This window comes from Cervus canadensis, chromosome 30, assembly GCF_019320065.1.
Source record: "Cervus canadensis isolate Bull #8, Minnesota chromosome 30, ASM1932006v1, whole genome shotgun sequence".
In the NCBI taxonomy this organism is placed as follows: domain Eukaryota; kingdom Metazoa; phylum Chordata; class Mammalia; order Artiodactyla; family Cervidae; genus Cervus; species Cervus canadensis.
The window spans coordinates 42,190,331-42,304,060 of record NC_057415.1 but is presented as its reverse complement, the minus strand read 5'-3'; the positions used below and the strand labels follow the sequence as shown (position 1 = coordinate 42,304,060).

Below are 113,730 nucleotides of genomic sequence, written 5' to 3'. Positions count from 1 at the left end.
CTTGCACATCCATACATGACTACTGGAAAAACCATAGCCTTTACTAGATGGATCTTTGTTGGCAAAGTAATGTCTCTGCTTTTTAATATGCTGTCTAGATTGGTCATAACGTTCCTTCCAAGGAGTAAGCTTCTTTTAATTTCATGGCTGCAATCACCATCTGCAGTGATTTTGGAGCCCCCAAACATAAAGTTGGCTACTGTTTCCAGTGTTTCCCCATCTATTTGCCATGAAGTGATGGGACTGGATGCCATGATCTTAGTTTTCTGAATGTTGAGCTTTAAGCCAACTTTTTCACTCTCCTCTTTTCACTTTCATCAAGAGGCTCTTTAGTTCTTCTTCACTTTCTGCCATAAGGGTGGTGTCATCTGCATATCTGAGGTTATTGATATTTCTCCCGGCAATCTTGATTCCAGCTTGTACTTCATCCAGCCCAGCGTTTCTCATGATGTACTCTGCATATAAGTTAAATAAGCAGGGTGACAATATACAGCCTTGACATACTCCTTTCCTGATTTGGAACCAGTCTGTTGTTCCATGTCCAGTTCTAACTGCTGCTTCCTGACCTGCACACAGGTTTCTCAAGAGGCAGGTCAGGTTGTCTGGTATTCCCATCTCTTTCAGAATTTTCCAGTTTATTGTGATCCACACAGTCAAAGGCTTTGGAATAGTCAAGAAAGCAGAAATAGATGTTTTCTGGAACTCTATTGCTTTCTCGATGATCAAGCTGATGTTGGCAATTTTATCTCTGGTTCATCTGACTTTTCTAAATCCAGCTTGAACATCTGGAAGTTCACGGTTCACATATTGCTGAAGCCTGGCTTGGAGAATTTTGAGCATTACTTTACTAGCATGTGAGATAAGTGCAATTGTGCAGTAGTTTGAGCATTCTTTGGCATTGCCTTTCTTTGGGATTGGAATGAAAACTGACCTTTTCCAGTCCTGTGGCCACTGCTGAGTTTTCCAAATTGCTGGCATATTGAGTGCAGCACTTTCACAGCATCATCTTTTAGGATTTGAAATAGCTCAACTGGAATTCCATCACCTGCACTAGCTTTGTTCGTAGTGATGCTTCCTAAGGCCCACTTGACTTCACATTCCAGGATGTCTGGCTCTAGGTGAGTGATAGCAGCATCATGGTTATCTGGGTCATGAAGATCTTTTTGGTATAGTTCTTCTGTGTATTCCTGCCACCTCTTCTTAATATCTTCTGCTTCTGTTAGGTCCATATCATTTCTGTCCTTTAGTGAGCCCATCTTTGTATGAAATGTTCCCTTGGTATCTCTCATTTTCTTGAAGAGATCTCTAGTCTTTCCCATTCTGTTGTTTTCCTCTATTTCTTTGCACTGATCACTGAGGAAGGCTTTCTTATCTGTCCTTGCTAGTCTTTGGAACTCTGCACTCAAATGGGTATATCTTTCCTTTTCTCCTTTGCTTTTCGCTTCTCTTCTTTTCACAGCTATTGGTAAGGCCTCCTTAGACAGTCATTTTGCTTTTTTGTATTTCTTTCTCTTGGGGATGGTCTTGATCCCTGTCTCCTGTACATTGTCACGAACCTCTGCCCATAGTTCATCAGGTACTCTGTCTATCAGATCTAGTCCCATAAATCTATTTCTCACTTCCACTGTATAGTCATAAGGGATTTAAGTCATACCTGAATGGTCTAGTGGTTTTCCCCACTTTCTTCAATTTAAGTATGAATTTGCCAATAAGAAGTTCATGATCGGAGCCACAATCAGCTCCTGGTCTTGTTTTTGCTGACTTTACAGAGCTTTTCCATCTTTGGCTGCAAAGAATATAATCAATCTGATTTTGGTGTTGACCATCTGGTGACGTCCATGTGTAGAGTCTTCTCTTGTGTTGTTGGAAGAGGGTGTTTGCTATGACCAGTGGGTTCTCTTGGCAAAACTCTATTAGCCTTTGCCCTGCTTCATTCTGTACTCCAAGGACAGATTTGCCTGTTACTCCAGGTGTTTCTTGACTTCCTATAGTTGCATTCCAGTCCCCTGTAATGAAAAGGACATCTTTTTTGGGTGTTAGTTCTAGAAGCCATTGTAGGTCTTTAGTACCTTTCAACTTCAGCTTCTTCAGCATTACTGGTCGGGGTATAGGCTTGGATTACCGTGATATTGAATGGTTTGCCTTGGAAATGAACAGAAATCATTCTGTCATTTTTGAGATTGCATTAAGTACTGCATTTTGGACTCTTTTGTTGACTATCATGGCTACTCCATTTCTTCTAAGGGATTCCTGCCCACAGTAGTAGATACAATCATCATCTGAGTTAAATTCACCCATTCCAGTCCATCTTAGTTCGCTGATTCCTAGAATGTCAACGTTCACTCTTGCCATCTCCTGTTTGACCACTTCCAATTTGCCTTGATTCATGGACCTAACATTCCAGGTTCCTATGCAATATTGCTCTTTACAGCATTGAACCTTGCTTCTTTCACCAGTCACATCCACAACTGGGTGCTGTTTTTGCTTTGGCCCCATCCCTTCATTCTTTCTGGAGTTATTTCTCCACTGATCTTCAGTAGCATATTGGGCACCTACCGACCTGGGGAGTTCATCTTTCAGTATCCTATCATTTTGCCTATTCATACTGTTTATAGGGTTCTCAAGGCAAGAATACTGAAGTGGTTTGCCATTCCCTTCTCCAGTGGACCACAGTCTGTCAGACCTCTCCACCATGACCCATCCGTCTTGGGTGGCCCCACATGGCATGGCTTAGTTTCACTGATTTAGACAAGGCTGTGGTCCTGTGATCAGATTGGCTAATTTCTGTGATTGTGGTTTCAGTCTGCCCTTTGATGCCCTCTCTCAGTGCATACTGTCTCACTTGGGTTTCTCTTACCTTGGTCGTAGGGTGTCTCTTCACGGCTGCCCCAGCAAAGCACAGCCACTGCTCCTGACCTTGGATGTGGGGTTGCTTCTCTCGGCTGCCACCCCTGACCTTGGACGTGGGGTAGCTCCTCTCAGCCACTGCCCCTGACCTTGGACGTGGGGGAGCTCCTCTCAGCCACTGCCCCTGACCTTGGACGTGGGGGAGCTCCTCTCAGCCGCCACCCCTGACCTTGGACGTGGGGTAGCTCCTCTCAGCCACCGCCCCTGACCTTGGACGTGGGGGAGCTCCTCTCAGCCACCGCCCCTGACCTTGGACGTGGGGGAGCTCCTCTTAGCCGCCACCCCTGACCTTGGACGTGGGGGAGCTCCTCTCAGCCACCGCCCCTGACCTTGGACGTGGGGTAGCTCCTCTCAGCCGCCACCCCTGACCTTGGATGTGGCGGAGCCCCTCTCGGCTGCTCCTGGGCCGTGCAGCCACTGCTCCTAAACTTAAAGTGAGGTCTTTCTCATAAGGATTGGTGTTCCTTTATATAAATGGAAGCCTGGAGTCACCTAGGCATGCCACAAGTCAGATACACTGACTTGTGAGGTAAGCAAGGCTTCAGCTTGAGCTGAGAACTCTGCTACACCCAGGTTGTAATTTCTGCAAAGTTACATTCCTCTTTCTGACCCTTTCAGCTGTTTCTTCCCATCTGTCTTAAGCACAATTCTTGAAAACAAGTATGAGTTTACAACTGCATAGTCACAACAGAGAGAAAACTGAAACCATCTGGGGAGCTTTTTCAAAAGATACATACCTAGAGCTTGACCTTAAGAAATTTCCATTTCTTGGGTGGGGTCTCAGCACATGATCTTGAAAAAGTCTCCAGACAATTCTGATAAAACCTCTCTGAAAGAGAAGTGTTTCCCTGAAACCATATTTAGGCTTTTTTCCTGAAGAAACTATGCAAATGATTCCTGACTTCCCATGGTTCGACTTAGAACTTTGACTTTACAATGGTGCAAAAGGGATACACCTTCAGAAGAAACTGTACTTTGAATTGTGAATTTTGACCTTTTCCTAGGCTATCAACAGCATTCTGTCTTGATGCTGGGCAGCCACAGTTCCTATTAAGCCACACAATCACAAGGGGGAAACAACATATACTTACAACCACTCTGTACCCACACAACTATACTGTTTTTCACTGTCAATACAGAAGTCAATAAACTGCATGAGATAGTCAACACTATATTATAAAATAGGCTTTGCATGACATGACTTAGCCCAATAGTAGGCTAATGTAAGTGTTCTGAGTACGCTTAAGGTAGGCTAGGCTATGCTATGATGTTCTGTGGGTTAGATGCACTAAATGTATTTTTGACTCACAATATTTTCAACTCATGATTTCAACTTAGTTTCTTTGGGACATAACTCCATCACAAGTTAAGGAAGACCTATATACATAAGAAAGGGTTGGGGCAGATTTAGAAATTGAAAATATAAATATCAACTTAGGAAACTAAAAAAAAAAAATTCAAATTATTGGTATCAGTAGTCATTTAATGCTGCTCACTGATGTCTATCTAATTCTCTCTTTCCTAAACCCAGCTGCTGCTGCTGCTGCTAAGTCACTTCAGTCATATCTGACTCTGTGTGATCCCATAGACGGCAGCCCACCAGGCTCCCCCATCCCTGGGAGTCTCCAGGCAAGAACACTGGAGTGGGTTGCCATTTCCTTCTCCAATGTGTGAAAGTGAAAAGTGAAAGTGAAGTCGCTCAGTCATGTCTGACTCTTAGTGACCCCATGGACTACCAGGCTCCTCCATCCATGAGATTTTCCAGGCAAGAGTACTGGAGTGGGGTGCCATTGCCTTCTCCATCCTAAACCCAGAGAACCACACTTTTCCCTGCTTGTCTGAAGTTTGACCTGGCTAAGTTACTGGCTTCCATCAATGAAACATAAACATCAGGGCACGTGTCACTTCCAAGCAGAAGCCTTCAAGAGAGAGTACACAAGTCACCTCATCCCCTTTTCTTTCCCTTGTGATGGTGGAAGCACATGTCAAGGTGGAGTGTCCATCAGCTGAGATCCCTGGGTGACTAATGAAAAGGCCTCTGTCATCCCAGGAGTAAGAAACAAAGACTTTTGTGAAAAATCATGGAAATATGAAAGCTGTTCATTGCTGCTGCTGTTGTTCAGTGCCTCAGTCATGTCTGACTCTGAGACCCCACAGACTGCAGCATGCCAGGCTTCCCTGTCCTTCCCTGTCCACCTCTCAGAGTTTGCTCAAAATTCAGTTGGTGATGCTACCCAACCGTCTCGTCCTCTGTCATCGCCTTCTCCTCCTGCCTTCAATCTTTCCCAGCATCATGGTCTTTCCCAAAGCTCATTAATGCAACATAATCTACTCTGTCCTAACTGATAAACTGGCACATCTTTCACTGAGTCTAAGCAATTTAAAGAGAATTGGAAAAAAAAATAATAATAAAGAGAATTGGTTCTGTCTTTAACAATGATAAAGTAAAACTCTCACTGTTTGCAGATGACATGATCCTCTACACAGAAAACCCTAAAGACTCTACCAGAAAATTACTAGAGCTAATCAATGAATATAGTAAAGTTGCAGGATATAAAATTAACACACAGAAATCCCTTGCATTCCTATACACTAACAATGAGAAAACAGAAAGAGAAATTAGGGAAACAATACCATTCATCATTGCAACAAAAAGAATAAAATACTTAGGAGCATATCTACCTAAAGAAACAAAAGACCTATATATAGAAAACTATAAAACACTTATGAAAGAAATCAAAGAGGACACAAACAGATGGAGAAATATACTGTGTTCATGGATTGGAAGAATCAATATTGTGAAAATGAGTATGCTACCCAAAGCAATCTATAGAGTCAATGCAACCCCTATCAAGCTACCAATGGTATTCTTCACAGAATTAGAACAAATAACTTCACAATTTGTATGGAAATACAAAAAACCTTGAATAGCCAAAGAAATCTTGAGAAAGAAGAATGGAACTGGAGGAATCAACCTGCCTGACTTCAGGCTCTACTACAAAGCCACAGTCATCAAGACAGTATGGTACTGGCACAAAGACAGAAATATAGATCAATGGAACTAAATAGAAAGCCCAGAGATAAATCCACGAACCTATGGACACCTTATGTGACAAAGGAGGCAAGGATATACAATGGAAAAAAGACAACTTCTTTAACAAGTGGTCTGGGAAAACTGGTCAACCACTTGTAAAAGAATGAAACTAGAACACTTTCTAACACCATACACAAAAATAAACTCAAAATGGATTAAAGATCTAAATGTAAGACCAGAAACTATAAAACTCCTAGAGGAGAACATAGGCAAAACACTCTCCAACATAAATCACAGCAAGATCCTCTATGACCCACTTCCCAGAATATTGGAAATAAAAGCAAAAATAAATAAATGGGCCCTAATTAAACTTAAAAGCTTTTGCACAACAAAGGAAACTATAAGCAAGGTGAAAAGACAGCCTTCAGAATGGGAGAAAATAATAGCAAACGAAGCAACAGACAAAGGATTAATCTCAAAAATATACAAGCAACTCCTGCAGTTCAGTTCCAGAAAAATAAATGATCCAATCAAAAAATGGGCCAAAGAACTAAACAGACATTTCTCCAAAGAAGACACACAGATGGCTAACAAACACATGAAAAGATGCTCAACATCACTATCAGAGAAATGCAAATCAAAACCACAAGGAGGTACCACTACACGCCAGTCAGAATGGCTGCTATCCAAAGTCTACAAGCAATAAATGCTGGAGAGAGTGTGGAGAAAAGGGAACCCTCTTACACTGTTGGTGGGAATGCAAACTAGTACAGCCACTATGGAAAACAGTGTGGAGATTCCTTAAAAAACTGGAAATAGAACTGCCATATGACCCAGCAATCTGACTCCTGGGCATACACACCGAGGAAACCAGAACTGAAAGAGGCAGGTGTACCCCAATGTTCATCGCAGCACTGTTTATAATAGCCAGGACATGGAAGCAACCTAGATGCCCATCAGCAGACGAATGGATAAGAAAGCTATGGTACATATACACAATGGAATATTACTCAGCCATTAAAAAGAATACATTTGAATCAGTCCTAATGAGATGGATGAAACTGGAGCCCATTATACAGAGTGAAGTAAGCCAGAAAGATAAACACCAATACAGTATACTAACGCATATATATGGAACTTAGAAAGATGGTAACGATAACCCTATATGCAAGACAGAACAAGAAACACAGATGTATAGAACAGACTTTTGGACTCTATGGGAGAAGGCGAGGGTGGGATGATCTTAGAGAATAGCATCGAAACATGTATATTATCAAGTGTGAAACAGATCGCCAGCCCAGGTTGGATGCATGAGACAAGTGCTCAGGGCTGGTGCACTGGGATGACCCAGAGGGATGGGATGGGGAGGGAGGTGGGAGGGGGGTTCAGGATGGCGAACACATGTAAATCCATGGCTGATTCATGTCAAAGTATGGCAGAAACCACTACAATATTGTAAAGTAATTAGCCTCCAACTAATAAAAATAAATGGAAAAAAAAAAAAAAAAAACTGAAACCTTACAGAGATGGCACTGATTAGAGGGAAATGGGGGAGTTTAAGCGTCAGAGTGACCTAAGTTTAATCTGTGGTGTTGCTTGCTTATTGTAATAATAAAAATTAATATATAAAGTCTGTATAAGATATAATTACTTTTAGCAACCACTAACACATATTAAAGAGCCTCTTGATGAAAGTGAAAGAGGAGAGTGAAAAAGTTGGCTTAAAGCTCAACATTCAGAAAACTAAGATCATGGCATCCAGTCCCATCACTTCATGGCAAATAGATGGGGAAACACTGGAAACAGTAGCCAACTTTATGTTTGGGGGCTCCAAAATCACTGCAGATGGTGATTGCAGCCATGAAATTAAAAGAAGCTTACTCCTTGGAAGGAACGTTATGACCAATCTAGACAGCATATTAAAAAGCAGAGACATTACTTTGCCAGCAAAGATCCATCTAGTAAAGGCTATGGTTTTTCCAGTAGTCATGTATGGATGTGCAAGTTGGGCTATAAAGAAAGCTGAGTGCCAAAGAATTGATGCTTTTGAACTGTGGTGTTGGAGAAGATTCTTGAGAGTCCGTTGGACTGCAAAGAGATCCAACCAGTCCATCCTAAAGGAGATCAGTCCTGGGTGTTCATTGGAAGGACTGATGTTGAAGCTGAAACTCCAATACTTTGGCCACCTGATGCGAAGAGCTGACTCATTGGAAAAGACCCTGATGCTGGGAAAGATTGAGGGTAGGAGAAAGAGAAGACAGAGGATGAGATGGTTGGATGGACATGAGTTTGGGTAAACTCCGGGAGTTGGTGATGGACAGGGAGGCCTGGCATGCTGCAGTTCATGGGGTCGCAAAGAGTCGGTCACAACTGAACGACTGAACTGAACTGAACACATACGAAGTTGTTTACTATGTGCCCGGCATTGTGCTATGCACTTTACACGGGTTATTTCACTTACTTTTCCATTTTAAAGATGAGAAAAATGAAAAAAAAAAATGAGAAAAATGAAGAGTAAAGGTGTTAAATAAATTGCCCAAGGTCAGAGCGCTATGAAATGGTGGAACAAGGACTCTAACACAGGCAGCCGGGCCACATGATCTTCATGACTCCTCTACACTGTCTCCCAGAGTGACTCTGACCAAATTATTTTGCATCTCAGCTTCCTCAATTTAGGATGAGGTTGAAAGCAATCAGGCAACGTGTTTATGAGGATTAAAGGAGATACTATCATTCCTGGCATACAGTAAGCATTTAAGACACGGTAGCTAGTATTTTTCAGTAGCCAATATGTCAATCATTTCTGCCTGTTCTATAAATGGAGATTAGTCAATGTGCAAGAAAAAGGTAACATTAGTGAATACTTGTCATAACCTATGGGAATACTGTACTGTAAAAAGATAGGTAGCACAGGCACAATAATCAAATCCTACATTACTATGCTTGCATTCCTTAATGGCCGATATGGAAATGATTATTGTTAATTTCCTTAAATAAATAAAGTTTTTTTAAAATAAAGATACAGTGTACAAATAGCACCCATAAAATTTCCAATGATGTATCCAGTAACTTCAAGCCATTATTATTATTTTTTAATATTTATTTATTTTCTTTGGTTGTGCTAAGTCCTAGTTGCAGCATGTGGGATCCAGTTCCCTGAGCACGGACTGAACCCAGGCCCCTTGCATTGGGAACATGGAATCTTAGCCACTGGACCACCAGGGAAGTCCCAAGCCATTATGCTTTAAAGTCCAAGGAAAAACATCTCAAGAATAGTGAGAAGATATTTTATGCTCAGCTAGCCACAAATGATATGCTGGGATCATTCAATAACCTTATGTTCACATGTTAATTACTGACTACATAAGAAAACACCATTATTAAATGTGAAACTATTTGTTCTGGGCCTTTTCTTTAACTTCCTCATTTCTTTTGCTTCCTTATGTAATGTTATAAGAGTATATACTTTCTACACAGACAATCATGTCTTCTGCAAAGACAATTTTATTTTCTTCCTTCCAAATCTGTATACTTTCCACTTCCTCTTTTTCATTAGCTAGGAGCTTCCTGGGTAGCTCAAATGGTAAAGAATCTGCCTGCAATGTGGGAGACCTGCGTTTGACGCCTGGGTCGGAAGATCCCCTGGAGGAGGGCATGGCAACCCACTCCAGTATTCTTGCCTGGAGAATCCCACGGACGGAGGAGCCTGAGGGGCTACAGTCCATGGGGTCGCAGAGTCGGACACGACTGAATGACTATCACTCTCACTATTAGGACATCCAGTATGATGTTGAAAAGGAGTTTCCTTGCTCCTGATCTTAGTGGGAAAGCTCCTACTGTCTCTCTGTTAAGTATGACGTTCACTGTAAGTTTTCTGTACATGTTCTTTATCAAGTTGAGGAGGCCTCTCTATTCCTCTCTATTTACTCAGTTCTTATGATGAGTATTGGATTCTGTCAAATGCTTTTTCTGCATCTGTTGATAGGATCATGTGACTTTTCTTTAGCCTGTTGATGTGACAGATTATACTGACTGATTTTCAAATGCTGAACCATTTCATATGTAACTGCATATAATCCTTTTTATATGTTGTTGGATTACATTTGCTTACATTTTGTTGAGAACTTTTGTACCTATCTTCATGAGTGATACTGGTCTATAGTTTTCTTTTATGTAACATCTTTGTCTGATTTTGGTATCAGAGTAATGCTGGCCTCATAGAATGAGTTAGGAAGTATTCCTTTTGTTTCTATTTTATAGAAGAGATTGTAGAGAACTGGTATAATTTCTTTCTTAAATGTTTGGTAGAAATCACCAGTGACCACATCTGGGCCCACTACTGTCTGTTTCAGAAGCTTATTACTTATTTAATTTCTTAAATAGATAAAGACTTATTTAGATTGTCTATTACATGATCTTTTGATAAGAGGAGTTCATTCCATCCCTCTTGTTAAGATCCTTCATAACTTACAGCTTCATAATTATCTTCTAAGTTTGGCATATGCTTTTTAGTCCATTGTCATTTCTTACCACTTTCACTCCCTGCATATCTGATTACACACATTTCCCCCCAAAATATCAAGCTCTGATATACCCACATGCATTTACAGAGGCATCCTCTGTATTCCAAAGGTATCCTTTTCTAACTTGTATTTGTCTTACTAAACTCAGCTTTCTGCAGAAGCTGTTCTTGATGTCTCCAGGCAGTTCAGCTGTCCCATTCAACTTGTATAATAGAGAAACAAAAACTACTCTTTAAAACTACCAAAAATTCCAAGCTTTTCAGTAGTTATTTTACATGTTCCATGTAATTCAAGGTATACAATAAACTATATGATACTGACCTGGTTGTAGATTGTGTCCTTTATAAATTCATTACCTAAAACAGACACATTTTGATACAACATATCAAGGACAGTGCAAACACTGAACAATAAAGCATCATTTCAAGATAAAGGTTAAGTATATATCAAGAGTAAAGACTCAGTATATATCAAGACTGAAGACAAACATGAGTACTCATTTGGATGCATGCTTAGATGTGTCATTTATCAAGGCTGTATTATGAAATGTTTGAGTCTTTCTGTTTCTTTTATTTATTGTGAATGATTAAGAGCTAAAACTCTGGAGTCACACAGACTTGAGGGAAACACTACTTATACTTTGTGAGATCTTGGCCAAGGAAGTAAACCCCATCTGGGTTTTCTCAGGGGATAAATAAAGAACTAGTAATTGGTAGTGATAGTAAATGATGATACTGATATTGCTAGAGTTACTAAAAATAGTGTCATTATATAGACCTCTTTCCTTCCACATACAACGGTGAAAAAAAAAAAAACTTTTTTTTACCATGACTCTTTAGTGCCCTGTGAATAATAACCTATTGAAAAGAGAACCCCTTCTCCAACCTAATTCTCCCTTTTTCATTTTTATAACTTTGACAAAAGTAGTTGAATATAGCAGTCACTAGATGGAGCAACATTCCTAGCAGAGTAATTCTTCTAACCAAGAACTTTCCATTTAGTATTTAATAAAAATAAACCAAGTCTAGAAGAAAAATCACTCATAAGTAGGTTACCTGGTACATTTTGTTACCTGGTACATTTGAGCACAAATGATTTTGAATACCTCAGAGATATGGATATGAGAAAACAAGAGAGATATTTGGATACACCACAGTCATATGTGGTATTAAAAGCTGAACTGGGTTCCCCCAAGTCATATGTTGAAATCCTAACCCCCAGCACCTTAGAATGTCACTGTATTTGGGAGTAGGGTCTTTAAAGAGGTAATTAAGTTAAAATGAGGTCATTAGGCTAGGCTCTAATCCAATATGACTGGTGTCCTTATAGCAAGAGGGGATTTGGGCACAGAAGTATACAGAGAGAAGACAACATGAAAAAACAAGAAAAAGAAAATTATCTACAAGTCAAGAAGAGAGACCTGGAACAGATGCTTCCTTCAGGCTCCTTAGAAGACACCAACTCTGCTGAACCTCAATCTTGGACTTCTCACTTCCAAAACTGCAAGAAAAATAAACTTCTGATGTTTTAGCCATCCAGTCCATTGCACTTGACTATGTAAACCCCAGCAAACCAATACAGGCTTCCCAGATGGCACTAGTAGTAAAGAATCTGCCTGCTAATGCAGGAGACGCAAGAGACTTGGGTTCAATCCCTGGGTTGGGAAGATCCCCTGCAGGAGGAAATGGCAACCCATTCCAATATTCTTGCCTGGAGAATTCCAGGGAGAGAGGAACCTGGCAGGGTGTAATCAAGGGGACTGCTAAGAGTAGGATCTGACTGAGTACACACACAGAGCAAACTACTACATGTGGAAAGTAATACTAGAAAATAAGCTCCATACAGGCAAGAATTTTTGTCTTTTTTGTCCATTGTTATATCCCAAGCACCTAGAACAATGCCTGGCACATAATATGTGTTTGATAAATATCTGCTTTGTGAACTAATAAAGCAGATTAATAAAATTCTTGCCATAGATGACTCTACTAAATACCAGTGATGTTTTCTATTTTCATAAGATCCGAGAACATGAACACCCAGTGCTCTTACCAAGTACTATGGTGTAATTGGTCTGCTGCCACAGCCCAAATACAAAAAGTCCTCTGGTGAAACTCCTGTTATGATTCAGTTCCTGGAGTAATTTCCTGAAGAACAGAAGAGTCAAGAAGACAAATACTACTGTAATATAATAAATGTGAATTAGTCCACACAGAGAAACAGATCAACCTTGTTAGACCCACCCTGGGGAAAATGCCACAGATACAGCTTGCTGGTAAGTCTGTTCTCACATAAGCATCTGGTTAGCTGATTTCACCACAGGCATTGTGAACAGCCTGGAATCATAATTTAAAGGAAAAATAAATAAGGACTTTCTCTGCTGTTCTTCAAGCACTTTTTAGATGGACACAGAAAAAAAACACTAATTAAATTGCCTTCTTATATATTCAGTTACAAAGTCACGGTGCATGTCTGTCTTAAACCCATATCCAGGTCTTAATGTCACCACTATTACCATCAATCGATACTTAATTTGGTACCCTGAAGATGCTAGGAAAATAACAGCAAAATAAAACAAAAGAAATATGGGATGAAGACTCTGATTTTAAATTATACGCAAATATCCTTTAAATAGGGCTTCCCTGGTGTCTCACGTGGTAAAGAATCCCCCTGCAATGAGGGAGAGCTGGGTTCGATCCCTGGGTCGGGAAGATCCCCTGGAGGAGGGCATGGCCACCCACTCCAGTATTCTTGCCTGGAGAATCCCCACGGACAGAGGTGCCTGGTGGGCTACAGTCCATGGGGTTGCAAAGTTGGAAAAGACTGAGCAACTAAGCACAGCACAGCATATCCTTTAAATAACAGCTAGAAGAAAAATTCACCAAAATGATAATAGTTCTGTCAGAGGCAAGAATACTATAAATAATTCTTTCTCTCTTCAATTTGTAATTTTATATAATAAGTCTGTTTTTAGAGCATAAAGTTCTCAAAAAACATTCTAACCTCTAATCATTACTGAAGTGAAAGTCACTTAGTCGTGTCCAACTCTGCGACCCCATGGACGGTAGCCTGCCAGCCTCCTCTGTCCATGTGGATTCTCCAGGCAAGAATACTGGAATGGGCTGCCATGCCCATCTCCAGGGGATTTTCCCAACCCAGGGTTGGAACCCAGGTCTCCCGAATTGCAGGCAGATTCTTTACCGTCTGAGCCACCAGGGAGCCCAAATCATTACTGAAATTTCCCCCAAAGAGAGAGGACGATACAACAGTATTTATTTTTAAAGCATATTTTAAATTTTATTTATTAATTAATTTTTGGCTGCACTGGGTCTTTGTTGCTGCAGACAGGCTTTCTCTAGTTGAAGTAAGCTCGGGCTACTCTTCATTGAGGTGTTCAGGCTCTAGAATGTGACTTCAGTAGTTGTCCACATGCTCCACGCCATGTAGAATCTTTCCAGATAAGGGATCAAACCCTCATCCCCTGCATTGGCAGGTGGATTCCTAACCACTGGACCACCAGAAAGTCTTAAAGTATGTTTAATCAATAAATTTATATAAAGTATGTATAAGAAAGTCAGAATACAATAGCTTCATGGGCAAATAAAATTCAGCATTTTAAACTCTAAATTTGGAGATTCCCATCTACTTTGAAAGTAATTTAAAAATCAAGTCAAAGCTTGTTCTGTTTGTGGCCTGGAATTAGCTCCCAAACTGATGCAATCTGAAGCCAGGGCCAACAAGTGTTTACCAAAGTCTTCGTCCCAGAGGGAGAAGCCGCTTTTCTAATTCTCCAGAAGTGATGCTGTTGGGATTGGCTTGAGATGTGAAACAGGCAACAGGAGTAGTAGGAGTACGAACATGAAATTCATTCTGAAATACTCCCCTTTCCAGCAAAAATGAAAGCTACTTTCCCACGATATACAATTTATAATCAAGCCCTCCTTTATTAAAGGTTTTAATTAGCTGCTTGTGCATTCCCTCCTTCTTCCTAGGAACCATGGCATAAACAGGAAGTTCATGCCTCTGGGGCTTATTTGTTGCGGAATGGAAAATATGAAGCTGTGGACTTTCTCAAGGATGATTTAGAGGGAAAGGAGCCTTAAATTACCATACTCCCCTCCTTATCTTCTCCAGAAGGCTTAAAAACCAAGCCACTTCACAAGCAGTACTCCACTCCCACGAATATAAACAGTTCTTTCCCGCCTGTGACTGGAGATAAACTTGAGAGCTCTGCTGTAGGCCTGTGCCATACTCTAGTGTGGGCACCCCAAAGCAACGATGATCTGCCACTCAGCACCCTTACAACTGTGTGCTGCAGTCTGCCGACAACCACAGGGCTCCAGAGCTAAAACTAGAAAGTCTACCGTATCGACTGCCCAAACACCACAAAGTGTTGGATATTCTAAGGCCAGGCCGATGGAAGAGCTCTGCAGCTTGACTGTAACGGTGGTTATACAAAACTAGGCACGAGATAAGACGGCACGGAAGGATACGTATACATCGTGTGCCACTGTCCATTTCCTAGCTTTGCTACTACACCTAAGTTAAGATGTAACTATGACAGCACACTGGAGAGAGTGTACACACAAGCTCTCGCTACTGTCTTTGCAACTTGCGGAGAATCTGTATTTGTTTCCAGATGAAATGTTTTTTAAAGTGCGTCTGCTCGTGCACCTCGCTATACTTTGAATGGCTTGCATCCGGACAAGTCATCCAGAATAAAACACAGCCTGGTTTTCTACCGTGAGGTTGCAGCCGCCTCCCAGCAGAAAGCTGGAGGTGGGGAATACTCTGGCTAGTGCTCGCCTCTCTGCCTGGGATTCCCTCATCGCCCTCCCACCCCGCCTGTCCTTCCCAAGGGTGGCTCCTTCTCGTCTTTCAGGTCACACCTCACTGCCGCCTCCTTACAGAGGCTTTCCCTTGGCCCGATATCTAGAGTAGCTACTCCCGGGGCTTTCCGAGTTCCCCGAACCCTTCACGGCGCGCGCCCGTGGCCACGTGTAATGCTTTGCTTTACTTGCCGGTTACCTGTAACACCTCCAGGAGGGCGGGCCCCGTGTCCCCCTGGCGTGCTCGGTCCCCAGCAATGAGTACCCCGCCCGACGACGGCAGGGAGAGGACTTTATTTCAATAAAGGCACCTCATTCGAATTCCCTGAGCTCGAGGCTGGTCGCACCGCTTCCTTCCCCTCACATCACGGGAGCTCCCGGTCTAGGGCTGACTTTGGTGCCCTCACTCGGGCCACACGAGTGCGCCTCTGCTTCCTGCCTTCACCTGGACCCTAACCCGCCCAAGGAGGGCACCATCTTCTTCTAATTCGTTTGCCCAGAAGGGAGCCGCTTCAGAGTCTTTCTCCACAGCCTTTCCTCAGGCCATCCTCTCAGCCCCCTCCCGTATCTCTTCTACCGCAGCTCCCGCCCCCGGGACCTCCGCCCTTCATTTCCGGCGAGGCCCCTCCCTTCCGGCGCTGCCCCCGGCCCGGACCCCCGCCTCAGGGGCGCCTCGCCCCTCAGGCCACGCCCCTCAACCCTGGGATCGCTGGAAGGGCGGGAGAAGAGGCCGCGCGGGAGGGGCGGGCGGCGGCTGGGGGGGCGTGTCCTCCTCGGTCCTGGGAGGCGATTGGCTGGACCGCGGAGAAGGGGCGGGACTGCTGCCTGTGTCTAGGGGCTCCCGGGTCATCTCCGGGCATTCTTCGCAGTTCCACCTCAGGCTGTGGCGACTTCGACTCGAGAGTAGCGACTCTGGTTCCTGGCAGCATGTCTGACAAGCGGCCAGCAGCGGACACCCAAGCTCGGCGGCTTCCCGATTCCTTCAAGGGTGAGCCCCGTGCCCCTGGCGAGGCCCGTGGGGTCTCCCGCCGTCTCCCTTCACCTCCTTTCGGGAAGGGCCCCAGCCCAAAGGCCCCAGGAATATCTGCGATGTTTCTTAGCCTAGTGACCGTTGCTCACAACCGACGTTTCTGCCCATTGTACGCTGAGAATGACGAACCCTACTTCCCAGGCTGGGGGGAAAGTTTTAGGGATGTTAGGGTGCAGGATGCCCGCCCAGTGCCCCGCACTGCCGGGACGCGGCATCGAGGGCGTGTCTCCGGTGCCCACGGCCAGAGCGGGGACTCGCGTTATCCAGCGGCTGCCAGATGCCAGGCCCTGTGCCAGCGCTTTCCGCTCGTTATCTCGTGGCGTGCACGCGTGACTGGCGGCAGCGGCTGGTGGAGTCGGGGCCCAAACCTGCCCGCCACGCCCGGGCGCGGGGAAAGTCGGCGTCTTCGCCCCGCTCCCCTTCAGCCCCATCCGAGGACAGCTCCGCCACCCCGCCCTCGCCCACCCTCAGAGTAAGCCCGGGTCCTCCCGAACTAGAGAGAACTCCTGCTCCCCACCCTGACCAGTTGGTCCTACTAAACCCCGCAACAGACCCGTGCGGTTTTGCCACAGGCTCCCTACACAGTTGCGGAAGAAGGCTCTTTTTGGCATCCTTCCTGTATCGCTTTCCAGCTTCACTTTCTGCCTCACTCTGGCCCCTCCACTTTACTTCCTTTGTTCTAGGAACATCGCCATCCTGGCTTTTGGCCCTCACTAAGAATTGTGAGTTCCCCACCCTACCAGGGCCTTCCCAGTCTTGAAGACAGAAATTGTGTAACTCAGTTTGTTCCCCTGTGAAGGGACTAACACTCTTGAGAGGGCTATCTCCTCCAACCGTTATTGGCTAACTCCTTGGGGGAGATGGGGGTGGTTCATAAAGAGATGCTTGTAAACCTCTCAGGAGTACTGATAACCTCCCAGGGGTTCTTCATGATCCAAAGGAATTCTTTCTAAGGACAGAATTTCGGACAGAATGACAGTGAAAAAAATTTGGAGGCTGGGTGGGCTTTTCCAGCACCCCACAAAGAACACGATACTGCAGGGGTCCCCAAACTCTGGGATTTAATGCCTGATGATCTGAGGTGGAGCTGATGTAATAATATTAGAAATAAAGTGTACAGTAAAGGTAATGCACTTGAGTCATCCCATCCACCCCTACCCCGCCTCCATGCGTGGAAAAATTGTCTTCCAGGAAACTGGTCCTTGGTGCTAAAAAAGGTTGAGGACTGCTGCACTGGACTCATCAATTCTGATTATTTGTGATGACAGCCTTGTCCACTGATCCAACATGTCCCCGTTTCCTTTTCCAGCAATCTTTGTCTTTAGTTCCATTCCAGGAACATCTAAAGAATTATAGAAATCTTAAATTGTCACTTTTCTGTACCTTGGAGAGTTATTTTCCCAAATCAGGAGTGTAGTAGAGAGGATATTCTTGAAGAAACTGATACTTGAGAGGTTAAATTACTTTGTCACACAGTTTATGAGAAATGGAGTCAGATTTTAAGTCTGGGTTTTTGGCTGATCCTAAAACTTGCCCATATAAAAATTATGCAGTCTCCCTCTTTGATAGTCAGTTGTCTTTTTCTGGAAGGGAAAGTGGGCAGGATCCTTTCCTCTTCACCCTGAAATCCTGGTGGGAAAATAGAGGACCATGAGGACAATGTTAGAAGTTTGGTGACACTCTGGTAGGAAATTTGTAGAAGTTCTCTGGGAATAAACATGATCTTTGGACTTAATGTGAGTTGTTTTTCGTGCTCACAGAACAGCATTCACTCTTAAGTTCTTTTTCTTGATTCTGCACTTCACTGCATTTTAGACAGAAGTCTTTTTAAGAATCTAATGAAAACTGTGCACCTTTTCCTCTGAAAATCATACATATATAAACAAAATTTTGCCTGGGCTCTGTCACCTTTTTTTTTTTTTTAAATGTGAGACTTAGAGATGTGACACTGATAGGAAAGCAAATACTAGAATTTATTAAATAGAATTTACCAAGTGCTTGCCAGATGCCAAACACAGCCCAGATACTTTAAAAGCATTATCCAGTGCAATCCTCTAACAGCTCCACAAGGAGAATGTCATTCTCTATCCCTTTGCAGCCAGGAAGCTGAAGCTCGGAGTGGAAAAATCACCCACACCTGTGAACTAGGTTCAACCTTGAACTAACTTTACAAATCATTTTCCCTATCCTAGAGCTGTTTCCAGAAAGTGAAGGTGTTAGTCGCAGTTCATGTGGGACTCTTTGCAACCCTACGGGCTGTAGCCTACTAGGCTTCTCTGTCCATGGATTCTCCAGGCAAGAATACTGGAGTAGCTAGTCATTCTCTTACTCCAGGAGATCTTCCCGACGTGGGGATTGAGCTTCCAGAACCAGGGGTTGAATCCAGGTTTCCTGCATTGCAGGCAGATTCTTTACTGTCTGAGCCTTCAGGGAAGCCCTAGGACTGTCTCTGAAACGCACACCCAAAAGGAGGAACTTGACAAGCATCAGAAGCTGAGAGACCACAAAGGAATCTAGCTTCATTCTAGAATTCCTGGATAAGATGACTCCAGAGGGTTGCTTCTGAGAGAAGCAGTGGAATATAAAAGCCCAAGCTGTCCCTTTATGATTTTGCTGATAATTAGTCTTAGGAACGTAAATATGACCAAACCCTCGGGCAAGACTAGTTTTTCTTTAAAGTCATTGCATTCACTTTGTAATGAAATAATGCAAGTGGGTTACAAAGAAATGCATGATTATAATTAAGAGTCATGTCAACAGAATAAATCCCTTTGGGAGAATGCCTGAAAATAAGCAGAATCAGGGGACTGCTTTGTTTATTTCAGTTGTTACAGTCGATCAGATGGGGAGTACTTTCTAACTTATTTAATAATTAATCTGAGTTAAATCCATCAGTGGTCATAGATTAACTCAAGTGATGACAAGTCTGCAGAAGTTGGCATTTATGTCATTTATTATAATTAAATAGGTTATTGGACCCACCTCATGGTATAACTTCCACACTGTAAAAGACAGAGTCGTTGATCACCTGGTCAACTTTGAAGAAAAATAATTTTTTAGTGTTGATAAATATGATAAAGATTGGATTCAAAGTCTGTTTTGTAAGATGTCAGAAAACACTTTTCCTGAAAACTATTGTAACCAGAAAAAGTGAGCCCCTCTTCTCTGTTTCTCCCTGACAATCTGAACCGGCCTCTGTCATACTGTTTATTACACAGTACTGTAAATGTAAATTATAATCACCTTTGTTAGACCAGGAGAACTTCTGAAAGCAGAGGATTGTGTCCTTGATGACTGTAGTAAGTTCAGGGTCAAGTGCCTAGTAGGTTTGCAAACATATTTGTTGAAAGAAAAAGGAAAGAGTGAGATAAAGTTTACATTGGTGGAGACATTTTTCTGTTTCCAGTTTGTTTTATTAAGTTTGTTACAACTCAAAGGATTGATTTTAGGGTGTGGACTTGTTCCTCATACATGTCCTCATTACAGATAGACTGGGTTTACGTTATCGGTAAAGGGATTGTAATTGTCAAAGTAATATATTGTACTTAATAAGGAATCTCCTTTGTTTATGAAAGTGTGGAAAGAGCAGTTAGAGGTCACAGTAGAAAGAAGGAAGTGTGTGTCAGATCTCTGTTGACACAAATCATTCTTCCATTCTCTTTGGACCTTTGTCTATACTCTGAGACTTGTAAAGATGCCTGAACCCCAAACATTTGCCCTGACATTTCAGTAGATTGGCCTTGAAGTTACTGGCAGTAACATGTCTGTCCTAAAATATCAGATTATGAAAATTAGATACCAGCCTTGCCTAGTTGTAAATATGCATGGATGGTAAGATTGTATACATAGCAAAATGAGGATGGAATCTATTTTTTTTTTTGATGAATTTTTTTTCCATTTATTTTTATTAGTTGGAGGCTAATTACAATATTGTAGTGGTTTTTGCCATACATTGACATGAATCAGCCATGGATTTGCATGTGTTCCCCATCCCGATCCCCCCTCCCGCCTCCCTCTCCATCCCATCCCTCTGGGTCTTCCCAGTGCACCAGCCCTGAGTGAGGATGGAATCTAAAATTCAAAGATCTGAATTGAGACCTCAGTAGCATCACTCACCACCTGGGTCACCTGGGGAAGTCTCTCAATCTCCAGAGTCAATTCCTCATCTAGATATTGAGCATCATCTTACTGTACTATCTAGCTCCCAAAGTTTTGAGTATCAAATGAGAACATTTTTGTGAATGTACTTTTGAAACTTTAAATTATTAAGATATTATTTATTGGGGACAACAGAACAAAAAAGTTAACAACAGCTTAGTAATTATACAGAATATTAAAATTTATGGACAAAAAGTGTGAAAGTCCAAGAAAGTTTAGGACTCTGACTTATCTCCCCAAATGTGGTCTGTTTCTCCCCCAGGGACAGAATCCCCAAGCAGGTTGTTAGTCTTGATGTTTGTCTATGGTGTGCAGGTCCCAGAAGATAATTCACTTAATATAAAGTTTATTCCTTTGTACTGTCAATAATTACCTTACAGTTCTGATCATAATAATGGTTAACTATTTACTGAACACTTCCTAAATGTCAGGCACTCTACATATTTTTTCATATGAGATAACTATTCTCTTCCCTCATTTAGTGAAAGTGAAATCACTCAGTTGTGTCCGACTCTTTGCGACCCCATGGACTGTAGCCTACCAGTCTCCTCCATCCATGGAATTTTCCAGGCAAGAGTACTGGAGTGGGTTGCCATTTCCTTCTCCAGGGGATCTTCCTGACTCAGGGATTGAACCCAGGTCTCCTGCATTGCAGGCAGATGCTTTACCGTCTGAGTCACCAGACTCTTCTACTTTTCACTTTCCTAAGTGTCAGGCACTATATATTTTCTCATATGAGATAACTATTCTCTTCCCTCATTTCACTTCTCTCGTGGCTCAGACGGTAAAGCGTCTGCCTACAGTGAGGGAGACCCGGGATTCAACCCCTGAGTTGGGAAGATCTCCTGGAGAAGGAAATGGCAACCCACTCCAGTACTCTTGCCTGGAAAATCCCATGGGCAGAGGAGCCTGGTAGACTACAGTCCATGGGGTCGCGAAGAGTCAGACACAACTGAGCGACTTCACTTTCCCTTATTTTACCAATAAGAAAATTTAGCAGTAGAATGGAACTCTAACAGCAAAACCCCAAGCTTCTAGCCACTGCTTAGCTACTTAGCCTCTGTTGGAGAATTGGGAACCTTAAGAGCTAGTTTCCTTACGCTTCTGTTTTCCATTTTTTAATTAAAATGATGTTGCTCTCCAAAGACTTTTATGAGAAAAACTCAATTATAGATACTTTAAAGGGTTCCCTTGTGGCCCAGCTGGTAAAGAATCCGCCTGCAATGCGGGAGACCTGGGTTCGATCCCTGGGTTGAGAAGATCCCCTGGGGAAGGGAAAGGCTACCCACTCCAGTATTCTGGCCTGGAGAATTCCATGGGCTGTATAGTCCATGGGATCGCAAAGAATCGGACATGACTGAGCGACTTTCACTTTTCACTTTCACTTAAGATGTCTACGGCTTCTTCCCTGGTGGCTCAGACAGTAAAGAATCTGCCTGCGATGCAGGAGACTCAGGATCGATCCCTGGGCTGGGAAGATCCCCTGGAAAAGGGAATGGCTATCCACTCCAGTATTCTTGCCTGGAGAAGCCCATGGACAGGGAAAGCTGGTAGGCTTCAGTCCATGGAGTCACAGAGTCGAGCACAACTGAGTGACTAGCACTTAAGATGTCCAAGTGAAAGAGTTCGGGGGAAAAAACTCAAGAAGTATGAGGGTTTTGTTCTATTTAATATATTTCAGGCTCAGTCTAAATTAAGAACATCAATCTTTCCAGACATGGGTCATATTCAATTCATACCTTCCCTGAATTCTCTAACCTCGTGGGTGTAAAGGGCTGATTTTAAAAAGAAAAAAGGAAAGAAAACGTTTGGGGAGAGCAGTATGACCACCACTTTGGGACCGAGGATGATTCTGAGTTGTGTGTGTGTGGTTGTTGTTGTTTAAATAACACTGGTTTGTAACATATAAGTTTCATGAGTTAAATAACATTGTATTTCTACTTCTATCTACCTCCCCTATTGCCTGCTCACCACCAAAAATTGATGAACTGTGTTCTGGGATCCTATATATGGACATGTAACTTCCATTTATCTTCTGTAATAGTCAGCCTATTCTTTTCCCCACAGAACAGCAGAATGTGGGAATTCCCTCCAGGTCCAGTCATTAGGACTCCTTGCTCTTAGTGTTCAAGGGCCCACGTTCATTTCCTGGTCAGGGAACTAAGATCCCACAAGCTGCATGGCACAGCCCCAAAAAAACAAAAACAAAAAACCCAAAAACAGTAGAATCACTCAGCTCATTCAGCAGCTATTTATTTAACAAATGCTTGAGCACTTGCTGTATACGAGGTATCCTGCATGATAGCTCACTTACTCTTCACACTGACCCTCTGAGGAGGTGCTCTTTTTTGGCCCTCTTTTTAGATGGTTAGACTAAAGCACAGAAAGTTAAGACACTTGCAGAGAACACAGAGCTAATAGGTAACAGAGCCAACTCTGAAGCCTTGCTGCTGCTAAGTCACTTCAGTCGTGTCCGACTCTGTGCGACCCCATAGACAGCAACCCTTCAGGCTCCGCCGTTGCTGGGATTCTCCAGACAAGGACACTGGAGTGGGTTGCCATTTCCTTCTCCAATGAATGAAAGTGAAAAGTGAAAGTGAAGTCTCTCAGTCGTGTCCGACCCCTAGCAACCCCATGGACTGCAGCCTACCAGGCTCCTCCATCCATAGGATTGCTATACTATTTTAACAAGGCCAAAAATCTGGGAAAGACAGACATTGGGTAAGATAATTACAAATATGATAAATGGTATTTAGAGATGGTAAAGTGCTATAGATTAGGAGAGGGAGTCCTTTTAAAGACGGGTTCAAATTTGAAATTACAGATGATACTTTCACCTATTTTTTTCTCCTGTTTTATGACTAGAAATATTCAAATGAGGGAAAGCTGCAGAAAATCCTCAAGATGCTTGAGAAATAAAATACTTACACTTATTTAATTTCTGTATTCTTTTTGAGCTAAGCACAACATTCCTTTTATTTCGTTTTTTTTTTTTTTAATTGAAAATCTTCCTTAAAAGGACTAGTCTATTTCCTTACTTCTCATGGTAAACAAATTTTAAGTTTCATAATTCAGGTCACATAATGCTTCACCAGTACTAGTTCTTTGAGTCTAGTATGTATAGGTTTATAACAGGGAGAGAAAGTTAGTCTTTGGTCATGATTTTTAACCTGATACCATCTGGCCTGTAGCCAGTCCAGCCCAGAGAGTAATTTCTTCCCTAGAGGTTTAATGATAAGGGCATTCAAAGAACCATCGACCATGCCTAATTAAAATAATCATTTGAAAGATGGATTATAGAGTGCTCTTGTTTGCTTTCAAAGCTTCTGCCCAGTGAATTGCAAGTTGTGGTCGTCAGTCAGGTAAATGCCAACATTTTTTCAACATGTATTTGTTGATACCCGACTGTGTGCTAAACTCTGCCTCTTTCTCCCCTCTCTACCTGTTTTCATCTTTCTCTCTATAGGATGCTGCCTTCACTTTTGTTTCTGTTCCTTTCTCCATTTATCTTATTTGCCTTTTCTTCTATTGTTTGCTTCCCTTCTCTGTCTCCTAAAATCCCAGTTAACTGAAAATCGCAGTTATAGTAAAATTTTGATTAATTGAAGACATATTTACATTCACATATTTTATCTGTCCTTTGCTTGTTTCCACCTTGAGTTCTTATTTAGCAGATCTTTCAAAGACCCTGTTTCAAAACAATATAAGGGAAGAGAAACTGGGACTGTGGAAAGTATACCCTTATTTGAAAAGTTGGAAGAAAGATCCAGTGTCTTATTTAACTTATGATGTCCTCTCCCTCAAATAGATGAATATGATGTAGAGCAGGAATGGCTCGTATGGCCCATGGACCAGATCTGGCCGACCACCTGCTTTTGTCAGCCCCACAAGCTGAGAGTAGTTTTTATACTTATACATTTTTTTAGAAAGAGGAAGATCTGAAAATTACATGGAACTCAGATTTCAGTGTTCATAAATTACACTTTCCTGGAACACAGCCGTGTTTCTTCACGTATGTGTAGTTTGTGGCTTCTTTTGCATAGTATTCAGTGGTTGTAACAGATTTTATGGCCAGTAAAGCTTTGTGTTTATTCTTTGGCCGTTTACAGGAAAAGTTTGCCACACCTTGACTTTGAATCTCCAATGAGGCCAAAAAAGAACACCTGTATGCTGAATAAATATGCTTTTAAGAAAAACTCGAAAAATGCTAAGACCTTTCATTTTGACCTACTGTTACCCCTTAAAACTTGCTCTTCGAACCAGATAACATGTTTTTGAGACTAAATTAGCCAGGCTATCTTTCATGACCCAAGCGACACTGTTCTTGGCTATTTCTGCTATGGAGTGTTTCACCTGCGTTCTGGGAAGGGGAAGGAAAAAATCGTGCTTTCAGTGTTCTCTCTCTCTCTCGGTCACTAAGTCGTGTCCGACTCTTGTGACCCCATGGACTGTAGCCTGCTAGGCTCCTCTGTCCGTGGGATCCTCCAGGCAAGAATACTGGAGTGGGTTGCCATTTCCTTCTCCAGCTTTCAATGTTGGTATTTCAATAATTCGCTGACACACCTCTTCTTTCTGTGTGTAGTAATGTGTATGACTCAGTCACATTTTCAGATACGCCAGGAGGTATTTGCTTGAAGAGGAAATCCAGTATCTTTTGAACTTTAGAACAGAGTCACAATAGTAAACAGAATTGATCATTTCACATAATTTCTAGTGGTGGCAAATTCAATCAACCTTAAGGAAATTGGCTGATACAGGATCATGATCAACATGCAGTGCTCTGGTATTATGCATGTTATGATCTTGAAAAGAATATTTTGCTGCTTGTCTGGAAGCCAGCCCAACAACAATTACTCTACAATTTGGTTTTGTCCTTTTTTTTTTTCATTTGTTTCATGGTTTTGTTTTGTTTTTTTCTTTTGTCTCTTCTCCAAAAGTCTTTTTCTTTAGTACTTTGGTACTCTGAGTGGAATATTTTACACCTACTTTACAGATTTTTATAAATATGAGAAATAATGTATATAAGAAGTTAGCTTGTGGCTGACATGTAATAGGCATTCAACAAATGGTTATTATTAGTATTCATAAAAGATACCTCCAGAATGAGAGAAATTTAAGAATTGTGTAATTGCATCTTTTCAACAAAATTAGTTTATACAATGAAGATGTATAGAAGCTTTACTACAAGTATATTCAAAACAACTGAGTTTCTAATTGAGAAAGCTGGACACAACCTAAATGTTCATCATATGAAACAATGAAATATTATAATAAAGGATATTTAATTGTATCCTTTTAATAATAAAGTATACTTATTTAATAATAAAGAGTATTAATAAAGGATAATAAAGAATAAATAATAATAAAGGATATTTATTTCATAATATCCTTTAATAATAAAGGATAATAAAGGATGTTAATAATATAGGATATTAATAATAATAAAGGATATTTCCTGATATGAAAAGATGTCCACAGTATAGAGGAGGAAAACAGATTTTAAATTATTACATATATCACTATATCATTTTGGGGAAAAGGAAAAGCAAGGCAGAAAATAATCACCACCTAGAGATAATGAAAGTATAGATCACTTTTTCCTTCCTCTATTCTGAACTATAAGTTTAATATAGTGACAATACCTTGCTTTTAAAATAAGAAAAGAAAGTAAGATTTTTTAAAATGTGTACAAGTTTCTTGGAAGAAAGCCCAATTGGAATGCTCAATTAAAAAATGTTAATGTATGGGCTTGTATCCATTTTCAAAACCTTGCTTGGTCAAAAATTAATTCTAACACAGTTTTCAGGAAAGAGTTTGATAGTAAAAGAAAAAAAATACTCTAAACCAGGGCAAAGTAGTGTTTACAACCAGTTATCATGGCGTCCCTGATCTTTCCCACAGTTGTTCCTACCCAGCAATATCAACCAGTATATCAACCAAAATATCTCAAATACCTATTACTCGTTATTTTTCTTTTAACCTCATAAAGGTAGGAGGGAGGATCCAGTCCTCAAGTTAATGAATGGGAATCTTGGAGGAAATGAATTTCCTACAATCTGGGAGGAGTAACTGAGGATTTCTTTTCCCCTTGACTTGTAGTAACTGTAGATGATTAAGGGTTCATTTACAGCCTGGTGGAGTTTAAACCTCACCTTTCCAAGGAATGTGATTTTATACATCTTTTAAAGCTATAACCAGGTGGGGAGGAGTTTCAGGGTGAAACAGTGCTGATTCCCCAGTGTGTATGCTCAGATTATTTCTAGCTGAGCCTTTGAAAAGTGAAAGACCAAGCCCAGAAAATCCACTTAGTTTCTTCTTCCTCTTGATTGGCAGTCAAATCCCCTGTACTCATCTGGTATTAATAATTCATTCATAAATGAGCTTCTTGAGGGTCTTTGACTCTCCAGGCCTAGCCAGTCAGGCACAAAGTGAGGGAAAAATTAAGTAGTTTCAGAGGTTTTTATCAAGAAGGGAAAAGGTGCCTATTTTCCCATTTTTTGTGGTGGAAATTGAACACTTGAATAAAATAGGAGAGTGACAGAAAACTCATCTGTGTTTATTGAGCACTGCCTCAATCCTGGGAGACCAGTCTGATTATTTCAAGACACAAAAGTTCAGGGAGGTAAAGATCACACAAGTAAGAAGTCACAGAGAGTTGAAGCTGGAAATTCATCTTACAAGGGATATAAATGCACAAAGAAATTATACATCCAACAGGTAAGCTAAGAAGTATTTGATATCCTATCTCTGGGAGATAACTGTGCTAGACATCGAAAATATAAACATAAAAAAGAAACAGTCCTGCCTTCAGGGAGTTTATAGTCTAGGATGTTGAGGACATGGAGCTTTGCCTGGAGTAAGGGCGTCTTGGAGCAGTGTTTCAGAAAGTACCAGGCGCGGTCAGGTAAGTTTTTGTGGCCCATCTGTTCCTCGTGTGGAATTCCCTTCACTTTGGACACCTAGGCCTGAGCCTGGCAATGAGCCTTGAGACTGTCTCTTGCTATAAACAGGCACAGCTGGAATTAGGAGGGCTCCCTCTGTTATGAATATCAGAATTCATTCTGAGAACTCCACCAGGCTTTTCCAGTTGGAAGCTGGTCTTGAGGAAGTGCTCCAAACACAACAGCTTCTTCAATAAGGATTTTATTATTATTATTATTATTATTATTATTATTATTCAGAGGCAAAGGGTCAAAGAGGGAGTTGATTTATAACATGGGCTTTGGAGTGAGATGACCTATATTTGAAGCCCAAGTCCTCCATTGTGTGTGACCTCGGGAAAAATGTTTTTTCAGTGACTTCATTGGTATGGTAAAGTGGAATTAAAAACACCTGACTTCCCAGGGACTTTGTAAGGAGTAAATGAGACATGTGTCTAAAGTAATTCAGCACAGCGCAGGAAGTGTAAGAAGCCGCCTAAAAAGGCTGCCGTGATACGACGGCACCTGCCAGGCCTTACCCACAAGCTGCGTGGGGCCGTGCCCCTCAAAGAGATACCTGAGAAGCCTCCGGGGTTAACTTAGGTCACTTGTAGGACGTTTACTCACACTGTGACACAGGATCAGGAAACTACAGCGTCACGTGTAACCAAAGGACTCAGGTAGGGACCTGCCTGGCCACTCTTAAGACTCCATGCTTCCACTGCAGGAGGCACGGGTTTGACCCCTGGTTGGGAAGATCCCAGTGGCACGGCCAAAACCAAGCCAAACCAAACCAAGGTACTCATGTATATTTCTCGTCTTTCACCTTAGGTTTTGGAGCACTTGACCTGGGTGCTCACATGTGTCTGTCTTTGCTCTGGGCTCTCAGCCATCACTGCTGCTTGCTTGGCCTCCTATTTATTCGGAACCTCTTCTCACTGCCGTCTAGATCGCTCCTTCTGATCTAAGGAATCACCCACGCCTGGCCTACCTCTTCCTCTGTGGCCCCTCCTCCCTCCCTCTCATTATTAAAACAACTCCTGGAAAGACCATTCTTCCGTGCTTAAAAAGAACAGGGATCTATCCCTGAGCCTATTCAGGCCCTCTGTCCCCCACAAAAAGGAAACCAGGAACCAGGAAGACATCTGATACAGAGTAGGAAGCAGCTCAGGGAGAGAAGGAGGATTTCCAGGACAGCAGTGAGAGGCCGGCAGAGGAACAAGAGTCGGTCCGGACGCGCCTGCGAGCTGCTTCCTCAGAAGGTGAAGTGGGTAGAATACCTGAGCCTGCGGAAAGGAGGTGTAGACAACTGAAGAAAGTTGCGCCTTAAGTACACTGGAGACGAAGCAAAGGGAGGATGAAAGAGGACAGTGACTCCAGAGAAAAGATGTCAGTAAATTGTCTGAGTGAAAAACAAATTACGCCTCACTGCATGGCTTAGCTCGGAATCATATTTGCATATTTATGAAATATAAAATTTGATATTTTTATGCAACTCCAAGGATAGGTATCTTTATGTGGTTGGGGGAGGGGTAGGAAGTCAATAGATGAAGCTCAAAACTGTAAAAGCAAAAACAAAACTAGTGTGTTATTTAGAAACAGGTTAAGTCAAATACCACAATACACAGCTGAAAGAGCACTTGCCTTAAATAGAAGAAATCAGAAGAGGTGAGCAGAGGACTGCCCTCTTTTTGCACTCATCTTGTGGAACTATTTGACTTTTTAACTTTGTGCAAGTGTAATTGATAAAAACTCCTTGACCCCTTGTAGCTCAGTTGGTGAAAAATCTGCCTGCAGTGCAGGAGACTTGGGTTTGATTCCTGGGTTGGGAAGATCCCCTGGAGAAGTAAATACAAACCACTCCAGTATTCTTGCCTGGAGAATCCCATGGACAGAGGACCCTGGCAGACTACAGTCCATGGGGTTGCAAGAGTTGGACACGACTCAGCAAATAAACCACCAATTGATAAAAAAATAAAACAGAAAAAGCACAAATGCGTAGCAACAAAGCCTGAAAAGGAACCTGAAAGGACAACACCTAGAAGGGAGGAAAATAGGTTGCAAAGTTTATGTATTTACTTTGAAAAATGTGCATGCACAAAAAGTGTTTGGAAGAATATTTATCATCTTGGAATTGAGTAACGTTTCCTTCCTTTTCTATACTATTCTAAACTATTTGGAGTGGGACATGTATTAATATTATCGTGATCAGACAAAAAGCTATTTCAGGAAATCCCCTTATGGACCAGTGGTTAGGACTCTGCACTTTCACTGCCAAGGGCATAGGTTCAATCCCTGATCGAGGAACTAAGGTCCCACAAGCCACTGCACACCAAGAAAAGAAAACCCAATTTCATGTTACAGAAAAGGTAAACTATTAGGAATGTAAGAGGAAAACCATGTACAAAGATGTTCATTATAGCATTTTCATAATAGTAAGAAATCAGAACCAACATGGATGATAAATTGTGCGTACACCTAGTGAGATGTTTTACAGGTATTTTAGAGGACCTCTGTGAGCTTGTACAGTATATCATATGATTTTCACCTTTAATTATTCTGTACCCTCAGCTTAAATGCCTTTTATCCTCCTTCCGCTTCTTTGTCACTGGTTTTTCCTTAACCATCACGTCCTGCAAGAAGCCCCTCTAACAACTGCCACCATTGCCTACCCACCCCACTCTGCTTTCACCTCCATTCCAACAGTGTGGTATGAATTGCTCCTATTCTTGTGTTTTCAAAATGTTTTGAACAGATACTGTATCTATACTTACTACTTAGTATTATAATGATTTTGCCACTAAACTTAACCTTGGTAGTTGGGTATGGATCTTAAAAGTGTTATCACTTCATCACATAATAAAGGTTAGGGAGAGTAGCACTTGCTCCTCCAAGGTGTTTATGTGGGTTCGATGGGAAAATCCATGTAAACAGTTGATGTTCCGTGAATGGAAAGGATGAGGTTGGGGGGATCATGCTAAGAACAGTGATAAGAACTGTATGTTTTTTTGTTTTCACAGATAGCCCCAGTGCAGGCCTCGGTGTTTGTGGATGGATTTTGGTGGCTATATCATTCTTGTTCACGGTTATAACTTTCCCACTGTCAATATGGATGTGCATAAAGGTAAAAAAGATTTCATTCACATCTGGAAAGGGGTAACTCATAAGTACATAAGCCAATGAAAGGTGTGTGTGTGTGTGTGTGTGTAAGAGAGACCATACTGACCTATAGTTCTTTTCCCTTCATCTCTTGAAAAATTTACTCTAGCCACCTATTACAATGGAATTTTAAGACTGCTTTTCAGGGACTTCCTAGTGGTCCAGTGGTTAAGACTCCACCTTTCAACGCCTGGGAGTGTGGGTTTGATCTCTGGTCAGAGAACTAAGGTCCCTCATGCCGTGGGGTGTGGCCAAAAAATAAATAATTGTCTTTATCCAGTCCTTCCCATGGGTTAAAGTAGGGATCACCATCTAAAGTTTTCTGGAATCAGGGATGCAGGACAATCCTGTGAGAAAAAGTCCTCCAGAGTCAGGACTCTGAGCTGTGATTGCAGGCGCTACTGTTACTGTGTGACCTTTGCCGAATTCCCTCACCTGTCAGGTGGGAGGAGACGGCAACAGCTGTCTTACAGGGCTGTTGTGAGGATTAAATGAATTACCTACTTAACGCAACACCTGGCACGTAGCTATCGTCCTACCTATGCTGGTTATTTCTTCTATAAAGTTATTCAGTTCAGTTCAGTCGCTCAGTCGTGTCTGACTCTTTGCAACCCCATGAACCGCAGCATGCCAGGCCTCCCTGTCCATCACCAACTCCTGTAGTCCACCCAAACGCATGTCCATTGAGGCGGTGATGCCATCCAACCATCTCACCCTCTGTCGTCCCCTTCTCCTCCTGCCCTCAATCCCTCCCAGCATCAGGGTCTTTTCCAGTGAGTCAGCTCTTCGCATCAGGTGGCCAGAGTATTGGAGTTTCAGCTTCAACATCAGTCCTTCCAATGAACACTCAGGACTGATCTCCTTTAGGATGGACTGGGTGGATCTCCTTTGCAGTCCAAGGGACTCTCAAGAGTCTTCTCCAACACCACAGTTCAAAAGCATCAATTCTTTGGCACTCAGCTTTCTTTATAGTCCAACTCTCACATTCATATATGAACACTGGAAAAACCATAGCCTTGACTAGACAGACCTTTGTGGGCGAAGTAATGTCTCTAATTTTTAATATGCTGTTTAGGTCGGTCATACTGTTCCTTCCAAGGAGTAAGCGTCTTTTAATTTCATGGCTGTAATCACCATCTGCAGTGATTTTGGAGCCCAGAAAAATAAAGTTAGCCACTGTTTCCACTGTTTTCCCATCTATTTGCCATGAAATTATTAATACTGTGATAAATGACAGTCACGTATTCCTAAAAAGACAAAATATGCTCTAAGAATTTTCAGGTAAGTTACTATTATAATTTAAGGAACCAGAAGACAGACTATGAGGATGTTAACTTTTTTCCCCTGTGTTGACAATGCATGAGTAATTGAATAATAATGTTAACAGCTGAGGAGTGAAGTTATGAATTTGTTTCTGTATACTCTTTCTATACTATCCGGATTTTATACAATGAGTATCTACTTCTTTTATAATCCACAGAAAAAGTAATTAATTTTTGGTTATTTTGGGAGGGGTCATTAAACATTAACCATGTTGCCTGTAGCTGTTATCTGGTATTATAAACATCTCACCCGTTTAGAGGAGAAATATATATATATTATTTCTAAAGCTTTGCACGTAATTACTTGCACTCCTCATGTTAAATTATGATCCGTGTTTTTAATCTAGATCATAAAAGAATATGAGAGAGCCATCATCTTTAGACTGGGCCGCATCTTACAAGGGGGAGCCAAAGGACCTGGTGAGTGCTTGCACTGTTTGTCTGGGAAGCAAAAGCCGTCCTTTTACTGATGCGATTTCCTTCATGAAGGTCTCTATTGACTTGGAAGACTTCTCACAGCAGAATTTGCAGCAACAATAGCAGTACAGCTTACCAGAAATTACCCTTTCCTTCCCGCCTCTCCCCTCCCCTTCCTATTTGAGTTGATAAGATTATCTTTACGCCAAGAATAGCTGCAGCTATCGAAATTTGAGCGTGAGAATCCCTACTGAAATAAATGCTTCCAGTCATTATTTTCGGCAAACTTCAGTTAAGCTCCCACTGAGTTCCAGGCTCTGAGAATTCAAGGGACACGAAAGCAGAGTCTCTGCCCTCGAGGATCTTTCTGCCTGGTGGTGGGACACAGTAAGGAAACAGCTGACAGTTAGAATCCCGCTTGGTAAATGTTATGTCAAGAAGTCACAGATGGCTGTGGAAACCAGTGTCGAGCCCAAGTGGTAGGATGCTTTCTGGAGGTGACACCTTGGCAGGACAAGGTGAGCCCGGGAGAGAGGCGTCCCCAGAGTCAGAACAGTGCAGAGCCGTGCAGAGAAGAGCACTGCAGGCTGAGTGAGCTGCAGGCAGCCCCGCGCAGCAGGGTGCAGGGCGGGAGGAGGGGTGGGGAGGCGGTGAGCAGGGGCAGGTTGTGCAGGGCCTGGTACGGCTTGTTTGTAGGAAACAAACTGGAAGCAGCAGCAAGATGACGTCAGAAGCGATTGCATCTTCTAAGTGAAAACAGGGATTTCCCTGGTGGTCCAGTGGTTAAGACTCCACGCTTCCACTGTAGTGGGCATGGGTTCAGTCCCTGCGGGGAACTAAGATCCCACATGCTGTGTGGGACTACCAAAAAAAAAAAATCGTAAGTAAAAGCAAATGGGTGACAGTAAAAGCGGAGTAAGGAAACGCAACCCACAGGCCTTGTGGGGACGGCTGGACGTGGGAAGAAAGCAGCGGGAGTCAAGGATGACACTCCTGGCTTCCAGCTCATCCACCGAGAGGCACTGCTTTCTCGCGGTTAATGGGGCCGGTCCTGTTAGAACTGAAGTGAGCTGGTGAGGGGAGATGCCGGTGTGCCTCTGACCTCGGGTGTGTCTGTTGCAGGTTTGTTTTTTATTCTGCCATGCACCGACAGCTTCATCAAAGTGGACATGAGGACCATCTCATTTGACATCCCTCCTCAGGAGGTGAGGCTGTCTTCTGTTGTGGGTGACTGAGCTGTCATGGGCTGGCGTGGAGAGGCAGCAGGGGGCAGTGGTCACAGCACAGCTGGAGAGCCTTGCTGCCCTCCGCGTTTTCTGGCTGTGTGACCTCCAGCAAGTTCTTTAACTTCTCTTTATGCCCCCATTTCCTCATCTATAAAATAGAGGTTATAATAGGAGGACCTACTCTATAGTTCTTGTGAGGACTAAAGGAGACGCTCTATGTCAAGTGCCTAGAGCAGAGGCTGATGAATAGTAAGTGCTGTGAAAGTGCTTGTTATTATTACAAAACACACCATAATGTACAACGTTACCATTACCACTGTCGTCAGCGTTCTCCCTTCCACACTTCTCTCTGGGCTTCTGATAGAACATTCTTCTTACAGTTCTTGACAGTATGCTAGATAAACTGGTTAGAAGCCAAAGAATTAGAAACTGCCCATTTGGTATTTTAGATAAGAATAAGATATTTTATATTAGGAATTATTTCAGGCTTTTTCACAGTGCCTCACCGTTGAAGCTCACAGCAGAATCCGAGAAAGTAGATGGTTGCAGTGAGACAGGAATTCCTCCTGACTACAGGGGCAGGGCCAGGACTTCGTGCCAGCCCTTCAGAGTCCCTGATGAAGGCTTCCCACACAGCTCCATGCTATCCCAGCCCCTGACACAGCGATGGCCATCCTGGCCCTTGTGTCTAAGGAAGCATCATGACTGTCACAGGTAGAAAGCCTGAAAACATGAAGGGAAGGACCAAAGAAAACTGCTGGTGTTTGCTGGCCAGAGGCCAGGTCCTCAGCAAAGTGCTGGAGCCTGGTCACAAAATCCAGAAAGCAACTCAGAAGCTTCCCTGCTGGCCCTGAGCCAAGTGGTTAGTGAGGTGAGACTTTGTAATCCGCACATACATAGTGACACCAGAAACCATTTTTACCCGTCAAAGGAAGTCTGAGACCATGTCTGTATTCTCTGTGTGGAAGGTTGACTCTCAGAAGGAGCCCTTTCAGGGTAGCGGGGAGTTCTGGCACTTTCCTCCGTAAACATGGCAGGCATCTGGCAGGGTCACGTAAGCTTCTGCCTTCCAGCTGCTCCCTGAACGCAGAGCGGTTTGAAACTTGGCAAGCAGTCCTTTTTCTGATCCCCTGTGAACTTGTTATGAAGGAAGATAAACACTCTGCCTACAACAATCAGTAGATAGAGAGGCTGCAACTTTACAAAGCTCCAGCCGTGGCAGTCTCTGTGGCAAAAATTCCTTTAGAAATGACCTACATTTTCCATCACATCATGGGAAAAAATTAACTTTCACACAAGATGGTAATATATTATGTATCTATTTACAAACACCTCACTTCTCCAAATTTGAAGTATTTTTAGGTTACTGAAAAAAAAGAATTAACTCTTTTGATGCCTGACAGAATAGCTTTTTATTGTCATTTTTTACTTTTCCATGTACATAGCTCTTTAACACTCTCAAAATGGCTTCACTTGCAAAAATCTTATTTGACCTTCAAAGAAATTTGTGTACAATTGGGCAGTATTAGTAGCCCCATTTTACAGATGAGGAATCGCTAAGTCAAACAGTCTAAAACCCTTGCTGGAGGTCCCTGAAGGAGGAACCAGCAGAGCTGGAGCTGTAGTTGAGGTCTCCTGACCCTTCCCACACTGTTCCTCCCTCTTTCTGTCCCTGGGACCATGTTTCAGTCTAGTCCATCTCTCGTTTTATTGACTACCTGCTGTGTATCAAGCGCTCTGCCCGTGCTAGAGACAGAAAGACAAACTGCCTTCAGGAAGTTCATGGTTGAACAGGGAGGTAGTGGTGTCAACAGATCACGTCACTGCAGGGAATGGGTGAGGGAATGAGCGTGTAACTCTGCCGGGGGTGGGCAGGCGAGCTTCCTAGAGAAGAGGACACTTGAGCGGTGTCTTCGATGCCATTCCAGTCTGACACTGTGAGGAGGAGAGATGGGGGGACGTCCTCGCAGAGGAACGCCTGCAGGAGGCCTGGGACACGGAGCGTGGTGTGTGTGGGATCCTCACGTCTAGTGGAGGACGTGTGCAGGGGTGGGGGGGAAGGAGGCTGGAGGGCCAGTGTCAAAGGGCTTTGCACCAGACCGAGGACTCTGCCGCTGAACGTGACAGGAAGCAGTGACAGCCTGGGTCTGTGTCCTGTAACCATTTTATGAAGCACATTGTAAATACACTTTCACCCTGACATCGCCCTGTGGAGAGAGTTCAGTTCTTCTTTTGTCCCAGTGACACTGTGCTACTTAAAGTTCATCAAACAGGGCCTCCCTGGTACCTCTGCTCCTTTTCACACATTATTATCTGCCTTGAATACTCTTATTCCATCCTCAGAAAATTTTTATTTCCTTTTTCAAGACTTAGTTTGTGTCTCACCCCTGCTACCTACAACTGTCCCATCTTTGTCCCTTAGAGTGTCCCTTGATTCCCTGACCTCCTTGAAAGTAGGAACTGTTTTTCATACCTTTATCCCCAAAACCTAGCACAGTGCCTGCTAGTGACTGTGACTAAGTCTCAGTATTTGTTGAATGATCAAATGAATGAATGGAATTAACAGTAAATGAATGTACTTTATTAAAATTTTTAAGACACAGTGAACATTCTGATACTTCGCAGTCTTAGTCCCTTGGGGCCGCTGAAATAAATTAGGTGGCTTATAAACCAGATATGTATTGTTCACAGTTCTGAAGTAGTGCTGGTGAAGACACCAGCAAATTTGGTGTCTGATGAGGGCCTACCTTCTCATTCCTAGATCACTGTTTGCTCATTATATCCTCACGTAGTAGAAGGGGAAGGGGTCTCTCTGGGGTCTCTTCTGTAAGGGTGCCAATCCCATCCACCCTCATGGCCTCCCAAAGGGCCTACCTCCAAACACCAACGTTGGGGATGGAGATTCAGCATGAGTTTTAGGGGGATGCAAACATTCAGTCAATAGCACTTACTAAAAAAAAATCAGCTCTTGTTTTAAGACATTCAGTGGAATAACAGTCCTTACGGTTTTGTTAAAGAAGAGACCGACAAGTCTCCCGTTGCTTCCCCGTGTCGTAGATCCTCACTAAGGACTCAGTTACCATCAGTGTGGACGGCGTGGTCTATTACCGTGTGCAGAACGCCACCCTGGCTGTGGCAAACATCACCAACGCTGACTCGGCAACCCGTCTTTTGGCACAAACGACCCTGAGGAACGTCCTGGGCACCAAGAACCTTTCCCAGATCCTCTCTGACAGGGAAGAAATTGCGCACAACATGCAGGTGAGGACCGCTGATGGGATTCAGCTGCAGGTTTGGGAAGTGAAGTATCGGGTCCATGGGCATTTGAGAACTTTTCATTAAGTCAACTTGGAGAATCACTGGCCATTTTTTCTTTGTAGAAAACTCTCACCAAACTTGATGGAAGGGGATTTTTTTCACATAAGTAGGTTATAAGTTAATAACACTCCAATGCATGGATTGGTTTTTAATTCCCTCCAGTGTATATTTTTTTCCCCCAAAATTAGTGTTAGCCTTTTTCTTTTAGCATAATAGTTCAGAGGCTATTCTGCAAGATAGGGAAGGTGTAGTTAGAGCCATATTCTGTGCGAGTCCTGTGACTTCGTTTGTAACTCTTACCCTTTCCAATCTTGCCTTCGTAACAGATGATGAATCAAATCTGACTTGGTCAAAAAAGATAAAGAACTATACATCTGAGCTGTTAATATTTGTGTAGATTTCTTTGGTCTTACATGATACCCGCAGCAATCATATGAAATAGAGTAGTGTGATTTCACTCCTACCGTTGTGAAGGGAGGAGGCTGAAGCACAAAGAAGTACCATGGCTCACACAGATGCACATTAGCTCAGGAGCTCTCTGGCCACCTGTTTTAATAACTGAAGTTTTATTAGAATGCAGCCACACCCATTGATTGGTATATTATTTTCCATGGCCACTTTTAATCTGCAAGGGAGAGTTAGTTGCAACAGAGACTGAAAATCAATAATCACTGTCTCACCCTTTTAGGGCTTCCCAGGTGGCACCAGTGGTAAGGAACCCGCCTGCCAATGCGGGAGACATAAGAATGCAGGTTCAATTCTTGGGTCAGGAAGATTCCCTGGAGGAGGGCATGACAACCCACTCCAGTATTCTTGCTTGGAGAACTCTATGGACAGAGGAGCCTGGTGGACTACAGTCCATTGGGTCGCAAAGATTTGGACACGGCTGAAGGAATTTAGCTCTTTTAGAAAACGTTTGCCAACCCACATTAGCTTATTAGTAGCAGAATCAAGAACAACTTCCCAGTAATCCTGCCTCCCGCTTCAGCCTGCATGCCTCCATGGGTAACTCTCTGCAGCCCTCCACCAGCACCTCACCCACTCCAGATCCCAATGAACACAGCTGCCTTAGGCTCCTGTGCGAGGGCTGAACGTTTTCAGCCAGCCTTCTCTCTTCCTAACAGAGCACCCTGGATGATGCCACTGATGACTGGGGAATAAAAGTGGAGCGTGTGGAGATCAAGGACGTGAAGCTCCCCGTGCAGCTGCAGAGGGCCATGGCTGCGGAGGCGGAGGCGTCCCGGGAGGCCCGAGCCAAGGTAGCTTTGCTGTTTTTTTGTGGTTTGTTTTTCCTGTTGAGTCTTCTTTTTAAATATACAATGTAAAACATGCTGGTTATAAAAAAATCAAAATAGTCCCAAAGTAGTAAAGATGAAAGCTCCCCTCATCACTTTACATCATATCCCCCTCCCACCAGAGGCCACCACTCTTAACAGCTTAGTGTATATGTTAATACCTCCAGATTTTCATTTGGGGTTTAGTTGACTAGGCTGTTAGTCTACTGGCTTGTTTATTTTACAGAAGTAGAGTTACAATACAAACTGCTCCTCACCTCGCTTTTGTACAAACCACATCTCCTGGGAATACCAGTACATAGATAGCTGCCTCCTTCTGTTAGAACTGCTTATGCCCTGCGTTATTCTCCCAGTCCTCTGTTCAGGACACACTAACAGTCTGACTTCAGAGTGAACAGGCTGTCTGATCAGTTTGCGTACATTCATTCATTCCTTATTTTTGTTTTCTCTTTCATTCTTTTCCCAAGTTCTTCCTCATTCTTGCAGTTTCCATCTTCCTTTCCCTGCCCTTTTTTTTCCCACTTCTTTTTCCTTGATTTCTGCTCCCCCCCGCCTTTTTTTATCATCATCCCTGACTGTGTCTTAACCCTGCATGGGTGTGTGACATCCATGGGCGGTGCTGAGGGAATGTTTGTGAATCTGGAAAAGAAGATATGTTCAAATGAGTTCATAGGGATGTCTTACCAAACCCAAGGGTAGGAAGTAGAGTCAAGCCTCACCAGAATCAAAGCCGGAGACCAGAAGGCAGCCTCAAGGGAGGCAGGCATTCCACATCCTGGGCCACGTCTCACTGCAGACAGCTGGAGGGGGAGAAGGTCTGATTCTCAAGTGCACGTGTCTCCCAGCTGAATGCTGTGGGAAACAGACCAGCCCCCATCCCAAATTCACACCAGAGTGATTCTCTCTGATCCAGCTTCGATCAAAGATCCTAAAAAGGTCCCACAACCCCTCACCTGTGAATGGATGGAGAAAGGAGGATAGCCTTCATGGGAGCAGTTGCCATGGGCGTGACAGATCTCCCAAGATACCAGCAGTGAACCAATTTGTTGTTTTTAGAAAACAGTAGCAGCTGGTGATAATTGACTCACCAACAGAACCCTGCCCTTCTGCTAGGATGCCCTGTAAGCCACAGATGCTGCTGCCGCTGCTGCTGCTAAGTCGCTCCAGTCGTGTCTGACTCTGTGCGACCCCATAGACGGCAGCCCACCAGGCTCCCCCATCCCTGGGATTCTCCAGGCAAGAACACTGGAGTGGGTTGCCATTTCCTTCTCCAATGCGTGAAAGTGAAGTTGCTCAGTTGTGTCCGACTCTTAGCGACCCCATGGACTGCAGCCCACCAGGCTCCTCTGTCCGTGGGATTTTCCAGGCAAGAGCACTGGAGTGGGGTGCCATTGCTTTCTCCGAAGCCACAGGTGGATCACTCTAATTTTTTAGCCAGCACCAAATAGATTCATTTGACACATCGCCTCCAGAATGTTTTACTAACCAGAACTTGTAGATTTTCCTAATGTGTTAATTGGGCTTCTCAGGTGGCTCAGTGCTAAAGAATCCACCTGACAAACAGGAGAGTCATGTTCAATCCCTGGGTCAGGAAGATCTTCTAGAGAAGGAAATATCAACCCACTCCAGTATTCTTGCCTGGAAAAGCCCATGGACAGAGGAGCCTGGTGGGCTGCAGTCCGTGGGGTCACAGGGTTGGATGTGACTGAGCAACTAAACAACAACGTGTTAATTGATGCTTCTGATACTGCAGAACCCTGAAGTATTTTCTCTCCAAACCATGATATTTTATTTAGAAGATTAAATTGTATCGATGAGAATGATATTAAATATGCCTCACTATAATCTAGTTAATTTTGAAAATTAGGGATCCCTTTTACATAGAATCTGTCATTAACCAAAAGCCCCATTTCCAAACCATGTTGAATAATAGAATTTATCATGCATAGACTACACAGAACATTGGCGCCCCAAGGGTCCTCAGGGGTTTCTTCTGAAGGTGACAAATCCCTGCCCAGGTGCTGCCTGTCCCACTCCGGCTCCCATGCCGTCACTGACCACAGCGCGGCTTCGCTCTGAGCTCCGACCTCAGAATGCTGCTGAAGCGCTCCAGGTGTGCGTGTAGGCGTTCTCTTGCTTCGGTCATGTCTGGCTGTTTGCCACCCTGTGGGCTGTGGCCTGCCAGGCTCCACTCTCTGCCCCTCTGTGGGCTGTGGCCTGCCAGGCTCCACTCTCTGCCCCTCTGTGGGCTGTGGCCTGCCAGGCTCCTCTCCTCTGTCCATGGGAGTTTTCAGGCAAGAACACTAGAGTGGGCTGCCATCTCCTCCTGCAGGGGATTTTCCCAACCCAGGGATCGAACCCACGTCTCTTGTGTCTCCTGCATTGGCAGGCAGGTTCTTTACCACTAGTGCCACCTGGGAAGCCCTGATGTGCTCTAGGTAACAGCCTGCAGCTGCTTGAAATCGGCCCTAAAAATGAAACTTATTTGCCATCCCACTATTCAGATGAAAATATCAAATCCCAAAAAAGTGATGTGATCGCCTCAGAATCACACAATTGATTAGTGACCGTGGAAATCTGAATTGCTTGTGCTCCTCACTGCCTTCTTTCCAGGAAGGACTGAGCCTCCTCTGCAAACATTCTCAGCAGTTACGAAAGATAGCACGTGACTTCCCTTTACAAGGAAAAATAAAGGAAGTCAAATAGAATTGTGCATTACTGGGCTCTCACTGGATCTGGCTGTCTTTAAGGGGGTGGGGTTAACATGCAGAATCTCAAGGAGTCTAATTCTTCCATAGAGTCCAGTTACCGTGCAACAACCACAAGGCCCAGTATTCAAGTTCTCAGGGAAATGGGGGTCACTGTTTCTTAAATAAATTGCAAAGGAAAAGATGGTGAGAGTCTATAGACTTCAGAGAAAAATTCCTCAAGTTAATTAGCCGGAAATGCAAACTCATGTCACAAGCAGATGCCACACTAAACATTCACTGTAACGGCTTTAAACAAGAAAGAAAAAGATCCAAATGTGGGTGAGGGGTAGGTCTCGGTGGTGAGAACGTATGTTGGTACGACAGCTCTGGACTGTCTGGCCGCATGGATCTGAGCGGAATGCACTTGCCTGTTTACCAGAAGACGTGTACTGGAGTGTTCCCAGCAGCGCTTTGTAGTTACCGCTGACGAGAAATTATCCACACATCTGCTGCTAGCTGGGTGGATAATGGTTGGTTGAGATGAAGGCATCCTACACAGCAGAGAGAATGAGCACATTAAGTGCTCACAAGCGTCATTTGAGAGAAAAGTTACAAAAGAGGACAGATTCTCCTGAACATGTTCTGTTAGCGGGACCTCTTTTTAAGGTTTTCAGACCATGACTGGAAATGTACTATCTTCTGTGCCTGCAGAGTCTCCCTGTTCTCCTTTGTCAGGGTTCTCAGAAAAGTGCCTGGCATGGGCTCTCCGGCTCTTATCTCTGGGCCTAGTTGTGTGATCACCGAGCGGGTGGAGTACAGGATACAGGCCACCTTTCTCGGCCCTTCCCTCAGAGCAGCCCCCTGGGCCATAGGAGGAGACAGCAGGACCCTTCCCACAGGCCTGACGACGCCAGCTTTTGACACGACACTCCGTAAATAGGAAGTGTTGATTGACCAGGACTCCGGCGCTTCCGGCAGAAACTGCGCATGCCTACGGGTTGCCTTTGCTGCTTTCTGAGACCCTGCCCACAGCGCCCACTCGGCTTCTATTAGACACATTTAGGGTATTGTGTTCACATCTTTGGCAGCTCGCTCAGACCAGCTTTTCTAGTAACAAAATGTGTGCCCAGCCGGGTGGGTCTGGCTTCCCAGCCAAGAGATGGTGTGTTGATTGGTAGTGGGAGCTGAGCTATCTTTGCAGTTGATCTGTGTCCAGACAGAAAAAAAAAAAAGCGCGTCATTGGACATCTGAGATGACAGGGGAAGAGTCAGAGCCTGCTGTGCCCGCTGCAGGGTCAGCTTGTGTGTTCTGTCCAGGGCTTGCCTGGGAGACAGTTCCCAGAGCCCCTCTCAGTGTGGCTGGCACTGGTCCCTTCTCACACACCTAGTGGGACATAATGCTTTCCCTGGATAAATTCAGGCTTTTGTCCTCTAACCTGGTCCCTTCTTCCAGTAAGGCCCCTCTGTCTCACCTAACACACAGCCCAGAACCTGGACACAGCCTGTCCCCCTCACAGCCCGCCCAGTCCACCCCACACTGTTGAGTCTCTCTCGACAGCCCATTTCCTCCTCCATCCCCACCGCTGGTGACTGACACCAGGCCTCTCTGAAAGCTGCCCTTCTCTTCTCTTCTCTTATTGATGCTCTAACATCTGTTGGAGTGTGTTCTCAAACTCGCTCTCAGGCTCCCCATCACCTTCAGGATAAAGACAAACACCTGGGTCCCTGCTGCCCTTCCCGCCCTCCCCCTTCACCCCCACCTCCCCCTCCCCCAGTCACTCTTCACTTCCCCCTCTGCCCTGTTCACCCCCCATCTTCCCCTCTTCCTCACAGTGCTCACCCACTTGCAGGTTCCTGGAACATGCCAGCTTTTTATACCGCACTACCTTTTCATGTGTTCTGCCCAAAATATTCTTTCTCACCTTAGTCCAAACAGCAAGGCCTCCATCCTCTGTTGTTCTGCTTCACAGAGGGCATGACCCCACCACTTCACCTTTGGCAGAAACTGCTTTCCTCTTCCTGCCAGCCCTGGGCCTTGGACCTGCCGCAGTTAGCATTTGTCACGTTGGAATGAAATGATCTGCTTCCAAGTCTGTCTCCCCTGCTTGGCCAGGAGCTGAAGGAGGTCAGGGAGTCCCTCCTCTATCCCTAGGCCCTTCACAGGTCTTGACACCCGGGAGACCCCAGAGTTTGCTGTATGACTGAATGAAATTATACTGGTCATAAGGCCATTGCTTTCAGTTCTCACATTCACAGAAGTGTTAAAACCTTCGTACTGCTCCCAGCTGTAGATTTACCGGCTTAGTGGTTTGTTAGGATCTGTGCAGTCCTGTCTGCAGTCTTATTTTCTCTAAGAAATCCCCTGTGGGTGTCATAATTGTTATATACTGAATAAATTGCATAACATTGAAATAAAAATGTAGCATGAGAAGAAGAAAAAGAACCATTAATATTTTGAGATTCCTGTGAGAACAACCTAACTACACTTTTAAGAGGGTTATGGTATCTTTACACCTCTCCTCCTAGGATTAGGACTTAGGAATAGCTGCCTTGATTTGGCTTCTGAATCTTTTAAGAATTAGGGCATAGGTGGATCCAAAAATTAGGTCTTGTCACTTGCCCTTGCTATATAATTAGCCTCTGTTTATACACTTCAACACATAATAGACCTCTGTCTTCTTCACAATGGTCCCGTGAGGTCGGTGCTGTCCCATTTTAAGAATAAGAAACTGAGGCTCAGAATGTTAAATAACCTTTCTGAGGACATTCAGCTAGGAAGTGTTCGGTTTGCAATTTGAGCTCAAGACCACCTAAACTCTAAACCCCTGCCCTCCCCACCTCTCCAGAAGCCTTCAAACTTTGCTCACATAACCCCTCAAGGAATTCAGGAAATCTGTGTGTCCCATTTCACATTTTAAATAGACATGTACATTTTTTCATTTTGAATGTGGATACTTGCCAAACATATAAGTCCTGGCATGTTTTAAATATTGACATTTTAAGGTAAAACTGTTAACATCATTCTTTTAAATGCTTTCTGTGAAATTTAGGTAACATAATGATTCCATTCTCTATTTTATAGAATGATGAGAAAATAAGCTCTTAATAGTTAGGAATTTTCATTTTTCCTTTTTCTCCTTGAATTTATATTTTCGTTTCCCATCCCCTACAGAGTCTTTTCCTAATAGATTTTGTTATGAATTATTTTATCACCCTTCTGAAACACATCTACTATATAAGTTAAAATACTTCTCAGGTTTCTCTAACTACAACCAAGGGTCTCAATGAGATGAATGAGGAATGAATTCATGTCTTGTTGATGGCTGTTACTTATTGCTAGAATAAGGCAAGATTCAGCATCAGTTCTCTTATTTTTCATTTTTACAGGTATGAGGAATTAGAAACCTTATTTATATAAATAAGTACATGGAAATGGAAGGGTTTTTGTTTTTTTTAAGTACCTTTATACAATTCTTAGCACTCTCTCTGAATTTATGTGCTGAAAAATCCTATGACTTTTTTGATCTTTCGTCAAAAAACATTTTTAATTCTCTATCAGCTTGCAGTACAATAAGGTCCTCTTCCCTTTCTTTGAAATCAAAGAATTGGAAATCCATCTGACTTGCAGAAGGCTTTGTGCCCAGTCACTGGGTCATTCTCTCTCTCAACTCCTACACGGCGTTCTGAATTTTCCCTCTGTTTGATGCCCTAGAAATGAGAGAAAGACAATCAATAGTAAAAGAGGACGTCTTCTTTTCTTAAATTCTTATTGGAGTGTAGTTGCTTTATGATGTTGGTTTCTGCTGTACAGCACAGTGAACCCGTGATATGTGTGCACACATTCCTGCTGTTTTTTTGGATTTTCTTCGCATACAGGTCACCACAGAGCCTTAAGTACAGTCCCCTGTGCTATACTCAGTTCCCTTTAGTTATCCATTATGTCCCTAGCACTGTGTACACATCAGTCCACATCCCCCAGCCCCCAGTCCATCCCCCTCCTCTAAAGAGGACGTCTTGACCTCCGGCACACACTCGGGCAAATCAGTTACAGGGGAAAGGCCACATAGAAACTGAGTGTCTGGAAACTGTTCTCCTTGGAACAGTTGTGGCCAACTCCCTGGGAAACTTCGTGTGCTGCCTGAGCTAGCTGGGCCCGAGTTTGAAGGCTGCAGCTTGACACCCAGCGTTTCCTCTGGTTTAATCTGTCCTTGCCACTGCTCCGTAGGTCATTGCGGCTGAGGGAGAAATGAACGCGTCCAGGGCTCTGAAAGAGGCCTCCATGGTCATCACCGAGTCCCCTGCTGCCCTCCAGCTGCGGTACCTTCAGACGCTGACCACCATCGCTGCCGAGAAAAACTCGACCATCATCTTCCCTCTGCCCATAGATATGTTGCAGGCTGTCATGGGGACAAAACAGTGAGCCACGGGAGCCGATCAGAGATGAGATGGGGACCAAACCAGCCTCTCACCCAGGAGGTAGTAGGGAGGGAACCTTGACATTCCCCCTCCCTTCCTTTTTCCATAGGTTGAGTGCGATATTCTTACAATATGTAGTGATCCTAGCAACAGATGAAGGTTCTTGTAAATACGACATGAGAGAGAGAGTGGTGATTAATGTAAGATAACCTTGCCCTAAAACATTTAAAAGTTCATATGTTTAGATTGTTCCATGATAGGTGAAGTCCATCTTCTTTCAAACTTCATTGAGTCATTCTGCACCCTCTATCAGCAGCCAGGCCAGAAGCAAGAAGATAGAGTGTCTTCCCAACCTGACACTCTGGCTAGACAAATGTTTGCAGAGAATAGTGACCTTGGGCTACACCCAGCTTCTCTGGGCCACGTGTGCCTTATTTCCGGGGAATCTTAATTAAGGAAATTTTCCTAACATCCGTCTGGTTTCTAAAATCAAAGCAGGTTGCAGAATAATCCTTCCTTGAGAGGAGACATTTTCTTGCCAGTGCCTGTCAGCACTGGAGATAAAGGTCAAGGTCAAGGGAGATGATCACCCTGATTCTTGAGAGACTTAACCCACTGCTTTAGAGGTCCTTTTAAAATAATGCGGGCTTTTTTTTTTAAACTTTGTTGAGCCCCTTTATGAGTAAATGATTCCTCTGTCTTTCAAACCAGCTAAATACTTGTCACAGAAGTGCTTTTTTTCTCACTTTTGCCTATTCTCATATATCAGATTCTAAATATTTGAATTTTTAAAATAAGATTTTCTCTAAGTCCTATAAATAGTTGTTTATATACCAATTTAAATAGCTTAAGGACTAATACTTGATAAAACATATCTTTAGAAAACTTATATTTTACTGTCTGCATGTTATCAACTCTTGGACGCTGTGAGCTATCTTGGTTGCCATTCATTACGTAACAAGGAATTCATAGTCTGTCAGGCACACTGTATCCAAGGAGCTTCGGAAAAACACTGTCAGACTGGGCATATCTGTACAGATATGGGTCTTTTTTATGTGCCTGGTCGTTTTTCTGTCTTATATGTTGATGCTGAAGGAGGAACTGGTCAGCCCTCCTGAACTGCTATAATTTTAGGAAGCATCTTCCATTTCACAAATGCCTGTGAAGCCAAGCACCCTGGTACTCTTCCTATTGGTCTGGAAATCCGGCTGGTGACATTTGTACCACTTCCGCTCGGGAGCTGTGAGATCACCTTTAAAAATCTAAGAATAGCAGTTTCCGTACCCAGAGCCACCCTGTGTATCTGTCCTTAGCTGGGTCACTCCGTCAGTCTTCATGAGTCCCCTCCCCAACAGCCCATTTCCAAATTCATTTTACGAAGCCTTGAACCACCGTGGATCCAGGTCCTGGCTGAGTTCATTAGATGTATATAGAGCATTTTGACTTGGAACTCAAGCTGCATTTCTATTTTCAATTTTAAAATAATGATTTTCTCTCTTTTGTGAGGTGGCTCACCCTTGACTACTAAGGACCAGGATACAACCACATATCCTGGCTAAAAGTCTCTTCTCAGACTTAGAGGTTCAGTGCTTTCTGTTCTTTGAGTCTGTTTCCAGACACCAAACAGTCCTCGCTCTTCTGCCTTGTGGGTTGTGGGTTGAAATTAAATCGCCTGGGCGGGAGGACACGTAGAAGGAGCTGTAGGATGACAGCGGACAGTGTTAGTGTGAGAGTTTTTTCCAGGTGGCCTCCCTCTGTGACGCTGTATGTAATAAAGTGTGCGCTTTTACTGGTTCTCTTGGGATGAGAAGCTGTTTCTTTCTGCATGTGGTGTGTGTGGATTTCGTTCTTCAGAAGTGGCACATGTGTTTCTCCAGGCCTGGACTGGCTGCTTTGGCTGCTGTGTGCTCTTCCTGGGCCAGAGGAAGAGGGGAGGCCGTGGCCCATCTGCCGTCTGTCACGTCTTACTCCCTCTGGTGCCCACACAGCTTCCCTGAGGAGTTTGAAATCCGCAAATCCTTGGCTGGTCTGATTTCCCAAACAGGACAGGACCTCACTTCTTCCTGTCACCCAGCTAACCCACTGGCATAAACCCTGCTTAAAAAGAGGAATAAATGATATATAAAACCAATGGGGGGTGTTGTAAAAATCTATACCAAAGAGTTAAGGATGGATGTTTTTGGAAGACACCACATAGAAGCTTTCACTCTTTCTATATTTTAATTTTTTACGATAATCACAAACCTATCAGGAAAAGCAAATAGGATATTTCCGTCCGGAAAACTTTAAAGAGAAAAAACAACCCCTACCCCCAAAAAAGCCATGGGTGTTACCTGTGACCTTCAACCTTTAAAGAACTGTCCTGAGGGACTTCCCTGGTGGTCCAGTGGTTAAGAATCTGCCTTCCAACGCAGGGGACGAGAGTTTAGTCCCTAGTCAGGGAGCCAAGATCCCACGTGCCGAAGGGCCCCTAAGCCCGCTGGCCACCACCACAGAGCAGCACCGCCACCCCGGCCACAGCTGGAGAAAGCCCCGGTGCTGCAGCGAGGGCCCAGCCCGCCGCCACACGCGCACGCACAGCCGCGCCCGACTCTGCGGCCCGCGGAGGGGCTGGCCAAGCCCCTCTGTCCGCGGAAATAACAAAACACGCACAGCACGTCTGGCTCTTTGTGGCCCCGTGGACTGGGGCCTGCCAAGCCCCTCTGTCCGTGAAATTTTCCAGGCAAGAACACTGGAGTGGGTTTCCATTCCCTATTGCAGGGGATCTTTCCAACGCAGGGATTGAACCTGCATTCAATGCGTCTCCTGCACTGCAGGCGGACTCTTTACCGCTGGTGCCCCTGAGAAACGCGGAGGAAAGGAAGACCGGCCTTGGGTCAATGGTGCCACCCGTAGCGCACCAGCTACCTGGCTCTGCGCTCGGACACGTGTGGTGCATTTTATCTTCACAACAGCTCTATGAGGTACATTTTTATCCCCGTTTTACGGATGGGGACCCTGGAGTTCAAAGTGACTTCCCCGACGTCACCTGGTTACTAAGCAGCAGCTTGAGATTCAAACACGGATCTGCCAGCTGTCAGAGACCCCGCGGTGTCTACGTATCCTCACGTGCCGGTGCCCGCCTCCCTTACTCCCCCGTACCCACCGCCACCAACAGTCGTCCTATATGTAGATCACAACGTTTCAGCACTGCCGGGATTCAAACTTGACTAGTGAAATTTTGCATTCATAGCCAAGCAGGCCTTAAACTTTAGTTTGGGGCTGTCAGATCTAGGCCGAAGTTCAGTCCAAGTGAAAGAAGCAGATTGGGTACTTGTAGGCGCGACATGTTACAACACACTCAGCTGAGCGGGAGGAGACCAGGGTTGCACAGTCTCTGAGGTTACCTGGCCTTTTAAAATACCTCTGTGATCCTCACACTGGGCTTCTTCACCAGGTCACTCTGCTAGGAAACAGTGAACCGCCCATTCCCAAACTTCTTTTTAGCAGCAACCTTCCCCCCTGTTTTTTCAAAGGAAACTCCAAAGTAAACAAAAGAATAAATTCTCAAGTTCACATTTATAACATTTACTTAATGTCAATCAACGAGGCTGCATTGAGAAAAATTAATTGGAGTTACGAAAGGCAATTACATCCTTAAATGAGGCTCTACCTTCAATTTCTCCATTTTGCTTCAAGTGTCTGTGATAATTGTTACCACTTTAAAAACTAAATTTCAATCAAATTGTAAAATCACTGAAGCACCCGGTAGAATTCTATTGATCCTAGTTTTAAAATCACTGAATTTGACTTGAACCCAGGTCTGACTTCAAAGTCCAGCTTTCAACCCCTACATTGTAACAACTCTGGTTAGGTACTCTACAAAGACAGTATTACCATTTTGTAGGTGGAAAAACTGAAGCTCACATAAATTTTCTATCCTATCCCTAGTGCCTTGCACACTGCCTGGCATAAATATGTTATCTATTCAACTGAATTGTCCGAGACAGGACGCAGATTCTGAGCCCAAGCCAGCCTCTTTCCAGGAGATGCCCCCTTGGTACTTGGACATTTCGTGGCATTTTGCAGTGACTTCTCCATTGTACATGACGGAATCCACCATCTCAAAAACCATTAGGAAGAGAAAAATATGTGGTTGAAGTGATAGTGTTCCTGACTCATTTTGCCTTTGAGAGAAAAAATATGGAGCTGAAGCAATTCAGTTGCCTCAGGCAACTTCCCTTCTCAGAGCACTCAGGTCTCTCTGAAGCCACAGACACCAATAAACGGAAATTGGCCAGTAAACCTCCTTGAATGCCAGTAAATGGAAATGAAAACTGCAGGGCAGGTTCACCTATGCTGGACCTCCCACAGGTTGCCAGGACTGGGAGCTGTCTAGACAGGCCTCTGCCTCCTCTAAGGAAGCCCTACAAGCCCCAGGTGGTAAAGGCCCCTTTGTTCCAGAATTTTGCATTTGTCATGTTGATAGCTTTGACCCTGAAATTGGCCTTCTGGAATAAAGGCAGGCATTCCAAGATCAAGTCCAACCCCCTCACTAGGACTTTGAGGCCCTCTGTGAATTCCTGGCTCTCCGTCTTCTGCCCTAGCCTCTCCCGCCCCCCGCCCCGCGCCCCGCACCCCACGCCCGCGATTCCTGCTGTTTGTCCCTGAGCTCAGCAGCCTCCCTCCAACTCTGTCTCTGGGCTGCTGCACACCCTGCCTCAGACCGTGAAGAATCTGCCCACAATGTGGGTTCCATCCCTGGGTTGGAAAGATCCCCTGGAGGAGGAAATGGCAACCCACCCCAGAATTCTTGCCTGGAGAATCCCCATGGACAGAGGAGCCTGGCGGGCCAAAGTCCACGGGTCACAAAGAGTCAGACACGACTGAGCGACCAAGCACCCCACACAACACAACCGCCGGACATGACGTGCCCCACCTCCCACCCCGCCTGTTTCCACCTGGAAAATTCCTTCCCCACTACATTCGTCACTTCTGCGATGAATCAGACTCTCTGGAGGTAGGGCTCCCCCCAGGGAATTCTGCACTTTTAAAAAGCTCCCTGGCCAATTTGGCTGATCAGCCAGCCAGCTTTGGAAACAATGGTGTAAACACACACACAGACACACACATGCCCTTCCCACCACAGACACCCTCACACCGCCTTCTGTTCTTCCACATCCTCTGCAGGGGGGTTTTCACTCTGTAAATTGATAGGGATGGGGGCGAGGGAGGTGGCGGGGAACAAAAGAGAGGAAGACACCAGAGAAAAGACCAGAAGCAGGGAGGGGAGCAGCTCTTTGGACTGATCTGGGATCTCCATGGAGAAAAGGTTTAGAGACACAAGTTCATGGATATCAGTAGGGACTGTCAGGGGAGGGTGTAATCTCATCACAACAAAAATCTGAAGCGACGGACGCTGAAGCCCTCAGCGAGTCACAGCTCTCGGACCGTGTTGCAGCGCCGTGTTACAGCTCAGCCTTACTGAGAAAATAAAGGAAAAGACATCCTCATGGCCTGAGGGCGTGCCGACCCAAAAGATGCGAAGAGAAGAGAGAGTGCGTGCACGACCCCGGGCCTTTGGCTCCTCTTTTTACACGTTTTCCCTCCCCTTGGGCCTGCCCCATGTAAACGGGGCTAGGTGGGAGTGCTGTTTGTTATACATGGGGTCCTCACTCCGGGCCTGGACCTTCCTTTGTGCTATTTTCGCTGGCTTTTCCCTTCCTTGTCTTTTAGCCACCGCCATTCTGGACTCCTGTTTCCTACTCTAACTGCCTAACAGGACGTTGTGACAAGCTGAGCGTGAGCCAAGAGTCAGGGTCTGGGGGACCAAAAGGGGCACAAAAGCCCTAACCCGTGCCACAAACTTCGAGAGCATCGGGCGTACCTCCTGTCAGCAGAAACTCTCGTGGCAAGCAGGGGAAACGAGGAAGAGTCAGACAGATGCTCCAGGGCAGGGCATCCTGCCCGCTTCCTACCCCCGGGAATGTAAGTGACTCTATGATCCCGCTACTGGCCTTGAACTCCTTGCCCCCAGTGCTCCAAGGCCATGCCTCCCAACGACTGACCAAAGTGGGGGATTAGACACACTTCATCCGCTCCTGGGAGACTTTCAACACCTCTATTGGCTGATGGGCTCCAGAACATTCTGAAATCAAAATACTTGTACACCAATGTTCAGAGTAGCACTGTTTTTTTAAAAAATATCTATTTATTTGACTGCATCAACTCTCAGTTGCGGCACACTGGATCTTAGTTGCCCTGCGGCATCCCTGACCCGGGATTGAACCTGCGTCCCCTGCATTGAAGATGGATTCTTAACCACTGGACTACCAGGGAAGACCCCCAGTAGCATTATCCACAGCAGCCAAAAGGTGGAAAGGATCTGAGTGTCCATCAATGGATGAACGGATAAACGAAATGGTATACATACACACACAGTGGAACAGTATTCAGTCACAAAAAGGAATGCAATTACTTTATGGGCTGTAAAATGTATGAATCTTGAAAACATCAAGCTAAGTGAAATAAGCCAGACAGAAGAGAAATGCATGATTCCACGTCTACGAGGTACCTAGAACCGGCAAATTCATGGAGACAGAAAGTGGAATAAAGGTTACCAGGGGCAGATGGGAAGTAGGAAGGGGGAAGGAGTTCTTGTTTCACGGGCACAGGGTGTAAATCTAAGTTGGGGATTATGAAAAAGGTTTGGGTGGAGATGGTGGGGACAGGTCCACAACACTGGCAGTGTATCTAACGTTACTGAATTGTACGTTTGCACATGATCAAAATGATAAATTAACAACAAAAATGGGACTATGCCATTACATTTTTTTTTCTTTTTTTGCTTTGGCTCAGGACTCCCCAGAAGCCATGCAGAAGCCTCCTGGACTGCACGGCGGTCTAAGATGCGTCCACCCAACCCCTCTTCCTCCCTGCTTCACATGGGGTCAGGCTGGCATGTCTGAAGGCTCTCCAGCCTTCCCTGGTTGCCTCTTAATCTCCTTCCATACAAGCACTCTTCCCCTAGTCCATTCTCTGCCCATTCCATCTCATCTTGGCCTCTGCTTCTTGGAGGATCAGATGTATATGCGGGTGGAATGCTCACTCACTGGGTGGCAGGCACAGTGCCCACCCCCACCCCATGGACCCTTCTCAGAACAGAGAGGAGGACACTTCTCAGGATAAACTGAGCCACAGCAGGTTACACACTTCAGAAAGCTTTTTATTGGATTCAGTTTCCAAAAGCACAGACACTTGAGACAATTCTGCAAGGACCCTGAATTTTTTTGCAGGGCTGTTTTTGGCTACATTTAAAAAAAAAAAGGAAAAAGAAAAAAACCAACCACACACACAGCAGGCTGACCCTGCTCACTGTAAGGTCTCCTTGAAGGGTGGACAGTTCTGAAAGGCACTGAACAGTGATGGGTGGGACTGCCTTCCTCAGGCAGCCAGCTCAGCAAGCGCCCTGTCCAAGGGATCCACAGACCAGTAGCTGTCATCCCAGCCGAGGAACCAGCCCACGAACGAGGGAGGCTCGAAGCCCTGCTTCACCACGGTGATGGGGGTCCGCCGATCACGATTAGCTGGGTCCGTCTCGATGTACCGCTTAGCTGCAGACACACGGGCAGGAGAAGAATCCTCAGTGTCTCCGTCACCAAGGAGAGAGGTTCCATGCCTAAGAGGGTTTCGGTCCCACTGCCCCTAACACCCAACCCCTCCCCTGGACAACACCATCCCTTAAAGGCAAGGACAACCACGTGACTCCTTCACTGCCCCACCCAGAAACACAGGAAGGGCCAGGGGTCACAGTTTAACCTCCAGCTTCACAGAGCGTGCCTCCTTTTTCTCTAGCATCCCCTACTGGAAGGTATTAAAGAAACCAGCTTTTGGATTTCCAGCGCCCAAATCAGACTCTACTCAGCTACCAGAGATCTGCTCTCCCGCATCTAAATCCCGATGCGGTTATTCCCTGGGCATCCTGGGAACCCGAAGCAGCTTCTATCTGCCTCTTCCTCTTGGTGTGACCTACGGCTTCTGCAGGAACTGAGCTGTTCTCTCTCCATCCAGAGAGGGCTCACCAGGAGCTGGCCGTGGGGGAGGAAGTCCCCACCCCGCTGTCACGAACTCCCAGACCCGCACACAGAATCTGCTCCCACCCCACAGCCTGAAACAGACCCGCAGGCACGCATGGGTCCTCACCAGAGGTCAAGGCTTCTGTCTTTTCCTCTTCTTGAGAATCCTTACCAACCCAGACAAAGACCTGGAGGAGAGGTGGGAAAGGAAAGGTGTGAGATGAAGCCACACGAGGGGTGCTGACCCAGCTCGCTGTTGGAGGAAGAGGAGGAGGTTCCAGGTGTGGGCCGGGCACCCCCCCGCCCCAACCACAAAGCCACCCCCGCCCCAACCACAAAGCCCTTGGACTGTGACTAGAGGGCAGGGAACAGACACAGTGAGCTGGTGACCTTTGCGCCTCCCTGGGAGGCGGTCTGCCGTGTCTCTTTGGACAAATGGAGTTACTAGCTGATTACATTCCATCCAGACCACAGTTCCCCTTGAGAACAGGGAGGCTCTGGCAACAACGACCGCTCGCAGGCGGATGCAGTTGAGCAGCAGCTGCCGCTATGATGAGAAATTCCACCTGCCTCAGACTCCCCCGCACGTCCACGGCCCCCACCCTAGCCTGCTCCAGTCACTAACATCGACCACCAAGCGCGGACAGCCATCAGACAGAGACCCTGCTCTAGAAGTTCACGAATGATCCATTTTGGGGCATCTACTTATTCAACGAATGTGCAGACGAACATGTGCTCACTGGTTTATTCATCCACCCAGTAAGCCCTGAGAGTCTGCTGGGTGTCTGAGCCAACAGGGGTCTAAGGCTTGGAAGAGAAATAAATCATCACCACGACCACCGTCTTGAGTCTTAGGATGAGCTTTACTACACCAAAAAATCAATTCAGCTGATTTTTACCTGTCATCTATTCTGATGTGTATCTAAAATATTTTAAAGAATGCCTATCATTCATAAAATGTCAAAGTGTTCATCACTCAGTCGTGTCTCTTTGCAACGCTATAGACTGTAGCCCGACAAGCTCCTCTGTCCATGGGATTCTCCAGGCAAGAATACTGGAGTGGGTGGTCATTCCCTTTTCCAAGGGATTGTCCCAACCCAGGGACTGAACCCAAGTCCCCTGCATTGCAGGTGGACTCTTCACCATCTGAGCCACCAGGGGCCCCATTCATAAGATGGTATCAGACAACAGAACGCAGACCTTCTCGCCCTTACTTATGGACAGCTGTGTGCCCTGCTACACCAGCCCCTCCACACCAGCTATGTATGGTGTCTATTCTGTTCATCACAGGACTCCCAGCAACCCAGCATTCTGCCTGGAAGACAGTGATGCTTCATACGTGTTGACTGAGGGCATGAACAGATGAACAAGCAGAGTAAGGTGCCAATGGAACAAAGCTGCCAGCAGCTGAATGGCTAAACTGCAAACCCTTTGGTATTGATCTTCCAACCAGGGAGCCCAAGAAGAAGCCGGGCAGATGGAGGGCAGTCTTGCACCTGCACGGCAGCTACCTCTAACCCTGACAACTCAGAGAGGAGACAGCTTGCTAGGAAGGGCTAATGACTGCCATCCCCCACGAGGATGCAAGGCCCTTGGGGACAGGGGAATGTCTCCTTCTAGGTGAGAGATTACGCCTGCATGAGATGTGAACCAAAGCCCAACTTTCTTTACCAACAGGTTCAAAGTAAGAGCTCATGTTCCCCCAAGGCCTGGGGAAGAATGCTGGTCATCTGATTTGCCTTTCTAAGGTGCTTTGCTGTTGGCAAGGGGATTCTATCTGCCTCTCATCTGCGGGGATTATGCAAGGTAGGCACCATCGCACCCATGCTGCAGGTAAGGACATGGAGCTCAGAGAGGGAAGTTATTCATGGGGCCGTCCGTTACCTGGTCCCAGGTGTCCAGGAGCATGACGTCATCGGTGGCCAAGTCTTCCTGCATGAGCTCGCCGGGGACCTCTTCGATCTAGGAAGGGATGGAAGGGGTTAATGACAGCCCACCTGTAAGCCGCCTTCCCTCAGCTCTCTCTGCCCTCCGTGGGGAGCTGCTGAGCTGGCTCCAGCCTGTGAGGGGTCTGTCCTAGGTCATCAGAAGGTCTCTCCCTGCCCCTGCTGTGGATGCCTCAGCTTGCCCCCCGGAAAACACCTCCCAAGGGGTGAGCAGAGGGAGCGACCTTAGGCCTCCTCGGGGACTCACCACGAAACGCCCGATCTTGTTGGAGCAGGCGAAGAGGCGCGGCGGGTGGGCGTCCATCTTCTTGTCCTTCAGCCGTGGGGACGTGCGGTAGGCGGCCTTCCCACCCAGGGCCTCCCAGAAGCTGTCTGCGAGGGGAGGCCACGCCAGTCACCAGCTGACACCACCTCCCGCCTCCCGCACACCCCCTTAGACTCTGGGACAGACACTGCCTGCGCAAGCCAAGTGCTCTCAACCGCCACCCGGCATCGTAAAATCCCAGCGTGACAAAGAAGGGAGGGCCTCGGGACTCGACGGTGATGCAACAGAGGCCCAGGGAGGGCAGACTTGGCGGCAGAAACGGAGCCGGGTCAGACACGGACGACAGCCCTGTGGGGCGGGGTGATTATCCCCGCTCAGCAACGAGGCAGCCGAGGCTCAGAGGGCAAGCAGCTCACCCAGCGTCACACAGCTGGGCCGAAGAAAAGCCGCCTTATCTGGCTCCAATTGCCTATGTTCTTCCCACTATACCTGCTCTAGCCACATGTGCTACTTATATTTAAATGCATTTTCCCACCAGTCACATTTAAATGTATGTTAACTTAAGCATGTGACTGGTGGTGGTTTAGTCACCAAGTCGTGTCTGACTCTTTTCCAACCCCATGGACTAACGACCAGGCTCCTCTGTCCGTGGAATTCTCCAGGCAAGAATACCGGAGTGGGTTGCCATTTCCTTCTCCCGGGGATCTTCCCGACCCAGGGATCGAACCTGAGTCTCCTGCATTGGCAGGCGGATTCTTTACCACTGGGCCACCAAGGGAAGCCCATAAACATGTGACTAGTGGCCACCAAATCAGACCTAGCAGATACAGAACATGTCCATTCTTTCAGACATTTTTCAGTGGATTATGTGACTCTAGACCAAACTGTTCTTCCCCATCCCTGCTTAGCATCAAGCAAGAGAGAGAGGGCTTAGAAGTAAGGAGGGAAAGATCTAGGGTTAGCGTAACGGAAGCGTTCCTGCCCCATGGTGTGGAAACAAGGCCAGCCTGTGGCATTTCTGTCCATGAAGACCCTCAAGGTTCCGACAGACCACAGCCCCCATGAGGCTGAAGCTGCCGCCTACAATCTTTCCAGGCTTCCCACAAGTGAGCCCCCCTGCAGCTGCCTTCCCCGGCTTCCCCAGCCCACACAGCTCTCCTTTCTCTAACTCCCAGATGCCTCCCTCTCACTGACCACATTCTCATTTTCATCTTGTGTGTACGTGTTAGTCGTGTCCGACTCTTTGCGACCCCATGGACTGTGGCCCGCCAGGCTCCTCTCTCCATGGGATTCTCCAGGCAAGAATACTGGAGTGGGTTGCCATGCCCTTCTCCAGGGCATCTTCCTGACCGGGGGATCAAACCCAGGTCTCCCGCATTTCAGGTGGATTCCTCACTGTCTGAGCCACAAGGGAAGCCCCCTTTTCATCTCACCCACTTTAATGAACGCACGTTAGGGAACAAGTGCTGAGGCAGGAGGAGGATGACGAAAGCCCGAGCAGACAGGAGGCCGGGAGCCCAACAGCTCCACCCCCAGACAGCAGCCGCCCCTCCACCCCTCGCTCCTACCTGGCTCGCTGCCTTCCGCCACCTGCACGGGCTGGGCCCGAAGCACCCTGAGCAGCTCCTGGGCCCCGGTCTTCTCTGCCTCGCTGGCTCCCGCACCCACCCACAGGTAGGCGGCCGAGGGGGTTTTCAGGACAAAGGCATCGTTGGAATTCAGCGCGCCAGCCTTGGGCATCACCTGGGAGGGTAGTGCTCAGTTAATCAACCAGGAAACAGGTAAAAACTTTTCAGCCCCTCCTCGCAGCCCAGGAGACGCTGCAGCAAGACCAGTTCTTAAGGGCAGACTCGGAGGACGGAGCGTGTACCCCATCAGAGCTGAGGACAAGGACTCTGGACACTGAGGCACTTAGCTGACTCCCATGAGCCACGAATGCACTGTGCTTAGCCAAGGAGATTCTAGAAATCTGGGATGCATTAACAGAAGTTGAGCACCTAGAACAAAGGAGGTGATAATCCCATTGTCCTCTAGGCTGCTCAGTAGGATTGGGTTCAGGTTCTGCACCTTCCACCATAAAAGGGATAGCAGCCAACTGGAATGGAATCAAGAACAACATCCAGATTGTGAAGACTGGAGTATCTGTTAGGTAGTGACTTGCCCATCACAGAAGGTATGCAAGAGACACTGGGCATTCTCGAAACAAGGAGAAATCTAAGACACACAATCCTGCCGGGCAGGGAGGTACAAAAAGCTGCTTTTTAGCCCCTCGGCCAACCCCACCCGACCCTGTGCCCAGAGGCCTGCCCATCAGGCCTGGGAGGTTTCCGAGCTGCCAGTCCTGCGGGGGCCCGGGGTCCGGGGCATTACCTCCACGGCGCGGGTGGCTCCGGAGCTGCTGGCCCGGACCTGGAAGAGGCGGGTACTGGCGGGCGCCGTCTGCCCACCCTCGCGGGAGGTGCCTCCCCTGTAGATAATCATGGGTTTCCCACCAAACAGGCTCATGAGGTGAGCGGGCTCCTTGCCTTGGACCACACGGCTCTGAGGGGGAGACGGGAGAGCAGGTCAGGAAAGGGGGGTGGGAGCATCGTCCTGTGCGCACATGCTGGGCTCAGCTCAGAGCAGCTGGCGCGGCCCAGGCTCACCCCACACGAGCCCGTCACGCTTGCGTCTGTGTGTGGAGGGCGGCGTGACCCTACATCACGCAGGGGCTGGCTGGGGAACAGGAGGTGCAGGAAGGCTGGAGGCAGCCCTGCTGGCTGAGGTCCCCCGGGCACTGCTTCGGCCTTGCCCCTCCCACAAGGCCTGGCCTGGCTGAGGCTGGGTCTAGTCCAAGAACCCAGAGAGCCCATGTTTGCAAATATTCCCTTAAATGGAAGCCCAGGGATGGTTCGTGGACATTCTTCCCGGACAGCGATGTCAGCCTCGGCCAAGAAAGCTGCAGAGTGGTGGGAAACGAGCCTTCCAGGTCTGCGGAGAGCCCTCCCGCAGAGCCAGTGCAGCCTGCAGTCAAGGGCTCGGCGGCGGGGAGAGGGGACCAGGAGGTCTGAGAGGCAGCGGGAAGAGGGGACCAGGAGGTCTGAGAGGCAGCGGGAAGAGGGGACCAGGAGGTCTGAGAGGCGGCGGGAAGAGGGGACCAGGAGGTCTGAGAGGAGGAGAGGAGGTCCCATCTGTGCCTGCCCCGTGAGCCCGGGTCACTTCGCATTCCAGCCGTGATCCGTGCTGCCTAAATCTAGATCACCTCACAAGTGGGTTGGGTGGTGGGGGGTGGTTCGTGGTCCCTTCCCAGCAAGAGCCATCACTGCTGGGTCAGAGCTCAGACCCCAGCTCCACCCTGATGCTGAGAGTTCAGGCCACGTGTGATTATACATCCTCTGCCTGCATGTCTGATGAACCTCTTTCTCGCACCACTAGACTGTAATAAACCACATCACAGCGGTTCAGGGCAGGGCGGGGCTGGGGGCCCGGGGGAGGATCTATCCGTGTTCACAGTTGCAGACGCACCGTCCTCGTCCTGCATAAATGTTCATCAAAAGGACGGATGGGTGGGATGAGGGACGGTCAGACGAGTGAGCAGATGGGCAGGGCCAGGGAGCGGCCCCGAGGGGCAGCGGGCTGGGCTCACCTGCACGGGAGTCCCTCCCAGCTCCTCGTCCAGCTGAGCAGTCAGGATGGCCGAGGCGGCAACCTCATCCTGGGTGGACTGGGCACCCTGCCTGGAAGGGAAGTGAACCTCAGCACCTCGTCTTGCACAGAGGCCGGGGCCCCTCTGTCACCCTGGGCCTGAGAAACCCGCGAATCTCCAGATTACAGGTAATGAAACTGACATATAGACAGGAAAAGAGGTTTGTTTGAAAAGGAACCAGAGCCAGGACCCAAACCAACACACCACACACCCCAGCCCAGCGTCTCGTCTTCTTTCAGAGATCTGACCACAACCAGTGGACTTCCTCGTCCTAAAGCTGCCCCACCGGGAGATGCACGGTGAGGGGCTTTCTGCCTCACCTCTTCCTCCGCTGTCTAACTTTCCCATAACTAACCTGTGTTATCTGCATAAGCAATCTAACAGATCAACGTGTTGCTCAAAGAAAATGTTTTAAAAGCCTTCTCGTGAATTTTGCACCATGTGTGTATTATTAATACCGAGTCCAGAAACATTTCTTTCAAGCCGCTTTTAAAAGTCTGAGGTTGTCAAACTGAGAGGCAACCTACTGAGTAAGACAAATGCTCTTCCACAGCATCGAAACTGGGAAAGAAGAGTGAAGACTGAGGAACTGTCACAAGTTAAAAGACTGAGAACTGTCACATGATGATTAAACGCCACTGAGGAGACGTGATGACTAAATACTGTGTGAGACCCTGGGTTAGATCCTAGACCAGAAAAAGGACATTAGTGGGAGAACTGGTAAAATTCAAGAGGAGTAAATGGTCTTGCAACAATGTTAATTTCCCAGTTTTGAAAACTGAACTATGGTTAAGTAAGAGGTGACCACAGAGGGAACTGTGTAACAGGTATATGGAAACTGTCTGCACCATTTTTGCAACTTTCCAGCAAGTCATTTCAAAACGAAAAGTTTAAAAAAGAAGAAACCCATCAGTCAACCTTTAAAAAGTTGGAGATTAAAAAAAATAAAAAAAATAAAAAAAAATAAAAAGTTGGAGATTGCATAGTAAGAGAAACGAACTGAAAAATATACTGAGACATCATTTTATCAACCCTAAAGCTGACAAACAGCGAAAGTGTGGTAACACAGTCCACCAGTGAGACCACGAAGAAACAGATACTCTCATTTGTCACTGGTGAAAACGCAAACGGCACAAAGTTCATCTAGAGAAACTGGGTGCTATCTATCAAAATGACCAGCGCATTCACTGTCAGAGCCAGCTCCGACTTCTGGGAACTCACTCTAAAGATACTTCTCTATGCATCCAAAATGATGTTTGTTTAAGCCAACTAATCATAGCAGTGCTTGTAATAGTAGGAGTCTGGAATCAAAGCAAGTATGCATCAGCAGGGAATTTGTTAAATAAACTACAGGAGAGCCACACAGTGGAGTATTACGTGGCTGTAAAAAAAAGAGAGTAAGGAAGCTCCTTATGGACTGACATAGTCTGAGCTCCAGGACGTGTTAAGTGAGGGAAAAAGAGGCAAAGTGCAGGACAATATACACGGCATGCCGTCTCTTGCATAAGGAAGGGAGAAGAACTAGGAATACAGGGTCAGATTTGCTTCTATCTGCATGATTACTGGAAGGATATACAAGAAACTAATGGAAGCAGGCATCCACAGAGGAGTGAGGATTTTAGAGCAAGGTGGAAAAGGGACAGGACAGGGACAGGATTTCTCCATGCATGTGTTTTTAATCTGTCTTGATCCTTAAGTCATGAATTTATCATCTCTCTTTAAAGAATTAAAAATAATTTTTAGTTAGAAAACATCAGAGGATAAACAGAACTTAGAGTGGAATTGAGGGAGAGATTTTCTGTTCGTTTCTCCCTAGTCCCCACGTCTGTCCTACAATGGACATGCGATGCTTTTATGAGAAGAGTTTACAATTTGAGAAGTAAGACAAGCGGTCCTGCCCCGGGGACAAAAGCCTTTCCCAGGGGAGCGGGGCTGTCCTGGTTCAGGTTCACACACCTGCGGGCTTCCCTCAGCCCTGCCCACTGCCCCCACCGTGGCCATGCTCCCAGCGTGTGCCCCCGGCTCCCCCCAAGCACAGGACCCCAGACCCTCACCAGTTGTAGATGATCTGTCCCTGACGGCCGCCGTGGCGGTAGTTGTACAGAATGATGTAGCTGTCGCCGCCGTAGAACTGTCCGTACGTGGCGGGGTCCACAGGCACTTTGTTGGAACCTTCAATTCTCCAGATCTACCAGAGCAAAGCTGGGCTTAGAGACCGGACGGCATTCCCAGCCCCCAACTCAGACCAGCCGAGAAACCAGCAGGTGCTGGGTAGCGGTTACACCGCAGGATTGCCCTCGGACTCAGCCTGAAGTTAAATAACTTGCCGGAATCACGGAGCCACTAAGATTCAAACCCAGGTCTTCTGTTCCAGATCCTGACGGTGCACCCCTGCTCCCCCCGTACTTCCTCCTCATGGAGAGCAGCACGGGGACGGGTAGCTGCATGGGGGGTTTAGAAAATGCTTTTGGTGCGTGTTACACAGAGCAACACAGGCCCAGGTTCCAGTCAATACACAACCTGGAGCCAAGCCAGGCTGTACCCCTCCGCAGGCTGTGCACCCCTGGACAACTTGCTTACTGTCTATGAGCCTCAGTTTCCTGATCTGGAAAATGGGAATAATAAGGGATGTTGTAAGGATCAAATGAGTCTAGCACAGTGCTTGGCACGGGATGATGGCTCTGCAGGTGGCGGCTACTCTTAATAATTATGACGATGATGACTAATGCTGCCACTGGCTGTATCAGCAGGCTGTCTGGATTTTAGATATCACCTGCCAGGGCAGGGTCGTCACTGAGTGACCTCGGAATGACTCCTGCGGGCAGAGCTCTTTGCAGAGCTCCGGGAACACGGTTGTCCGTGGTCACGAAGCCCTGCAGCGCCACCTGGTGGTACCGCGAGTCCTGGCAAAAAGAACCTTTAAACCTTGAAAACTCCTGACGGTGATGGAGCCGGACCAAGCCTCATTTCACCAGGGGCTTCCCTGGTGGCTCAGACGATAAAAACATCTCCCTGTGATGCAGGAGACCTGCGTTCAACCTCTGGGTCGGGAAGCTCCCCTGGAAAAGGGAATGGCAACCCACTCCAGTATCCTTGCCCATGGACAGAGGGGCCAGGTGGGCTACAGTCCAGGGACTAAACACTTAACTTAAGCTTCATTTCACAGATGAGGAAAGTCAGTTTCAAAAAGGTTAAGTAACTTGGCCAAGACCACACAGCTGAGCTGCCAGGGCTGTTCCCACATTGCCCTAGCCTGGATCATTTTCATTGCACGCTCCTCTTCCACTTAACTAATGAACCAATGACAAAATCAGTAATAAATAAAAATGAACATTTTTGCCATTTCTATTATGTAGGATGGAATCAATGTTTGAAGTTAATTCTACCTCCTAAACATCTCTGAACTCCACTCCCCACCTCTCCATCTTCACTGTGAACTTCTTGGTCTCAAGGCCATCTCCTCTTCCCTAAACCACTGCAACGACCTCCTCATGAGGTCTCTACTCTCATTCTCCTGCCTCTAACTCATTTTCACAGCGAGTTCTGGAAGCACAGAACTGAGCCTGTCACATTTCTGCCTTTAAAAAAAAACCCCTCACTAGCACCTAATGGTTGATACAGAATCAAGGCCACACCTTTGGACAAGGAATTTAAGGCCCTTCCCTGAGGATACCATCAACACCAGGCTTCCAGGACAGCCCCCTACCCAAATACCCACTCTCACTCTGGCAGCAAACTCCTGCTCATACTCTGAGGCCCCACCCAAGGGTCCCCATCTCTACGAAGACTGCCCCAACCACCCACCTCCACTGCCCTTCCTGCGTTCCCAGAGTCCCCATGCACCTCCCATCTTCCACTGGCCACACAGGTCTCAGCAACCAGCTGTGGCCACCTCCCCTCCCAGACTATGCACTCTTCACGGGCAGAGCGGGGTCTCAGACCCTTGGCAAGGAGCCTGGAAGACAGCAGGTGCTCAGGGCATGTTGGTTGTAAAAATCAAGCAAGACCAAAGAATCCCACCCATCAAAACTGTGGTCAAAACCTCTTAGAGAAACACCCTCAGAGAAGAGGTGGGCCAGAGGGGCCAGGGAGGGAGAAGGCAGGCGCCTCGACACGCCCACCCCAGCCCCCAGGGTACCTGCTTCTGCCCTCTGCCATCGTCATCCATGCCGTGCTGGGCAGCCATGGCAGTGGACGTGTGCAGGGTGGCGGCATCGAAGGGCACGCGCTCCACGTTGGCAATGTGGCTGGAGAGATAGCTCAGGCCCGGGCCGTCCGTCTGGTCTGGGTCCCGCCAGTTCTTGAAGAACTGTTTGAACAGCGGGGTCTCGCCACCCTCGGGAAGGACAGAGACCTGGCAGGGACGGAGGAAGAGAAGGTCGTGGCTGGACCGGGGTCCCCGGAGCGCAGAGGCCACCCGGCTGGGGTCCTGCAGGGAGCCTCAGACACCCCGTCCATGCTGAGCGCAGGACACCCCCCAACCCAGCCTCTCCACCCCGCTGGGCCCACTCTCACGGTCCCACCTGGCTCCCTGGCTCACCTGGGTCTGCCTGGGGTAGTCCATCTTGGAGATGAAGTCGGAGGCTGTCTTGAGGGCGGCCTTCCTCTCCTCGGTGTTGGCCTGCCTGCCTGTCGGCCGAAGGCGAGCAAAGAGCCTGCGGTCAGTGCTGCACGCCAGCGCTCGGCGCTCCAGGGAAAGCAGAAGGCAAACCTCCCTCCCTTCCGTTCCTAGACGGTGGACGGCCAAGGCCAGAGACCCCAGGCAGAGCTGATCACGCCATGAGCTCTCGGGGGTCCAGCGAGGGGTCCTGGCTAATGACCGCGAGCACGCCGACCCACTGACTGAGCTCAGAACGATACAAAACTTGCTGCATTTAATCCACGCAGCAACCTTCTGTGATGAAGATCGTTATCTTGTCCTCACTTGCATATAAGGAAGTCACGGTCTTAGAGACGTTAAGTGACTTGGCCGAGGCCACTCAGCCAGCGGGAAGCTGTGACTCAGAGCCCCAGGCTCCCTCGTCCGCCCCAGGCTCATGAGCCGAGTCCCTGCAAGGCTGCAGGGGCGCCCGTGTAAGGCCCTGTTGGAGCCCCTCCCTTCGCCCCAGTACCTTTCCAGACAAAGATCTTCCCGTCTTTGCCATGGTCCAGGATGAAGCAGTCCTCTGACCTCAAAGCCCCCTGGGCGAAGGGGTTCTCATCAGCCACAAGGGAGACCGACATGGTGCCCGCGCCATTGGAGACCTGGGGGGATGAGAGGGGGCCCCGGGCCAGTGAGTGACCTTCCCCACCTCGGCCTGCCCACCGGCGCCCCCTAGCCCGCGCTTGAGGAGGCCGACAACCCACCCCCACCTCAAATGACAGTGCAGAGAAACACAGCCCTGAGGCTCATCTGGGATTTCTCTGTCCTGTTCCACCTGGTCACAACCACATCTGTGACCGACACGTGGGTGTAGCTGGAAACGTCACCCAGAAAGGGAAGGGGAATCAAATGCGGGGACGCAGGTGGCGTAGGAAACAACTGTACAGCTGATAGAAAGAAATCCAACCTCATCGGTTTAAAAAAGGAAGTACAGAATAAAAGTAAAGCGGTCTACACGCAGTGTGGTATACTGGGCTGGAACCTGGAAGGAAAAACTGGGGAAATCTGAATAAAGTTTTTAGTTTAGTTAACAGCATTGAACCGATGTTTCTTAGTTTTGATAAACATGCCTGGTTATGTTACGATGTTCAGGGGAAGCTGGGTGAGGGGTATATGGGAACCTTCTGTGCCATCTTTGCACTTTTTCTGTAAATCTAAAAACTATCCTAAAATAAAAAGTTCACTGAACTTTTTTGAGTGTACCCTACTTCTCAAAATTCCAAAGACTTGACAGTACCCAGGGCTGACAAGGCTCTGAGTAAACTGGTGAGGGTGATTAAGAGCCTTCCCAGAACGCAGTTTAGTAACATGTTATCAGGAAGTTAAATAATAATTGTCCTGCATTTATTGAAAATGTACTTTATGCCAGGCACTGTTCTAAAAAATTTATGTAATTTATTAACTTCTACAGTTATAGAACTCATTTGATCCCTACAACAACCCTACAGGTAATCCCATTACTACCCCTGTTTCATTCACAAGGAAACCGAGGCGCAGAGAGGTGAAGTCAGCTGCACCGTTACACAGCCCCAGATCAGGGATTCGAAGCCAGACAGTCTAAGTCAGATCCTGTGTTTCTGTCAGTTACCTCTCATGGCAGAACCTTCCTCCCTGGGGTAGTGCAGACAGTCTAAGTCCAGAACCGGTATTCTCGTGTTTCTGTTTTTTTCTGGTCCTGCCACGCGGCTGAATGCAGACTCGGTTCCCTATCCAGGGACTGAGCCAGGGCCTCGGCAGTGAGAGTCCGGAGTCCAAGCCACTCGGCACCCGGGGAACTCCCAAGCAGCAGCGCTTTCTTTTATTGGCCATTGATTTTATTTATGGTAATTGCTATATACCAAAAAATTTTCATCTTGAGGAGTCAAATATACTTAACTATTTTGTTAACAGTTTCTTTTTTTCTTAATATATATATTTTACTGAAGTTTAGTTGACTAGTTAACGTACAATGTTCCAGATACACAACAAGGTGATTCAGCTATACATATACACACATATCATTTTTGAGATCATTCTCCACTATCGGTTACTACAAGTTATTGACTATAGTTCCCTGTGCAAGAACCAGTATTTTCAATCACTGACTCATCATGCAGCCTATGACCCAGACGCTCCACATCTGGAAACCTCCCCTAATGCCAAGCTTAGCACACAGGCACAAAGAGAGACTGCTGGCGATCGGAAAAGGTGGAGACATCCTCATGCCCATCGATTAGGGATCTGCAGAGATTTCCACATTCATAAAATAAAATACTCTACAGCCGTTATAAAGGGGCAAGTGGAAAAAAGAAGGCCACAGAAAAGTGTGAATAGCCTGCATCTGTTAATATCAAATAGAGACAGAGAAACACGTAAGGAGACCCGGAAAGCTGTATCTGGGGTTTCCTACACCAAAAGGGTAACCATGTAACCATGGCAACCCATGGAGAGGGGAGGACAGGAGGCTGACTTTGTTAAATTAAGTACTGTTACTTTTGTAATTAAAACCCACTTTTAAATAGTACTGGTTATCTTAAACTAGTAAAATTAGACTGACTTATTTTTTTTACATTCTTGAGTATTGCTCAACCCTAGTATTTACAACGAATATGTATTATTACTTCAACATCAGAATAAATATCAGTAATGTGGTTTTCCTATGGCGGTGATACGAATCTGCACCTCATTCTGCTGTTATTTTACCACTAATAAGCTTAGGGCACAACATGTGCATCACAGGCTCAGAGGTCAGACATCCTTGGCTCAAGACCAGGCTTAATTCAGTTTTTAAAAATCATGAGAAGAAATTTTAAATAAAGTCAGTACCCATAACACACGCATACACACACACTTCTGTAGTACTTTCCTGGATTTCCCTGAAACCCTCTTCTCCTTAGACCCCCCAGAAATCCTGCAACATTGATTCTACGGCCCTCCGCCCTCCCCACTTCACGGGCCCCGTCGGTGAAGGTGACACAGATGTGTCTGCGGTCGCTCACACGCTTGTTCCTGGGGCAGAAACGCCGCGAGGCAGCAGATGGGCATCCCCTGGAGCCGTAAGAAGCCGAGTCCCCCCATGGCACCCCCACACGTGCTCGGCGCAAAGCCCCCGGCCAGTAGAGCTGGGGAAGCCCAGGTCTCCTGCACCCCCATCCTGAGCCCACGACCCAGGGGCCCCAGCCCAGGCTCACCTTGTACAGCTTGGCCAGCTTGCGGTTGGCCGCGTCCTCCTTGGCTGTGTCCTCGGTCCCTGCGGGCAGAGCCGGCTTGGGGCCCAGCACCTGCGGGGATGGGGAGAGGGAAGAAAGCGTGGCGGTGAGCTCCCAGCAGCCTGCCGCCCCCAGGGAGGAGGCTGGGCTCCAACGAGCTTCCTCCCCGGGCAGGCAGGGGCCACGCGGGCCTCCACCATCCACGGCGACCTCCACTCAGGGCAGGACCCCCTCTGGAGGCGTCCGGGATCCCTGACGGTGCCTCCGGGGCGCAGCGCCCAGCCAGGGCTGCCCATGGAGTCTGTCCCTGCCGACCCGTCTCCGGCAGCTCCACAAGGACCCCGTGGTCCGCTGCCCCCAGGACAGCCCCTCAGACGTTTACCGTTTCCACCAAGCCTTCCGAGAAGGACAAGGACAGCTACCAACACCGCCCACCGCATGCCTTCAGCAGACCTCACTTCACCTTTGCAGCCATGCTAAGAGGCACAGGGCCTTCCCCGGTGGCTCAGCTGGTGAAGAATCCGCCTGCAATGCGGGAGACCTGGGTTCGATCCCTGGGTTGGGAAGATCCCCTGGAGAAGGGAAAGGCTACCCACTCCAGTATTCTGGCCTGGAGAATTCCACGGACTGTAAAGTCCACGGGGTCGCAAAGAGTCGGACTTGACTGAGCGACTTTCAGTTTCACTTTCAAGAGGCACAGATTACCACTCTCACCTCACAGGAGAGGAAACCAAGTCCAGAGAGAAAAGTACCTCGTCTACACCACTAGAAGGTGGCTAAGTAGAAATTTGAACCCATATGCCTGTGACATTAGAATCCACTTTCACGCCTCCGTTCTGCGCTCTCTCCAGCCTCAATGGCCCCACTACTGTCCCTCTCAAGCCACGCTTGGTGTCCAGGCTCTTTCCCCACAACAATCCCTTCTGCTCATCCTAAAAACCTGCGCTCAACGGCCCCAGACAAGCAGGAGAGACAAGCAGCACGGGGCAGAGCCTGTGGTCTCCTTTTCCCAGTGACCTTGACCTCTATTGATATATCCTCAAAGCACACTGGCTGGCAACGCCCATCATGCAATTGACGAAATGGGTTGTAGATTAATTGGAATGATCAGAAGAAGAAAGAGGGGGTTGGGTCTCCGTTGTCTCTTTCTGGCCTGGCTCTAGCACCCGGCTTGTCCTCAGAAGACGCCAAGACCCTCCTGCTCGGCTCCTTTAGAGGATCCGGCCCTCTTGGCAGGAGGGTGTGGCTCACGGCTTGGATGCACTGGATCCTGGGACTCCAGCCCCGCCTCTCAGGGGAGTCTGGGAGAGGTCAGGGGAAGCCTCTTCCGGCTTGGGAGAAAAACCCAAGTCACCCCACAATTGCCTGCCGGGTGGAGAAAAGGAAAGAGCCTCCTGGCCCCTCGCTCAGCGCCACCCCGCGCTCCCGGGACGCGGCCGCGGGTACCTGGAGCATGGCCTCGGGCTCGGCGCCCTCCTCGGAAACGTGCACGCGGGCCCGGCCGCTCCGCTCGTTGTCCCGGATGCCCTTGGACACCTGCGTGGCCTTCAGCCTCTCAAAGCGGTTGCTGCTGGAGCCACACCACTGGTAGATGTCCTGTAGGAGAAAGCCCCCACGTGAGGCAGCACCCCCGCCCACCTTCACAGAAGCCCTGCCGAACGACACAACAAGCTCACCTTGTTCTCTGCTTGCCCAGATGAGGGCTGGCGGAGCACACACACCCCACGTCCAAGCACAACACGTGTCACTTGTGTGTACCAGGGCCCGTGAGGGTATGCTGTGGATGTGCATTTTCCACAGGTACCCCTGCATACAGAATGTGCATAAAAATGTTTGCCTGATGGTGGGAGTGAAATTGGTACAACCACTTTGGAAAACCATCTGACTGTGCCTTTTTAAAGCTCCATATGCAAATATCCTACAACCCAGCCAACCCTCTCTTGGGAATATACCCAACAGTAACGCATGCAAGTGTCCACCAAAAGACGTGTGCAAGGATCAGTGTCTGCTTCAGACTGGTTGCTCTCAAGACAGCTCATCATCATCCCTGAGAATTCTTGAAATGATATTTCCCTTTCTTTCTTTCTCTACTATGGATTTTCATTCATGAAGAATAACCATGAATTAATATTAGTATTAATAAAATTATGTACCTACCTGTTTTTAAAGAAAGGCTTGTGCAAGAAGGCTCAGAGTTGCAACCCTTGGAAGAGCCCCAAACTCTCCCAAGTGTCCGTCAACAGTAGAACAGATAAACTGTGGCAAATTTTATATAACAAGGAGAAGGAACAAGCTACAACTAAAGGCAACAACAATATGGATGGACCTTAGAAAGAGAATGTTGGGCAAAAAAAGTCAGACATCCAAAGGAAAGATTCCAGGTACATGAAGTTCAGAAACAGGTGGAACTGGTCTAGACTGTTGTTGGAGAAAGTCTGGGGTGAGAGTTACCCATGGGGAGGAAGGAACTAGGAGAGGCCACATAGGGCTGGTGGCGTTCTTTCTCGATCTGGTGTTAACTACTCGGGCATGTCCATCCCATCAGAGTTATAGAGCCGCACACGCAGAATCCACACGCTCTTCTGTGTGCCTATCACACTTTATAACAAGCTTATACTCAGCGTGTGTCTCTGCCTGCCGTCAAGTCGCTAGGTCATGTCCAACTCTTCTGCGACTCCCATGCGCTGCAGCCCACCGGCTCCTCCGTCCATGGGATTTCCCAGGCAAGCGTACTGTGGTGGGCTGCCATCTCCCTGTCCAATAGACACTGCACCACACGTATACATGAGGCTGGGGACAGAACGTCTGGCCGTGTCCTCCTGCGGGGATGGGTGTACGTGGATTTGGGAAGAATGTGTACAAAGCTCCACACGTCTGTAAGGTGGGTCTGGGTTAGTGCATCCCACGCTTACCCATACAAGTGAGCACGTCCGACTACACAAGGACATGCACACACGTGGGTCTTTGATCAACACACCCAAGTCTCCATGTGGAGACACTCATCGTGGTGACATGTCTACACCTGCCACGCAAGAACTTATAGAGTTTTTTTCTAATTGAGGTACAGTTGACTTATAATACTATAAGCCTCGGGGGTACAACACAGTGATTTACAATTTTTAAAGACCACATGCCATTTGTAGTTATTATAACATATTGGCTATATTTCAAGAGCCTATCATTTTTGAACATGCCCGCCATATACATGCAAGTGAGTGACTATGAATAAAAGATACACAAGACATGCATATCACTGCGTCAGGGGGCTGTCCATCCACTGAAGCCGCTCACAGGTCTGTGTGTGACGTGCGTGACGTGCGTGACGTGCATGACGTGCGTGATGAGTCTGAGTCTGTGCACACGCACACATCTACCTGGGCCTGTGTGGGTGCGTTACTCACACACGGAGCGCGTGGGGGCTGCCGCCCCTGTGACTCCCTACTGCATCTCCACATTGCTCACACGGGTGAGCCCACCTCCCCAGGCCAAGCCTGGGGCACCCCAGTGGCCCCTGAGAAAGGGCAGGGCAGGACTCACATTGCCCAGGTCCAGGATGAAGCAGTCGCCGTTGTTGAAGCTCTCCCAGGACACAGGCACCTCGGTGGCTCGGACCACACGCCGCCCTTTGACCTGGAAGAGTCTCTGCACCACCACCTCGTTGGGGACCACGTGCTTGAATCCTGACGCCACGCCTCCTTTCTGTCGGGTCAAGGAGACAGCGTTAGTCCGGGGAGAGCGTCTGGCAGCGGACAGGAGTGATCCGAAGGGCATTCCGGCCCGCGCACCAGCGGACTTCCAGCAGCCACCCACCTCTGCACCTTGCTGCCTCCCTTTTGAATCTCGTGCTCCACTAACAAAGACCCCTGGTCCCACTTTCCAGGATCAAAATGCTATAAACATTCCCTTCTCAAAATATGCATTCCCCAAGGAATGTTCTAAGAATGCTAACCCCCAAGATATTCTGCAAGGAAAGGATTCCATGATCAGGGAAGCAGACGGCGTGCCCTTCACTTGCCCCCTGACTTACACAACGCCCATCCGCATCATGAGGCACTGGGAAGTCCAATGGTAAATACACTCGCTTGGCATGTTTTAGACAGCACTTCCCTGCCTTGAGTCAAGATACTGCTTTTCTCTTCCATGTCTTGCCTGCGGCTCAAGTGTTCTGCAAAACCCGCTTTAAGAAACGCTCATTCAAATCTTTCCCATCCTTCAAGGCTCTCTAGGAAGAGTCAAGACTGCCCCCCTCCCCCGCCCCCATGATGCTGCAGCAAGTTCCACTCAGCTGTGCCTTCAGAGGCAGCAGTGGGTGAGGGACAGGGCACTGGCCTCAGGTTCAAGTCCCTGCCCTGGCACCAGAGTGCTGGGTGACTTTGGATAAGTCTCTTGCCCTCTCTGAGCCTCAGGCCTGCTCCTCCTGCAGCGGCGATCTAAGCCCCTGCTGTGCCGCTCTCCACAGGCATCATCAAGTCCCGGGGAGTCCAGGAGGGCTTCCCAGCAGCGGTCAGAACTGCCCGTGGGGGCTTCTCTGGTGACTCAGTGCTGGAGAATCCGCCCGCCAATGCAGGAGGCACGGGTTTGATCCCTGGTCTGGGAAGATCCCACACGCTCGGAGCAGCTAAGCCGTGGGCCACAACTATCGAGCCTGTGCTCTGGGGCCCGGGAACCCTAACTGCTGAACCCACACGCGGCAAACACTGAAGCCCACGTGCTCTGCGACAGGAGGGGCCCCAGGAAGGAGACGCCCACGCGCCACGGGTAGAGTATTTCTCGCGAGCCACAGCTAGAGAAAAACCGGCCAGCAACAAAGACCCAGCACGGCCAAAAAAAAAACTACCCTTGGGACAGGAGAAAGTCACGTGGGCTGGGTGTCCTTATGAGCAGACCCCAGCCCTGGATGCTCACCGGCCCCAAGCCCCAGGGAGGTCAAGTCAGAGCGGAGAAGGTGCCCACAAGCGTCCCATTTTCCCCATGAGTATACTGAAGGGGGGGTGGCAAAGAGTCAGGCATGACTGAGCGACGGAACTGCACTGCAGTGATCCTGAGGACCAGCGAAGTGAACTGACTTACTCAAGGGCACTCAGTGAGCATGTGGCAAAGCTACGGAGTGTAACCACGTCTCCCGTTTCCAAAGCTGCTCACGTCATGGGCCACTAAGGCCGGAACCGTGGCCAACCCCCTCCCAGGTCCCTGACTGACGCCTCACCTTGCAGAGCAAAGCCAGGTCTGACTTGCTGCGCTGAGTCCATGAGGGCAAGGGACAGACAGAGTGTGACTGGGTTCCTGTTACATCTACACACAGCGAGGAACACAGCTGGCTGCGACATGATCATGCCACTGTGCTGGGCATTTTGCAGGGGTCATCTGCAAGGGAGGCGTCATTATCACCATCTTACAGACGCGGAGAACAGATGCCGGAAGCAAAGAGACTTGCCTGAGATCTCAAAGCTAGTAAATGTTGGAGGTAGGTTTCAAACCCGGGTGTAAAAGAATCTGTAAGGCCCACATTTTCCCCCAACGGCATGTTTTCTTAGAGCCCAGGTCACCAGGGTCATCCAGGATGAGAGGCAGGAACAAACCGCTGTTCTGAGCAAGGTCATCAAGTAGAAACGTTTTCCCTGTTGTGAGTGGGAGCGCCCTCTGGTGTCCTTTCTTGGTACCAGCGAGAAGCCTTTTAACAGGATCCCCTTGGTAGGGTTCAGCAAGACCGCCTTGGTCTTCTCAGAGCCTGTTTTTCCACCTGGCTTCAGAGGCCTTCCAACTGGGAAGCATGTAAGGAAGGGCAGCTGGGGAAGACGCTTCAGTGCCCCATGCTCATCTGGAAGTGACCGCGGAGGCTGCCTCTTACTAAGTCCACGCCAGGCTCCTCTGTCAGGGACATGCAATGTGGTCCCCACAAGCTCCTGAGGTTGCAAATCTCATCACCCCACTTTTCAGGCAAGAAAACTGAGGTGCAAAGAGGTCCAGCCCCACGCCCAGGGTCCCAGCTAATTGGTGGAAGTTTTACCCCCGAGTTTGCCCTTCCTGGGACCAGCCTTGCCCAGGTCCACCAGCCCAGGACATCCTGAGTGTCTGTGGGCAGTGGTCACCCCGGGACCCCATCTATGTGGAGGTAAAGAGACAGTGGGTCTGAAAAGCTTTTCCAAAAGGTGCTGAACGGACACACCGACCACTTCCATGGATTCCTTAGAGAGGAGGAAATGGGGAAATGAAGGAAGAGAAAGACCCTTAACATTTTTTAATACATCTCTAAAATGTTTTACTTGTTCAAGCATGTCTTCTATTTTTTGTCAAAAAAATAGAAACTTTTCTTTTAAAAAAGGAAAAGGGTTATTCAATGTCATACATCTCAGCTCCAATAAATTCTCTATATATGAATTTATAAATTAAAAGATACAGATTTCTAATGAGTGTGGACAGGCATTTCCTAATTAATTAACTCCTTCTAATCTTACTGATCTAGGAAATTAGACTTGGAAATATCAGTTAATACAAAAATAAAAGCAAGCTCTCAGGAGACATTAGTGAATCTCCAAGCATAAGGGGCAAGGTTTTTTTGGTAAAGTTTTTTTTTATTTTTTATTTTTTTAGTAAAAAATATTTTTAGTAAAAAATATTTAGTAAAAATATTTAGTAAAGTATTTTTAGTAAAAAATATTTAGTAAAAAAATTTTACTATTTTTTATTATTTTTACTTTAATATTTAAGATTGATTGCTGCTTTCTATGGTCTAATCATTAGTGGACAGAGATTGGCATAAAATTATTTGAACAAAGTCTAATAGAATATTTTCTTAAAAGCTATTTTCCAAATTAAAGTGAAGATACATCCACATATATATATATGTGGATGTATCGTTGTTGTTTTATTTGCTAATTTTGCATCTGACTCTTGTGACCCCAGGGGCTGTAGCCTGCCAGGCTCCGCTGTCCACGGATTTTCTAGGCAAGAACACTGGGGTGGCTGCCATTTCCTTCTCCAGAAGATCTTTCTGACCCAGGGATCGAACCCATGTCTCCTGCCTGGCAGGTGGTTTCTTCCCCACTGCGCCACCAGGGAAGCCCACATATCACGTGCTGGGCTAGGCGCTCGGTCATGTCCGACTCTGTGCGACCCTATGGACTGAAGCCCGCCAGGCTCCTCTGTCCATGGAATCCTCCAGGCAAGAACACTGGAGTGGGTTGCCATGCCTTCCTTCAGGGGATCTTCCTGACCCAGGGATCGAACCCAGGTCTCTCACGTCTTCTGAATTGGCAGGCAGGTTCTTTCCCACTAGTGCCACCTGGGAAGCCAGGATAAATTCTGTATCTATATATAAATATACACATCTATATGTTCATATAGAGAGAGAAAAATCACATACCATTTGGTGTATATCTCCAAGAGTAGAATCATGGGCAACTTTTACTTACTAAAAGCCTTATTTCTATGTTTGACATGTTACAATAAGCTTGTATTATTCTTATAGTCTGAAGAAAGGTAAAAGCTATAAAGAGCTACCTTTTTATGTTAAGCTCTTTATAAAACAAAGAAAAACCTACTGGTTGGCGCTGATCCCCTCCACCCTCTAATTTCAGGGTTCCTTATCTGAAAACAGGAGGGAGGACAGGAAGGATCCGAGGGATTCTGTGGGTTTCCCACTGTGATCCTTGGGGCCACGGGCTTCCAGGACTCAGCCCAGCCCAGACTCTGCTGGAACAAAGGGTTTCAAATAACCCAGCTCCTTGGGGTCTTTGGGGTTCTATCCAAAAGTCAAGAGGAGGAGGAGGAAGAAGAAAAGGAGAAGGAGGAGGAGCAGGGATCAAAAACAGTGCACTTTAAGGATCTGAGGGTCACAGACCAAGATCAGACAGGCGCTAGGAAAGCCCTTCTGGTGGCTCCCGTCCCTCCCCTGCCCCTGCTCACACCCCGAGCACAGAACCGGCCGTGAGGAGCAGGCTTTCACAGAAACAAGTCTTGCATAACAAGCTCTGCTCCTCGGAGATCCATAATTGATGAGGGCGCCAGGCCAAGAACCTTGGGCTGGGCCTGCCAAGGGCGGGGGCGACCAGAGGACTTGCGGAAGGCGGAAAATGGGACTGGCCGTGCACCTCACGTTCCCACCGAAAGCCAGGGCCTTTGAGCACTGAAGTCAAAGGCAGGAGGGATTGGGAACCGCTCCCCTAGAGCAATCCTCAGAGTACAGTCCATGAATATCTTGGGAAAATCACCAGAGTGGGGAGGAGACTTGCTAAATGTGCAAATTCCTAGGCTCCATCTGAGCTAAGATAAGAGACCAGAGAGCCTTCAAATGTTTCTCTGAACTAGGCCCTTCATGTCTGGGTTTAAATCCCAGCTCAATCGCTTACCAGCCCTGTAAGCCGCTTAGTCTGTCCACAAGTTAAGTCGCTGCTGTCCGTACAGAGGCAGCAGGAAGCAGGCACTGCGGCTCCAGGGGCCTGAGAAGTACTTGCCGGAGTGAAGGACAAACGGAGCGCGTGAGAGCAGCACGCGGGGCGAAGGGCGGCCTCAGGGCCGGTCTCTCTAGCTCCTGATTAAGGGTTCCTTCCACTTTCTGCTCTAGGAGCTGCAAAAAGTCCTGGTCTTTCTCCCCGTCCAGGGCCTGGGTTCCAAACTTCTCTCCTTCTGCTGGCACCAGGGCCCGAGGAGACTCCAGAAGGAACGCAGAGCTGGACAGGTCTGTAGAAGGCGCTCTAGGGAGCGCTGAACTGGCCGACAGGGGGCGCTGGGAGGCTCCGGGGAATCCAACCCAGCTTCGCCCAGCCCAGGGCTGAGGCCCAGTTCCCAGGACACACCCTGCCCTCTGCTATCTCTAGAGCTTTTCCATCATCTAATCTCTGGTGTGTCAGCTGGGCAGACAGCATTGTGCTAAGTCACTTCTGTCATGTCTGACTCTTTGCGACCCTATGGACTGCAGCCCACCAAGCTCCTCTGTCCATGGGACTCTCCAGGCAAGAATACTGGAGTGGGTTGCCTCGCCTTCCTCCAGGGCATCTTCCCCGCCCAGGGATGGAACCCATGTCTCTCACATCTCCTGCATGGGCAGGTGGGTTCCTCACCACTCGCGCCACCTGGGAAGCCCTGGGGTGTCAGCTGGGCAGACAGCATCACCACCCTGCTAACACCCCGCTCCAGAGGACCTGGAGGCCCAGAGATGGACAATGACTCCTCGAAGGTCGCACAGCATGTCAGCAGCGTAGATGAGGCTTAGTACCTGCCCTGAACCCCTGCTCACGAGAGGCAGATTGGTGTACTGGGAAAAAGCTGGGCGTCAGGAAATCTGGGCTCCGGTCCTGGCTCAGAGACTAACTTTCTCTGTGCCTCAGTTTCTCCTCCCTCCCTTCAAATAAGAGGTCTGCCTTCTGATGTTAAGGCCAAAGCTTGTGATCCCTTCCCTATCCTGACCAAAGAGAACCCCAGCTAGGCAATACCAGCGTTCCAGGAGCCCTTCCAAGATGCCAAGGCATCTTCCAGCTATGCCTTCACCAAATCCTCTCCCCAGGCCTGAAGGGCAAGTACAAGTGGCTCTCCTGAAACCGAAGAGGACAGGGAGGCTCAGGGAGGCCAAGTGGCTTTGCCAGAAGTCACAGAGCACACTGGGAACAGCCTCTTGGGGCTCCCAGCGTCGCTCTGCTCAGCCCCACCTGACTAGGGGCTGGAGCTCAGCGTCTTCAGAGTTCAAAAGACAGAAAGAGAATGGGATCAAGGGTCCCCTTTCAAATATTGAAAATAGGACCCTCTGTTGGCAGGGCCTCAGAACTAAAGGCTATAGGCTCAAGCCCTGGGCATGCTAGGTTTGCCAAGGGCAAACGCCATGCAAAGGGCATAGGGCACCTAAGGCCCACCTATTACTGCTGGGCAAGGAAAACCACCTTGTGGGGTGATGGAAATTTTCTTCTCTCAATTTAATAAGAAACCAGAGGCTCAGAGAGGGCGTGTGATTTGTCCAAGGTCACACAGCTAGCAAGGGCCCGAAACTCAAAGCCAGGGCTAGCCAACTCCAAGGGCTGAGCTCCGGCCTGTCTGCCTGCACACCCGCAGAAGCCTGAAAGGCGGGCGGGCGTGAGCGAGCCCGGCCACTGATGCCTCTGTCCCCGCCGCCCGGCGCCCACCTTGTACTTGAGGCCGGACTTGAAGTAGCCGAGGAAGGTGGCCGACTCGAAGCCCTGGACCTCCCGGTGCTGCACGGCCCGGCCGTTCAGGTGGTCGTCCAGCTGCACGGTGAAGATGGCGGCCGCCCCGCTCTCGTCCTGGCTGCATTCATTGCCTGCGGGACATCAGAGCAGCATGAGCCGGCTCCCGGCCAGCGGCCCCAGCCGCCCACAGCGGAGGCGTCTGGAGCCCCCAGCAGCGCCCAAGCCTGGCTGGAGAAGCTGGGAAAGGCCCTGCCTCTTGGGAGCCTCAGTGAATCCATCTGTATAATGGGGGTGGTGGGAGCTGACTCCAAGGTCTCTGAGAGTCCTCCCAGCACTCACTCACCCGAGGTCAGGCCAGAGAGCACCAGCAAACCAAGCCACAGGGAGGGGCCAGGACTCACAGGGTCACACGGAAGAGCCGCGGCAGGACTTCAGGCTCCCGACTCGGAAGGGCAAACAAGAATCTGGCTGGAAAGGGTGGGTCCTGGGTTTCTAAGTCACCCCCAGTTCTGAGTCCATAGACTGGCTTGTTTAACCCTCACAACAGTCCTACGAGGAACTGCAAAGCTGCTGCAAAGCTGGGATGTGATACTGTGCAGTCAGCACATCCAGTTTACAGAGACACGGAGTGTCTCGCCAAAGGGCAGAGCTGGGGTCTGAACTTGGGGAGGCTGGCTCGACAGTCTTGGGAACACGTAACCAAGGGCCTGGCACACACTCGATGCTCAGCAGTCGCTAAATTCCCTTCGGCGCTTCCGGGGGCCCAGGTCTCAAAGGTCTGCGCTCTACGCAGAGGGGCAGGGCCGGGGCTGGGGGCCCATCTCACCCAGCCAGTAGTGGAGGTCGTACTGCAGGTTCCCATTCCTCAGCTGCACCGTCTTCAGGATGACATAGGCATCGCCTGTGAAGAAGTCTCCATAAAGGTTGGGAGGCACGGGAACCAGGTCGAACTTCTCCACGCGCCAGATTTGCAGGCCGGGCTCCTTCCCCGCCTTGAGGAACTCGGGGTGTTCCACCACCATGCTTCCCGGCTGCAAGAGACAGGGCAGAGCCTGAGCGGGGGCAGGGGCCGTGGCGGGGACGGACCCTGGGGCACGAGGGAGGCTGGTTTTCAGCACCAAGAGCACCTCACTTGAGCCTGACGCTCCCCACCGCATCCTAGGACCCCGCCCGCGACGAGTGAGCACCAAGGGCCGAGTTTAGGCTCCAAGCCCTGCCCTGGCCAGCATCTCCCGCGCCCTCTCGTCTCCCTGGTGATGGGGGCACAGAAGGCTCTGCCTCCCTTCTCGTTTCCTGTCTTAGTGCCAACTGGATGCAACAGCTGAGGCACACGGAGGTGAAGCCAGGGACCCCCAGCTAGGAAATGACAGAGCAGGAGCTGGCCCAGACTCCAAGAGCTTTGGGACCACGGGGAGACCCCTCAGATGGCAACAGTAAATCTGGGGGTGGCCAGGGGCTCAGCTTAAACCTTTCCAGCATCCTCGGTGGCCCGGAGAAATAGAAGGGTCCTCATAGAGTTCATTAGCGAACTCCACCCTGCAGATCGGGAGACTGAGGCCCCAAGAGGGGAGGGGCCTGGCCCAAGGCCACAGGGCCTGTCTGTTTTTGCTCTTTTTCCCCACGCCCCATCACACCTCCAAGAAGGGCCTAGGTGGCTGAGCCCAAGCGGTCCTGCGCTGTCTGCCTCCTCCCTCCTGCCCCTAAAGCCCCACCCCACCCCAAATTCCATTTCTTGGAAAAGGCGAAAGGACGCAGCCGGGGTCTGCGGGAGCCTGTTGGAGATGAGGTGGCGGAGAACGGGGACAGGCGGTCAGACCATGCACGGGGGCTGGAAACGGAGCAGAGCGGGGTGGTTAGCTGGGAATCAGAGGAGGGAAGTCAGCAGGCGCAGGTCACCTCGGGCCGGATCTGGTGGAAGAAGTAAAAAAAACCAGATGGGAGAACTCAGGCAGCGGAGTGGAGAACATGAAGGAACAGCTGGAGGGAGGAGAAACCCGAGAAGGCAGAGGCGGTGTCAGAGACGGAGAAGAGGTGACAGGCGAAGGTGAGACGGTCCAGGAAAGAGGGGGGATCCAGGAAACAGGGGGATGCGGTGAGAAATCGGATGAGAAAGACTGAAATGAAAGGAGAAACCACAAGAGGCAAGGAGAGAAATGAGGCGGAGGGAAGGAGAAATCCGGCGGCAGAGATGGGTAACAAGTCAGAAGGCAGCGCAGAGGGAAGACATCCGGCCAAGGTGAGGTTAGCCTGTTGGGAGGGAAACAGCCAGGCTGAGGCCCCCACCCCTCTAGCGGAGCCCCAGAAGCAGCAAGAGATACTTACAAAGCAACAAAACAGTTTTTCCATTCTAGACCTGAATTACTCCCCTTTTCCTAGCGCTGTATCTGCAAGAACTTACAATAAAGAGTTACTCCGGGGGCCCCCCGGGCACTCACCCCCGCCTGGGTCACCCGCCCCTGCGGCGCCCCCGCCTGGGTCGCCCCCCGCGCCGGGGTGGCCGCGCTGGCCGGGTGCGACAGCGCGCCCAGCGCCAGGACCAGCGCGCCCAGCAGCGCGCAGCGATGCGCAGCCATGGCAGCGACGGCGGCAGAAGACAACCCGGGAGGCAGGCAGGCGGGCAGCCGGGGCCGCCAGGCTCGCCCTGACCTTAAGTAGCCGCCCGGCCCACTCCGCCCAAGCCGGAGACCGCCCCGTTTGGGAGGGCGGAGGGCCGGGCTGGGCCCCTGCGGGCCGGGGAGGGGCGGGAATCTGGGCTGGATTTTTTAAGAGACATCGGGGTTCCCACCGGGACAGACCCAACGGGCGGGGCCGCCCCTTCACTCCAGCTCCGCGGTGGAGACCAAGCACAAGGCCTGGCATACAGCAGGTGCTAATTCCGTGCACACTGCATGGACACACGCGGGAACGGCAGGGCCCCACCCAGCTCGGCTCCCTGTGTGATGCACGCGGGACCCCTCTCCCTCCACCCCTAACATCTCCAGCAAAAAACCACAGGAGCTAACTGAGAGGGACTGAAGGTTTTCAGCATCACATGAACATCCTTTATGGACTGGGCACTATTCACAGCCCCATTATAGAGAGGTGGAAATAGCTCAGAATGGTCAAGCAGTGTGCACACAACTAGGAAATGAAAGTCAAGACCGGCCCCCAGGTGGTCCGGGTGGACCGCCCGCTTAGGCAGCATGTGGCTGTCACCAGCTAAGGACACGGTTCAGGGGGCTGACCTCCACTGGACCCTTGAGCAAGCCAGACAGAGAGGGGCGAGCAGATCTCTCCACTTCTGGGATTGCAGGCTCCATTTTACTCAAAACCACCCTTCTTTCCTTCCTCATTAAAAAGTTACTTTTTATTTTTAAAAAACTATTTTGGGCTCCTCTGGGTCCTTGTGTTGCGCCTCCTTGCACCAGGGCTTTCTCGGGTTGCAGCAAGCAGGGGCTGCTCTCCAGCTGCGGGGCACGGACTTCTCTCTGCGGGGCACGGGCTTCTCTCTGTGGTGCCTTCTCTTCCTGCGGAACACGGGCTCCAGGGCAGAGGGCTTCAGCAGTTGTGGCCCACAGGCTTAGCTGCCCCAAGGCATATGATGTCTTCCCCAACCATGTCCCCTGCCTTGGCAGATGGATTCTTAACCACTGGACCACCAGGGAAGTCTAAAAGTTATTTGTTAAAAGTTTGTTTTTAATCAAAACTTAAAAGTCACTTTATTTATACAAAGTTTCACCTCTCAACCCCACTTACTTGTACCTCCAGGCAACTAACCCACTTCTAGCTTCCTCCTCCTTCGGCTGATGGCTTCATGGCCTGCCTTCCTGTGGTAGGGAACCAGCCTTTGTTGTTTGGGGTTGGGGTTGGGGTGGGGGGTTGTTAGTTTCGTTTTTGTTCTTGTGTTTTCAGTTTTAGGTCCTATCTGTGGTTCTCTCTGGGGAAGACAAGGATTCGAGCCTCCTCCCCTTTGCCCAGGCTCCCTTCCCATCCCTTATTCTCCTACTGGAGACTTAATTGGGTTATAAGTGCTATTCACACTCATCCAGGCCTGCTTCCCACCTTCAACAACCCCTCTTTCCACTCTCCCACGACCGTGCTGGACTCAATTTCTCTGTTTCCTAGCTCCCTTTGCATTCCAGATCTCCTTTCTCAATAACAGGGAAATGCAATGACAGGGAAGAGAACAAAGGAGCTGGAGGCCTGGGTTTGATGCCCACCTCCGCTGTAAGTTACCTTCTTCCTCTCTGCCTCAGTCTCCCCATCTAGTAAATGGGTATAAAGTGGTTGCTGAGAATCCAATCCGTCTGTGTGTGTGAAAATGGCCTGGTCTGCCAGTGAGTAAATGGGAGTTTCTGTCCTCCTTCCCCATGAGCTCCAGTCATCTGCCCCAGCTCCTCCTGGAGCCCAGCTTCTGTCTAATCAGGTTGAAGTTCGCCCTCCATCACACACAACTTCCTCCCATTTAAGGGAGACTGTGGGTCAGATAAAGGGCTAAAGGAACACTCACAGAGGAGATAAATCAGACTGTAGGGATTATAAGAAGGCTTTGCAGACAAAGGGACTTGTGACCTGGGCCTTGAAGGACAGGAAGGAGGGAGATTGAGAAGAGAGGCATTCCGGGGGTGGAACAGCACGGGCAAAGGGCAAGCAAACGCAGGCCACTGATAGGGATCCTGTCTGAAACACCAGGACAGGAAGAGATGAGGCTAGAGAGGGCGGCAGAGGTCACAAGGGCCCGTGTGCCACTCAAGAGTCTGAATGTTTTTTTAAGACATACATGGGTATAGGTTAAGAGTTTCTCAGAGAGCTGTTTTTTGTTTATTTACGTATTTATTTTTGACTGTGCTGGGTCTTCCTGATTGCAAGCGGGCTTCTCTGGTTGCAGCAAATGAGGGCTACTCTTCATTGCAACGTGCAGGCTTTCCTTGCAGTGGCTTCTCTTGTTGCAGAGCATGGACACTCTAGCACGGGCTCCAGAGTCATGGCGCACGGGGTCAGCTGCCCTGCGGCACGTGGACTCTTCCCAGACCAGGGATCCAACCTGTCTCCCCTGCACTGGCGGGTGAATTCTAAACCACTGGCCCACCGGGGAAATCCCTGAAGAGTCTGAATTTCATCTTAGTGTCTATGGGGACCCACAAGAGGTCCCTGACTCCTCAAGGCTGTATGTCTGGTCCTGGGCCTGCAGAGCCTGCACTGGACGTCTCTGGCCTAAACTCAGAGAGCTCTTCCCTCTCCCTAGGCATTTGGAGGGTGATAAAACCCCACTGTTCTCATACGCGCCTGATGGAAGCATAACCCAGTTTCCCCTCTCTGGAGAGCAACTGACATCTATACAAATTCAAAACAGCAATGAGACCACAGTGCCATTTCCTTCAGTATGGCTTACAGAGGAACACAAAAATATACGTGCAAGGGTGTTCACTGAAGCATTGTTGGAAGAAAACTGGAAAGGACCCAAAGGTCCTGGTTAAATAAATTATGGAGCCGCCATACAATGGGCCACTCTGCAGCTGTGGAAAAAGAACGAGCTAGCGCAGACTGTGCCCAGCACCCAGCAGGCAGTCAGCAAACATGGAGCGATCTCAAAAAAGCAAACTGCACCGCGACTCTGCTGTGGCTCCTCTCTTCTGGTTTATAAGGGTGTCTGCTTCTGCATACATATTGTCCTTAAAAAAATCACGGAGAGTAAACACCAAACTGTCAAGTCAGTTTGCTTGAAAGGCATGAAGAAGCTGGGGTTAAGCACCCACATCACTGCAGTTGGCGTGAGCGAACACTCTAGGGTGATGAAACATTCCAACACTGGATTACAGTGATGATTACCCAACCGAAAAAGGTACTAAAAATCATAATGCTGTCTGCTTACAATAGGTGAGTTGTTAATGTTAATTACACCTCAGTATACTTGTGTGAAAAAAATTTTCAATGTCCTATAGGGTTTGAAACTATTTACAAGTGTTTCTCCGATGTAGTTTTTTTTTTTTTTTTTAAAGACTGATCTAGGAATAATACCTTAAAAATAGATACAGTAATATCTGCTCATTAGACAATATGGAAAATTCAAACCAGCAGGAAGAGGAAATTTCCTTGTCATCCCCAGTCACCTCCACCCCCCACCCCAAGTGAACCTGAGCCGGCATCCAGCCCAGCCGAGCAGTCCGTTCTGCTCAGCTGGTGATTAACAGAGGGCTGGTGTGGCTCGGCCTTGGTCCCAGGGGTCACGGCCCACCAGCCCAGGGTCACTGACCCCAGGTTAATGATCACAAAGGCCCCTGCAGCTGTGCCTCTCACATAGCCCTGAAACCTGGGTCCCTGGCGCTGGAGACCTGGGCAACAGGCCCTGGCCCCTGCCCTCGGAGCATCCACGGCCTGGAAACTCTCAGTGCAGGGCAGTGATCTGCGGAGACTGTGATGGGACCACGGGCCCCCGGGCTCCCTGCTTGGAAGGGGATGTGTAAGTTCAGAAGAGCGGGGAGAGCTGAAGTGCAGAAGAAAAACCTCTTAAGCAGGAAGGAAGAGCTCCCCACCCGTGCCAGGCTTGCCTCTGCTGCTGATTTCCTGGGTGACTTTGGGCAAATCACCGTCCTTATCTGCTCTTCAGGGTCTCCATATGGAAAAGAACGGCCAGGCCCTGAAGCTCTGACTCTGAGCCTCGTTCTCAGCCCCAGCACTCCCCAGATCCTGGCTCTGCAACCACATCGGGAACCTACAGGTCTCTGAGCCTCAAAGTTCCCACCTGTAAAACGGGGACAGCTGTCCAGGTGCCTCTACAGGTCCTTCTGAAGCAGACAGTGCGGAGCCCCTGACCTGCACAGGGCGGGCACAGCATCCCTAGGAGCTGCATGCCACCGCACCTCTCGGGCTGGGTATCTCTGGGAGAAGACAGGGAGGAAAGGCGGCCGGCTCTGACACTCAGTCTCTTCACAGCCACCAGGAAACAGAGACTCGGGGAGTTCCAGGCACTTGCTCAGGGCCCTTCAGCTGGAACGAGGCGCTGCTGGGATTCAAGCTCAAGGCTGGCTGGCCCCAGTGCCCAGGCTCCACCTGGGGCTCGGCAGGGCCCCCAGCACCATCCCGCCTGGGCAGCAAGGGGACAGCAGCACCCATCACAGGGGGAGGGCTACAGCTGCTGACCCAGACAGCCCTGCCCTGCCACCACTCGCCACGTGAGCGCGTCCTAGCCCCCGCCCTTCTCTGAGCCTCAAGAGGTCCCCTGCCCTCTGATCTCAGGTGCTCCTGGCTCCTGCCTGGCCCTCCACACAGTAGGCAGTTTCCAGCATCCAACCACATCCCTGCGCTACAGCTCGGTACCGGACCGCCACCGCCCGCCACCAGCCGTGGCCCTGCTCCCTTGGAGACCTCAGGCTAGCCTCCGTGTCTCCGTGGGCCTCCCAAGGCAGCTACCAGCGCCGGGAGGAGGCAGCCTCACCCTCCGCCCCCGGCCAGAGTGTACAAAAGGCCTCGGCCGCTCCTGGAAGACGCCGCCCTGTTCTTTTCTCTTTGCACCAAACACTGTTGTTCTTGATTCCCAGGCCGCCGGCCACTCACGAGGCCCACTCCCTCTTTTTCGGAGCTTGTTTGCTTGCTGGCTCACGGCTGGGTTCTGGGTCCTCCTGGGAACACCCGCCCTGCTGGCCGGGGTTTTGTTAAATAGGACAACAGTCAGTAAACAGAGAAGCCAGTTATGAAACCTGGTAAAACTGGACAGGGTCTGAGCATGCGGAGCCCTGGGGACCTGAAAGAACACGTGTTTTAGAATCTGGGAGACTCAGCGCCTGTGATCAGGGCCTCAGTTTCCTTATCTGTAAAATGGGGAGCTCACAGGGCAGTGAGGGGGTTCAAGGCCTGACACACAGCACATTCGGAGCTCCTAGTGCCCCGCGTGTGAACACAGAGGCCTCTCAGCGTGAGAGGGTAGAGTGGTGCCCGAGAAAGGTTACAGGTTTCACAGTGAGCGTCCTGGGCTCAGGTCCGGGCTGTGTGACCCAGAGCTAGTTGCTTTCCCTCTCTGAGCGCTGGGTCATTCACTTGTAGAAAGGGACAGTACTGCCCAGTTGCAGGGTGGCTGGGAGCTCTGGAGCAAGTAGCCCAGAGCAGGGCTTATTTGTAGCAATGTTCAACAGATCACCCTCTCTTTGCAGACTGTGACCCCAAGAGCAAGAGAGTAACTTCTCAGAGTCACTTAGCGAGCACCGTTCCCAGGCCAGAGCCGAGGCCTGAGCCCACGACAAGGCCCCCGGGAAGGGCCAGCTGGACCTCTGCCCTGGCTCCATCCATCCCGGGCGTGGACAGCTGTTGGGGAGACAGCCAGTGAGGCTTGGCTGAAGCCACCTCCAACAGGCCGCCTCTCCCAGGGCCCGAAGCCACTGGCTTTTTCCCAGCCTCCGGAGGCTACCCCACGTAGTGCCGAGAGCCAGGACAGGACGTTCAGAAAGGGCTGGCCCTGCCGCTTCCTGACCCCGTGCCCTGGGAGCAGCCAGATCTGGCCACAGGTGTGAGCCAGGGCCCTGCCTGCCAGGGTCCCCTTTGGAGTCGGTCTCCCCTTGGGGGAGGCAGCGGCCCTGGGAAGGTGCAAACAGCTGTAAACAACCGTCTCCTCGCTGCCCCAGGACCCCACAGCCCACCAACAGGGAAGTCCAGGCACAAACGCACATCAGTGGCAGGACAAGGAGGCCCAACTCCAGGCACTGTGAGGCAGGACCAGTAAAGATGGGGAACACGGCCTCCGCCTGCCAAACTCCCGGGGCAGCAGGGCCTACGGGGCCCCAACCAGAGCCAGAGCAGCAACAGCTGCAGGAGGGGGCGTCCTGCTGCAGAGGGGAAAAGCTTCCCAGCAGGAAGAAAAACAGTCTGCGTGACTCTGCAAGGGGCTCCTGCCAGGAAAACCTGGGTGTAAATCCCTGACCTACCACTTCCAGCTGTGTGGCTCGGCTCTCTGAGCCTCAATTTCCTCATCTGTAGAATGGGATTAGAGTAGCCTCTTGCTAGGGTTGCTGTGAGAATTTTATAAAGTAAAAGCCGTCTGGGGCTTAGCACAGTGCGCAAGTATCAAGGAAGCTGTGGTGGCTGTTTGCTGGGGGCTCAGGAAGCCTCTGTTAATCTCTCTCTGACACTCAAGTTCCTTACGCATAAAATCAGCGTTAAAATGTCTTTTCAAAAGGTGAGTGGAAGGATTTCCCTGGTGGTCCAGTGGGTAAGACGCTGTGCTCCCAATGCAGGGGGCCCAGGTTCAGTCTCTGGTCAGAGAACTAGATCCCACATGCGGCACCTGAGACCTGCCATAGCCAAGTAAAGAAACAAAGTAAACTCTATTAAGGGTTGATTGAGACCATAAATGTGGAAGATCCTAAGATCATGCCTGACATAAGACAGAGGTTCAAAAATGCCAGTATCCTCCCCCTTCTCCCAGAGAGATAAGGAGTGGCGCAGCAGTGACCCAGCCAAGGAGATGCAAGTGACGAGCAAACCAGCCCAATTCTAAAGACCCTTCGAGCCCCGGAACTTTAATAAGATTCTGAAAAGAACAGCAAGAGGCAAAATAGTTTGTGCCTCTGCTCCCTGCCCCACCGCCGCGCCGCCTACCCTCCGCGTCTGTCTGGGGATCCAGTTCATCCTTCAGCAGCTCCCTAGGCCGATGGGAACCACAGGGTCAGGACCTCAGAGGACGGTGACAGGTCCCTCCTGCCGCAAGCTCCAAATGGAGCCTTTCTCTGTCCCCAAGCCCCTCACAGCCAGCAACAGCGGGAGCCCACCCTCCGGGCGCCAGTTTGCACCTGGCAGGCAGAACTTCTGAGAATCATAAAGGGGACAGAGGAGACAGTAGAGAACCCGGAACAGTGAGGGGAGCCTCGGCCAGCTCAGGGTACCAGGAATGACCGGCAGGGTGACGGCTGTGCAAACTTCCATCCAGGGGAAAATAAGATAATGTCCAGATTGAGTATGGTCGGAGCCTGAATTTCTACCTCAGGGGGCACTTGGGCAAATGGCCCTTCTGAGCATTTCAATTTCCTCCTCTATAAAATGGGGTGATGAGTCCTACCCTGGGGGTCGTCTGAGAGAACTGAAGGAGCTCCTGGTACACAGCAGGCGCTCAATAACCACAACCACCCCTAGAGTACGTGTCTAGGCCCTGCAAACATGCCCACTAGCCTCCCGTACCCACCCTTGGCTTTCATCTCTGCATCCCTGCCTCCAACACAGGGGAGGGCTGGAGGGTCCCAGCCAAGGCCCAGAGACCTGGACGTGCGGCTGGTGCCAAGGACAGGGACACATCTCAGGAGAGGGTCTCCAGCCAGCTCTTCAAGAGCCCACTGTGCCTCCTGCCCCATCCACAAATCTCTTCATGACGCCCTCCCCTCTCCTCTGGTCTGCTCCCACCCCAAGGAACAAGGGCTCAATCCCAGCCCTGCCTCTTACTACTTAGGTGACCCTGGGCAAAATGACTCAACCGTTCCGAGCCTGGGTCCTTGGGTACAGAATCGCCAGATTATCTCCCAGGCCTACCATAACTTGATACCGGTAAAAATCAGTTATGGAAAAACTCCAAGTGCTATAGCGTGGTTAGAAATCGTTTGCAATTTATCTCAAACGCTGAACTACAATAGAACTACCAGAGGTTCAAAGATATATTTTATCCTTGCTAATCCCTTTCATTTTAATAAGGCTTTTTAAAAACGTCCTTTCCCCTCTCAAACATAAACAGAGGTATAAGACTGGAATGCTTGTGTTCCTTTCCCAGCTCAGAGAATAAGCATCACCAGCTGGAAGAATTAATGAAATCCAGTCCACAGAGCACACGGCCTGGCACGTGAGACAGCTCCGGAATGGGCGTGGCCTCCTCTGCAATGGGCGTGGCCTCCTCCACAATGGGTGTGGCCTCCTCGCCCCAGGGGTGCTTCCGGCCTCACCTCCATCCGGGTATATGCCCAATCACCCGCATCATCTTCTAGGGACCCCCTCCTGAGAGCTTCCAGAACCCTCCGGAACACTCCAGAGTCAACCCCCCAGGACATATGCAAGGGCTGAGGCCAGAGCAGGGATGCTTAACCCCACGCACTCCCCATTCACGCTCACTTCCCCGTCGGCTTCCCAGACGCCGTCCTGGTTCAGGGTCCCCATCTCCCCTATGGAACCACTGCACCAACTTCACCAGTGCCTTCAACTCTCCATTATCCACAGAGACCACGTCATTCCCGACTTGGAACCTTTCCGCAGCCCCGCGTGCAAACTGAAAGAAGTCAGGCCTCCTAAGCTTGGCTTCTAAGGCCCTCTGGGATCCGGCGACCACGTGCTCTTGTAGCCTCATCCCCTAGTGCCCCCCACGCTACCCCTCTGCGACGCCTCCCGCTTCTACATCCTCAGTCTCCTGCCCCCAGAAGAGCGGGGTCTAGCCTCGGCTCTGCTTCTGACTGTGAGACCTCGGGCCGGCTCTTTGGCTCTCTGAGCCTCAGTCTTCTCATCGGCCTCTTGGGGAACTTGTGCAGATGAGACGAGATAAGGGAGTGAGGGTCAGATGCCGGGAGGGCTCCAGAAATGCAAGCCTGTGAGCTGCAGCCGCCTCCCTGCACTCTGACAGCAGCTAGCAGGGCGGATCGGCTCCTCCACCTCCGTAGGGGCGGGGGCTCCCTCTCCCCTAAGCCCCGAGCAGAGGCTCACAGCCAGCAGCTGCAGCCAGGGAGGGGGGCAGGAGCGGGGGCGGCTTAGAGGAAAATTACTCAGCGCTGGCCCAGCCACCAGGGGCTCCCAGCTGCCTCTGACAGCGGGGATCTGGGGGCCTGGCAGGCTCTTCCAGAGCCAAGGACTTGGCCCCAAGCCTTGACCCCGGTCTGAGCTGGTGGGATGGGGGGAGGGGTGGGCTGCCCTGGGCCCCACTCCTCTGGGACACTCCCACTCTTTGGCAGAAGAGGAGGAGGGAAAAACAAAAACAACAGACAGGCCTTTGTCAGAGGAGAAAACCGGCTCCTGCCACTGCATGCTGGGGCCCCATGCGCTGACCTGAGAAAGGGACCCTCTGTGCCCTACTGCCAAGCATCAAACCCCACACCCACCCTGGGGACCTTGTCCTGGCGTCATATACCTGGCGCCACGCCCAGCGTCACATACCCCCACGTTCTCTGTGTCCCATACCAGGCCTTGTGGTCCTCACACGTGTCCCACCTGTGCGCCCGGGGCACGGTCCTCATGCTGTGTCCCACGTCACTCCCACCTTCGATCATGCCCCCCGCATCATGTCACATCTGCCGTATGAGGGGCTCTGCACAGGTGGTCCCCGACTGGCGACGGTCCAACTGCACGATTTCCTGACTTGTGGATGGTGCAAAAGCGATACACGTTCAGTAGAAACCTGCTTGGAGTTTTGATCTTTCCTGGGCCAGCGATCTTTCCCGGTCGGCCACATGATCCCCAGGGCAACAACCGGTAGGCTTACAACCATTCTGTACCCAGACAACCATTCACTGTTCATCGACAGTACAGCATTCAAAACATTGGGTGAGACGACATTTAAAAAGAGTCTTCGTGTTAGATTTTGCCCAACTGTAGACTAGTGTTAAGTGTTCTGAGCACATGTAAGGTAGGCAGGCGAGGCTAAGTTATGATGTGCGAAGCTAAGATAGGAAAAGTGTATGATTGGAAAAGTGTATGATAGGAAAAGTGTATGAAATGCATTGATAAACTTGAGATATTTTCAGCTTATTGGGATGTAACCACATAGTGAGTCAAGAAAGATCTGTACCATCTACCTACGATCTTTTCAATGTCACGTCCACTGTCCCGAGCCCCATCCCCTGGAGAACTGTGTGCCATAACCCTTGTCCTGGGCCCACACACTGTGTCCCTTGCTGCATGACCCCCACGTGTGAAGGTCCAGGAGGACAGGCTCTGGGGCAGACTCCCAGCCCTTCCGACTGTTACCTCCATGACCGTGACAAGCCACGCCCCTTCTCGGTGCCTCAGTTTCTCTGGCTATGAAACGGAAATGATATTAACACTCACCTGCTGGGTGCTGTGGGGACTGAAGGAGACAGAGCAATTCCAGGGCTGGGCCCAGTGTTTGACACATAGCGAGTCTGTGGGTGTGGTACCTGCAGGCTCCCATGACCCCAGCACCTACCACGCATCAGACACTCTATCACTTTAGTGAAATTCAAACAGCAGCTACAAGGAGGCTATACTTCCCCCTCTAACAGGGGGGAAAAAAAATCAAAGGCTCAGAGAGGGGCGATGACCTGCCGGAGGTCACAGAGCCAGAAAACGGTGAGGCTGGGAGTGGCACGCAGGCCCGTGCATCCCGAGAGACAGAAAGGAGACTACTGAGGGATTAGGGGGTGGGTGTGCAGCTTGCCCGCCAGCAGGCACGGGCCCCTTTTAGGGGAGATGAGGGGTAATGAAAATGTGCTTCAATTGGACGTCTCGTGATGACGATGGCATAAGTCTGAAAGTTTACTAAAAATCACTGAATTAATTCAAACTGGTGAATTATATGTATATAAGTTATCTGTATACTTACTCCAGCAACTGATGTAAATCGTACTTCAATAAAGCCAGTTTGTTTGTTTAAAGCCCATGTGCTTTCCGGGCATCATTCTGCCAAGACATTCAGCAATAAAAGTGCTCTCTCTGTGAGTGGAGACGGCCAAGCAGTGGCTGAGCAGCCCCTCTGAGACCCGGGGGCGAGCAGCCCTGGGCTCCCTGGTTCCCTGACACCTCCACAGAGCAGGTGTGCAAGCCGAATCCCCTGGGGAGCTCCGGAGAACTTGGATTCCCAGGCCCCACGCCCAGCTTCGGAGTCTACGGCTCTGGGTGGGGCCCGGGAACCTGGGATTCTGAGGCTCAGCCCACACTGGGAACCACTTGTCAAAGCCCAGCACCTCTCACGCTGGGGGAAACTGAGGCCAGGCAGCCCTGGGGAGTTGCCAGCTCTGGCCATCGAGCCAGGGGAGGGCCTGGGCGGGACTGGAGGTCCCTTCCTGGCTCCTTTCTCCTTCCCTCCTCCGCCCACTCCATTCCTCCTGGCCCCCAGCCTCCTGGTGACTCAGGCCTCTGAGTCATCCAGTGGCACCACAGAGGAAACTTCTTAGGCAAAACAATCCCCAAACAAAGCCTCCCCCATCTGGGGAATAGGATAGGCCCAGGAGGCTAAGCCAGGGAGGGGAGGGGAACACAGGGAGGAGCCGGAAGCTCGGACCCCAAGCCCACAGAGCCCTAGAGAGGGCGCTTCCCTGCTCCCCTGAGTAAACGGCACTCACTACAGCACCCAGGAGGCTCACAGTGGGCCAGACAACATGGTAAGTCCTTCTCAGCTTCGTCTTCTTGACAATGCTTCCCAAGGCTAGCACATGCCCATTTTACAGATGGGGAAACAGAGGCTCAGAGAGGGTCAGCCCAAGGTGACACAGTTAAGAAGTGCAGAGCAGAGCCCAGAACCCAGGACTATCTGGCTTCAAAGTCTGGCTCTCACTCCTACGCACCTTTTAAAAACACCTCCTGTGTAGCCCGGCATGTAGACAGTGTCTCACCTACAGGAGACAGGTGAATGGCCCGGGAGGGGCCCGACCACACAAGCCTTTCTCCCTCTTCTCCCCGTGTCAGGCTCTGCCTCAGGACTTCCCGGCCCTGTGGGGTGTGCACATGAACTTGGGGGTTCCTCAGCAGCGGGAACACAAGGCAGGAAGCGCCCAGGGCCTGGTGAACCACCCGGGAGCAGCCCGGGAGCGGCAGGGCCCTGACGGATGAAGAGAATGGGTGTTTGTCTTTGGGGAACAGGGAGCCGGCAGGTAGGAGGAGGGAACAGCAGAAGCAAAGGCTCAGAGGTGCGGCCCCCCACAGCAAAGTGTAAACGCTGGCCAGGAGGGCCTGGGGTGAAGACCTGTGGGCAAACACTGGAGCGCCCTGACTGCGAGGGGTCCTGGCCCGCCTGAGGCTGGGGAGGATCTTTTCAGCCCAGAGAGAACAGGCTTGGAGCTGGTTTCATCTCTGCACGGGGCCTGGCCAGCGGCTGAACGGGGAGTCAGCACCCCTGGAGTCCTTCTTTCAAGCAGGCTTTGGGGACAACCCTAGACCCGCGGCTACTCACCCACGGGTCAGAGTCGCCCCCGAGGGCCTCTTCCTTCACCATGTCTGGGCTGGGCAGAGGACAGGCGAGCCTCTCCCGACCACACCGACCTAATCGCATCAGCCTATAAATAGGGCCCTGTGGCTTGGTCTGAAATAGCTGTGCCAGGCCCAACTCCACAGGCACCACCCGGGCATGCACGGTTCCGGAAATGATCCTTCTCGCTGACACGATTAAAACCCCAAACTTCCTCGGGAAACCATTGTGCATGTTCTAACTCAGTCTCTTAAACATGAGGCAGTGCACTGAGGGGGAAGCCAGCCACCCACGGCAGATGATGGCAGTGGGCCTGTGACTGTTTTTCTGCTTTCTGCTCTCGGGGACCCTGAGCAAGCCACTACCCTTCTTTGGGCCTCAGTTTCTCCAAATGTTCAACCTCCAAACTGGGAGGTTGAACATGATATCATTGGGGCCCTTCTAGCCTGGATGCTCCCCAGAATTGTCTCGGGGTAACCCCTACCCTCAAATGCTCATGCCACTGTTACCCCCTTCCCAGTTGACTTGGGGATTTTTTTAAGTTAATAATGACTGGTATTTAAAAATTAGAATTGCAATAAATACTTGAGTCAGGTCTACGCCCTGCCACTGAAAGGATGGGTGACCTTGGAAGGGTCACTGTCCCTCTCTGGGCCCCAGATTCCTCAGTCATAAGATGAAGGTGCTGGTAGGTTGATGCCCAAGGTTTATGACTATTTTTAATTAATTTTTTTGTGTGTTTGTTTAGTATTTGAGAGAACCAGGATAGGCCAGCCTGTGCTGAGTGCTGGGGCTAAAAGACAGCCAAGACCTGGTCCAGCCCTCAGAGCCGAGCCCTGTGCCAGACCCCAGTGGGGATACGTAAAGGCATTTCCAAACCACTTGGCATCCCACTAGAGGCCTCTTTCAGGGCTTCTGGGGACACCTTGCTTCCAGTTCAAATTTCAGATTTACGGTCACAAAGGAGAACTCCCCAAGGGATGGATGATGACATGGACTTGGCCACTACCTACCAACAGGGAAGGAAAGATAACCAACCCATCACTAGGTACCAGGCATATGCTTAGGACTTCACGTCCCATTATTAACCCTCAACAACCCTACTGTCATCCCCATTTCACAGATGAGGAAACTGAGGCTGAGAGGCGTTAAAGGACATGTCAAGGGGCACAGAGCAAGTCAGAGCTAGAGTAATGCTCGGACCTGTTGGCCTCTGGAATCCAGGTTGTAATCAAACCCCAGTGAAACAACTGAGGAGGGCTGACCAAAGGGGGAACGAAGGACAGGGGGCGGGAGAGAAACAGGCCCAGAGCGGTTTACTGCATGTGTCGGCGGGCGGGAGGGACGAGGCTGCGCCCAGTGACACTCATTCTCTCCAACCAGTTTTCTGAGATCCACCCCCTCTGCATCCCGCCAACTGATTGTTGTCACATCTCACTGCTCAAGCAACTCCTCAGCTCCAGACCTGCCTTGGGTCCCGGCATCCAGAGGGTCAGGACCCTGCCCTCAAAGCCTCCCCCTGTCATCCCACCCTCCTGCATTAGCCACTCTGCCCACCAGCTCCCAAACACAGAGGTGCCCCCAGGGGGCCGAGGTTTTGCACGCACCCCTCCCTCAGCAGAGCGCTAGACTCGGGGGACGCCCTCTGAGGCTCCAGGGGCCCCCGGGTCTGATTCACCTCCGCTCTCCAGTGCAGAAGCTTGACAATGAAAACACGCAAGGAGCCCAGAGAATGCTGGAAAGCGCACATTTGCAGGACGGCCCGACACCAAGCCTCATCCTGAGGCGCAGCGTCAGGACGCCACAGTGTGGAAGAGCCAAAAATTACAGCCTCAGGGCTCATCAGGGTGGGACTTGGCGACTGTCTCTTTCAAGGGTTCTGATACTGAAATTGGGGCAAAACTCTCCCCTACTTTAAAACCTCCAGTGCTTCCCCAGGGGTCCAGATAAAACCCCAGTCCCTAACCAAGGCCCCCAGGGCCGCACAGCAGAGGCGCTGCCTGGCCTCCAGGCCCTTCTGCCTTTGTCGTGTTCTTTTTTTCCAGCTCCTCCAGGCCTGGCTCACGCTGCTTCCTCTCCCTCACACTGTTCCTTCCATCTTCGGGTCTGAGCGTTTTCGGGAAGGCTTCCCTCATCTGTCCAGACAAGAGCCCGTCACACCCGCCCAGTGCCGTCCGCTCTCACAACGCGGGTCCCTTCCTTCACAGCTGGAAAAGGGATGAGTCTGTTACGTGGGTAACGGCTTCTGTTCGGCTTCCCTGGTGGCTCAGCGGTAAGGAATCCGCCTGCCAGTGCAGGAGACCTGGGTTCCATCCCTGGTTTGGGACGATCCCCTGGAGAAGGGCTATCCACTCCAGCATTCTTGCCTCAAGGATTCCTTGGACAGAGGAGCCTGGCGGGCTACAGTCCTTGGAGTGGCAAAGAGTCAGACGTGACTTAGCGACTAAACAATAATAATAACTTATATAAGACCCAAGATGGTAACACCCACAAGGGCTGGGAAAATCTCATTCTTTGCTGATTCTCCAACCCCCAGTCCAGGGCCTAAATAAATATCTGTCAAATGAAGGCACACAGGCATGAACAAATGAATGAGCGAATGAACCTATACGTTTAACTCCAGACAGAAAGTGGTCAGAATCCTGCTGAACGTTTGAGGGAGAAAAAACCAGAGCCCCAGTTAAGAAGGTTGCAGAAGGAGGAGACAAAGTGAACGATGCAGGCTGCCAGAAGCAAAGAGGAGAGAGAACGTCCAGGAGGAGGAGGCACCCGGGGCCGAGAGGTGGGACACGGAGAGCTGAAGATGGACACGGACAGGGTCACCAGGGAGTGGGCAAGAGGCGGGGCCCCGCACCGGGGCGGCGGGGCGGCGGGACGGCGTGAGCGTGCAGAGAGGCCTTGGCTGACAGGCGCTCCGCGGCTGCGCGCTTCTGCAGAAGCGGGAAAGCGGAAGATGGTCCCCGTGTCACTTCGCCAAAGCATTCAGAGAGTACAGCCCTTTCTGGGGACAGAGCACGCAGGCCATCGGGCTCTGGGAGTTGCCACGGCTCTGAGTCTCAGAGTCAAGAGCATCAGAGCCAGGACGGCCCCGCGGTCCATCGGGGCAGCTGCGGGAGGCCCCTCCGTCTCGGCCCTCTGTGGGAGTCCCAGCGTTGAGGACGCAGCATCGGAAGGCCCTTGCATCCGAGCTTGGGGAGAGAGGAACAGCACCAACTGTGGTCGGCTTGTCACGTCACCGCCTGGAAGCCAGGCGGGCTGCGGGGATGAGTAAGCTCTGGAGGTACTCGGCCCCTTCTCCTTTCGGCAGCCAAGGGTGATGTCACAACCCCGAGGGGTGTTTTCCAGGCTTTCTGCACCGTTACTATCAGAAACTCACTTCTCTCTGTTTCAACACTGGAAGCTGGGTTATCCCCCCAGTGGTGATCCTTCCCCTTTTTTCCAGCTCACGAAGCCCTTCGGCACCTGTGACCTCACGCAGTCCGCATGACAGCCTTGTTAGGTGGGTGGCGGAGACCAATGCACCCATTTCGCAGGCAGAGAAACTGAGGCCTGAGCTGGGAACTGAGCCAGGTCTCCTGCTTCTGGCCAGAGGACCCTGCACCCGGTGCCCTGCCTCTCACCGCCTCCGGGGGGTCACCTGTGAATCTGACAGTCAGGTGGGCCCCGCCCTGCCAGCCGTCCCAGGTGAGTATGACTCATGCTCCTTCCCTGTGACTCACACCTCTCACTCCTTCTCTGGTCAACAAGCCCCGAGCCTTGGCCGCCGCACCCCAGCCTTCCTCACCCTTCGGAAGAATTCCTGCACCTCCTCCTCACGGGAGTCCACCCTCCTCCCGAGGCGCTCACAGAGGCCTGGAGGGGGCAAGTGTTTCCTATCGCCACCCAGCGCAGAAGCAGCACGGCCGGGGGTGGGGGCCCCGGAGTCCTGGCCCCCAGCCCGCTTCTTGCCTCTTCCCCAAGGGATCACCCTCGCCTGGCCTCCCTCTCTAGGGAGGGTGAGGAGCAAATGAAGCAAGGGCAGAGTGCTCTCTGAGCTTTCCTAGAAAAGCCCCAGGGGCTGCCTTTGCATCCATGTGTGCCGACCGGCGGCTGCTTCCCCAGGCCCATCCAGACCCCCGGGCAGGCAGGCTGGGTTTAGGGGGACCCGGGGGTGCCTGCACTGCTTTACCTACCTCGTGGAGCTGTGAGTGAAGAGGGCGGTTCCGTCGGAAGGGGTCGGCACCAAGGTGGAGGCGCAGCTCGGGGGGTTAGCAGCACCACCTGGAAAGAAAGGGCCAAGACTCCCAGGCTCAGGGGCTCAAGGTCATCTGGTCAGAGCCCATTTCATGCTTCAGCTCCTCCCCAGCCCCCACCACCCCCCAACCAGGGTCACATGCCCCTGCTTGCACACCACCTGCATTGGGGGCACTCACTTCCCGCCAAGGCTGCAAACCTTCCATTCAAGAGTCTGGCTGGTTAAAAGAACTGTCGCTGGGATGTGCTGGAATTCTCTCTCCCTATGCCCCACTACACGCTGGTCCGAACTCTACCCTCTGGGGTCACCTGGAACAGCCTGTCACCCTGTTTCCCAACGGCTCCTTAGAGACTCGAAGACGGTAACCCTGGGTCCCTCAAGTCTTCTACAAGTTGTACACCCCTTTTGCTGCAGCTCTTCCTGAGATCAAGGTGTCTGGTTCCCTCCCCCAGCTTCCCTGATGTACTTCAAATGAACCCTGTCCCTACTGACAGCACAAGACCCAGAATTAAACACTTGGATGAGCTCTCTTCAGGGCAGGGCAAGCGAAACTCTCACCTCCATCATTCTGGATACCATGCTTCTATTAATACAGCCGAAAATCCCATGAGCATTTAAGGTAACCCCATTGTCAGACTGAATTCAGCTTATGATCAGCTTCAGAGCTGTGGCTTAAGATCCTGAAGTTAGACAAAAGGGCCCTTCATTTAACTAATATGTAACAACCAAGTTACATCACTTTTCTGAGCCTCCGTTTCCTTCTCTGTAAAACAGGAATTATGGGGTAGGTACCCCATGAGATCATCGAGTGAGTGAATAAATGAGTGAAAGTCGCTCAATCGTGTCCAAACTCTTATGACAATCAAATGAGATAAAATACATTAAGGATTTTGAATAATGCATGTGCCTACTCTATCACTTAACTCTCTAAGTCTGTTTTAGAAAGTGTATCTTTCTCACGCTGTACTTAGGCAGACTGTGGAGCCAAGCTGCTTGCCTGCCATATTCCCGCCTCTATGCCTAGCACTGCTCCACTATTGCAGGACTGTATTGCCATTGTATGCTGACGAGTCTGTGTCTCCCATGAGGCCATGGGCTCCATTAGGTTGCGTGGCTGCTGAAGCTCCAGGCCTGGCAAGTGACCTGGCAGACAGCAGGACCGGAGGGTATGCTGGGTGACCAAACGCAGGGCCAGCCCACGTGCACCCACAGTGGTTTCTGCAGCCGCATCTTTCAGCACCCACACTTTCAGAGACACCCTGGGTCTTCACCCTTTGTGACTCCCAGACTCCCAGTCAGCCACATTCAGGGAGCCTCGGAGCAAACGGGCTCCTGCCTGAACTGGAAAACGGCTCTGCCCAAACCAGCTTCTTCAAGCCAGGGGGACAGAATCCAAGATCCCAAAGGCAGCGGGGCCCTGCAGGCTCCCTGGATCAAGACTCAAGTGAACCCTATTCTTAGCTGACAGCAGACGGCCCAACATTCCTGGGGATTTCCGCATCGTGAGTGGCACCGGTGCACAGCAAGAGATCTAGAAAGAGGCCGGGTGCTTATCTGGGCCCTAGGGCCTGGAGGTAAGTGCCACCTCCATGGGCTCCCTTCAAAGAGTTCCACAGAAACTTCCCAGTTCCGTGGGGTACATGAACACAGAGCTGGGCTCCTGCAAATAAGTTCCCACTTTCCGTTAACTCCGTGAGGATCAACCTTTCAAATCCAGACCCCTTCTCTTCGACACACCTCCACATCTCACCCTCACCGTCTCTGGCGGTGCTGTAACTGTTCCCAAGGGCAACCTGGTTTACGCTCAAGGCTCCCAGCTCAGCAGCAGCAGCATCCCGCGTCCAGTCGGACACCGGGCACCCTCTCGCCTGCCAACACCGCTGGGTCTACCCGAGCGCATCCACTGCTCCTCACCCCGACGCTCCAGGCCCCTCAGCCTCTCACCTGGGAGACTGCCGTGCCTCCGACCCCGTCCTCCCACTTCCTCCCTCCTCCCCTCCAGAGCAAGCAGACCACGTTGCTCCTCTGCGCAGACTCAGCCTTGACTCCCTGAGGGCGCCCAGGTCAAAGCCAACGTCCTCAGCGGACCGTCAACCATCCGCGCCTTTTATGATCCGCCCTGATCAGAGTCTTGAGCCTCAGCTCTCCCCAGCTCCTGTCTCCCACCCACAGGCCGCCAAGCTCCAGCCAGGCGCAGCTGCGCCGTCCCTTAAACCTTCCTGTAATCTTTGCACAGACTGTCTCCTCTGTTCCCGAGCTCTCTTCCATCCCTGTTCTTCTTTTCTCCTTCCGCTCATGATGAAGCCCAGGTTTCCTCCAAGAACTCATCTCTCACCTCCCCTTCCCCGTGAGGCCGAGCTCCTCTGAGCCTCGGCCCAGCTCCCCTGCCACACTGTTACACTCTGCTCCCAAGTCTGCCTCCCCCGTCAGACTTGACCCGCTCCCGTGTATCCTAGCGCCGAGCTTAGGGCCACCACAGCTCAAGATTCAACGAAGGCAGAAACTAATCACATGCATGTACACGTGTGTGCACACGTGTGTAAACACTCATGCACAAACACGTCCAGAGAGACGGCAAAGGGTGCAGGTGCTGCCACCTATGGGCAAAAAGAGCATTACACGCTTTCCTGCGCTCTGGACACCGGGAGCCCTCTCGACTTTCAGATTCACTGGGTTTAGAGCTGTTGTTATTGTTTCGTTGCTAAGTCGTGTCCAACTCTGCGACCCCATGGACGCCAGGCTCCTCTGTCCCTGGGATTTCCCAGGCAAGAATAGTTCACCCCAGCTAACTCCAAGTCGGTCTGTTTCCCGTTTTGGACCTTAAGGCTGCCACAACTTAGAAACAAGGTCCGTAAACCACGGGCTTTAGTCCGCTGCCCACATGCTGCATGGAGCCCTAAAGAGGGGTGTCTCCTTCCAGTAATCACCGTCCTTGCCTGGGGCTCCGGTTTGCTGGGTTAGATCTTAGAGATGCCCACCCATGGAAGGAGTGGGTAGAGAGCTTGCCATTAGTGAAGGTGTATAAGCACCAGGAACCCCATCTGTTTGGATGGCTAAAGAGGAGCTTTCTGCCCTGTGGGGGTGAAGGGGTGACTGGGGGAAGCGGGAACAGAGGTGTTTTTCTCCCGAAAGACTGTTCCCAGATCGCTAAGAGGACCCTCAGATTTGGCGTGTGTGTGTGAAGTCACTTCAATCTTGCCTGATTCTCTGCGACCCTATGGACTGTAGCCCGCCAGGCTCCTCTGTCCATGAGACTCTCCAGGCACGACCACTGGAGTGGGTTGCCAGGCCCTCCTCCAGTCAGATTTGGTGAGGGTGTGTGATCTGTCCGGCGACGCCAGAAGGGTTCAGATGACACCAGTTGTCACTTTCTCAGCACCTACCAAGTGTTAATTCCGCACAGACATCATGTCTCATCCTCACAGCCCAGCCGGCAGCTGTATAGTCCCTGTCTTGCGAGGGAAGAACACAGGTTCAGAGAGGCGGCGTACTGCGCGCAGGGTCACACGGCCGAGAGGCGGAGTACTGCGCGCAGGGTCACACGGCCGACAGGCGGCGTACTGCGCGCAGGGTCACACGGCCGCAGTGCCCGAGCAGCTGCCACCGCGCCAGCCCGCCTCCCCGGTATCCCGGCCTCACTAAATTAAGCTGGGCTTCTTGCTTACTAGACAAAAGTATAAAGCTCCAGTTACTCTAGACCAGGGGTCAGCAAACTTTTACTGCAAAGTGCTAGGATTTCTCTGGGGGTCCAGTGGTTAGGACTTTGTACTCCCACTGCAGGGGGCACAGGTTCGATCCCTGGTCAGGGAACTAAGATCCTGCATGCCGTGTGACATGGCCAACATTTTTAAAAGGGAGAGAGAGAAAGAGAAAAGGAAGAGAAAAAAGCCAGATAGGAAATATTTTAAGGTTTGCAGCCACATATTCTTTCTTGTTCGGTTTTGGATTTTCTTTTTTTATAATCTTTTTAAAATGTAAAAACCATTCTTAGCTTGGAGGCATACAAAAACAGGCTGGGGCTTCCCCAGGGCCGTAGTTTGCAGCCTACAGCTGAAAGAGAGTCATACTTATAACCTTAAGTATAAAAACTTCTGGTGGAAATGTTTTATGCCAAACGCTAGGCCCTTCAGCTGTATTTCTCCCCCTTCAGATGGCATCCTACTGAGTCACTCTCTTCTAAAGAAGAGCCCTGCTCTGCTCTGAAATTAGGCAGCAAAATAACTCAAGGGCTGTTCAGATTCTAGAAACATAACTGTGGACCAAATACAGTTCACCTCAGTGCTATGAGATGACAGAAGCAAATACAACGGGTAGAAAGAACATCATGGATAAGATTTCAAGAGTTCTGGGCTCCAGTCTGGGTCTTGAACAAAGGATTTAGAATCTCACTAGGTGTCCCTGGTAGCTCAGCTGGTAAAGAACCCACCTGTGACTGCAGGAGACACAAGAGACATGGGTTCGATCTCTGGGTTGGGAAGATTCCCGGGAGAAGGTAACGGCAACCCGATCCAGTATTCCTGCCTGGAAAATTCCACTGACAGAGGAGTCTGGCGGGCTACAGGCCACTGGGTTGCAGAGTTGGGTGTAACTGAGCGCATGCGCACACACAGGCCAGATGTGGTCCCTGGACCCGCAGCATCTGCATTAGCCGGGAGAGCATTAGAAGTGCATGCGGGGACTTCCCTGGTGGTTCAGTGGTTAGAACTCTGTGCTCCCAATGTAGGGGGCACGGGTTCCATCCCTGGTTAGGGAAGATGCCATGTGTTGCAAGGCCAAAAAAAAAAAAAAATGCAGTGTCAGGCCCCATTCCAGACCTACTGAACCAGAATCTGCATTTTCACAAAATTCCCAGGTGATTTGGGAGCACGGTAAGTTTGAGATGCTCTAAAACATCTCTTATGTCCAATCACAACACTGTTGATAAAACCCTTCCCCTAAGGAGAGAAAGGGTCCAAAGCCATCTTTTTTGGTTTTGTAAAAATAAGTCTCTCCCGGTAGAGTGGGTTGCCATTTCCTCCTCCAAGGGATCGTCCCGACCCAGGGATGGAACCTGGGTCTCTGATGTTTCCTGCACTGGCAGGCAGATTCTTTAACACTAGCGCCACCCGTGATCTCAAAAAACACCCCACTTCAGGACGCACACTCAAGAGACCAAGACCTGCCACTGAGTCTTGAAATTAAGCCTTCGACCGGTGGAAAAGTAGACCCAGGTGGACGAGAGAAGGTGCCAGCCCTCAATTCACGGTAGGGGAACTGGCTAAAAAGGAAAATGACTTTCCCAGGACCACGCTGCCAGGACAGACTTGGGGTCTGACCACGGCCCAGTTCCTTAATCTTCCCAGGCCTTGGGCTTTATGATCACTGAAATCATTTTGGTTTAGATGGGTACTTTTGAAATCTCACAAGTGGTGGAGCAGCAATCAGAGAAGTTACTTTGAGCTTTAGGAAATTCACTTGCTCTCTCTGGGTCTGAGTATTCCTGGCCATGAAGTGAGGAGGTGGGACCAGGCAGCTTCTGAGGTCTAACTGTAAGGGTCAGAATCTGGAAAGGGCTTCTAGGTGAGGAGGCAGTCAGAAGAGGGGCCTTCTGCAGAGGGTGACCTCAGCCACCTCGATGTCTGGAAACACAAAGGTAAGTACTTACATCCTAAGCGTGGAGGCAGCACAGTGACCAGGCCGAAGCTCAGCTCTTGTGGCAAGTGCAAAGCAGAAACTGGGGTGGGAACCAGCTTCCCCCTGCCTCTTCTGCCCAGGATCTTAATCATTAGCGCTTGCTGATGCCAAACTGTGCAAATCTACAGGTATACCTCATTTTGGATTTCCCTGGTGGCTCAGACGGTAAAGCATCTGCCTACGATGCGGGAGACCCAGGTTCGATCCCTGGGTCAGGAAGATCTTCTGGAAAAGGAAATGGCAACCGACTCCAGTATTCTTGCCTGAAAAATCCCATGGACAGAGATGCGTGGTAGGCCCATGAGGTTGCAAAGAGTCAGACACGACTGAGCAACTTCACTTTATACCTCGTTTTATTGCACTTCAGTTTACTGTGCTTCATAGATACTACATTTTTTTTTTTCCACAAACTGAAGGTTTGTGGCAATCTTTGAGCAAACGGTCTTGTGACATCATTTTTCCAATAGATTTGCTTACTTTATTTTTCTGCATCACATTTTGGGAATTCTTGCCATACTTTAAACTGATTATCATATTTGTTATGGTGATTGGTCATCGGTAATCTATGCTGTTACTTCCACAACTCGCTGAAGGCTCAGATGATGGGCAGCATTTTTTAGCAATGAAGTTTTTGAATTAAGGTATGTACCTTGTTTCTTGAGACGGAATACTGTTGCACTACATAGGCTACAGCACAGTGTCAACATAACTTTTACACGAGCTGGAAAACCAAAAATTTTGTATGACTTGCTTTATCGTGATATTTGCTTTATTGCAGTGATCTGGAATGGAAATCTCAATATCTCTGAGTTATGCCTGTATTTGCTAAATGAAGAAATGTTTCAGAAGAATGGTCCCTGAGCCTTCTAACAGCACAGTTAGGCTTTATATAACCAGCCTCAGATGTTCCCCAAGAAAGACTGGTGGAAATGCGAACTGCTTTTCACTGAACTGAACAACCTTTCAAGGGTGGAAATTTGGCAAAATGTAGCAAAAGCTGTAAATGTGTGATTTTCGACTCAACAACTCCATTTCTTGGGCTCTCTTCTAGAAAACAATGAGAGAGGAATAGTTTATGCACTAGAATATTCACTGCAACACTGCTTATCAGCAGTCTGAATGCCTAATAACAGAAGATGTGAAGTGAATCACTCACATCATAGATATAATAACAGAGAATAACAAAAAAATCAGGTCAGCATTTATCATTTTAATAATAAAAATGTGAAAAAATTTTTACAAATAAAATTCATTATTTTCTTTAATCACCCAGTCTATTAGAATGAAAGATTTTAGATAAACATGCATTTATCCACTTAGAGTATACTTTTAAAGCTCTTTAAAAAATTAAATTTAGAGTACTAAATAACATGAAAAAATATTTATGTTATAGCATTTGGGGAAAAAAAAATGCAGAAAGTCAGAATAGAAGATTACAGATGTGGTATGACCACAGTCCTGTTGGGGGTAAAAGAAAATGTGCTGAAAAAATTAGGAAGGAAATGCACCCAAATGTTAACACTGATTATCTTGTGTTGGCAGAATTATGGACAGTTCTTATCCTTAAATACTATTTTTATTTTCTACACTTTCTATCACAGTTATTATATTTATAAAAAGGAAAAAAAGTCACTGGAGAAGGGGAGAAAAAAAGACATATCCTACGGGTATCCCACCCACACCACTCCGCCACTCCTCCGAAAGTAACCAGCATTTACTGAGTACCCACCAAGGGCCCAGCCCTGCCACAGCCACTAAAGAGGGAAAACTAAGGGCCAAGCCCCGCCCTGAAGGCCCACATATACTGTATATATATTCTTTGTTTGACAAATAAGCTGGGATCAAATGATATCCTTGCTGAAGTTGGAAAGAAAGAAGGCTGTTTGCTTAACCAGTTCAGCAGAATAAATAAATCCCCTCCCACTGGTGTGGCAGCTTCATCCCAGTTCCCTGAGAAGCTCCATGGCTCAAACTGCCTCTGGAGTCCCCCTTGGGAAGAGCACGTTTCAGGGATACGTTACAGCCTGGGAAGAGAACTGTTCATCCTGAGTCCAAGCATTGAAATCAAGAGGTGCAGAGGCTCGCCCTGAGACGGAACCAGCAAGGCACCAGAAAGCAGCAGGATGGGGGGCCTGGGAAAGAACCTATCTGGCTACGTGGTCCCTGGGGACCCCGGGCATGAACACTCACATCTTCAGACCTCAGTTTCCTCATCTGTAAAATGGGGCCCATAACAACCTCAGGGCTACTGTGAGGCTCAAAAAAGAGAAAGTAAGGCATTTCATTTCTCTGGGCTGAGCCTCAGTTTCCTTATCTGTGTTAGTCGCTCAGTCGTGCCCGACTCTTTGTGACCCCATGGACTGCAGCCCACCAGGCTCCTCTGTCCATGAGCTTTTCCAGGCAACGATATTGGAGTGGGTCGCCATTTCCTTCTCCGGGGGATCTTCCCAACCCAGGGATCGAACCCGGGTCTCCTGCATTGCAGGCAGGTTCTTTACTGACTGAGCTACAAGCTAAGTAAGTTCCTTATCTGTAAAACTGAGTAAATTGTCTCCTCCCTAGAGAGCTGTTAAAAAGGTTAAACAAGGTGGTAAAAAATGAAAAGTGAACACAGACAGTAAGAATGCCACAGACAGGGGTCCTCACCCTTAACTGCTTGTAGAACAGGAGAATGGGACACATGCATGAATCCTAGGCCTCAACTGCCTTATCTGTAAAATGGGCAACCAACTGGATGCGCAAAGACCCAATTTATAAACAGTAGCTGAATCTCCAGCTGATGCTGGTGCAAGTCACTCAAACAAGGGTGACTGCTGTGGGCTCATTTTATGCCTAGAGAGGTGCAGGTCCCATGTCCCTGCAGTGAGCACAAAGCCCTCCGACTGAGGCCCCCAGAGCTGGGAAAGCGTGACATTATTCTGCCCGCCCGCCTAACGCCAGGTGGACACTGGGGCCCAGCGGAAGGCACGGACTAGCTCAGGTCACCCAGTATTTTGTCAAGTGGAAAAACCAGGACTCAAGCCCAGGCCTTCTGCTGTCCAGCCTTGCCCATCACACCCACCGCTGTTCTCTGCCCTGCCCTTAAATTGCTGATGTGGTCCTGGGCAGGGCAGGGGAGAGCAGTCCGTGACAGCAGCGGGTGGGGGTGGGGAGGAAAAGCCGGAGAGCGGCAGGAACCCAGCCTGCCTGTGGTCTCCAAACTCACAAACCACATCAGGCTGAAATATGACACACGCTCACTCGGTTGAAAGGGAGGAGATATTTTTACTTAACATCCCCCAGCTGCCTGAACACTGGTCTCTTTCTTTCCCTCCCCCACAAAATACATAGCTCCTGGGACCAGGTTTTCCCTGCTTCTGCCGGCATTTTCTCAGGAAATAACCATGGGGAGGGGCGGGGGGTGGAGGGAGATGTTGCCCATTCTTCCTGGCTTCCTCAGAAAGCTTTCCTGAGCAGGGACTCCAACGGTGAAAGGAGGCTGGGCCCCCAGCTACCTCTCTGAGTGAACCTGGGCAAGTCTTTGTTCTCTCAGAGCCTGGATTTCCTGAAATGGAGGAAAGATGGACCTACACTCTGAAGTCCTGTAGATAGTACAGAAAAGTGTGAGTTTACTAACAGTCCCGAGAGGCCCCTCCAGGCCTAAGCTCCCCACACCACGCATACTGATTAGCATCCCTCATCACGGCCCCAGCAAAACTCGACCTTCAGTCCTCATAATGTCAGGACTAGATGGCTCCTCCAGTAGAACATTTAAGGCAGTGATTAAGAGCTATAGCCCTACAGTCAGACCTCCAGAATCCTAGCACTGACACCTAACTGCCTCACAAGCCAAAGTACATTCCTTAGCCTCTCTGAGCCTCAGTTACCTCCTCTATAAAAGCAAATAACAGGACCTAACTCAGAGACATGATAGTGAAGAACCAACAAAGTAATTAATGCCCCAGTGCTTGGTTTACTAAAAGGTAGCTTTTTATCATGGAGACCAATATCATGGAGACATCCCCCCATTTTACAGATGAGGACACTGAGGCCCTGTGAGCCGGGACTTGCCCAAAGTCACTCAGAAGAACTCAGATTACAGCTCCACTCCTAAGTCAGTGCATCTAACTTCTCTCAGTTCTGCCATCTCTAATAACTAATATGCACGCTCAGAGACTAGATATGGGCTGTAAAGTTCTCTCGAAGAAAACCAGAGACCAGCGCTCCAGCAGGGGATGACAGACTGCAGAAATCGTCTCTATGACCTGACGACGTCTCACCAGAGGCCAAACTGCCCACATGGCGTGGGGAGAAGGGGCCCTCTGGCACTGGATGGCTAAGAAGTGTGAAGGCATCCAGTCTTCAGCTCTTGCTTGTGGCAGTGCCGCAGAGCTGCACACACAGGGGTCAGCAGGGGCCACCTCTGGGGCAAGAAGGGGGTTAGAGGGATGAGGCTTACTCTATACTCTTCTCTAGGCTTGAATTTTTTTTTTAAGAGTTTATTTTCAATCGGAGGATAACTGCTTTACAGTACTGTGTTGTTTTTTGCCAGACATCAACATGTACCACCTACAGGCACACGCATGCCCCTCCCTCCCGAGCCTCCCCCCCACCTCCCGCCCCAGCCCCCTCCTCCAGGCTGTCACAGAGCCCCGGATTTGACCTCCCTGTGTCACACCGCAAGGCTTGACTCTCTAACAATATTTCCTTGCTTTAAAAGTAAAACTCAATACTGAAAATCTCAGAATAACTTGGCAACCTTGCCCAATAGCTATAAGCCCACTGCTTGCTTTTAGATAAAATTTACTGCCAGTTTTGACGGGTTCTTCAGCTGGGATTCCACTCTGGTCCATCCCGTGGCCATTGGTCTGGTCCAGACCCGCACTCTCTTTCACTTGACCATCCAATAGCCTTCTAAGGGGTCGCTGTACCTTCAGTGTGGCCCCTTCCAAAGCATCTGCTACATTAGCCACCAGATCGCTGAGAGCTGCGATCACTGCCCTCAGGCTAAAGTCCAAGCCCTTGGCTGACAATCTAGTTCCCTCTTGACTTACAGCCTCAACTCCCACCACTCCGTCTTTCCCTCATCTGCCATCCTCGCCCTGTGGGTTGCTCAGAAAACCTCAGTGCCTTTGCAGGATCTGCTCCTGCCTCTTAGCACGTCTTACTGCCCATCACGTTATCTCCTGAGCAACTATTACTCATTTCTGAGGTCTGGGTGGCCCAAACAGACTTAGTCACCCCTTTATAGGCTGAAGTTAATTCTCAGTATTGCAGCTTGTTCCGACCTCTATAGATGAGAAGCATCTTGAGGACAAATATCTTTGCCTTCCTCAAGGCTCTTGGGCCCTCACAGGGCAAAACACTGAACACAGGCCCTGAAGAGTGCTGAATCAAGGAAGAAGGGAAGGAAGGAAACCCCTCCTGGGAGATGCCTGCTTTTCCAAATTCATGTCTGTCCCCAGTAAAAAAAAAAGACTATGGAAAATTCTGGAGTAAAGTTCCTTTCCCAGATTCACACGGAAACCTTTTTTGCTGCGAAACTCACCCGGGTGCCAATTCAAGCTCCCCCGGCTGTTTACGATTGCCCTGGCATTTATAAATAGTGAGGCCCCAAGAAGGAAAATGGAGTTTCAAGGGAACTGGAAGCTGACAGTCCCCGCTCCCAACCTTCCTCCTCCGCTCCAAGCCTCTTCCCCTTAATTAACATCCCCAAGAAACATCTAGCAGCACTCCAGAGTGTGAGTGTGTCTTGGAGGTGTGTGTGCGTGTGTGTGTGTGTGTGTGTGTGTGTGCACGCAGTGCTCAGGGTCTTAGTGAATGGAACTCGAGACTCAAGAAGAGTCTGAAGCCCCAGGAGCTAAAAGTCAGCCAAGTGCAGATGGCCCTGGGGCCCAAGCCGGCCCCTTCCTCACTGTGTGAGTATCAGCCGCTCACCCACTCTCAGGGCCCTGCAGTTTTCTCAACTGTGGACCACGCTGTGGTCACTGTAATCGCAGTGCAGCGAATTCATAGGGCTCCAGGAGAGCCCACCGGTCCTGAGAGAGCAGGACCCGAGGCTCACGCCTCAGAAAAGTCCCCGGAGGCCCTGGCTTCCACCACAAGCAGTCACCCCCAGGGCACCCTGATTGTCCTCGGCTCTCCTGAGTTCTGGGTGTCGTAAAGCTGTCCTCTCTGTTTTGAGTTATATGTGAGGGCGGGATAAAGGGCGGATGTCTGGGTGTCTGAGGCCGAAGCTCCCTGCAGCCCTGCCAGCCTCCTCGGCCCGGGGCCTTGCCTTTGGCCACTGCCGAGAGCAGCCGGGCTGCGCCGGGCCAGGGGACACGCTGTATTCAGATTCTGAGGCGTCTGGACCCAAGCAGAGACGGGGCCCCAGGGAGAAAGGCTGGTTCCAATCCCTGTCCTCAGCTCTGAGTTTCCGTGTGAGTCAGGGAAGGGCCCGTGCTCCGCAGGGCGGAGGGACAGACAGCGCCGACAGGTAGCAGAGGCAAGCCGATTCCAGACCAGTTAAGAGGAAGAACTTTCTAACAGTTCTGGGCCCAGAAAGAGGAAGGAGGTTGGGGCGGGGGGGCGGGGGGGGGCGCTCATCGCCAGGGGAGGGCAGGCCAAGGCATTAATCCTGGAGATGCGCGAGGCAGACTCCCCGGCGGAGCCGCCGCCCAGACCGCTGCAAGCTGGAGACCACCCGCCGGCGAGTGCGGGGCTACCCCGGGCCCACGCACCCCACCGGCGCGAAGTGGGTCAAAGTCAGCTCGAGTGCACCATGGGGCCTGTGGGTGGAGGCCTGAATCTCCTCACTCCCTACCCGAGCCCCCCAACTCTCCCCGGCCCCCGGAAGACACGCAAGGTGAGGGGGGTGGGGAGCCCTTTTTCCGCGATGCCCCGGCTGCTGGGCCGAGCTCCAGGTGCGGGCGAGCTCGGCCGGCGCGAGGAGGGAGAAAGGACCCAGAAGCCCGGGATCCCCGGGTGCCCCGGGGTCGTGGTCGCTCCCCTCGCCTACCTGCGGCTGCGGCGCTGGCGACGGCGGCTGCTGGGTCCAGCTGTGCTCCGCTGGCTCCGGGCGGCGGGGCTGGGGCGCCGCGGGCGCGGGGCCGGGTGGGCAGGGCGCGGGCGGGGGCCGCCCTCGGGGCGGGGCCGCCGGGCGGGGGGGCGAGGGGAGGAGCGCCGGCCCCGCCCACAGGCGGCCGGGAGGACGACGACTCCGGCTCCGGACCCGCCCGGACGTGCCATTTGCCTAAGGAAAGGCGAGCTACCTGCTTCACACGGGAGGAAACTGAGGCCCGGAGCGCCGGGGGCAGATCGACAGGAGCCTGGGAAGAGGGGAGGAGACTCGCGGGGCGCCTGGAGCTGGGCTGGGGCCAAAGAGCTCAGTTGGGATGGGCAGCCTGCGGGATGCCCTCAGGGGATGATCTAGGCAGTCCACAAAAGCAGAAGCGGAGGGTGGGCAGCAGCGAGAGACCCTGAAGGGAACAAAGGAGCAGAATGAGTCCCGGTTGCCTTCAGAAACGAGAACTACACGAAATGCCAAAGCGCAGGCCTGTCCTTAAAATGTTAAGCTGGGGCTTTGGAGTCAGACCACCTGGGCTTGACCCCTTGACACCTACTAGTCCTGAAACGTTGGGCAAGTGACCTAAGGTATCAGTGTCAATTGCCTTATCTGTAAAATGGGCATCATAATTTCATCTTCATGTGTCTGTTGGGAAGACGTAATGAAAGAAAGTCTCTTAACACCATATCAGGTACTGTGAGTTCTCTGTAAATGGAAGGTTTTATTAGTGTGATGGCAGATATTATTTTAGGTGACAGAGCAAATCCACATTGTCAAAAAGATGAATGCAAGGTCACTTCTAAACAAGTGTAGTATTTTATTTATCGCAATAGCATCTCTTGCATTTGAGAGAGAGCCAGTATGATGGATAAGGGATTCCCAGGTAGTTCGGTGGTAAAGAATCCACCTGCCAATGCAGGAGACATAAGAGACACAGATTTGATCCCTGGGTGGGGAAGATCCCCTGGAGAAGGGAATGGCAACCCACTCTAGTATTCTTGCAGGGAAAATCCCATGGATGGAGGAGCCAGGCAGGCCCCAGTCCATGGAGTCACAAGAGTCGGAAACGACTGAGCGACTGAGCAGGCACGCATTTACAATGGAACAGGGCGTAGAATAGCCTCTGACAGTCTTGCTGCACGTGTGAACTCCCGGTCTCTTGAGCTGCCCTGTGACTCCTAGTTGGGAGACCCACATTATAGGAGATGAGAGCAGAGGACTGAGGTGTCCATTCCCAGCCTAGGTGATGGGAGCAGCCCCACGTTCAGCTGGGCAAATCTCCCTCCAGCACAAGAGAAAATATACAAAGTCAATAGCTGCTGGGTGCTGGGAATCAGACAGAGAATCTGGTGTTATTTAAGTAGCAGAGAGGCTAAGGGCACAGCACTCACTTCCTGGTTTTTCCATTAAGTAGCAGCCAGGGAAGCCACAGGGCCTGGAGATTCCCAGCCTGGTTCTTCCCCTGCCGCAGCGGCTTTCTACATCTCTAGTGATGACAGGAACCATTTCTTGAACGCTTGGGCCATGCTCTGCGGTTCCCGAATGCTCCCAGTCTTCATCCTCACCTCCTTGCCTGCTTGATCCTCCCCCTCCCCCGCACACTCCCCCGCACACTCCGACACCCGAGGTGGGCATCCCCAAGTGCAGTTTTCAGACGAGGAGACCCAGGCACCGGGAGGGTTAAGCGGCTCTCCTGAGCTCACACTAGTGACACTGGACGCATCTGGGGGCTTGGCCCCTTCTCCTTTGCTCAGCGTCCTCTGTCTCACTCTGCTGCTCCTCCCAGCTGGCTTGGGAAACTGTCCAGTTCCACTTCCTCTGAGAAGTGAAGCAAGGTGCCTCCGCTCACCCGCAGGACGTCTCCTGCTCTCTCACTCCCCACCGCCTGCTTTTTCTGGAGGCGGCCTGTGGGACAGGTGGGGAGAAAGGCATAAACACAGACTGTTCGGCTCTCAGCTCTCTGATTACAGCCCCTGGCACACACATGACCTGGAATTATCGAACGTGCCATTTCCAACCCCAGCAACTTCTCTCGGGCAAAGAGAGGGAAACCTCTGAGTCTGAGTGTCCAGAGAACTGGGAAGTACGATGTTGGGAGGGAGGCAACGTTGGGGAACATCTAGTCCCACCCCTTATTTTAGAAGTGGGGAAACTGAGGCCAAGAATGCAGAGAGGCTTGCCCACAGAACCCTCTGGTGACTCCATTTGGCACTGGAGAAGCCCATACGTCCAGGCTCTCACGGGAAATAATTTAAAGTAAGGATTATGACGACAATAGTGACGGCCAGTAAGACTCAGAGGGCCGAGCGAACCCCTGGCACTTTACTCTGTGTGCATCAACAGGACGGTGGGTGTGTCCCAGCCAATCAGGGTGTATCTTGGCCTGACCCTTCAGTCAGGGTCAGGGCTGCCTGGCATGGATGTGTAGATACCCTCTCTTGTCGCCTTTTTCTCACTGCTTTCTGGACTCCTTTTGGACTCCTTTTTGTACACTACCCCATAGGTCTAGGGGTCAGTAAAGGTTATTTGCCCCGTATCTCACCTTCAGAGTGAATGTCTTCTTGTTCTTGCTGACATGATTCTCCTCTCATGGAAGCACTTTGACGTCTTTTGTCAGAAGACCACTTCTTTCCTGGGAGTGAGGATGGGGGAAACAAAAGCCACACCCAGGCCATGCAATAGACAACTTGGGGGCACCCATTCCCTCTTCTGAGACTGCCTTTCCCCACCCACAGGGGTGGCCCTCACTTGGCCCCCATGATTTCATTTTAACTCCTAGCCCACTCCAAACACATTGACGCCATTAGGAGCGACACCACCACCAATCTAGACTATCAGAATGTGGAATTACAGTTTGGAACAGAACAATCCTGGTTAATTAACTGGGCCTGTGAGGACCAGCCATCTGTGAAGGCCAACTTATTAAGAAAAGACTTTTTTTTAATAGAATTTTATTTATTTATTTTTAGTGTGCTGGGTCTTCCGCTGCTGCTTGGGCTTTTCTCTAGTTGCAGTGTGAGGGCTTCTCACTGTGGAGGCTTCTCTTGCTGCGGAGCGCGGGCTCGAGCGTGCTCCCGCCTCAGGACTTGCGGCTCCTCGGCTCTAGGAGCTCAGGCTCAGTAGCTGTGGTGCGTGGACTTAGTTGCTCTGCAGCATGAGGGATCTTCCCGGACCAGGGATCGAACCTGTATCTCCTTCATTGGCAGGCAGATTCTTAACCACTGAGCCACCAGGGAAGCCCAACACAACTGTTTTTTGAGCAGTGAATGCCTTGTATCAGGTTCCTAGAAGCAAAGCCCAAGTGGAGATTTTGTGCAAAGGGAGAATTGAAGTGCTCTCAGGAGATCCTGGAACGCCCCAAAGGACCCAGGGCCGGGATGCAGCCAGGCCTCGGGGTCAGAGTGGAAGCAGGGCCTGAGCACTAAGGAAACCCAGCAAGGACTGTCACTCCATCCTTCGTATCTCCCCATCTGCTTCGCTGCTCTGCCTCACGTCAGAAAGGAACCTCTGCTTTCCACAAAGTGACTTTTACCAGCAGTAAGCTGGACTCACTGTCTGTGGCCCACATGCCAACTTGGGTCAGATGCCTACCCTTTATCCAGCTGACTCTAGCCGGAGTGGTGGGGTCAGACTGCCCCAAACTGGCTGCTCCCTCTGTAACCAGTGGATGGACAGAAGAGGGGAGAGGAAGTCAGGCAGAGTGAACAGCTTCTCTTGGGGGAAGGCCGTGAAGAGTAAGAATGGGGGTAGAAATGGGATGGCATCTTTCGCTGAGGGCGCAGACTAAGTGAAGACGTGGAGGCTGGGGGAAACCAAGTCTGCAGAAAGGAAGGAGCCTGTTATTTGCTTCAGCCTGGGCGCCCTTGGTGGCGTGCCGGAGCCAACTTGAACTGGCTTATAAGAGCTGCTTGTTAAGTTTCCAGGAATTTTTACAGCTAGCTGTTAAACACAGTCTTCAATAAAAATTAATGTTTATATGACTATTATTAAAAAATCATAAAGGTGATAATGTCTCAGAACCTGTCACTTCCTAATTATTTTACTCTCCTATGACCTATAGGCTTCCTTGATAGCTCAGTGGTAAAGAATCTGCCTGCCCTGCAGGAGACCAGGGTTCCATCCCCTGCTGGTTTGATCCCTGGGTTGGGAAGATCCCCTAGAGAAGGAACTGGCAACCCACTCCAGTGTTCTTGCCCGCTAAACCCCTTGGTCAGAGGAGCATGGGGGGCTACGGTCCATGGCGTTGTGAAAGAGTCAGATACAACTTAGCAACTAAGCAGCAGCTATGATCTATCTATGCTCTCAAGGATTTTGTTTTTAGCTATTTATCTATATGGTAAACATACTACGATAAATAGTGTGCTGTTCCCCATCACTTCCCAGCTTCACATTCAGTGATGTCATACTGGTAACCTGAAATCAACCTTGGTGGGGTTATTTACACCAGGGAAATCAGCAAAGGCTGCAGACATCAGAGCTTCCCTTCTTCCTGACTTACCCCACCCTCCAATCCTACCCAAGAGCCTGTTGTTTAGCATTTAGCAGCACCCTGGGTTTTCCCCATCC

General features: G+C 49.5%; 2 protein-coding genes and 1 non-coding gene across 6 annotated transcripts; 2 read left to right on the top strand and 1 right to left on the bottom strand.

Moving 5' to 3' along the window:
• The first annotated feature begins 16,127 nt into the window (after positions 1-16,127).
• On the top strand, positions 16,128-47,035 carry STOM (stomatin). The gene is made up of 7 exons (XM_043453358.1): positions 16,128-16,278; positions 30,419-30,522; positions 32,227-32,299; positions 33,419-33,501; positions 36,580-36,783; positions 37,965-38,099; positions 45,051-47,035. Exons 1-7 carry the CDS (start codon positions 16,218-16,220, stop codon positions 45,243-45,245), a joined length of 855 nt encoding a protein of 284 aa, XP_043309293.1. The 5' UTR covers positions 16,128-16,217; the 3' UTR covers positions 45,246-47,035.
• Positions 47,036-52,424: 5,389 nt separating this feature from the next.
• GSN (gelsolin) lies at positions 52,425-109,251 on the bottom strand. 4 transcript variants are annotated; one of them, XM_043453644.1, is made up of 19 exons: positions 109,117-109,251; positions 96,403-96,490; positions 79,480-79,550; positions 77,984-78,188; positions 77,134-77,288; positions 70,559-70,720; positions 68,468-68,617; positions 67,004-67,093; positions 64,303-64,435; positions 63,732-63,820; positions 63,330-63,545; positions 61,246-61,379; positions 59,132-59,222; positions 57,877-58,047; positions 57,075-57,249; positions 55,489-55,613; positions 55,180-55,257; positions 53,423-53,483; positions 52,425-52,833 (listed from the first exon to the last, which is right to left on the bottom strand). In XM_043453644.1, the coding sequence occupies exons 3-19, from the start codon at positions 79,501-79,503 to the stop codon at positions 52,664-52,666; spliced, it is 2,229 nt and encodes a 742-aa protein (XP_043309579.1). In that variant the 5' UTR covers positions 79,504-79,550; positions 96,403-96,490; positions 109,117-109,251; the 3' UTR covers positions 52,425-52,663. The 4 variants fall into 4 exon arrangements, with proteins under 4 accessions (XP_043309579.1, XP_043309580.1, XP_043309581.1 ...); XM_043453645.1 differs by having other exon boundaries at positions 79,480-79,541; XM_043453646.1 differs by lacking the exon at positions 79,480-79,550.
• TRNAR-ACG lies at positions 102,285-102,357 on the top strand. Its single transcript has one exon. It is a non-coding gene; the product is annotated as a tRNA-Arg (tRNA).
• Positions 109,252-113,730: the final 4,479 nt, after the last annotated feature.

What these genes read in the sequence shown, in the direction of transcription:
- GSN (XM_043453643.1), bottom strand. Translation starts at nt 79,730, where the DNA reads ATGGCTGCGCATCGCTGCGCGCTGCTGGGCGCGCTGGTCCTGGCGCTG. An exon ending in GAAGATCTTTGTCTGGAAAG is followed by an intron (nt 63,821 to 64,302) that starts GTACTGGGGCGA and finishes TTCGGCCGACAG; the next exon opens with GCAGGCAGGCCAACACCGAG. An exon ending in TCCTGGACACCTGGGACCAG is followed by an intron (nt 53,484 to 55,179) that starts GTAACGGACGGC and finishes CCTCTCCTCCAG; the next exon opens with GTCTTTGTCTGGGTTGGTAA.
- STOM (XM_043453358.1), top strand. Translation starts at nt 16,218, where the DNA reads ATGTCTGACAAGCGGCCAGCAGCGGACACCCAAGCTCGGCGGCTTCCC. An exon ending in AGGGGGAGCCAAAGGACCTG is followed by an intron (nt 32,300 to 33,418) that starts GTGAGTGCTTGC and finishes TGTCTGTTGCAG; the next exon opens with GTTTGTTTTTTATTCTGCCA. An exon ending in CCCGGGAGGCCCGAGCCAAG is followed by an intron (nt 38,100 to 45,050) that starts GTAGCTTTGCTG and finishes ACTGCTCCGTAG; the next exon opens with GTCATTGCGGCTGAGGGAGA.